The sequence below is a fragment of the Saimiri boliviensis genome, chromosome 1 (genome assembly GCF_048565385.1).
Source record: "Saimiri boliviensis isolate mSaiBol1 chromosome 1, mSaiBol1.pri, whole genome shotgun sequence".
Lineage (NCBI taxonomy): Eukaryota > Metazoa > Chordata > Mammalia > Primates > Cebidae > Saimiri > Saimiri boliviensis.
Window position 1 is genome coordinate 37,540,854 of NC_133449.1, and position 144,179 is coordinate 37,685,032.

General features: G+C 38.5%; 3 protein-coding genes across 5 annotated transcripts in view; 2 read left to right on the top strand and 1 right to left on the bottom strand.

The window, feature by feature from the left end:
- Window positions 1–31,263: 31,263 nt before the first annotated feature.
- On the top strand, window positions 31,264–101,461 carry LOC101049575 (regulator of microtubule dynamics protein 2). Of its 3 annotated transcripts, none has more exons than XM_010337495.3 (11): window positions 31,264–31,613; window positions 35,458–35,931; window positions 63,457–63,631; window positions 64,789–64,891; window positions 67,369–67,429; window positions 72,420–72,495; window positions 74,098–74,175; window positions 80,351–80,449; window positions 87,280–87,333; window positions 87,430–87,510; window positions 97,884–101,461. In XM_010337495.3, exons 2-11 carry the CDS (start codon window positions 35,480–35,482, stop codon window positions 97,935–97,937), a joined length of 1,233 nt encoding a protein of 410 aa, XP_010335797.1. In that variant the 5' UTR covers window positions 31,264–31,613; window positions 35,458–35,479; the 3' UTR covers window positions 97,938–101,461. The 3 variants fall into 3 exon arrangements, with proteins under 3 accessions (XP_010335797.1, XP_074252162.1, XP_010335796.1); XM_010337494.3 differs by lacking the exon at window positions 31,264–31,613 and adding an exon at window positions 31,700–32,397; XM_074396061.1 differs by lacking the exon at window positions 35,458–35,931 and having other exon boundaries at window positions 31,265–31,613.
- Window positions 48,244–50,538, top strand: LOC141579928 (uncharacterized; the record flags this gene model as incomplete). The annotated part of the gene is made up of 1 exon (XM_074387823.1): window positions 48,244–50,538. A coding segment is annotated over one exon (1,029 nt), but the record flags the coding sequence as incomplete, so codon positions are not given.
- Window positions 101,462–137,083: 35,622 nt separating the features above from the next.
- Window positions 137,084–144,179, bottom strand: part of CYP1B1 (cytochrome P450 family 1 subfamily B member 1) — a 9,218-nt gene continuing 2,122 nt past the window's right edge. The window contains exon 3 of the mRNA XM_003926801.4: window positions 137,084–140,876. Within this exon, the coding sequence (XP_003926850.2) occupies window positions 140,288–140,876 (589 nt within the window). The 3' untranslated portion in view covers window positions 137,084–140,287. The remainder of the gene's footprint in view (window positions 140,877–144,179) is intronic.

Below are 144,179 nucleotides of genomic sequence, written 5' to 3' on the forward strand. Positions count from 1 at the left end.
TTAAGTTAAGGATTTTGAGATGAGGAGATATCCTGGATTATGCAGATGGGCCTGATATCACAAGGGTCCTTGCCCTAGAGAACCAGGAGGATGAGAATCAGAAAGTGGATCTGACCACAGAAACAGAAGCCAATGCACTTTGCAGGTGGAGGAAGGGGGCTTGAACCAAGAATGCAGTCAGTCTCTAGAAAGTGGAAAAGGCAAGGAAATGCATTCTCTCCTAGTCTCCAGAGGGGTCCGACCCTGCCAATACCTTGATTTTGGTCCAGTGAAGCCCATTTTGGACTTCTGATTTCCAGAACTCTAAAAGTGAATACATTCGCATTTTTAAGCCACTAAATCTGTGTTTTGTTATTGCAGTAATAGAACATTTATACAGATGGAAACTACATCCCCCAGAATCCTCTTTCCTGTATGTTCTGTTAGAGCTGGTGAGAGAATTTAGATGAGACTGGGGAAGCGAGAGTGAAGCAGGAACCATTCCTTTCTGGAGCACTTTGTGATGAGATAAGATGCCCCCACAGGGTCCAGGTTGACCTCACTGTCCACTGCTCCGTGCCTAGCTCTGCTTCCAGACTGCTGGACCTGCTGACCCACAGCACCTCAGGCCTCCCTGCCGGTGCTTGGCTGTGAACCCACGGAGGCCATGGCTGCACCAAGGCAACTGCTTTCCTTAGACCTCTCTGCAAGCTCCCTTAACAGTGCCACTTCAGCACTGAACACGTGGCTTCCCAGATTCGACTGCATTCTCCAACCTGTGCTCCCACAGAGGATTAGCTAGATAATATCAGTGTTTCTCAAAGTGATTATATCCATTTTATTTTGCAATGACTGGGAGTTTCTATTATTCCATAGCCTCAACAATACTTGATATTGACTAATCCTTAATTTTGACCAATCAGTAAGCTATGTGCCGGTATCTCCTTGTGGCTTTAATTTGCATTTCCCTGATAACTGGTGAAGTTGGGCATCTTTTAATATTTTTAGTGACCTTCTGAATTTTCTTGTGTGTGAAGTGCTCGCAACTTTTACCCATTTTCCTTCTGGGCTATCTGCCTTTAAAAAAATGGTTTATGGTTCTTTATACTCTGGATATTAGCCCTTTATCAATTACACATATTGCAAAGATCTTACCTCACTACGTGTCTTGCCTTTGCACTCGCTTTAAAAAGTCCCAGCCAGGTGCGGTGGCTCATGCCTATAATCCCAGCATTTTGGGAGGCAGAGCCAGGAGGATCACTTGAGTCCCAGAGTTCAAGACCAGCCTAGGCAATATAGGCAAACGCTATCTCTACCAAAAAAAAAAATACAAAAATTAGCTGGATGTGGTGGCACGTGTCTGTAGTCCCAGCTACTCAGGAGGCTGAGGTGAGAGGATTCATTGAGGCTGGGAGGTGGAGGCTGCAGTGAGCCATGATCATGCCACTGCACTCCAGCCTAGGTGACAGAGTGAAACCTTGTCTCAAAAACAAAACAAAACAAAACAAAAAAATGAAAAACTCCTTAATATTAATGTGATCAAATGCTTACCACGTATACACAAAACCCCAGCAATTCTACTCCTAGAAAAATTCTCCAGGTGCAAGACTGTCCTCAGCAGCATTGCCCCTAACAGGAAAAAGAAAAAAAAACAAACAAAAACCCCAAAACCTAAACGTCCATCAACATAAAAGATAAGAGTATGTAAGTTGTCCATACAAGGCACTAACCTTCACATACGTGCATCCACACGGGAGAGTCTCAAGCTGGCTATGGGGAGAAGAGGGAATGAGAGATGGAAGGGGTGCCCAGGGATGCTGGTAGCATTCTATTTTTTAACTTAAGCGGTGTTTGCACAGCTATTCACTGTGTTTATTCTTCTTTGAAATGAGCATATATTTTATATATGCATTGTTGTATTATCTATTTTCCCCACAAAACATTTTAACAGGTGCTATCCTCGTAACAATCCTATTTGTCATTCTGGTTTAAGGGAGCGGAATCGAAGATTCTGCATACTTTGGGGAGCAGTCCCCACGTCACTTGGGCTTTGTTTAAAAATTCAGACTGCTAGCCCGTAACCAGGCTATAGAATCGGAATGTCCAGGGTAGGGTTAAGGCAGCAGTGTCCAAGGGCACTCAGGGGTGCTGTGGTCATTTTTTTCCCAGGTCATTTTCTATCTAAACCTATTGGGCCACCCCAGAGCACCCAGCCCTAGGCAGATCTGCCAGCATCCGTGGCTATCTACTGCCCTCTTGTGGCCGGTTTTTCCACCCAAACTGGGCAGAGTCTGACAGCCAAGCACAAGGGAGCAGACAGAGTGTGTTCTGGGTCTGTCTGGATTTGGTAGTGGCTCCGAGGAGTTGCATTGTTGGGCCAGATGCCAAGGCATGACGCCTAGAATTCACTAGTCTGTTATTTTTGTTGAAGTCCTATGGATCCGTAGACCCTTCCTGCCTGCTCCAAACCCTCATGGTGCTTGGTCCCCCCCACCCACAGGAGTCCCTTGTCTCTGGGCTCGCCTCCCCACCCACACCTGTCATGCACACACACCTCTACTACATTATCTGGTCTTCATTTCTGCCTGAACAAATAGCTATGGTCTAACCAGACCCCTGGTCCTGGTCTCTGCTGGATGATCTTACTCTGTCCCTCGATTCCACAAGACCAGAGCTGTTCTGTGGCAGATGAACGCTTGAGACCAGGACCCAGTCGAACATGCTCAGTGCCTACTGCTTTCCTACCCCCATTCACCTTCCTATTCTATTTTGCTTTCTCTTCCTTGATCTGTCAGGGTTTCTGAGACTGACAATGAGCTTGAAATGGCCAGGTTTACTCAGTTAAAAAAAAAAAAAAAAAAAAAAAAAAAAAAAAAAAAGCCAGGAAATTGGTATCACTCAAAGAAGAGCCTAGACCAGGTCTCAGGGGCGGATTCCAAAGTCCCCACTCACTCGCCTTACCTCTGTCCCCAGCTCAGACTCTGTGTGAACCCTAAATGTATATCCTGCTCTCACATATGGCTACTGACCTCCAGAAAGGCTCCTCCCCAGAAAGTCATAAGCCACCCAAGGGAAGGCAGTGCAGTATAATGGTTAAAAATATGAATTTGGAATGAGAATTTGATTGGGATCTCTGTTCGTTTTTATGTTGGGTAGGTTTGGGCTACTTATTTTTACATCTCTAAACCTCAGCTTCCTCATCTGTAAAGTGGGCTGGAAATATTTAACTCAAAGATTGTTGTGATTACTAAATGAGACACTGCATTTTTAAAATGCTTATCACATTTCATAATGCGGAAGCACTTAACAGGCAATGCTATTATTCGTTATGAAGTCTAGACTTTGTAGGTCTCAAAGGACTCTACGTCAGAGGTGGAATCACCAGGAGCCCTGGCAGCATCAATTACCCAAGGCTCCTTTCCGAAAAGCCAGGTCCCTGGGAATTCTCTAGGGAATGAAGTTGGACTTCATTCAAACTTCGTTCTTCTTCCAACTCCACCATGATTCTGTCCTAGAGGCTGGAACCTCTGACCTCCCGTGCAGAGAGCACACTGCCCCTCCTCAGTCTCACCTTGTCAATCAAGTCAGTTACAGGACCTGCTCAGTCACGAGCGTGCACCCCACTTTCTCTTCTATTCTCCTGCTGGCTTCCTCTCCTCCACCACCCCTTTCCTCTCACTTACTTTCAGCTGCCAAGAATATAATACTGTTTTATCCACATCCATGTACTGTCACTCAGTCTGGGGACTGAGGCTTCCTGAATCAGCACAACTTCTCATTTGGTGTCCCATAGTTGCATACTTCAAATGCAGTGGTTGAATTCCTCAAAGAAACTCTTTAGGGGGAAGGACAGCAGATTATGCCACTTTGACATATTAAAAATGTGCCACCTTGGCATGTTAAAAAAAAAAAACAAAAAAAAAAACTTCAGCCGAATTAAATTTAAGGGAGTTTAATTAAGCAATGAATGATTTGGGAATTGGGCAGCCAATTCAAAGAGACTCCAGGGGTGCCTTGTGGTCAGAATAAAGTTACAGACAAAAAATGTAAAATGACAACTAGAAATAGAAAGTGAGGTACAGAAACAGCTGGACTGATTACAGTTTGGTGTTTGCCTTATTTGAACACAATTTGAACAGTCAGCAGTGCATGAGTGGTTGAAGTATGGCTGCTGGGATTGGCCAAGACTCAGCGACTGTCACAGGCACATACTCCTAGTAAGGTTTTCAATCTCTTCTACCTATTAAGCTAGGTTGCAGTTCATCCACAAGGACTCAAATGGAGAAGTACGGAACCCTTCTCAGGCCATATTTAGTTTGCTTTAACAGACATAAGGATTATTCTGAGCTGACGGTAATTAAGAAGTGGACAGAAGAAACACTCTGCTCTCTTTCTTTCTACCAGGAAGGGTAGGACAGTTCTTCGTCACCAGAGCCAAGTCTAGATCCTGGATCCCACACACTAGGCCAAAGGAACAAACTTGACCAACCAGCCCTTACCGTCCATGAGTTTCCCATTTATCTTCCCACGACTTGCTACCCCATGAAATCCAGAATGCTTTTCCTTTCTCTTGTCACTTCTCTACAAAATAATTGGTTTTTTGTTAAGATGTTACGTAAGCCCAAGTTCTAACCACACCTTTGAGTTTCTCATCTCTGAGTACCTCCTTGTACATGTGTGACACACCCACTAACGAAATTCCGCATGTTTCTCTGGTGAAGGTGCTTTTGTTCATCTAATATACAGGGTCTTAGTGGAAGAAACTAAGATGGCTAGAGGGACAAGATGTGTTTTCCTGGCCCATAAATCAACCCAGGGGTAGATAGGAGGAGAGGCAGATAGTGCTCTGTTAGGAAGTTCTCTGTGCACAAGTTTAGCACGCCTAGAAGGCCTCTACTCCTACGTTTAATCCTGTTTTGTTTATTCAATGCTTTCTTCCTCCTATCCTCCCAAGTCAAGTCTCTGTGAGAGGTTACCTCCTACTTGAAGGCAGCAACCCCTGGGCTGATGATATGGCCCATTTCTAGAGACGACAGCATTGATGAGAATTCACACTCAAAGCAAATTTTGCCTGATTTATTGGAGAAGTTTCCTTAAATCCTCCTTCTGTTCTAGCTCCTCTAGGTCACAGAGCCTGAAGAGTCATTGAGAGTACTGGGAGCAGTCTTGCCTTGCAGTTAACCACTTAATAAATTATTCATAATTAGATGTTGTGAGAGGAAGGATAACTTCACAATAATTATAAGGCCTGGGTTATGGCCCCAGCTCCGCACTCTTTGGCTCATGATCTTTGTAAGTCATTTTCCCCTCCCTGGGTTCCTTATCTGCCAAATGTGAAAGCTAGGCTGGATAATGTGGAAGGCCCCTTCCAGCTCTGCTGTTTCAACATCAGGTTCACCAGCATACAAGAAACTTAGATTTGCACCGCCCTTCTGAGAAGCTACAGTCCAGTCATTCAGACAGCCTGCTTTATCCCTCAGTACAGTTTCAAGGCTAGGTTCTTGACTTATCTAAAACACAGATTCCAAAGGGTGACTTACTTGAGGTCACAAAGTAAATCAATTTCAGAGGCCAAAACAGCAACTCAGCCCTTCCAACCAGCTTTCTTCCATCAAGACAGCCCAAGAAGGAAACAACCCTCAGTGCCACCACCATGCCAGGTAAGTTTGTATCCATGCAAAACTCCTTTTCACTGACATTTTAACTTTCAAAATTGTGTGTATGTAACATGTAGCACATCATCATTCAAAATTCTCCTTTAACTGACACGAAAGAGCATTTGGAAATCGTGATGAAACTGTATCTGTCAGCTTTTTATTCCCATTTAGAAAACAAAAAACAAAACAGAACAAAAAACTTAGAAACTGCAGTTTAGATACACAGCCCACACACTGAGCAGGCCCTGACGGCACTGATTCAGTGTGGGGTGGTTAGTATTTGGCAGCTCTTCATTTTAGAAGCTGTGTGCTTTATACACAAAGCTCACTGGCACAGGAATCAACACTGGCTCAGCACCTAGTATCGAATCCTCAAGGGCCACTCAGACTCCCAGAAGAGAATAACCCTGAAGGCCAACATTTTTTCCCAAGGCAACACTATCTTATCTTTGACATTTTCTTCCCTTATCTAAGAAAAGAGAATCCGGTTCTTGCTGCTTTCCCAGACCAGTATTTGTACTGTTAGAAGCAATACTGATTTCTTATTTTCTTCTGTCAAGATCACAACTTTCACACAACTTTGTAAATTAGAGATTTTGCAAGAGCTTGTGGGCAGGTAGTTTCTCCTTCGATATTTATGCTTAACTGTGTCACCATTATTTTTACGAATAGGCTTGTTCATCTCAGACAGTTCTGAGTACCCACCCAGGTAGAAAAGCAGGCAAGAGCTCCTGAAACCCTCTGGGATGGAGTTGGGAGCTAGGGAAGCACAAGTGCTAAGAGGACCAGAGACCAGAGAAAGTTTGTGGTTGGGCCAAAAAAGGAACAAAATGCTAGATCTTGAAACTAAAGGCTGCGGAAATGACCACACACATCTGCAGCAAAAGCCAGAGCATGAACCCAAAGACAGAGGTGGAGGTGAGGGCTGGAAGCAGAAACAAACTCCTATCACGGGAAGTAAATGGGAACAGAGCATGGCCACATGGATGAGCCACCCCAAGAGCTTAGCTCACTCCCAGGAACAGCAGAGAAAGAGAGTGAGGAGAGGAAGAGTCCCAGATTTGACTGAGTGGTTACCCAACAGAGATTTTAAAATCTGCAAGTAGACTGGGCGTGGTGGCTCATGTCTGTAATCCCAGCACTTTGGGAGGCTGAGGCAGGTGGATCATTTGAGGTCAAGGGTTCAAGACCAGCCTGGTCAACATCATGAAACCCCATCTTTACTCAAAATACAAAAAATTAGCTGGGCATGGTGGTATGCGGCTGTAGTCCCAGCTACTGGGGAGGCTGAGGCACAAGAATCCCTGGAACCCAGGAGGTGGAGGCTACAGTGAGCCAAAATGGTGCCACTGCACTCCATCCTGGGTGATAGAGCAAGACTTGGTCTAAAAAAATAAAAAAATAAAAAAAATCTGAAAGTAACTGAGTTACTTTGATTTGGTCATTTTAATTTCTTCCATTGTATTGCCGGCCAGAATTAAGTGTTTCACCACTAAGTACAGTTATGGATGAATAAAGAAATAAAGAAATAAAATATGCATTTCTGCATATTTTAATTTTGTTACAGTGAAAACCTTACCTGCTATACTAGCCATGTTTTGTTTTATTGAGGGATGTTGGTAAATGTCTATAAAATATTTATTCCCCCCACCCCCAAGAAAGCTAAGGGAGTTGTCGTCATGTCTAACATTTGTCTTACAGCAAATCTAATCCAGAAGCATCCTAGAATAATTTAACTTCAATGGAATGAGAGATTTTTTTTTTTCTTAGTATTGTGGGAGACCAGAATACACCATTAGAAAACATGCCTTGTTGGCCTTCAGATTGTTTTGAGCTGAAGGCAATTATAAAGAAGCAGATACAAGAAAGAAAGTTCTCTGCCCTCCATCTATTTGCCTAAAAGCAGGATATAGATTTACAAAGATAGATGTAGCCTGCCCCACCCTCTCTACAAGGGAGGATAACTGCTGAAGACAGCTTTGACTCTTACCTGCCTGGAGATGGCACCAGAGAAAGCTGCATTAACAAGGCTTACTAAGTCGCCTTTCTCTGCCATTTTTTCACTTTCTCCTAATTTGCTGCCTCTAGAGACTCACAGTCCTTTTTTTCTTGTCTTGTCACTTCTTTAAAATTTTACTTTTCTTTGTGGAAGTCGCCATCTAAGCCGAAAGTCAGAGCCCCTCTTTGAGAATTACTCATTCTCTGGGCGTCTCCCATATACATATGAAACATACATGTTAATAAACTTCCGTTTTTCTCTTATTTAGATAAATAAGGGAAAAAGGCACAAAAGTACATACAAAGTCCAAGGATAACTGTAGCTTAATCTGCATGAATTAAGGGACCCTTCCCTATAGGTTCAAGGAGTTAGAAGTCCAGAGTCACTGGCTTTTTATCATTAAACTGGAGGAGGGCCCCATCACCACTTTCTGGTTCACAGACTGCTCTTTTTACTGTAACCTTATATAGCAAAAAGGAGGCAAGCTCTCTGGGTCTCTTTTGTAAGGGCACTAATACCATTCATGAGGGCTCCATCCTCATGGTCTAATCACTTAACAAAGACCTCACCTCCTAACGCCATCACATTGGGAGTTAGGACTTCAACAAATGAAGTTGGGTAGGGGACATACAAACGTTACACTCTCAGTGCTTTGACTTTCTACTTTTAAAAATTATATTCCTCCTTTTTAAAAAAAATCATACTTTCCCAGGCCCACTTTCTTTCCTTACAGTTTTATTGTGTCTACCCTCTATAATGCCCTCAAGACAGTATTCCAGAGAGCTCTCTTCCTTCAAAAGAGCTTCCCCACCTGGTTGCTGTTTTCTCCTGTTCTCTTTCTCTTTCCACTCTTCCAACCTTGCTGAAGGCATCTCAAACTACGGACTTTTATACAAACCACAGAATACATAAGGATTTATATTTTTTTAAAAAATCTTGCCTGAATATGCCAGCCATTGGCAGTTCCTGTTAAGATATTCTTAGACTCCATAATATATGAAAATTGAGCATTAAATTGAACCTAAAAATTAGGATACTGTGATTGAATAGATAATAACATTGCTTTAAAATTCTTCAGTGCAAGATATCTCAATATAGTTACGTTAATGTGTTACAGTTCAGCATGAAGCACTAAAGACAGCAAATAGAAAGATTATGGAGAGACTGAAGAAGACATTGTCCCATGTATACCCTGTGTGTTTTACACCCACTGTTGTGTTTTTCAGAGTTCTACATCTTGTCTTGGCTACACATTCCTTCCAACTCTCCCTTGGTCAATGTGGCAGACTCTGTTGGCCAGTTAATCCAAAACTATACCCAACCTTCTCTCTTTCATTCTCCTACTCTTGAGGTTGGAAAGCCAGATACCTGGTTTCCAGCTTCTCTTGCAGCTGGGAAAGGCCATATGGTTCTGTTTCTGGCCAATGAGTTGAAAGGATAAGTTTCATGGGGATTTCCGAGATAGCTTTTCTTTCCTGACAATTGGCACCACATCTTTCTTTCCCTTCTTTCTGCCCTAAGCAAGAAAAGCGCTAGGACAAAAAGTCAATGCTGAGAAAAATACAGTCGAAAGACAGTCTGGCTTTTGATGGCATCATTGATTGATGAATCAATGCCAGCAACCACTTGCCTCTTTTTGAAAACTACTGATAGTCAGACCATCTTGGTGTTGTTACTTGTAGTTGGAAGCGTTCTTACTGATGCCTCAATATTTTTGTACTTTCTCCTTCAGACAAAAAGTCTCAGGCTCATTATATTTAGAGCACATGGGCAGTCAAACCCACAAAAGCGTCAAATACATTCTCTACCATCAACCTGAGATACGTTAATTCCTCTTAGGTGAATGCTTGATCCTCGTATCATCATCCTTTGCCTAGAGATTTACAATGGCTAATAGTGAGCATATGACTTTCAGCAATGAAATGTTCTGCATATATAGAATTCAGAGGTGGAATGAGAAGTATTCCAACTATTGAACTTAGAAAGCAGCAAGTTCCATAGGCAAGGGAAAACATATCACATTACTATCTGAATTTTAAGACTCTGGCAGAACCAGCAAGGCCATGTGGGCAATGGAGAAGTTCTGTTGACTGAAAATATTAGCTTAAATATAACCCACATTTTATCAAGACTCCCTAAATTTTGGGTAGAAATAACATTGTATTAATACACTCATCCTTGATGGTTTCTTATCTTCAGCTGCTAATACAGGATCTCAATCCCCCCAAAATTAGGATACCCCATGCATTTCTATAAGTCCCCAGTGTAGGAGCAGAAGGAAAGCGTCCTCTCTGCTCACTGCAGTTTTGTTGAAAATGAATTGACAAAAGACAGATTAACAGGAGAAAAAGGCATACAAATTTATTTGATGTGCATGAGGGAAAAATGACAGGAGTGTGATTACCCAATAACCCAGTGAGGTCCAGATACTTACATACCCTTCTTCACAGGAGATGGGGAGACAGGAGTAAACAGGAGTAAATTATTTTCAGGGAAAATAAATGAGCCCAAAGAACAATGGCCTGAGACAAAGTTCCCCTGAGCTCTAGGGGAGGAGACAGGCAGGTGAGGGGCAGAACTTTACCATAAACAAAGGTTGTCTTATTATGCAGATAAAGTCCTCCAGGTAATCTCTCAGAACTGCCCTCAGAAGAATAGATAAAAAGCCTGGGTGTGGTGAAGAGCCTCCAGTCTCTTCAGGTCTCCAGTGATATATATATAACTATCACTGGAGAGACATATATCTAGATATAGATATAGATACAGACATATGTACAGATATATACATATATATATATATATATATATATATATATATATACACACACACACACATATATGGGTTTTTTTGTTGTTGTTTTTTGTTTTTTTGATAGTGTCTCACTCTGTCACCCAGGCTGGAGTGCACTGGTATGATCTCAGCTCACTGCAATCTCCACCTCCCAGGTTCAAGCAATTCTCATGCCTCAGCCTCCCAAGTAGCTGGGACTACAGGTGCCCACCACCACACCCAGTTAATTTTTGTATTTTTAGTAGAGACAGGGTTTTGTCACGTTGGCCAGGCTGGTCTTGAACTCCTAACCTCAAGAGATCTGCCCGCCTCAGCCTCCCAAATTGCTGGGATTACAGGCATACACCACCATGCTGGGCCTCCAGTGATTGATCTTTTTTGGTTATATGATGAGATCCTTAGGAAGGGGGTCTTAAGAAAACTGCATTTCTTTTAGAAAGAAGCTTTCATATTCAGACAAAGAAATTGCAGAGACCGTCCCTTCTTCTGTTTTGGGAAAGAAAGAGGCTCAGAGAGGCCAGGCTTGGTGGCTCACACCTGTAATCCCAGCACTTTGAGAGGTTGAGGTAGGCAGATCACCTGAGGTCAGGAGTTCAAGACCAGCCTGGCCAACATGGTGAAACCTCATCTCTACTAAAAATACAAAAATTAGCTGGCATGGTGGCAGGCACCTGTAGTCTCAGCTACTCAGGAGACTGAGAAGGCAGAATCATTTGAACCCGGAAGGTAGAGATTGCAGTGAGCCAAGATTGCACCACTGCAGTCCATGCTAGGTGATAGAACAAGACTCCATCTCAAATAAATAAATAAATAAATAAAATGGCTGGTAGGAGAAACTATGTTGATAGGAGAGAGACTGTGGTTCTGAGGCCTTACCATTTTCTTTAATTCTGTCAATCTAAATAAAGTTCAGAATCTAGTTTAAATGGAGTTTATTCAAGTGTAAAAGTTTGAAAATGGCCACCAAGGGAAGTCAGTGTTCAGAAGTGAACAAGTTTAGGATCATTTATACAAAGTTTAGAGGAGCTTAACAGAATTTCACCATCTTTCTGTATAAGGGTTAATGCATAGTTACAATGATTTGCTTAGTTGAGGTGGTCTTTTCCTTTTGAAAAAGGTACATTTAACATTCCACACTGAAGATATAACAGCCATAGGATCTTTTGTGAGTCAGGTCTGAGTCAGGCACAGGACAATAAAGGAAGCAATTAATCTGTGACAAAGACCAGTGATTGGAAGAGGAGGTCTGACCTCCGGTCTCTCCTAGTCAATTACAGAACAGGAGCAACAAGGAAGAGTGTTAATCTAGACTCAAGAAGCAAAGAAGCAAACATGCTGTGGTGACTGAGTTTTCAGGGATAAACTTCCCCCTTGGCATAATACATTTAGACGGTCCAGACATTTTATTTTTCTTTATAATTCAAAGTACTCAACATGCCAAAGTGCCATGTTTGGGGGTACCATCTTCTGTGCCCCAACACCAGAAAGTGTCTTATATGATTTTACAAGCATACCACTTCTGCTGTTAGAAAACACCCTACTGCTGGGCCTCATCAGCATGGAATATGGCCGTATCCAACAAAAAACATCTCCCAGGGGATACAATGGGCTCCCCCAGGACTCTGCCCTCCTTTTTTCTTCTACTCCATTCTCACAGAATATCCCAGATGATCCTTTAAAAATGAAAACCAGGTCCCTACATTCCCTGGATCCCTATTGTACTTAGAATGAAATCCATACTGCTTATTGCTCTCCGTCATGTGGCCTCTGACTACACCTCCAGCCCCATCCTGCACCACTGACCCTCCTTTATAATAGTGAAGCTACACGGGCCTTCTCGTTCATCTGACACATCAGGCTCCTCCCACCACAGTGCCTTTGCCCTGGGTGTTCCCTTTGCTATTGTTCTTCACTTTGATATTCTCATGACAGGCAGATCTCAGCTTCTCTAAGCTGAAATCTCCTTTCCATGAAGTTTTCTCTGATCATCCAATCTAAACTTGCCCCTTTACCTTATTCTCCCATTTTATTTTACCAATAGCCCTTAGCTTTGCCAACATGTTTTAGAGTCACCGGTTTATTACATCTACCCCCATGAGAATGTAAGCAGAGACCTTACGTGTCTTGTTCAGTGCTGTAATTCCAGACCTCAAATAATGCCAGGCACATGGTAGGTGCTGAGTGGATACTTAGACACAGCCCAGGTTAAAAATAGAGAGCCCCAGTTCAGACTTGCAGCAAAACCTTTTAAGTGACATAGCCATACCCTTTTTCTTTTGCTCATCCAAGATCCAAAAGACATGCCCATGGAATACATTTATATAAAATCTTCACAAAGAAATCAGGGAAGTATTTCCATGAACAATGTTCAATAGTATCTGTCTGCAGGCATAAGGACTACTTAAAAATAGTGCCTAAATTATATGATTTCAGGAGTTATGATACCCATCCTGTCCCTAAAATGTTTCTAGGACATACTTTCTCAAACTTGGTACTACAGACATTTGGGCTAGATAATTCTTTGCTGTGGGGAGCTGTCTAGGGCACTGAAAGATGTTCAGCAGCATCCCTGACCTCTACCTACTAGCAGCTCCTCCCCTGTCGTGACAACCAAAAATGTCTCCAGAAATTGCCAATGTCCCATGGGAGAGCAAAATAGCCACTGGGTTAAGAACCATGGCTTAGGGCTTATTTAAGTTAAAAACTCATAGTCAGAGATATTAAAATGCAAATTTCTCTAGAAGTGGTCTAATTTTACTCTTACTTCATCATTCATTCATTTTTTTTTTTCTAACAGTGAATTATTCAGTAGATACCAAGCACCAGAGTCAGTAAAAAGAGCTAAGAATATAGCAGACATAGTGTGTGTTCTTGAGAGCTTCTCTCATTGCGGGGAGCCAAATGGAGAAGCAGACAAGCGTCAACGGGAAGGCCTGGGCAGTGATGGATAGTGCAATGGGTGGAATAAGGCAAAGAACAGCCAGAGAGGATGGCTAGAGAGGATCTGTCATATCTTTTCTGGAGGGCTTTCGATGGGTTGGGAGTGCAGGAGGAGGGAGAAGGATGCAGAAAGAGAGACTAGGAAGCTAAAAACAAACCTGCTTACTTGGCAAGCTGGGAACAATTTGGTCGTGTTTTTATGAAGTGGATCTTTAATAGTCCCAAAATATCAAGTGTGTGATGTTTTTCTCTGATCTACAATCTTTGTATTTATTTAGCAATTTTGCCAGGGTTCAAAATTAAATGTTGTAAAAAAATAATAATAAATAAGAGCAACTGTCTTTAGAAGACCAGGAGGAAACCAAAGTCAGAGAGTTTTTCGGTGTTCTTCTCAGGGCAAGAGGAGTCCATACAGCTTACACAGAGTTAGTTCCAAATCTCAAACAGGAATACACAGATATTGGGGGCCAGGGTTCATAGCATTCCAGGTGTGATTTGCCTGGAATGTCCTGCAGGCGGGATTTCCTTGGTCATCTCTGGAGGTAGCAGGGAGTGGGGTTGACAATTTGGTGATAGCAACACTGATTACATTGTCATACTAACAGTTAAAAAACGTTCAGACTAGGCCGGGCGCGGTGGCTCACGCCTGTAATTCCAGCACTTTGGGAGGCCAAGGAGGGCGGATCACGACGTCAAGAGATGGAGACCATCCTGGCCAACACGGTGAAACCCCGTCTCTACCAAAAATACAAAAAATTAGCCGGGCATGGTGGCACGCGCTTGTGGTCCCAGCTACTCGGGAGGCTGAGGCGGAAGAATCGCTTGAACCCGGGAGGCGGAGGTTGCAGTGAGCAGAGATTGCACCACTGCACTCCACCCTGGTGATAGAGCAAGACTCGGTCTTGAAAAAAAAAAAAGAAAAAACGGTTCGGACTATAATACATTGATAATGACTTATTTCAGCACTGTGTTGTTTTTTTTCCTCACTAAAGTTGCCATAATTTCTTTCTCCCCTCTACAGTTCACTGAACAACAACAACAAAAGGCATAATTAATCCTCTGACAGCTAAGCAGCTGAGACAAGACAAGCAAAGCTGAGTTTCAAATGACAATGTGTTAAGTAATTAAAGGAGAATGTCCCAGAAGACAGGAGTGGGGTGTTTTACATTTTGGAATACAGAAAATTACCTAACTAATTAGCTAGATCCTTGCTTTACTTTATGGCATTTCCAAAGTCTGTGTTTTCTGGTCTCTACCACCTCCAGTCTCAGGGAGGGAAAATATTGAGGCTTCGATTGTTCTGATAGGGAAGGTGATAATGTTTAACTAATTTAAAATATCTTCTCAAGAATGAAGAAATGCATGGACAAGGATGCTTGTTGAGAATTGTCTTGATGGTTACATAAACCTGTAAATTTAGTAAAATATATTGAATGGTACACTTAAAAATGGCTGAATTTTATGGCATGTCAAAAATGGCTGAATTTTATGGCATGTCTCAAAACTGTTTTTTTAAAGAGTGCTTGAAAAGAAAAACATAGTGCTCACTGATACAAAATCGAATATTCATAGACACATTATTCTTGAGAACCAAAAAGTGGAAACAACCCAGATATCCATGAACTGGTGAATGGCTAAATATAATGCAGTATATTCACACAATGGAATATTATTTGGTAATTTAAAAAATGAAATATTGACACTATGTTCAGTGAAATAACCCAGACAGGCACAGAAAGGCAAACATAGCATGTTCTCACTTATTTGTGGGATCTAAATTTTTTTTAAATTGATCTCATGTAGATCGAGAATAGAAGGATCATTACCAAAGGCTGAGAAGGGTTGTTGGGGTTGGGGAAGAGGTGGAGATGGTTAAGGGGTCCAAAAATAGAATGAATGAATAAAGCCTAGTATTTGATAGCAAAACAGGGTGTCTATACTCAATAATAATTTAATTGTACATTTTAAAGTAACTAAGAGTATAACTGGATTATTTGTAACACAAAAGATAAATGCTTGAGGGGATGGATAGCCTGTTTACTGTGATGTCATTTTTATTCATTGCATGGCTGTACCAAAAGATCTCATGTTCCCCACAAATATATACACCTACTATGTACTCACAAAATAAAAAATAAAAAATTATTATTATTATTTGAGACTGAATCTCTCCTCATCACCCAGTGGCATAATCTCAGCTCACTGCAGTCTGCACCTCCCAGGCTCAGGAGATTCTCCTGCCTCAGTCTCCCAAGTAGCTGGGACTACAGGTGTGAGCCACCATTCTCTGTTAATTTTTGTGTTTTTTGTTTTGTTTTGTTTTTGTTTTTTTAGTAGAGATGCATTTCACCATGGTAGCCAGACTGGTCTTGAATTCCTGACCTCAAGTGATCCACCCGCCTACGCCTCCCCTGGGATTACAGGCCTGAGCCACCATGCCTGGCCTAAAGAATTGTTTTTCAAAATAAAGTACTGATACATGCCACAACATGGGTGAATCTTGAAATACTACACTAAGTGAAAGAAGCCAGACACAAAAGGCCATGTATTGTATGATTCCATTTATATGGAATGCCCAGAATAGACAACTCCATGAGAGCCAGAAAATAGTTTAGTGATTACTAGCTGCTGGGAATGAGAAGAATTGGGAGGGACTGTTAATGAGTACAGGGTTTCTTTATGGGGTGATAAAAAATGTTGTAAAATTAAATTGTAGTGAGAGCTGCCTAATGCTGTGAATATACTAAAAACTGTTGGATTGTATACTTTAAATGGGTGAATTATATGGCTTATGAGTTACATCTCAGCAACAACAAAAAAAGGAATGATTATCATAGCATTGTTTATAACAGCAAAAAAAATCAACAATGGGAGTTGGTTATATAATTATGGTGAAGCCATACAACCAATGAAATACTACGTGGTCAAAAGAGGTGCCATAAGTGAGCATCATCAGAATCACAGGGAGTGCTTGTGAAAACTCAGAAATTTTTGACTCAATAGATCTGCCATGGGCCTTAAGGAGGTGCACCTCACACTTTCTTTTCTTCCTTTTTTTTTTTTTTTTTTTTTTTGAGACTCCTGTTCTATCACTCAGGTTGGAGTGCAGTGGTGCGGTCCCAGCTCACTGCAGCCTCCACCCCCCGGGCTCGATCCATCTCTCTCCCCCTCAGAGTCCTCAGTAGCTGAGACCACAAGCACTTGCCACTATAGTTGGCTAATTTTTGTATTTTTTGTAAACATGGTGTTTCACCATGTTGCCCAAGCTACTGACGGTCTTTCTTGCTGCTGTCCTGGGGACTGCTCTCTGAGAACCATATCTTTCTGTATGTATGAAATTGTCACAATATACTATTGAAGAATCAAAAAGTGGTTAATTACATTGTACAATGCTATTACAAATATAGACACTTACATTATAAATATTATTCCAGTAGACCTTATACATTTCATTCATATGACATATGTGAGCACAAAAAAACATCTGGAAGGCTGGGTAACCAAAAAATTCCTACTTTTTTGGTAACAATTTTTATCTTCTTAATAATTATTTGTATTTATTTTTACAATGAGCCACATGTCCTTTAACAATCATAAGAATTACAATAAATATCACGAATGTGAAAATGTGAGAAATATTTCTTCTAGTATGTTTCAGAAACATTTGTTTTTCACTTTGTTCCTGTTATTTTCTGCTTTTAATTTCTTTAGTCAAATATGTCACCTTTTTCTTTATTGCTAAAGTGTTTCATGCTATTATTAGAAAAATATTCCTGCTCTTTGATTAAAGCTTTAAAAATTTTTTTCTAATTGTATTGCTTAGTATTTTATGGCTAAATCTTTTCGCGTAGTAGAACAGGGATCCGGCTACAATTTTTTGTGTGAGGCTAGTAAATTATACCTTTGCTATTTCCTAAGTGATTCCTCTATTTTCCATTGGCTTCTAATGTCAAGCATATCTGGGTCTATTTTGGGGCTCTAGTCTCTTCCACTAATTACACTGTCCTTGCACTGGTTCCAGTAAATTTTAGTACTTGGGAGAGCTAGTTTGATTTCATTATTAATTTTCAGATTTTTCCTGGTTACTGTTGCATGTTCATCTTCCAGTCAAACATTAAAATTATTTTGTCAAGTACACAAAAATGAAACATTTTTGGCTGAAAATTTGTGGATTTATGTAAGGAAATATGGCATTTTTAAAACAGGGAATCTTCGTGTCCAAGAACATAGTATGCTTTTCATTCATTTCAGCCTTCCTTTTTATTTCTCAATATGGTTTAACTTTTTTTCATGTAGACCCAGCACATTTTCTACTAGTGTAATGAGGCCCCACGGTATAGTGGATACAAGCAGGGACGCTGGGGCTAGACAGGGCAAATCCCAGCTCTAGCACTTCCTGGCCATGTGAGCTTGGGCAGTCCCTAGCCTCTAACCACCTCAGTTTTCTCATCTCTAAAATGGAAACAATAGAACTGATATCATAGGTTTGTTATGAGCATTAACAAGAAGTTGTCTATTACATGGAAATCACTTAGCAAAGTGTCTAGTTTATCACAATTATTATCATCATCATAAAGAAAACTTTACGTAACTGTAAGAAAAGGCTAGCAACCAATAGAAAAATTGTTGCTGAGCATTTAAAAATTGTACAATATGTGGAAGGCAATCAGGCAATATCTATCACAATTTTAAACATTGATCTCTTTGACTCAGGAATTCCAGTTCTAAAAATGTTACCTGCATATTTGAAGAACTAAATAGTTAATGCCCTCCAATAAAGACAACCAGGAACATACCTGTAGTTGATTATGGGGTGTCTCAGTAAGGTGGCATTAAATGAACAGATTATAGAATTTGGGTTTTAGTTGGATAGTTTTAGAGAGGTTTCACAGAACAATCTTGATATCATCAGAAAGGAAGCAATTAAATAATTGGGTATCAATAAATCTTATCTATCGGGAAGGCAGGCTAGAGCTAAGATAAAGCTGTAACTGGTAAAGAATAAGCAGTCACCCATTTAGCAAAAGAGGCAGGTGTTTGGCATTGTGTTGCACAGTATCCTTGTCAGAACTGGATGTTCTGTGAAAACAGGATGGGTTAGCTATGAGCATCACATTAGTTTATTATAATATTGAGGCCTACTATGTCAGATCTGTTCCCGAATGACAGGGACCAATTTTATTTTTCTTTCTTACAATGTACTTGCAATGAGTCATTGTTTTTAATAGCCAATGATAGAAATAACTTAGATGTCTATTAATTCAGAGCTACTTAAAAATTACGATATGTTCTCAATGAAATCGTAATAAAAATGAACCATTCATTAAATGAAAAATATTTCAGAACATCATATGGTTTGAACAGTATGCATAACATACACACGTGCTTACACATCATAGAAATTTGCATTCATATGCAAAAATATCACGTACTCAAAATCTTAACAGCATTTATCTCTGGAGAGCAGGATGGAGTGAAAAGGACATAGTGCTTTAACTCTTCAATTAATGTACTTCTACTTGTTTTAAAATCTAAATGTTGAAATCTTTTATTGATAAAAATATTTTTTAATTATGATAAGCAAATATGGCTGGTTTTAAATTTTCAATAACGAAATTCTTCTTGATTAGAAATGAAAGCAATCCCAGAGCTTGCTCATGAATGCTATTACGTTGTAAAAATAAATTAATTTAATTTGGCCATTCCTCCAGGGACCAATTTGATTCAGGTAACAGTTCCCAGAGAATGCTGACAAGGAGATAATTTTTTCCATCTTTCCTTTGGGTGTAACACTGGCATTGGAGTTTCTGAAAGTCATTAAGGTAACCAATTGCTACTGAATTATATTAGGCTTGGAAGAAAGTGAATCCATTCCTTCTTCCTATACAGAAGAATATAAATAGTCCTATACAATGAAAACCAAGACAACTGGATTTTAACGGGGAGCTGAGTCAAGTTCTCATGGTTAACTTGTATAAGTTCTTATGGTGAACTCCAAATATTTCATAAAATAGATTCTTCTAACGTAACACAACAAAATAAAAAAAAAAGATTCCTCTAATGTCAATTTATCTGTACATATGTAACACTGTGATGGTTCATGTCGAGTGTCAAACTTGATTGGATTGAAGAATGAGAAGTATTGTTCTGGGGTGTGTCTATGAGGGTATTGCCAAAGGAGATGATCATTTGAGTCAGTGGATTGGGAGAGGCAGACCCACCCTCAATCTGGGTGGGTACCATCTAATCAGCTGCCAGCTCGGCTAGAATAAAGCAGGCAGAAGAAGATGGAAAGACTTGACTTGCTGAGTCTTCTGGCCTTCATCTTTCTCCCATGCTGGATGTTTCCTGCCCTCAAATATCAGACTCCAAGTTCTTCAGCTTTTGGATTTTTGGACTTAATTCCAGTGATTTGCCAGGGGCTCTCAGGCCTTTGGCCACAGACTGAAGGCTGCACTGTTCTCCTCCCTACTTTTTAGGTTTTGAGACTCGGGCTGGCTTCCTTTATCCTCAGCTTGCAGGTGGCCTATAGTGGGCCTTCACCTTGTGATTGCATGAGTCAATTCTCCTAATAAACTCCTCTTCATGTATTTAGCTATTTTATTAGTTCTGTCCCTTTAGAGAACACTAATCAAACAAGTGGAATGAATTTGTTTCTCCAAACTGCTGTCAATTATGCTCTATCAAATTCCCTTTTCTTACTGCATGGCTGGTTGCCCGGACCGTTGTCAGCCTGACTCCGTAAGTCTTTGTATGGAAATGTAACCCAGTCAGCATCTCAATCTCCAGTTCAGCAGCTCTCTTCCCTTTTATATCAGGCTAGGCATGCTCTCCATCATGTCTCTCCACCTTTACTCACTTCACCTTATCCCTTTCCTGCTCCTCTGCCATCAGCGTGGGTAGAAGGAGAAGGGGAAGAGACGGTTTCTCAGGTGGCTGCCCAGGGCATGCTGGGTGCCCTCTTTCTGGTTAGTGGCGACACTCCCCTCCAACTGAAGAGTTGGGGATGGTGATGGTCAGTAAGGGCATTCCGGTCCTGCCCCCCTTTCTCTTAGCACAGCTGATCTAATTCATGGCATACTAGTGCCCTGGGTGTAGACAGTTGGACGGTACAAGTGGCCCTAATGGTGTGGACACACCCAAAATAGCACTCCTAAGCAATGGCAATCTCTTTCACAATTTAAATGCACCTTCTCAATCACCACCCAGGGGAAGGCAAAAGGCTATGTTTTTTGTGACTGCATGTGCCCTTCCCCTATCCCTATAATGGTCCCCAGAATTTCTGTAGCCCTCAGTCACATCTACCACCATAGTAAGTGTAGGTACTGATAGGGTCTATCTTCAGTATTTCTTGGGAACATTACTCTCTCCACCTGGTCATACTACCTGCCATTCTCCCAAGGGTGCTTCCCAGACTGCAAGGCCTGGAGGCAGGAGAGTGAGCCCTGACTCCACAGGCCTCCAACAGAAGATGAAGAGGACAGATCCTCTTCTTTCTTGCATTATAAGCAATTCTCTGGGCAAACACTCAACCCTTCACAAGTCCCACAGGTAGAAGGCGGGCACCTAGCCTCTCTTTTAAAAGCACTGCCCTCTCCTGGGGGGTTATTTCTTCCTGCACAGACCTGAGAACCAAGTTGGAGTGTGTGTTATTGGGGAAGGGATCTGTCTGCTGGCAGTTGCTGAGATGACCCCTCTCCACAAGCCCATAGGGAAGTAGGTGTTGTTTTTTCAACTTAGAGACTGGTTATTTAGCAGTACTTGTTTTCAGCTAAGGGCCGCCTCATCAATCCCAGGAAAAACAAGAATGAGCTCCTTTAGCATCTTTGCTCTTTCTGGGGGTTCAGAAGCCCTACTCTCTTTTTCTCTATCTGCTCAGTACCAACCTTCAGTTAAGATCCCCTCAGTGACTTGTCTCCAATTCTAGTTCTGCTTCTGATATAGGTTTCTCTGACACCCTGTTTGCAGTGTTTTTAGATGTTTTTTGCATAGTATCATAGCAGATCAAATAAATGACTCACTTATCATGGTTATTTAGATATTGTAAACATACATATAGACAAGGATGGACAGCCTCTGTAATATTTTTTTTGTGACTCCCACCTCCAACTAGATTTTCATTTTCTACGCTTTTCTTTTTCCTGCTATGCTTCTCAATAATCATTCCCCATGTGATTTACTTCCGTGATCTACTAGATGATCTCAGAAAGTCAGTCTAATAACTTCCTACAACCATGTCCTAGTGTTCTGGATAAACAAAAAGGACAAAGAGGCTGTTTTCTTTGAGTTGAAATCTTGAGAACGGTTTCTCAGTGATTCCTAGAACTAATGTGGGCCTTTCTTATCATAACTAGCCATGGCAAAAGTTCAAAAGCTGCCAGATTTTATTATTCTTTTATGTCCGAGATATGCTTCAAGAGCCTCCAACTTTTTGCAAGAATAATTGTTTGAAATTGACACTATATTTTGAAAAGTAAATTTCCAGTTGCTCAAGGGCTTTGAACTTGCAAACTTAAATTTTCCTTGCCAGTTATTTTAAGCTGTTATTTGAAAGTGCAAATGCTTACTCCACCTGGGTGCCAGTGCGGTGGGTTTTCTTCCAAGTTGTACTAATAAAGGTCACAAGCACAGCCACACTCCACAAGGCCTCTCACTTTATTTGCAGAACACTAAAAATACTTCAAATGTCATATGAAGGTCTTTGAAAATCGAAGTGACCTCCTTAGGGTCTAATTCCAAGTCTGTGAATTTGCACACACACTACAGAACATTACAGTAAAGAGGTGAACAAACTGCGTTTTCCAGAAAATCACTGGAAATAATCTCAAGTCAACTTGAAGTCAATGCCAAATGAAGATAATGAAAGTGCTTTATCAGTGTTTGTTTAAGGTCAAAACTTTGAATGTATTTCATAAAGAACTCAGCATCTCTACAGGCAACTAGTGTTCTGTTAGTCATTTATTAATAAAGGGTAGCATTTTTATTCATTAGTATTTTTATTTTCTTCTCCTACTAAATAAAATGATGCACATGGAGAAACTTAAACTTCTTTTTTTTTTGCACATCAAAAATTAATTAGCGTTCGCACTTTCTTACCTTTCTGTGCACTCACTGTGTAAGCCTAATATTGCCACCTCGAGCACCCGAAATGCACACTAGCAACTAGGCTTGCACAGGGGAGATGAGAAAGCCCTCAATTGTAAGTGAAGGGATCTGGGCTTCTATGCAATGTGTGACCTGGACAAGTCATACATTATATAACCACTGAGATTCTCTTTCCTCCTCTGCAAAATGGTAATGAAATTATGTGCCCTGCCTACCTCAGAGGTTGAGGTGACAAGCACGAACACACGAAAGCACTTTAGCACTCCAAGTGCCCCAAGAATGCAATTGTTATGTCTGATAGAGGATCCAGAAAGCATTCTCATACCTCATGTATCAAATCTTTGATTATGTCCACCGGACATATACATCTTGAGAATTAACTCCTGGGGGAAAAGGAATTTGGCAAGCACAGAACAATTGTGACACAAATGATTACTTTGGAAGATAACAATAAACCTGTTGGCCAAGTTCTTAAGAGTATGAGTTGCTCATAATGATGGCCTCACACAGGCTGCCAAGTCTTGCTAGAACACATGGGATCTCAGAAATGCCAAACAGGACCCAGAGCCAAGAGTTCTCTTACTCAAAGAGGTTTGAGAAAAGTAGGGACAGTTTTCTATCATGCTAAAATGAATCTCTTTTCTTACTTCTCTCCCTCTTTGGCAGGAAAAGTTTCAAGAATGGCTAACAAAGTTTCAAAACTACAATTTCATTTGATTCCTTTCAACATGCTCTTTGAACTTCGTTTTGCATAAAACACCGAAAAATGAATGAATGAAGAACAGATTTCAATAGTGGTTCCTCAAGAATGATGCTGCCTTATCTCACCTGCTCTTCAGAAATTCATCAGAAGATCATCTATACCGCTACATGCAACATTTTCCAAAGGATGGTCCTTGCAACATCAGCTCAGAATAATCTTTTAAACGGAAATTTTCTGGGCCCCATCTCAGAAGTAATAATTCAAAGGTTTTGTGGTCAGAGAATCTACATCTCTTGAATGAATGGATTTGCTACTAGAATGGGATCTGGATCCAGATCTCAAGAAAGCATTCTTGATCTTGCACAATAAAGAATTCCAGATGAGTCCATGAAATAACAGCAAGTTTATTAGGAAAGTAAAGGGATAAAGAATGGTTACTCTATAGGCAGAGCAGTGGGACTGCTCCACCAAGGATACTTATAGTTATTTCTTGGTTATATGCTAAACAAGGGGTGGATTATTCATGAGTTTTCTGGGAAATAGGTGGGCAATTCTCAGAACTGAGGGTTCTTCCCCTTTTTAAACCATATAGGAAAACTTCCTGATGTTACCGTGGCATTTTTAAACTGTCATGGCACTGGTGGGACAGTTTACAAATGCCATGGTAACATCAGGAAGTTATCCTATGTGGTTTTGCTTAACAAGCCTACAATAGCATGTCTTTTAACATGCTATTGCATTATCATCAGCATATAATGACTACCAGAGGTTATTCCCATAGCCATCATGGTTTTGGTAGGTTTTGGTTGGCTTCTTTACTGAATCTGTTTTATCAGCAAGGTCTTTACGACCTGTATCTTGTGGTGGCCTCCTATCTCATCCTGTGAATAAGAATGCCTCACATCCCAGGAATCCAGCCCAGTAGGTCTCAGTCTTATTTTACCCAGCCCTTATTGAAGATGGAGTCGCTCTGGTTCAAACATCTCTGACAGACTGATGGATAAATAATCCAGTCGGTTTATATGCACATAACCATTCCATCTTTCAGTCTGCAGTCTTAATTACAAATACTGCACAAGAGATTTAATGGGCCTTGCAAAATAGAACCAGTGACACAAATATTTTAAAGCACACATATACTTAGAAATAATGCAAAACACTAGATAGTAAATTCTGACAAGAAATTTGAAAAACAGAAATAGCTTTAGAGAAAATTTAGGTCTCCAAGGTAAAGTAAAAAGTTTCCATGTATTTTTGGAAATTTCATTTCTCTTTTCTCAGTTCCTCTACAATTCCATACTCCACAGCCAAGCTTACAGAGGTCTTTCTCCTTGGTAAGCTATCTTAACCTGTCATTAGCCAATTTTAAAAAAAGAACTAGCAATCACATAGGCTGATCATATACAGAAAATTTGCCAAAACTGCTGGTTGAAATAGAAGAATTCAGATGTCTAGATTTTTATTTATCCATCTATCCATTCATTCAAAATACACTTTACTGAATGTCATGTACAGAGGGTACAAAAATGAATAAGACATATCCCATGCTTTTAAGAAAAATTACTCAAAATTTAGAGATTAAGATTTCATGGCATATTCTTTCAACCCTGGGGTATTGCTTAACAAGTCTACATAAGCATTATTTAAATCTCTAGAAGAATGTACCTGTGTTTGCACTGTTTAGTGTTAATTAAGGCCTTAGAGTCCATGAAATTACATGTTAACATATATTAGTTGGCAGAGGCCAGAGATGTTGCTAAACATCCTACAATGTAGAATTCTCCCTAAAACAAGTAATTCTCTGTCCAAAAAATCAATAGTACTGAAGTTGAGAAACCCTGTTCCAAAGAGATCAAAAGGGAAACCAGGAGACCTTTGCCCTCCTTGGTAAGAGAAGTTTTAGTGGTTTCTGTAGTAGGTTGGTACCTGGGACAGAACTCAGGAAGTGAAGCCTGTGAGAGGACACTGCAGGTTTTTCCTAGTGAAGGTTGTTAAATAAGGAAGTGGTAACATGAGAGGGCAGGCAGGGTTACTGGAAGCTTCTTTTAGGAAGGGTAATTGGTGGTACCACAGTATTTTAAAGGGTTTGAATCAACTGACATTTTTATTTTTCATTTAGATGGTAGATGCCTTTGAAGCTTTCACCTAAGCCACATTAGCAATGTATTCTTTTGATTAAAGATCTTTACAGTTTCTACTTCTTTCAAAAGGGAGTAATGCTGCCTACTTATGGCCTCATCTTATAGTTGCACAGCTTTAGCAAAGGAAAATACTGAAAGTGCCTTGATGTCTAATGTTGGATTCTCACTGATAAATATTTTATGAAAATCTTTTGAACTTTTGTAATGTCAATTTAGTATTACTGCATTTCTGTAAATACCTGAATTATTCACATTAGTTTATTAACAATCTTTCATTTATTAAATAGTTATTCCTTGAGTTATGCTTCTTGTACAATGAGTGACTGACTGCTCCTTATGCCTGGAAGAAAGGTTTCTCTCAGCACCCTTGTGCTTGAGAAATGGAAAGTTTGTGATACTAGAAGTAAATGCGAAGTCATTACTGTCAGAATTGTCTTTTTGTTGTTGTTGTTGTTATTTCTTTAAAGAAGTTGTTTCTTAAGGGTTGTTTGCCTCATGTGAGAAAGTCAAAGGGTGCTGTGGCTGAATGGGTCATTGTCTTCTTGCTGGAAACCTGGCAGAGCCTGTGGCTGATGGTAGGAAGGATTCTTTGTGCGCTAGATGGTGAGTGGATGTCATAGCTGGAGAGTGGAATTTTTCTGATCTTTGGACATTGGACAGTTATCAGCTGCAGCAGTTGGCAGGGACAAGTACAGTTTTTTGTTTTGTAAGTAGAAGCAGCCAAGGCTATAGCAACAGATAAATGATTTCCCGACATCAGCAGGTCTAAGTCAGAAGTCAGTGCAAAACCATACTGTATGTTATCACACAAGGTATGGTTTCATGGGTTTCTCACAGAAATTAACCACCATTTATAGCAAAATTTTCATGATAAGATATGTCCCACGTTCCAATCAAATTAAAATCATTTTGGATCATAATACATATGGGTTAGCCGGGCGCGGTGGCTCAAGCCTGTAATCCCAGCACTTTGGGAGGCTGAGGCGGGTGGATCACGAGGTCGAGAGATCGAGACCATCCTGGTCAACACGGTGAAACCCCGTCTCTACTAAAAATACAAAAAACTAGCTGGGCGTGGTGGCGCGTGCCTGTAATCCCAGCTACTTAGGAGGCTGAGGCAGGAGAATTGCCTGAGCCCAGGAGGCGGAGGTTGCAGTGAGCCCAGATCGCGCCACTGCACTCCAGCCTGGGTAACAAGAGCGAAACTCCGTCTCAAAAAAAAAAAAAAAAAAAAAAAAAATACATATGGGTTTATTACTCTCTTTAGTCAGGCTTTCTTCTAAAATCATTACAGTAGTTTTTCAGTTTTCATTTTTTTCTAGACTGTCTTCTCTGAGAGTTCAAATGTGTCTTAATTATAATGATAGTATAATTTTTATAAAATGCAAGAAGTTCTAACAATAGTTGGTTAATTAATGTGTCTCTATTGCAATATATGAGAGTAGATTCTCTCTGTAGATTTATTTGTATACCCAGGAGCTCTGTCTACCGAACAATTTCTTAAACAGGATCCAATCCTAAAGGGAAAATCACTTTTCTTTATATAATCTGAAGACAGTAAGTCTGGAATACTGCTAACCCCATTTTTTCCCAGCAGAATATTGTATAAAATTGACTTACCACCCAAGCCCAACATGAAATATTTTATTCTAATTATATGTAATTAAGCCTATTCAGTTATTTTGAACTTCTGTACACGTTAACAACGTTTTGTCTGATGATGATGAACATTCACCTCTGTTTTTAATTAGCCCAACGAAACTGACCTTGGCTTGTGAAGTTGATGTATATACTGTCAAGAGCGTCCCTGAACATCATCTCCCAGGATGAAGAAAGAATGCAGAGGGAGGGGCAAAACCACTCTTTCCTCTGAATCTGTCAAGTTCCATCTTAGATTGTATCCAAGGCTGTGCTTTATTTACAAAGGCCATGGAAAAATCAGTGGAGGAATGTGACTTAAAAAAATCTTCCACAATTTCTAAAGAAACTTCATTCTTTTCTTGAACCGTCACGGAAAAACTGCTGAAAACCACTGAGCAAGGTTAGTATGTGCCTTTCTGAAAATGACTTTTTTCATGGGACAAAAACTTAATTTTTCTAATGAAATAGAAACTTTCTAATAAGAATTCTCTATCTTAATGAGGTATGTATATTTTTAATAAATTGATTCAACATTGAACTGCTAAGTAGTAGAACATATGTATTGTTAATTTTTCTTTCATATATATCTTTCTAAAATGCCATTTTTAATTTGTTGAGTATAGAACTAGTAGGCCAACCATTTTATTGAATAAGTGATTAATAATTTGTTCCACTAGTCACTTAGTGAAACAAATGAAAATATTTAGTAAGCTTATCCTAATGCTTTTTTCAGAGAAAACATTTTTCCCTTAGAAAGTCCAAGTTAGTTTCTTTTCAGAAAATTTTTTTGTAATTTTCCTGTGTTCTAGAGAGTGCCTAATTTTTTTTTAACTACATCAGACATAGTATTATATTCCTCTTTTCCCCAAATTCTATTCCTAGCCTAACCTGAATATCATAAAAACAAAGTAATTTTATACTCTGTGGATTAGAGATTGCGGTAAACTGCAGAAAACCTCCATGGGGTAAATAATCAGATTTGAGGATTCAGTTTCTCCTCTAACAGAAGCAGTGACAGCTGAACCATAAATAACTGAAGTGGTGGATACAAATGATGTAGTATCACATTAGAAGGACTATGATGTAACTGTAAATGGTGCTATGAAGAGCCCACTCAAGTGTTCTGTCAAAGGCAGGGTCTGGGGGCCCAGTGGGTGGGGTTAAAGAGAAAAGGCTCTCAGATAAAGCTAGGTTTGATTAGTGTCTCTAAAACTGACTATGTGACCTGGGACAAGTTTCTCTACCTCTTGAAGTCTTGGTTTCCTCACCTGTCTGTTATTTACTTCATTCAATTGTTGGGAAAATTGAATAAGATAATTCACAAAGAATGAAGCTTGAAAACTGTGTAGAAGACTCAATAAACGGTCTTTATTTATTGAGTTTATTGAGCTGTTGCTGCTGCTGCTTGCTCCTCCTCTACAAATGACTCGGGGAACTTAGAGCTTCAGTTACACCTGGAGGACTTCTTCCTCCACCCCTGCTCTTTGCCCGTGCACTTCTCCCTCTCTCAATGGTTAGGGTGTTCTTAACTTAAATTTTTTCCCCCCAGCTTTTTGCAGTAAAATACTTCCTTAAAACCAGTCTGGCAATGAAGGCTGATTCTGCTGTTTTGAAGCAGGGGTTGGGGACTGCATAGTGGTACTATTTATACCTGCAGCTCAGCCCTCAGTTTACAAATAAAGAAATTTCAGGTTGTAAGTTTGATAAGATTTGGGAATACTTAACAACAGGGAACAAGAAAACTGAATAGTTAACTATATAGCATATCGGTATTGTTATGGGGTTAAAACTAACTTTGTCATTCAATTGCTTCCTGGAAATAAAACTACTCAGATAAAACCCCCGAAAAAACAAAAAACTATTGACACACCCATCTCACATTATTATAATGAAGGACCATACATTTTCTAATGCTTTTCCCTCAAATGTACATTATTTCAAATTTTTTTTTCAAATAGTTTTCTAATATAGAGGGTGTGCACCATGCCAGGTTCCCAAGATAGAAAGATAAATGCTACCATCCTTGAAGATGTTCACAGCATCACAAACACAGTCACTAGCACGCAGTAATTATATATAGTGTACATGACAGAGGTTTGCTGTAAGATAGCAGGGAGGAGTTTTGTATTCATTTAAATTCCTGATCCTTCCATAAGTTTTGATGGGGGGTGGATGAATACTTCTTATGGGCAAGGAGAGGGTCTAGTTTCTCAAGGGAAAGAGGTTAAAGCAGATGAATTGGTTTTGGACACATGGCAAGCAGCAGGACACTTCAGGCACAAGGAACAGGATAAAAAGGATACAGCTTGTGGATCGGTAGCTTAGCTAGAGCTGAAGCGTATAATGATGTCTGGTGGAAGTAGTGGAGAAAAGATGGAAAAGCAGGTTGGGGCAAATCATGAAGGGTCTATACCTACTCCTCCCAAATGATTGTAATGCTGTACTGGTTGTAATGAGTAACAGCAACTCAGAGATGCTTAGTGTGTTCTGATTTTCCTTCAGATATTCCTTTTAGACTGAACACTCCTAGCAGTGGTGAACGGAATCATTTATTTTTTATTTTTTATTTTAATAAGATGGAGTTTCACCATGATAGCCAGGCTGGTCTTGAACTCCTGACCTAAGGTGATCCACCCACCTCGGCCTCCCAAAGTGCTAGGATTACAGACGTGAGCCACTGTGCCCGGCCCCATTTCTTCTTTTTTATATCACCCCTGCAAAAGCACCTGGCAAAGTTAATGTCTCTCTTTGATATTTAATTTTAGCTTTGCCAAGGTCAATGGTTATCACCGTCCCTGAGTTTCTACTTTTCAGATAATTTTTACTGATCAAGGAATAGAAACAAAAGTATTGGAAAAGAGCAAGTGTGACATAAGAATACAGAGGGAGTCCAGCAATTTGGCTCTATGTCCTGAACTGGAAGATCAAGTCAGTATCAGCTGCCATCTTCCTCTTGAAATACACTGGCAAGGCCTTGTTCATAGCCCATATGCCACATTTTTATTGAAATCCTCTTCTGTGCTATGTGCTGGGGGTGCAGCAGTGAACAACTCTGTGGGCTCCTGGAAAAGCTTAAATTTTCTTTTAAATACTAAATAGCTCCTTTTAAGTATTAGCGAAGAGACAGTAAAGTTGCTTTGGTATCTAAATATTTCTTAAAAAACTTTTTTTTTTTGCATGATAGGTTTATATCATATTGTATTCTAAATAAAGCAAGTATTAGTACTATATTGCAAGACTGCTGTAAACCATAACAAGTAAGAGTGAAAGTGGGTTTGCAGAGAGTAATATTTTACAGTTTCAAATCTGAGAGGTTAAGGATTAGTCTGCTCTTTTCTCAAATACAACTTAGTTTTCTGTTTGTTTTTTGAGACAGTCTCATTCTGTCTCGGGCTGGAGAGCAATGGCGTGATCTCGCTTCACTGCAACCTCTGCCTCCGGGATTGAAGCGATTCTCCTGCTTCAGCTTCCCCAGTAGCTGGTATTACAGGTGTCCACCACCACGCCCGGCTAAATTTTTGTGTTTTTAGTAGATAGAGGTTTCGCCATGTTGGCCAATCTGGTCTCGAACTCCTGACCTCAGGTGATCCGCCAGCCTCGGCCTCCCAAAGTGCTGGGATTACAGGCGTGAGCCACCGCGCTCGGCCCAGTTTTTAAGAATGTATTTAACAGAATTGGTTTCATTACACAAACCACAGAAAACTGGGTAAAACTAAATGTCAGGCATCTGGAAAAGACAGAGGTTTTCATCTAAAGGCAACTCAGAATGGCTGGCAAAATTGCTCATTAAAAGAAAACGTGCCGGGCGCGGTGGCTCAAGCCTGTAATCCCAGCACTTTGGGAGGCCGAGGCGGGTGGATCACGAGGTCAAGAGATCGAGACCATCCTGGTCAACATGGTGAAACCCCGTCTCTACTAAAAATACAATAAAACTAGCTGGGCATGGTGGCGCGTGCCTGTAATCCCAGATACTTAGGAGGCTGAGGCAGGAGAATTGCCTGAGCCCAGGAGGCGGAGGTTGCGGTGAGCCGAGATCGTGCCATTGCACTCCAGCCTGGGTAACAAGAGCGAAACTCCGTCTCAAAAAAAAAAAAAAAAGAAAACGTGAGTTAACGTTAGGACAACGGGGCTGCGGTTATCAGTAATTAGTCCAAGGCGTCTGCGTTTGACTCAGTCGTGCAGAACAAAGTGCAAGGTGGTGCCTAGAAAGGGAACAGAAAAAGGATTATCTAGGGGAGACGGAGTGGGTTTGGGAGTGGGAACGGAGCGAGCTGGCGGGGGGGCTGGGTGAGCTTGGGGAGTGGCAGCGATGGGAGAGGGAACGCACCGGGGCGAACCGGCTTCGAAGGGAGGCGACGGCCCCGAGCCACACGTTTCGGCGCAAGCCAGGGGCCCAGCAGCGCGCAATTTTATTTTGGAAAATGTGAACGGGACGTCAGTCCCGGTGGAAATGAACCCACCGCGAGAGGGGGCGGGAGCGGCCGGCCGAGCGGCCGCGGGCTCCTCCCCCGGCGCCTCCGCTATCTGGGTCAGGACGCGACCGCCGCGGCACGAGACCTTAGGACCCGCGGGCTCCCGTGCTCCAGTCCACCCGCCGCCGCCCGCCAGCAGGTCTTGGTTTCCGCTCTCCGACCGCCGACAGGCCGGCGCAGTGAAGGTGCGTGCGCAGTTAGGAAGGGGGCGACTCAGCCGGCGGAGGCCGGACTGGGCCGGGGACTTGCGGAGGGAAGCGGAAGTAATTATGGTGGCGACGACTGCACTTCCGGGTCGGCGTGTCTCTGCGGAGCTTGAGTCCGCCAGCGAGTGCTTCTTGGCATTCCGGGGGCTGGAGCAGCGGCCCATAGTGGTTTTCCGGGCGAATTTCTCGCTGACTCCGCGCCACCGAAGCCTTAGCCCCGGAGGTCGCTGGTGTTTACTCGCACCTTCTGGGGTCCGTGGGGAGCAGGCAGTTTGCTGCCTCGGTCTGGCTGGATCCTGCAAACCACAGTTTCAGCAGAGACACCTGCTGGGCTCTCGCTTCAGCTCTTTGGATCTTTCAGCCTTACGCAAACGTTTTGTGTTTTGTTTGTGTGGGGGTTTTTGCTCTCAGACTTGGTCTGTACCGTTTTTCACAAAAATGAAGGCCAGATTATCAGTTCTGCAACAAAGGCGAATAATCCAAACATCTGGGAGCCCTAAATTTAAAATAAATTATAAAATACAAAAAATTATGAAAACCTGGTGAAGTGAACTTGAGAATTAACTTCGAAAGTGCCAGGTTTTCCGGGACGCTGTGGGAAATCTGATCGCTAGTTCAAGGTCTCAGTTCAATTCCCTTAGGAAACTTAAACCTCGGGCTTTTTTGTAATGTCTCAGGATCCTTGCAGAATTTTTCTTACATTCCCCGAGTTTATTAGAGTTATGCATTTTATATGTTTCTCCTCTAAGTGTCTGCTGATAAGGTAAATGAATATATGCTAGATATATGGTGAAAGCATTATAATTTTGTAAAACATAATTTTTACATCTAAAAATTAACTTGAAATAAACCTAGAACATGGAAATGAAATGTTTCTTTAGATATTTCTTCAGAAAACATTTCATTTTCATGTTCTAATTTTCTTCAGAGTCAACATTTGGATGTCATTTTAGAATATTTTATTCTCATCTCTGTTAATAACCTTTGATTAATATGACACGTTAATTTTGGGTGCCATAATCTATATTAAATTGCCATTTTCTATTGTTATTTACTAGCACCTTGCAGATTGAAATGTAACAGATAATACTTTGTATCTGATTATTAGAGTTCTAAAATCCATTTAGTAAAGTTTTTAATTACTATATTTTTGTAGTATGATACAACTGTATGCTATTAACATAATTAGAAGCATGAAAGCTGAAAATGCTGGAGGCGGTGGCTCACGCTGCTATCCCAGCACTTTGAGAGGTGGAGGCAAAATTGCTTGGTCCCAGGAGTTCCAGACCAGCCTAGCAACACAGGGAGACCTACTCTCTACAAATAATTTAAAAATTAGCCAGGCATGGTTGCCCACGCTTGTGATCCCAGCTACTAGGGAGGCTGAGGCAGGAGGATGGCTTGAGCCCAAGAGGTCAATGGTGCAATGAGCAGTGATTGGTACCACTGCACTCCAGCCTAGGTGACAGAGTGAGACTCTCTCTCAAAAAAAAAGCTATGTAGATGACTTCCTACAACCTTTGAAATTATTCTGCAGGCAAGCAAATATTCTGATGTATTTTGTACGTTATTTTTAATGTGTCATTTTAAAAATTATCTGTGTTGAAGCACATTCATTTTATACTGTTGTAAAAATCATAGCTTGATTTATCTTTAATTGCATTTATTTAAAACTTAGCTCCATTCGTTCTATTTTTCTTCTAGTTAGTTTTCTTGGTTCTGAAATAATTTTTCAGCTCTCAACATCTCTGCTCAGTCGGCATTCTCCTTCACCTCCTTGTTGATGATTTCCAAATCTTCCACATGTTGTGCGTGCATCCAAGAGTTAGGAACAGAGTGTCAAAGGTGACAGTTTTCACTTCCTAGTTGGATGATCATTGGAGAAAAGACTTGACACCTGTGTGCCTTAGTTCACTTATCTGCAAAATAATAATAGGACCTGCAGGAAGAGATTATTTGGAATTGGTGCAGTTTCTAAAGAAAGTGCCAAGCAAAATACAACTCTTTCCCACCTGCTGAAACCTGGTCCTGTTTCAAGAATAAGGTCTCCTTCCTAGATAGATTTTTACTGCTACTTATTTGCTTATTAAATGAAAATATTTTCCAACTGGACTATATTTCTTAATGTAGAAGTCCAAGGTATGAACAAAAGAAACAATCAGAATAGGAAGATTCCCTCTAATAGATCTCTAGCTCAGCGTATGGACATCCTGCCTTAATAATTTGATTGACAAAAATCAAGATGATTGAACTTGATGTGTGATTATTAGCTGTAATGCAGTTGTAATTAGTGGGCATATAGTGACTTTTCTTATATCATCTTTTTGCAATAAGCTTTCAAGATAATTTAGTTTCATGGTATAATATTTTTGTAGAATACATTTACACATCTAGTAATAATTAGCTGCAATTTCAGCTGAAGTTACAAATCGATTGGATTCTGCTGCTGGCATGTCTCCTGGATGGACTGGGAGTGGGCAGATGGTTAGACTTACAGTTCCCAGTTATACCAATTAAGTGGAAAAAAATTTTTAAGTTAATTCCAGACAAATTTCTCTGAGGTCAAGCAGGCCAGATTAAGTACTAAGGCTTTCTCTGAAGTCTTTGGTTTAAAAGAAGGTATTCTTAAATCTCTTGGATATGATATTCACTACCTGAGGTAATTTCTAGAAGATTTGTTTTAAATTCAGTTCTCATTGACAATTAGGCCTGTAATGAAGTGTAGAGCATCCAAATAGGATACTTTCTGTATTCCAGGCATGTAATCTAGTGAAATAGGAATCGAAAGATAAATATTCTTCTTTTAAGCAGACTTTTCAGAAATAGATTATGGCTGCTTGTTCTCTCAGACCCTTTTCTGTAGGGCATTTCAGAGTGTCAAATCCTAACCACTAGACCACCAGGGAAGCATTTGAAACATTTAGTTGGCCATTTAGAGTGTAAGAAACAATGCTTGATTAATATGTGGAATCATAGTATATAAAGCAGAGGATGGTGAATTTCAGGTATATAACCTAATTCAGAATTTTCATCTTCCTGATATTTTTTTCCCCAATTCTTACTCCCAGCTATTCCTGATATATTTTCCCCAATTCTTACTCCCAGCTATTTACTTTTCTTCCTATCTCACTTAAAAGAGTGACACAATCAAAGAGAGCTTGTGTAACTTCCCACCACCGTATCTACCGACCTACCTAAATCTCTGCTCACATAATCTGCCTTTTATTACTATGAATGAATCGTTTGTATTCCCATCAAAGGTCAACCCCTGTATTTGTGCAACAGAGCCCATCTCCTTTGCCTTCTCAAGTTTATGTAGCTATGCAGTTTACTATACTTGTATTTCATCCATTTTTCTTTTCTTTTTAGGGGGTCTTTCTGTTGACAAAAACTGTTACTTCTTGATCTTTTGGCACCATTTTCCCATTTTATAATGGTGTAATTTCTCTTCTGTTTGTTTTCTATTTGCCCATCTGTTCTTTTTTTCTCCTTTTCCTGCCTTCTTTTGGACCAAGTGAGTATCTTTAGTGTTCCATTTTTATCTCTATTATTGTCTTATTATGTATTACCTTGGATTTTTGTTTTTTGGTGGTTATTCTAGGGTTTACGGCTATGCATCTTTAACTTTATATGATAATGCTTCATTGTAATCTAAGACTCTTACAACAGTATACTTCCATTTGTCCCTTCCCATCCTTTGGGCTATTGTCCCACTTTTTATAAATCCTGTGATGTAAACTTGGTTTGCGTTGATTGAAAAAGCACCTATATTTTTGTCTTGGACAAAGACATAAATGACATTCATTTACATTTATATTTTTAGTTTTAGAAACCAAAACCAAGAAATGCCTCATTCCACGAACAAAGAACTGATACTTGGCATCATGGTGGGAACTGCTGGAATCAGCTTGCTGCTCTTGTGGTACCACAAGGTCCGTAAACCTGGGATAGCAATGCATTTACCTAAATTTCTTTCTCTGGGTAATACATGTAATTCAATAACTTTGCAAGATGAAATACATAATGACCAAGGAACAACAGTGATCTTTCAAGAAAGGCAACTTCAGATAATGGAGAAGTTAAATGAATTACTGACAAATATGGAAGAACTCAAAGAGGAAATCAGATTTCTTAAAGAAGCTATTCCAAAGCTGGAGGAATATATACAAGATGAACTTGGAGGGAAAGTGACTGTTCATAAGATAAGCCCTCAGCACAGAGCAAGAAAAAGAAGGCTCCCCACAATTCAAAGTTCAGCAACAAGTAATAGTTCAGAGGAAGCAGAAAGTGAAGGAGGGTAAGTTTCTTTAAGATGTTTCCCATGTTGAATTGATTATTATCATTACCATTATTTAGGTATTTTCATTATGGATTCCAGTCATATATTCTGTGGCTCACATAAAATGAAAAGGAATGATATTTTGACTTAGATTATAATTAAAATAATATTCAGTAGTCTGTATTTAAGCTAGTTTAGACCATATTGACAAAAAGAATATAAATAACTTACTAGTAGCAGGTGGTATTATGTGAATATTGAAGAAGGCAGTAATTATTTGCCAAAGTATATAACCTATTGTTTTAATGTGGCCACTGTGTGACTCCTTATATGAGAATTCTCTAGACCACTGCTGTTCAAAAGACCTTTCTGTGGTGATGGAAATGGTCCAAGTCTGTGCTGCCCAAGATGATAGCCACTAGCCCCCTATGGCTCTAAAGCGCTTGAAATGTGGCTGTTGCAACTGAGGAACTGAATTTTTCTTTTATTTCATTGAATTTGTGATTTTATTTAATTGTAATTAATCTACATTTAAATAGCCATTTGGGGCTAGTGGCTACTGAATTTTAGTGCAGGTCAAAAGATTTGAGAATATGTAGGTGATTCTGTCTAATCTTTGCATGGGTTAGTCCATTGAATGTTAACAGCAGGAGCATCAATAAATATTCTTTTAGGGAAAAGCAAATAATGTGTGAATAAAGAAATGGTGCCTGACTAGTGTTTTTGAGAAGTAAAATAGGCAGGTTAAAAAAAAAAAAAAAGGATCACTAGTGAATATGATACAGTCTGAAATTCTTGAGGGCAGGGATCTTGTGTTTTTATTGCTGTAGTCCTAACACCTTATTTCTGTGCCTAGCACAGAGTAGATGCCAGTAAAGATTTCTTGAACGAATGAGTGATCTGCTAAATTACCTTGGAATTGGGAGGAGGGATCTGGAGGAAACGAAGGCTCTGGAGGGAGGTCCTAGGGATAAAAGCATAATTTCATAGATTAAAAAATGTCAATAGTTGATCAGGTCTTTGAGATCAGTGCTAGGACTGGAATTCTTTAGCATCTTTGTAAATGAACTAGAGTAATGACTCTGAATAGTTTTCAAATAAGGCAGAGCTACAAATGATAGCTCTAGGAAGGTCTCCAAAATTTGTGTTCTTGAACAACAACAAAAGTTGTTAACTGGTTTTAAAATAGGTGAGGGAAATATTCAGAAGGAATCTAAAATAGTTCTAAATCATTTGAAACTGTAACTCAGAAAAGAGACCTAGTAGTTATTTATTATGGGTGTAGAAAAGAGCAGTTTAGTACTCTAATGAGAAAAATCACAACATAGCATTCAGCATCATTGAGAGTTATTGAAGACGAACCAGATGGTTATCCTACCTGTGGGTAAATCTGTAATATTTCCTCATCACGTGCCTTGTGTGCAGTTTTGGCAATTAGATCTTTTAGAAAAGATCTAATGGAAATAGGGACTAACCAGAGAAGGTCCACTAGACTGAGAGGAAAAATGGCAGTTCTGCTAAAGGAGTGTAGACCAAAAGGGTGAATGATCTTCAATCTAAAAAGACACTGGTTAAGTTGAGCATAGGCTTATTCAAGAAATTTTAAAATTCTAGAAAAAGAGGCAAACTTTGATAAATTTGGGATTCGTTTAGGACAAATAGAAAGATAATTATGGGACTTAATGAATTTCAAGTAATGGTATAGACACAAATTTTTTATGTGGTCCAAGAAGGATTTGTGAAATTTATGAATGACAGTAATGTACAGCTAGTTGGAAAAACTGGGCATGTCAAAACTTTAAGATTTATGTTTACACATTAAATTCTTACAAAATTGTAAAAAAAAAAAAAAAAAAAAAAGATTTATGTCAGGAGAGACATTCCCTCTTCTTGCTTGATCCTGGGTGCCTTTGTTAGCAATGAAATACTAATATGCTCTTTTATATAAACAAGGCATATATGGCCTTTAGTTCTTAACATTTACATACATGTCATTATATGGTACACATGTTTTGTAACTTGCTTTGCAATACAATTTTTGGTTCCATATGAAATTTAAAGCAGTTTTTTTCTAATTCTGTGAAGAAAGTCAATGGTAGCTTGATGAGAATAGCATTGAATCTATAAATTGGGCAGTCTGACCATTTTCATGATATTGATTCTTTCTATCCATGAGCATGGAATATTTTTCCATTTGTTTGTGTCCTCTCTTATTTCCTTGAGCAGTGGTTTGTAGTTCTCCTTCAAGAAGTCCTTTACATCCCTTATTAGTTGTAATCCTAGGTATTTTATTCTCTTATAGCAATTGTGAATGGGAGTTTGCTAATGATTTGGCTCTCTGTCTATTATTATTGTATAGGAATGCTTGTGATTTTTGCACATTGATTGGGTACCCTGAGATTTTGCTGAAGTTACTTATCAGTTTAAGGAGTTTTTGGCCTGAGACGATGGGGTCTTCTAAATATACAATCATGTCATCTACAAACAGAGACAATTTGATTTCCTCTCTTCCTATCTGAGTACGCTTTATTTCTTTCTCTTGCCTGATTGCCCTGGCCAGAACTTCCAATACCAAGTTGAGTAGGAGTGGTGAGAGAGGGAATCCTTGTTTTGTGCTGATTTTCAAAGGGAATGCTTCTAGCTTTTGCCCATTCAGTATGATATTGGATGTGGGTTTTTCATAAATAGCTCTTATTATTTCGAGATATGTTCCATCAATAGCTAGTTTATTGAGTGCCCAGAGTGTTGAATTTTATCAAAGGCCTTTTCTGCGTCTATTGAGATCATCGTGGTTTTTGTCGTTGGTTCTGTTTATGTGATGGATTATGTTTATTGATTTGTGTATGTTAAACCAGCCTTGCATCACTGGGATGAAGCTGATTTGATCTTAGTGGATAAGCTTTTTAATGTACTGCTGGATTTGGTTTGCCAGTGTTTTAATCAGGATTTTTGCATTGATGTTGATCAGGGATATTGGCCTGAAATTTTCTTCTTTTGTTGTGTCTCTGCCAGGTTTTGGTATCAGAATGATGCTGGCCTCATAAAATGAGTTAGGGAGGAGTCTCTCTTTTTCTGTTGTTTGGAATAGTTTCAGAAGGAATGGTACCAGCTCCTCTTAGTACTTCTGGTAGAATTCAGCTGTGAATCTGTCTGGACCTGGGCTTTTTTTGTTTGGTAGGCTATTAATGACTGTCTCAATTTCAGAACTTGTTATTGGTCTATTCAGGGATTTGACTTCTTCCTGATTTAGTCTTGGGAGAGTGTATGTGTCCTGAAATTCATCAATTTCTTCTAGATTTTCTAGTTTATTTGCATAGAGGTGTTTATAGTATTCTCTGATGGTAGTTTTTATTTCTGTGGTGTAAGTGGTGTTCTCCTCATTATTTTTTATTGTGCCTATTTGATTCTTCTCTTTTCTTTTTTATTAGTCTGGCTAGTGGTCTATTTTGTTAATCTTTTCAAAAAACCAGCTCCTGAAGGGGTTTTCACGTCTCTATCTCCTTCGGTTCTGCTCTGATCTTAGTTATTTCTTGTCTTCTGCTAGCTTTTGAATGTGTTTGCTTGTGGTTCTCTAGTTCTTTTAATTGTGATGTTAGGGTGTCAGTTTTAGATCTTTCTTGCTTTCTTGTGTGGGCATTTAGTGCTATAAATTTCCCCCTAAACACTGCTGTAGCTGTGTCCCAGAGACTGTGGGCACTCTGTCTTTGTTCTCATTGGTTTCAAAGAGCATCTTTATTTCTGCCTTAATTTCGTTATTTACCCAGTAGTCATTCAGGAGCAGGTTCTTCAGTTTCCATGTAGTTGTGCAATGAGTTTTGAGTGAGTTTCTTAAGTATTAGTTCTAATTTAATTGCACTATGGTCTGAGACACTGTTGTTATGATTTCTGTTTTGCATTTGCTAAGGAGTGCTTTGCTTCCAATTATGTGGTTGATTTTTTTTACCACTATGTAATGCCCTTCTTTGTCTTTTTTTATCTTTGTTGGTTTCAAATCTGTTTTATCAGTGACTAGGATTGCCATCCCAGTTTTGTTGTTGTTGTTGTTGTTTTGCTTTCCATTTGCTTGATAAATATTCCTCCATCCCTTTATTTTGAGCCTATATGTGTCTTTGTCTGTGAGATGGGTCTCCTGAATATAACACACCAATAGGTCTTGACTCATTATCCGATTTGTCAATCTGTGCCTTTTAATTGGAACATTTAACCCATTTACATTTAAGGTTAATATTGCTGTGTGTGAATTTGATCCTGTCATTATGATGCTAGCTGGTTATTTTGCCCATTAGTTGAGTCAATAGAGTCAATGGTTTTTATATTTTGGTTAGTTTGTGCAGTGGCTAGTACTGGTTATTCCTTTCCATATTTAGTGCTTCCTTCAGGAGCTCTTGTAAGGCAGGCCTGGTGATGACAAAATCCCCTCAGTATTTGCTTTTCTGCAAAGGATTTTATTTCTCCTTCGCTTATGAAGCTTAGTTTGGCTGTATATGAAATTCTGGATTGAAAATTCTTTTCTTTAGGAATGTTAAAATGCAAGCCACTCTCTTCTGTCTTGCAGTTTCTGCAGATCTGCTGTTAGTCTGATGGGCTTCCCTTTGTGGGTAATCTGGCCTTTCTCTCTTGTGGCCCTTAACATTTTTTCCTTCTTTTCAACCTTGATGAATCTGACAATTGTGTCTTGGGGTTGCTCTTCTTGAGAAGTATCTTTGTGATATTCTCTGTATTTCCTGAACGTTGGCCTGTCTGGCTAACAGAGAAGTTTTCCTGGATGATCTTGTGAAGTGTGTTTTCCAACTTGGTTCAGTTCTCCCCGTCACATTCAGGTACACCAATCAAATGTAGGTTTGGTCTTTTTTACATAATCTTATGTTTCTTGGAGGCTTTGTTCATTCCTTTTAATTCTTCTTTCTCTGATCTTGTCTTCATGCTTTATTTTATTAAGTTGATCTTCAATCTCTGATATCATTTCTTCTGCTTGATTGATGTGGCTATTGATACTTGTATATGCTTCATGAAGTTCTCTTGCTGTGTTTTTCAGCTCCATCACATCATTTATGTTCTTCTCTAAAGTGGTTATTCTAGTTAGCAATTCCTCTAACCTTTTATCAAGGTTCTTAGCTCCTTGCATTGGGTTAAAACATGCTTCTTTAGCTCGGGAGTTTGTTACTACCCACCTTCTGAAGCCTACTTCTGTCAGTTCGTCAAACTTACTCTTCATCTAGTTTTGTTCCCTTGATGGTGAGGAATTGTGATCCTTTGGAGGAGAAGAGCCATTCTGGTTTTTGGAATTTTCAGCCTTTTTTGCACTGGTTTTTACTCATCTTTGTGGATTTATTTACCTTTAGTCTTTGCTGTTGTTGACCTTCAGATGAAGTTTTTTGGTGGTCATCCTTTTTGTTGATGTTGATGCTATTGCTTTCTGTTTGTTTTTTTCCTTCTAACATTCTGGGCCATCTTCTTCAGGTCTGCTGGAGTTTGCTGGGGTTCCACTCCAGACCCCATTTGCCTGGGTATCACCAGCTGAGGCTGCAGAACAGCAAAGATTGCTTCCTGCTCCTTCCTCTAGAAGCCTCTTCCTAGAGGAGCACTCTCCAGACACCAGCCAATGCTCTCCTGTATGAGGTGTCTATCGACCCCTGCTGGGAGGTGTCTCCCTGCCAGGAGGTATGGGGATCAGGGACCCACTTGAGGAGGCAGTCTGTCCCTTAGCAGAGCTCGAGCACTGTGCTGGGAGATCTGCTGCTATCTTCAGAACCACAGGCAAGAATGTTTAAGTCTGCTGAAGCTGTGCCCATAGCTGCCCCTTCCCTTTCATGGTCTGTCCCGGGAGATTGGAATTTTATCTATAAGCCCCTGACTGGGGCTGCTGTCTTTGTTTCAGAGATGCTGTCCCCAGAGAAGAGAAATCTAGAGAGGAAGTCTGGCTACAGTGGCTTTATGGCCCCATGGTGGGCTCCACCCAGTTCGAACTTCCTATTGGCTTTGTTTACATTGTGAGGGGAAAACTGCCCATTCAAGCCTCAGTAATGGCAGACCCCCTCCTCCCACCAAGCTCAAGTGTTCCAGATCGACTTCAGACTGCTGTGCTGCCAGCCTGGGAATCCTCATGTTTTTGCTCTTATTGAACATCTTCCTTCATAATTTCTTAGGAATATGTGGAAGAATTTCTTGGAAGTGTACATTTGAAGTGCTGAGTTATAGACTATATTGTTATTATATATTGCTAAATTATTCCTTAAAGTATACCAAGTTACCATCCTATGAGCAGTGTGTGAGAATTCTTATCTTCCCATGTAAATTCTTATATTGTCAGACTTTTTAATTTTAGCCATCCTGATAGAGATGAAATTGTAACTAATTATTTTTCAATTTCCCTGAACACTAGTGAGATTGAACTTTTCATCATTCATTTGCCATTTAGATTTCTTTTATGAATTTCTTTTTTAAAAAGAAAAGTTGACATTAACAAATGAAGTCCCCTTATTCATTCAATGTGAGTGTCTACTCTGTGGTAGGCACTGTCTGGACTCTGGGGGATCTAGCAGGAAACAAAGCAAAGTCTTGCAAGTAAAACAGATTAAAAAAAAAATAGCAGGATGTTAAAGAGTGATGCTCTTGGTCTTTTAACTAGTTAAAACTAGAACCCTAAAGGCCAAGAACAAAGCAGTAAGTGCCAAGCACCTTTCTATCCTGCAGCCAGATGCTAGACCCTCCTGGGCAGGACTTGCTAAGAGATTGAAGCCACTGCCCGCATGAGCAGCCATCCACATGCTACTGATGAAGGAACTGCTAAAGGCTGAGAAGCATTTCTCCCTGGAGAGTTATTCACGTTCTGGGCACCCCACTGATATGATTATGAAGCTGGACGCTGTGGGAACAGATGCCATTGCACAACCACAATGTATAGCATGGGAAAAGAGAAAAGAGTGGAGTATATAGCTTTCTGGAACCAGTAATGAAGGAATGGACAGAGGTGAATGAGCCTGCAAAAGAAGAGAGATGACAGGTCAATGAAATGAGCAGTGAACCAGCGGACAAAGGTGTCACAGAAACCAAGAGAGTACAAGAGTTCCAGAATAGTGGTAAAAGCCACAAGTTTTAGAATCATTCTGACCCAAGCATGATCCTGACTCAACCTTTATCTGTGTAACTTTACTTCTCCAAACCTCAATTTATTTATCTTAAAAGTGGTTGATAATGCATGTCTCATGTTGTTTTAGATGATAATGAAAGTTAAGATAATCAACTTGCTTTGCACTCTCTAAAAGAAATTCTTTTAAATAATGAATTACTTTATAAATTAGAAGGAAATGGTCAAATGTATTAAATGTACTAGAACAGGAGGAGTTGGCAAACTTTTTCTGTCAGAATTTTAAGCTGTATATTTCATAAATTATTCATTGTGCTCCATTCTATTATATACACATTTTTCATGTTAAATTGCAATTAAACTCTCTCCCTGTTCTTCTAAATTAACTTTCTGAAGTTGGAGTGTACTCTTTTCCCCCTTAGGGTATGCATTAATTGAGGCTTTCTTTTCACTGTGACTTTATAATGTCTGGTATGCAATATTTCTACTCCCCACATTTTTGCTCTGCACAGTCACCTTGCCCTTCCCCCTACCACCTAAGAAAAAAAGATGGTCATGCTAACAGGTGAGGTATATAAGGTGTCTGCATATTTTGTGCAGCTTCAGAGTTAGATTGAAATCACCAGGCACAGACTTAGTCTTCTCATTTTGTTTACGCATAGGGGAAAACAATTCCGTTTATTAAATGTTTTGCGTAACTACACCCAAGTTTTGCCATGCTGAAAACTTGGACCTTTTCTGTGTAGTGATTTTTTAATTTTAGTTTTCGTAACCTGGAACTGAGACTGTTGTTTTTGCATGATATATGTAGTGTCTCATAACTGGAGTTTGCTTTGTTTTATAGTATCTGTACTCCTTGGATTTTTCAAAGGTTATTTTGTAAACAGATGATGTACTTCTCATTGAAAACACAATTTTAAAAAGCCAATCTCAAAAAAAAAGAATTTTAGGCCCTGAGGACCACACGATCTCCATCTCAAATATTTAACTCTGCCATTGTAATGTGAAAGCAGCCATAGGCAATATGGGTATGGCTGCATTCCAATAAAAATTTATTTACAAAATCAAATAGCTGATAGATTGGGTCCCAGGGTATAGTTTGCCAACCACTGAAGTAGAAAAATACGTTTAACAGTAGCCTTTCACTTCTAATGTGTTTGGTCAAGTAAAATAGGGACTGAACTGTGTTTGCCAGATTTCAGACTTAGGAGGTCATTTATTGAGAAGCCTTTCAGGATCAGTTGCTGGGTAATTATGAGTACAGAAACCTGATCTAGGCCTGGACAAATGAAAGAGAGGTAAAGATGTGGACACCAGAAGGGCAGACGCTTATTTCAAGGAACTTGACTTTAGATGGAAGGAGGATGTATAATTAAGAAGCGGTATCAGTTTCAGAGAACATATATTTTATGTTTTATTTTTTGTGTTTGTTTTCACATGAGAGATACTTGAGCATATTTATGGGCCACAGGGAATAAGCCAGTACGGAGGGCAAGAGTAAAAATGCAGGAAAGCGGCCTTTTTAAAAAATATCAAAAACAAAGCAAAGGAAATAACCTGTGAAACAAGGTGGTGTCATCTGACCCTTTTAGCAGCAGTACACTTCAGGTATTGGGATAACATGTCGAAGAAAGAATAGTATCACTTGCAGACTCTAGAGCAGGCGTCCCCAAACTACGGCCGGCCCGTGGGCCGCATGCGGCCCCTGAGGCCATTTATCCAGCCCCCCGCCGCACTTCAGAAAGGGGCACCTCTTTCACTGGTGGTCAGTGAGAGGAGCACAGTATGTGGCGGCCCTCCAACAGTCTGAGGGACAGTGAACTGGCCCCCTGTGTAAAAAGTTTGGGGACGCCTGCTCTAGAGAAACTGTATTAAGCTCAAGATAGTGTCTGGTAACATGGAAACTGACAATATAAAGCAGCATTGCTGCCCCCCAGTAAAGGAGCAAGTATTAGCGTGGAAGAGGGTAAGCTCTTCTACGTTTTGTTATCTTCCTCATCAGTGTCCCTGTTAGCATTAAATCTATAAATATAATAACCAATGGATTTTTATTGGAGGACATTCAGTCCTAGTATTAGTCACTGTCTTTTCTAGACTCCAGCTTAGATAGGCAGCTGCTGTGAGGTACCTCAGAAGACGCTTCTGTCTTGACTCGGGATTGTCATGACCCATATGTTCAGGAACAGAGCTACTCAAACGATGGTCTGTGGACCAGCAACATCAGCATCCCATCTAGCCTGTGAGAGAATGGGAAATACACGTTCTCAGGACATATCCCAGACAGTGAATCAGGATGTCTGGGAGCAGTGCTCAGGAATCTGCATTTTAACAAGCTCTGTCAGTTGACTCTTACACTCCCTAACGTTTGAGAAGCTTTGTTCTAGAAGAGTTTCTAACATCCACCTGAGTGATCATTATGAAATTGTGGTTTTAATGAGTGGCAATTATGGTTACAGATAAACAAAAGTTTCATTGGGTATAGTAGTATAATGATGCACTATTGACCTTCATGAGAATAGAGTGGCTGTAGTAGAAAAGGAGGATGGTTGGGTGGCCATAGGGCATGATGAAAGAGAGTTGGGAATGAATTGATGGAAGAACATGTTTTAGATGCTTGTTATTATAAGGGGTTACTATTTGCTTTTGGGCTAAGTCTAATTTGGGTTCTCTTAAAAATAAGCCAAAAGGAGGCAATTTGAGGACAGTTAGAGAGTTAGATAAGTACTTCATCTAGAACAATGTTAAACAGCTTCTAGATATTACCTGTACTGGTATGAGATTTATTTTCTGATGTCTGAGCAGATCTGAATCTTCTTCCTCATCCCCCAAATGCACACACACCCAAACCCCTTCTTTTATGTCTGGATAATTGTAGATTTGCTTAAATAGAGTCAGGGGAGTGATCTGACCTCTTTATTACCTCCGCTGAGTAGCAGTGATTGACAGTTTTTAGATCTAGTCATAAATAATTATTTCCTTTGGGGTAGCTCAGTGAGCACATGCTTCTTTTGGAGGCCATTGGTAGCAGTGTTAAACAACAAGCTGGCCCAATTTTGCAAAGAAAAATTTCTTATAGGAATTTTATAAGCATTATGTATTCTGTTCTTCAAAGTGCAAAAGAGATCCTTTTGGAAAATGATAATCAGATCTTAGTGTGGCTTAGGAACAAAAGACTGTCATCTCACAAGAGAGAGAAAATGTAATAGATTGTTACAGAGACGAACAGTCCTCCTTGGGCTTCTTGTGCTCCCAGACATCTTGTTATATGAGCCAAGCATGTAAGGCCCTGATCACTCTTTATGTGGGCCATTTTCAGGGTTGTGGTGAGCAACCTTGAATGGGTTACTGTTTCCCTTCAGGACCCAGACCAGGTTTAGCAGATTTGCTTACTGCTTGCTGTAGAAGTGGTAGATCATCTAAGCTCAGTGTTCTTTCTGTAACACAATCCACTGTGAATGCAAGTCTCCTTGAGTCCTCTACATTGCCCCTGTGGCAATGTGCGACAAAGAACCAATGTAAATGTCCTCATGATCATGCTGCTTTGCTGTGTCATAAGTAACATAAGTCTTCTGTCTTCTGTCTCTAACCCAGTAATCTCATGTCTTCTGCCAACATCCATGATCCAGTAAGAAATTAATTTATTAGCTTGTATGTAGAGTAAAATCAAATCACAAATCTGACCATCATACGGTGAACATTAGAGAGCTTTGGGTCTCTTAAAAGGAATTTGTTTAAGAATTTCCTGCAGTAGGGTGTTAGGAAGGAAGCAAAGGCTAGAGGTGGTAGTAATATTTAGGATCAGGAGATTGCACAGTAAATAAAAGTATTCGAGGTGTTGTTTCATGTCATAGGTAGCTATACACATACACATATACCTGTTATGGGGACAATAGCCTAAATTGGTTTGGATAAGAAAGGACAGTGTTTCTTTTCTAATAACTCTGTTAACTTAGAGTTTAGGTGAGTTTCAGTTGTTCTGAGGAGTTCTAAATAGTGGCATAGCATATCCCCATGATCTGTGCAAATGGCCCAACCAGTCAGATGGCATACTTTATTGCCATCGTGGATGAGTCTTGTTTCATTTATGGGAACAATGATATTTGCTACTTACTAAACTTTTTTTCCCTTCTCAATGTACCTTTAGGCTAAAGTCTCTAACAGTTGCTTTTCCAAATCACTGGAGGATGCAAAAATCTGGCGTAAAGAATATTCAAATTAAAGAAGAATGAGTTAGTAGGACAGGGGTGTGGAAGGCAGCTGGTGAGAGAGATGGTCCAAATTAAGGTTTGTATAGGTGTCATATATATTATTGTCCTCATCCAGCTGTTTTCCCACCCCTGAATTTGTTGGCTGACTCCTCGAACAGTGAAAGTAAAAACACATTCCGCAGTCATGTGAGTTCCAACTGTTGAGAAAGGTGAGCTACAGAACAGTTCTATTCTAAACTGACGTCATGAGATTCTAGAGTCTCTTATTATCACACTCATATGTTATTGCCATGTTAATTCCATATGCAGTTTGAGCATTCAGTCTTCTGACCTGTTCCACCTACACAGGGCATTTTATGGCTTAAGGATGATGGCCTAGAGGGGAAGAGAGAGACTTACTTTGGATTAAATTCAAAATGGGAAAATGCTTAAGGTAAGCCTTAGAAAAAAAACTTTAACATGCTAAAAACATGAAAATATTCATAAACCAAGCTTTAGTGCTTCCTTTGGTTTTCCATGATAACTGGATATACTGGACTATCTGGATATTCACTTAAAACTTTCTCCCCAGAGAGATTCTGCTTCATCCATGGTTAATATTTTAAAATACAATGAGTCAACAGTGTATAAGTTTATTCTCCTTAACTCCTTTAAATACAGTAGTGTAGTAGTCTCAAGCAGATATTCTGGTTTATTACCTTTAAAACCAGTTCTATCTTTTCCTTTGGGGATCTTGCATTATGTTTCCCCGATCTTTCTTTCTACATGCTTCCCTGATTTTTTCAACTTCTCTTCCTAAGGTTTAATAGTGTGAGTAGGAACTGCGTAGGTAGAGATAACCTTTTAGACTTATGCGTTCTTTTGGGTACCTCTTTGTGACCGTTAACTTTAGCTCCCGTATTCTTCTTACCTGCTGTTTCCGTATTGATATGGAAACAATACCAATTGGTGGCCACCAAAGGTGGATATTAGTCTTCAGGAAGCTTGGCAGGTCTCCACTCTGCTCCCTATATTTTTTCTCTCATTTGACCCTTTTGTCACTCTAGCTGCTGCAGAGAGGACCAGAGCTTCCAACGATGTTATCCAGAAGATGAAGTTACTACAGACACCCAGCATCATGGAGCTTCTTCTATTTTACAAGCAAATGTATCTCTTGGTCATAAAACATCTTATTCCCCTGTGACACATAAAGTCAATTCAGCCAAAGCAAGTAGAAGGTTATCGTCTCTATCAAGTCCATCTTTCTCTGAAAGAAGATGTTCTTTATTTGCTAGATTTCAAAAAGGAAATGCTTCCCCTTACTGGCAGCAAAGTAGAGCTAACTTTGATTCTGAAAAAGACACAAACTTCACTGATTTAAAATCTTCCTCAGACCATTTTAGTAGCCTTACGTCCCGCAGAAGCCGTTTCTCATCCCGTAAACTAAATACAGTTTCCTGTTACAAGAGTGCGATTTTTTTTAATCCTCAAGCAAGTGGCCAGAGTGTGTTTAATCTAAATGAAATCAAAATCTTTTTTAAAACCCCAAGTAATAATGATGCTCAAAAACATATAACCATCTCTGATCCTGAATATAGCACTAAAAATTTTAAGAATTTTGAAATAAACACCACTTCTCCAGCCTTTCGGAACAGTATTGATAGAGCCTCCTATCAACAGAATGCATCATCTTTCTTTTCTCTTGCAAGTGATCAGCAAGATGGAATTGCCGCTGATATTCAACAGAAGGGCCAGTTAAGTAAAGATTTAAAAGATTTCCTTCTTCCTGGTTCTGAAAGTTACAGCACAGATCATTCTCCAGTCATGATTCAACAGCATCCCTCTCAAAGTGGAACTTTGTCATTCCTCCATAAAGCTGGAATTTCTTCATCTTATAAAGATTCTGATTGCTTTATCCCATTGGAAAGTGAAGTAACTTCAGCTTGTTTTGAAGATGAAGACAGATCTTCACTTTTTGAAATTCTGAAAATAAGGTCTCCTCAGACTTTACCCTCTCTTAGAAGGGCACCTCAAATAGTTTTCCCACCAGTCATCTTCATAGTCTGTAGAATTCGCTGCTTGTAAACTCCCCTTTCCTCACCAAGCTTCACTGCATTCTCTGAAAATGATTCCTACATTGCAGTATAAATTTAATTACTTTACTTTTGAAAGTTAGTTTACTGATGTTTTTGGACTATGGAAGTCAAAGATAATTTTGTTTCAAGCTTTTTTCAGATTTACTGCTTAAAGATGGGCTAATCTCAGATTTCTGAGTGACTATTGTAATACTTTTGTTATCTGAAAATAACATCAACCCTCGATGTATGGACGTTCTAAAAGTAATACATTTTTGTTTACTATCTTTGTTTATTATCTTCTTTTATGATACTGTAATCAGTAGAAATAGTATACTTTAAAAAATATTTTATTGTGTTTTAGGTTTTGGGGTACATGTGAAGAACATGCAGGACTGTCACATAGGTACCTACATGGCAATGTGGTTTGCTGCCTTCCTCCCCATCACCTATATCTGGCATTTCTCCCCATGTTGTCCCTCCCCGACTTCCCACTGCCCACTGTCCCTCCCCTAGCTCGCCCCCACAGACCTCAGTGTGTGATGCTCCCCTCCCTGTGTCCATGTGTTCTCATTGTTCAACACCTGCCTATAAGTGAGAACATGCGGTGTTTGATTTTCTGTTCGTGTGTCAGTTTGCTAAGAATGATGGTTTCCAGGTTCATCCATGTCCTTACAAAGGATACGAACTCATTGTTTTTTATGGCTGCCTAGTGTTCCATGATGTATGTGTGCCACATTTTCCCTGCCCAGTCTATCATCGATGGGCATTTGGGTTGGTTCCATGTCTTTGCTATTGTAAACAGTGCTGCAGTGAACATACATATGCATGTGTCCTTATAATAGAACGATTTATAATCCTTTGGATATATAACCAGTAATGGGATTGCTGGGTCAAATGGAATTGCTATTTCTAGGTCCTCAAGGAATCACCACACTGTCTTCCACAATGGTTGAATTAATTTATGCTCCCACCAACAGTGTAAAATTGCTCCTGTTTCTCCACATCCTTTCCAGCATGGAATGTTTCTCCATCTGTTTGTGTCCTCTCTTATTTCCTTGAGCAGTGGTTTGTAGTTCTCCTTGAAGAGGTCCTTTACATTCTTTGTTAGTTATATTCCCAGGTATTTTATTCTCTTTGTAGCAATTGTGAATGCAGTTTGTTCTTGATTTGGCTCTCTTTAAGTCTGTTATTGGTGTATAGGAATGCTTGTGATTTTTGCACATTGATTTTGTATCCTGAGACTTTGTTGAAGTTGCTTTTCAGTTTCAGGAGATTTGGGGCTGAGACGATGGGGTCTTCTAAATATACAATCATGTCATCTGCAATTAGAGACAATTTGACTTCCTCCTTTCCTAATTGAATACCCTTTATTTATTTTTCTTGCCTGATTGCTCTGGCTAGAACTTCCAATACTATATTGAATAGGAGTGGTGAGAGAGGACATCCTTGTCTAGTGCCAGATTTCAAAGGGAATGCTTCCTTCACTGTGGTTTTGTCATTAATAGCTTTTATCATTTTGAGATACATTCTGTCAATATCTAATTTATTGAGAGTTTTTAGCATAAAAGGCTATTGAATTTTGTCAAAGGCCTTCTCCACATCCTCTCCAGCATGGAATGTTTCTCCATCTGTTTGTGTCCTCTCTTATTTCCTTGAGCAGTGGTTTGCATCTATTGAGATAATCATGTGATTTTTGTCTTTGGTTCTGTTTATGCGGTGGATTACATTTATAGACTTGCATATGTTGAACCAGCCTTACATCCCCAGGATGAAGCCTACTCGTTCATGATGGATAAGCTCTTTGATGTGCTGTTGCAATGGGCTTGCCAGTGTTTTATTGAACATTTTTGTGTTGATGTTTATCATGGATATTGGCCTGAAGTTTTCTTTTTCTGTTGAGTCTCTGCTGTGTTTTGATATGAGGATGATGTTGGTTTCATAAACTGATTTGGGAAGGGTTCCCTCTTTTTGGATTGTTTGGAATAGTTTCAGAAGAAGTGGTACCAGCTCCTTTTTGTGTGTCTGGTAGAATTCAGCTGTGAACCCATCTGGACCCAGGCTTTTTTTGGTTGGTAGGCTATTAATTACTGCCTCAACTTCAGCCCTTGTTATTGGTCTATTCAGGGTTTCGACTTCCTCCTGGTTTAGGCTTGTAGATGCAAGTATCCAGGAATTTATCCATTTCTTCCAGGTTTACTGGTTTATCTGTTTAGAGTTGTTTGTAGTAAATTCTGATGGTAGTTTGTATTTCTGTGTAATCTGTAGTGATATCCCCTTTATTGTTTTTTGTTGCATCTATTTGATTATTCTCTCTTTTCTTTTTTATTAATCTGGCTAGCGGTCAATTTTGTTGATCTTTTCAAAAGCCAAGCTCCTGGATTTATTGATTTTTTGAAGGGTTTTTTTATGTCTCTGTCTCCTTCAGTTCTGCTCTGATGTTAGTTATTTCTTGTCTTCTGCTAGCTTTTGAGGTTTTTTTGTTCTTGCTTCTCTAGCTCTTTCAATTTTCATGATAGTGTGTCGATTTTAGATCTTTCCTTGCTTCTCACGTGGGCATTTATTGCTATAATTTTCCACTAGACACTGCTTTAAATGTGTCCCAGAGATTCTGGTAGGTTGTGTCTTCATTCTTGTTGGTTTTGAGGAATGTCTTTATTTCTGCCTTCATTTCATTGTTTATCCAGTCAACATTCAAGAGCCAGTTGTTCAGTTTTCATGAAGTTGTGTGGTTCTGAGTTAGTTTCTCAATACTGAGTTCTATTTTGATTGCACTGTGGTCTGACAGACTGTTATGATTTCCATTCTTTAGAATTTTCTGAGGAGTGATTTACTTCCAATTACGTGGTCAGTTTTAGAGTAGCTGCAGTGTGGTGCTGAGAAGAATGTATATTCTGTGGATTTCGGTGGAGAATTCTGTAGATGTCTATTAGGTTTGCTTCGTCCAGATCTGAGTTCAAGTCCTGGATATCCTTGTTAATTTTCTATCTCGTTGATCTAATACTGACAGTGGAATGTTAAAGTCTCCCACTATTATTGTGTGGGAGTCTTAATCTCTTTGTAGGTCATTAAGAACTTGCTTTATGTATCTGGGTGCTCCTGTATTGGGTGCGTATATATTTAGGATCATTAGCTCTTCTTGTTGCATTGATCCTTTTACCATTATGTAATGCCCTTCTTTGTCTCTTTTGATCTTTGTTGGTTTGAAGAGTCTATTTTATCAGAGACTAGGATTGTAACTCCTGCTTTTTTTTTTTTTTTTTCCTCTCCATTTGCTTGGTAATCTTTCTCCATCTCCTTATTTTGAGCCTATGTGTGTCCTTGCACATGAGGTGGGTTTCCTGGATACAGCACACCAATGGGTTTTGACTTTTTATCCAATTTGCCAGTCTGTGTCTTTTTATTGGGGCATTTAGCCCATTTACATTTAAGGTTAATATTGTTATGTGTGAATTTGATCCTGCCATTTTGATGCTACCTGGATGTTTTGCTCGTTAGTTGACACTTTTTCCTCATTGTGTAGATGCTCTTTACAATTTGGTACGTTTTGGAGTGGCTGGTACTGGTTGTTCCTTTGTATGTTTAGTGCTTCTTTCAGGAGCTCTTGTAAGGCAGGCCTGGTGGTGACAAAATCTCTCAGCCATTGCTTGTTTGTAAAGGATTATATTTCTCCTTTGCTTATAAAGCTTAGTTTGGGTAGATATGAAATTCTAGGTTGAAAGTCCTTTTCTTTAAGGTTGCTGAATATTAGTCCCCACTCTCTTCTGGCTTGTAGGGTTTCTGCTGAGAGGTCCAATGTGAATATGATGGGCTTCCCTTTGTGATTAACCCAACTTTTCTATCTGGCTACACTTAGCATTTTTTCCTTCATTTCAACCTTGATGATTATGTGTCTTGGGGTTGCTCTTCTTGAGGAATATCTTTGTGGTGTTCTCTGTATTTCCTCAACTTAAATGTTGGCCTGGCTTGCTAGCTTGGGGAGGTTCTCCTGGATAATATCCTGAAGAGTGTTTTCCAGCTTGGATTCATTCTCTCTGTTACATTCAGATACGCCTATCAAATGTAGATTAGGTCTTTTCACGTAATCCCATAGTTCTTTGAGGCTTTATTCATTTCTTTTTACTCTTTTTTTTCTCTAATCTTGCCTTCTCATTTTATTTCATTGAGTTAATCTTCAGTCTCTGATATCCTTTCTTCTGCTTGGTTGATTCAGCTATTGAAACTTGTTTATGCGTTGTGAAGTTCTCGTGTTGTGTTTTTCAGCTCCATCAAGTCATTTACATTCTTCTCTAAGCTCTTTATTTTTGTTAGCATTTTGTCAAACCTTTTTTCAAGTTTCTTAATTTCTTTGCATTGGGTTAGAACATGTTCTTTTAGCTCAGAGAGGTTTCTTATTACCCACTTTCTGAAGCCTGTTTCTGTCGATTCATCACACTCATTCTCCATCCAGCCTTGTTTCCTTGCTGGGGAGGAGTTGTGGTTCCTTGGGGAGGAGAGGTGTTCTAGTTTTGGGTGTTTTCATCCATTTTTGGCTGGCTTCTTCCTGTCTTTGTTGATTTATCTACCTGTGGTCTTTATAGTTGGTAACTTTCAGATGGGATCTCTGAGTGGACATCCTTTTTGTTGATGTTGAAGTTATTTCTTTCTGTTTTTTAGTTTTCCTTTTAACAGTCATGCCCCTCAGCTGTAGGACTGCTGGAGGTCCACTCCAGACCCTGCTTGCCTGGGGATGACCTGTGGTGGCTGCAGAACAGTGAGGGTTGCTGCCAGTTTCTTCTTCTGTTATCTTTGTCCTAGATGGATACCTGCCAGGTGTCACCCTGAGCTCTCCTTTATGAGATGTCTCTTTGTATATACGGGGGTCAGGGAGCTGCTTGAGGAGACAGTCTGTCCCTTATAGGAGCTCAAGTGCTGAGCTGGGATCTCCATTGTTCCATTCAGAGCTGCTGGTTAGGCACATTTAGGTCTGCTTCAGCGGAACTCATAACTGCCTTTTTCCCCAGGTGCTCTGTCCTGGGAAGGTGGGGATTTATTTACAAGTTCCTGACATGCTACTGCCTTTTTTCAGAGATGTCCTGCCTAGCAAGGAGGTAGCCTAATGACAGTCTGCCAGCAGAGGCATTGCTGAGCTGCCATGGGCTCTGCCCAACTGCCGTGTGAACTTCCTTGTGGTTTTGTTTACAGAGGCATAGTTAGAACTGCCTCAGTAATGGCAGTCTGCCTTGGTAATGGCAGACTCCCTCGGTAATGGCAAACTGCCTCAGTAATGGCCGACTGCCTCAGTAATGGTGAACTGCGTCAGTAGTGGTGGACTGCCTTGGTAGTGGTGGACTGCCTTGGTAATGGTGGACACCCTTCCCCACACTGAGCTGGACCATCCAGGGTCCTGCTGCTTTTGCTATGAAACTCTCAATCCAGAGCATGTCAGATTGCTAGTCTTTGTTGGGGTGGGACCTGCCAAGCCAGATCTCCTAGCTCCCCATTTCTGCCCCCTTTTTTCAGTTGAATGGGTGACTCTGTCTCTCAGGCATTCCAGGCACCAGTTGAAATGGCCGCCCAGATTTTTGTGAGTTTTTGTGTGGAGACCTGCTGCACCAGCTGAACCAGACATACTGGAAACTCATGGCACTTTTCTGCCCAGGAATCTCCTGGTCTGTGGGCAGTAAAAACTCATTTGGAAATGTGGTGATCATTCACCCTCTGCATTGTTAAGGGCAGGTGATTTTAATGTGTCCAGCAAATCTTTTCTCCCAATGTGTGAGTTGCCTTTTTACTTGTTGATTGTGCCCTTTGATCCATAGAAGTTTTAGGTTTTGAGGTAGTCTAGTTCATCAATTTTTTTCTTGTTTTGCCTATGCTTTTAGTGCCATATCCAATAAATCATTGCCAAATCCACTCTTGTGAAGCTTTTGCACTATGTTTTCTTTTACGAATTTTATAGCTTTAGGTTTTATATTTAGGTTTTTGATGCATTTTTAGTTAACTTTTGTGTGTGATGTTAGGTAATGGTCTTAATTCATTCTTTATATGTGGCTACCCAGTTTTCTTAACACCATTTGTTGAAGAGATTACCCTTTCTCCATTGAATCGTCTTGGAACTTTTGTCAAAAGTCATGTGACCATACATGTGTGGTTTACTTCTGGGCTTTCCATTTTCTTTCACTGGTGTATACATCTATCTTTATGCCACACTGTACCACACTGTTTTGGTTACTGTAGCTTTGTAGTAAGTTTTAAAATCAGGAGGTGTGAGACCTCCAACTTTGTTTTTCTTTTTTCTTTTTTTTTTTGAGATGGAGTTTCGCTCTTGTTACCCAGGCTGGAGTGCAATGGCACGATCTCCACTCACCGCAACCTCCACCTCCTGGGTTCAGGCAATTCTCCTGCCTCAGCCTCCTGAGTAGCTGGGATTACAGGCACGCGCCACCACGCCCAGCTAATTTCTTGTATTTTTAGTAGAGACGGGGTTTCACCATGTTGACCAGGATGGTCTCGATCTCCTGACCTCATGATCCACCCGCCTCGGCCTCCCAAAGTGCTGGGATTACAGGCTCTAGCCACCATGCCCGGAAGTGTTTCTTTCTCTGCAATGTTTTAGAAGAGTTTGAGGAGGACTGCTGTTAATTGTTCTTCAGATGTTCTTCAAATTATATGGCATCCCTGTCAAATGCTACCAAACATTTGAGTGTTCCCTTTTTGGGAGGTTTTAAATTATTGATTCAATCTTTTTACTAGTTATAAGTCTATTCAAGTTATTATTTATTCCTGATTCAGTCTTAGTAGTTTTTGTATTTCCAGGAATTTGTCGATTTTATCTATGTTATCCAATTTGCTGGCACACAATTCTTCATATTACTCTCTTATAATCTTTTTTATTTCTATAAAATCAGCAATATCCCCTTTAATTTTTTATTTTATTTATTTGAGTATACTTTCTTTTTTCTTAGTCCAGCTAAAGGTTTATTAATTTTGTTGATCATATTGAAGAACAAACTTGGTTCCATTGATTTTCTCTATTGTTTTTCTCTACTATGTTTATTTCTGTTTTAATCTTATTTTCTCTCTTCTGCTAGCTTTGGGTTTAGTTTGTTCTTTGTCTAGTTTCTTAATATTTTGATTTAGGTTGTTGATTTGGGTCATTTTCTTCTTCTTTTTTTTAAATTATACTTTACGTTTTGGAATACATGTGCAGAACATGGAGATTAGTTACATAGGTAGATGGTGGTTTGCTGCACCCATCAACCCATCATCTAAGTTAGGTATTTGTCCTAATGCTACCCCTCCCCTTGTACCCCATCCCCTGACAGGCCCTGGTGTGTGGTGTTCCCCTCCCTGTGTCCCTGTGTTCTCATTGTTCAGCTCCCACTTATAAGTGAGAACATGCAGTGTTTGTTCTCCTGTTCCTGTGTTAGTTTGCTGAGAATAATGGTTTCCAGCTTCATCTGTGTCCCTGCAAAGAACATGAACTCATTCTGTTTTATGGCTGCATAGTATTCCATGGTGTGTATGTGCCACATTTTTGTTATTCAGTCTATCATTGATGGGCATTTGGGTTGGTTCCAAGTCTTCACTATTGTGAATAGCACTGCAATAAACATATGTGTATATGTGTCTTTACAGTAGAATGATTTATATTCCTTTGGGTATATACCCAGTAATGGGATTGCCGGGTCGAATGGTATTACTAGTTCTAGATCCTTGAGGAATTGCCACACTGTCTTCCACAATGGTTGAACTACTTTGCACTTCCACCAGCAGTATAAAAGCCTTTCTATGCATCCTCTCCAGCATCTGTTGTGTCCTGATTTTTTTTAATGATTGCTGTTCTAACTGGTGTGAACTGGTATCTCATCGTAGTTTTGATTTGCATTTCTCTAATGACCAAGGATGATGAGTTTATTTTCATATATTTGTTGGCCGTATGAATGTCTTCTTTTGAAAAGTGTCTGTTCATATCGTTTACCAACTTTTGATGGGGTTTTCTGTTTTTGTCTTATAAATTTGTTTTGGTTCCTTGGAGATTTTGGATATTAGCCCTTTGTCAGGTGGATAGATTTCAAAACTTTTCTCCCATTCTGTAGGTTGCCTGTTCACTCTGATGATAGTTTCTTTTGCTGTGCAGAAGCTCTTTAATTAAATTCGTCAGTTTTGGCTTTTGTTGCAAATGTTTTTGGTGTTTTAGTCATGAAGTCTTTGCCAATGCCTATGTCCTGAATGGTATTGTGTAGGTTTTCTTTTATATATATGTGTGTGTGTGTGTGTGTGTGTGTGTGTGTGTGTGTGTGTAGGTTTTCTTATAGGGTTTTTTTATGGTTTAAAATCTTATTTTTAAATCTTCAAGTCTGAATTGTATTGTCTAGGTTTTCTTCTAGGGTTTTTATGGTTTTAGGTCTTACATTTAAATCTTTAATCCATCTTGAGTTAATTTTTATATAAGGTGTAAGAGAGAGGTCCAGTGTCAGTTTTCTGCATATGGCTAGCCAGTTTTCCCAACACCATTTATTAAACAGAGAATCCTTTCCCCATTGCTTGTTTTTGTCAGGTTTGTTAAAGATCAGATGGTTATAGATGTGTGATGTTATTTCTGAGGCCTCTGTTCTGTTCCATTGATCCATATATCTGTTTTGGTACCAGTATCATGCTGTTTTGGTTACTGTAGCCTTGTAGTATAGTTTGAAGTCAGGTAGTGTGATATCTCCAGCTTTGTTCTTTTTGCTTAGGATTGTCATGGCTATATGGACTCTTTTTTGGTTCTATATAAAACTTAAAGTAGTTTTTCTAATTCTGTGAGGAAAGTCAATGGTGGCTTCTTGGGAATAGCATTGAATCTGTAAATTACTTTGGGCAGTCTGGCCATTTCCATGATATTGATTCTTCCTATCCATGAGCATGGAATGTTTTTCCATTTGTTTGTGTCCTCTCATACTTCCTTGAGCAGTAGTTTGTAGTTCTCCTTGAAGAGGTCCTTCACATCCCTTGTAAGTTGTATTCCTAGGTATTTTATTCTATTTGTAGCAATTGTGAATGGGAGTTCACTGATGATTTGGCTCTCTGTCTAGTATTGGTTTACAGGAATGCTTGTGATTTTTGCACATTGACTCTGTACCCTGAAACTTTGCTGAAGTTGCTTATCAGCTTAAGGAGTTTTTGGGCTGACATGATAAGGTTCTCTAAATATATAATTATGTCATCTGCAAACAGAGAAAATTTGACTTCCTCTCTTCCTATCTGAGTACACTTTATTTTCTTTCTCTTGCCTTATTGCCCTGGCCAGAACTTCCAGTACTAGCCAGTATTCCAGTTGAATAGAAGTGATGAGAGCTCATTCTCATCTTGTGCTGGTTTTCAAAGGGAATGCTTCCAGCATTTGCCCATTCAGTATGATATTGGCCATGGGTTTGTCATAAATAGTTCTTTTTGTTTTGAGATACATTCCATTGATACCTAGTTTATTGAGTGTTTTTAGCATGAAGGGGTGTTGAATTTTATTGAAGACCTTTTCTGCATCTATTGAGACAATCATGTGGTTTTTGTCATTTGTTCTGTTAATGGGATAGATTTTTATTGATTTGTGTATGTTGAGCCAGCCTTGCATCCCAGGGATGAAGCTGACCTGATTGTGGTAGATAAGCTTTTTGATGTGCTGCTGGATTTAGTTTGCCAGTATTTTATTGAGGATTTTCACATTGATGTTCATCAGGGATATTGGCCTGACATTTTCGTATTTTGTTGTGTCTTTGTTAGGATTTAGTATCAGAATGATGCTGGTCTCATAAAATGAGTTAGAGAGGAGTCCCTCTTTTTCTATTGTTTGGAATAGTTTCAGAAGGAATGATACCAGCTCATCTTTGTACTTCTGGTAGAATTCGGCTGTGAATCTGTCTGGACCTGCGCTTTTTTTTTTTTTTTTTTTTTTTTTTTTCTTTTGGTTGGTAGGCTATTAATGACTGCCTCAATTTCAGAACTTGTTATTGGTCTATTCGGGGATTTACTTCTGCCTGCTTTAGTCTTGGGAGGGTATATGTATTCAGGAATTTAATCCGTTTTTTTCCAGATTTTCTAGTTTATTTGCATAGAGGTGTTTATAGTATTCTCTGATGGTAGTTTGTATTTCTGTGGGATCAGTGGTGATATCCCTTTTATCATTTTGTATTGTGTCTATTTGATTCTTCTCTCTTTTCTTCTGTATTAGTCTGGCTAGCAGTCAATCTATTTTGTTAATCTTTTCGAAACACCCACTCCTGGATTCACTGATTTTTGAAGGGTTTTTTTTTTATGTCTCTGTCTCCTTCAGTTCTGCTCTGACCTTAGTTATTTCTTGTCTTCTGCTAGCTTTTGAATTTGTTTGCTCTTGCTTCTCTAGTTCTTTTAATTGTGATGTTAGCACGTTGATTTTAGATCTTTCCCAGTTTCTCATATGGGCATTTAGTGCTATAAATTTCCCCCTAAACACTGTCTCAGCTGTCTCCTAGAGATTCTGGTACATTGTATCTTTGTTCTCATTGGTTTCAAATAATTTATTTATTTCTCCCTTAATTTTGTTATTTACCCAGTAGTCATTCAGGAGCAGGTTGTTCAGTTTCCATGTAGTTATGCAGTTTTGAGTGAGTTTCTTAATTTTGAGTTCTAATTTGATTGCACTGTGGTCTGAGAGACTGTTTGTTATGATTTCTGTTCTTTTATGTTTGCTGTGGAGTGTTTTACTTCCAATTATGTAGTTGATTTTAGAATAAGTGTTATGTGGTGCTGAGAAGAATGTATATTCTGTTGACTTGTGGTAGAGAGTTCTGTAGATGTCCATTAGCTCTGCTTGGTCCAGAGCTGGGTTCAAGATCTGAATATTCTTGTTAATTTTCTATCTTGTTGATCTGTCTAATAGTGACAATGGGGTGTTAAAGTCTCTCATTATTATTGTGTGGGAGTGTAAGTCTCTTTGTAGGTCTCTAAGAACTTGCTTTGTGAATCTTGGTGCTCCTGTGTTGGAAGCATATATATTTAGAATAGTTAGCTCTTCTTGTTGCATTGATCTCTTTACCATTATGTAGTGCCCTTCTTTGTGTTTTTTTAATCTTCGTTGGTTTCAAGTCTGTTTTGTCAGAGACTAGGATTGCAACCGCTGCTATTTTTTTTCTCTTGCTTTCCATTTGCTTGATAAATATTCCTTCATCCCTTTATTTTGAGCCTGTGTGTGTGTGTCTTTGCATATGAGATGTGTCTCCTGAATACAGCACACCAATAGGTCTTGACTCTTTATCCCATTTGCCAGTCTGTTTCTCTTAATTGGGTCATTTAACTAATTTACATTTAAGGTTAATATGTGTATTTTAATTGGGGAATTTAGCCCATTTACATTTAAGGTTAATATTGCTATGTCTAAATTTGTTTCTGTCATCATGATGCTAGCTGGTTATTTTGCATTAGTTAATACAGTTTCTTCATAGTGTCATTGGTCTATATATTTTGGTATGTTTTTGCAGTGGCTAGTACTAGTTTTTCCTTTCCATATTTAGTGCTTCTTTCAGGACCTCTTGTAAGTCTGGCCTGGTGGTGACCAAATCCCTCAGCATTTGCTTGTCTGTAAAGGATTTTATTTCTCCTTCACTTATGAAGCTTAGTTTGGCTGGATATGAAATTCTGGGTTGAAAATTCTTTTTAAAAGAATGTTAAATATTGGCCCCCACTTTCTTCTGGCTTGTAGAATTTCTGCAGAGAGATCTGCTGTTAGTCTGATGGGCTTCCCTTTGTGAGTAACCTGACCTTTCTGTCTAGCCACCATTAACATTTGTGTGTGTGTGTTTCAGCCTTGGTGAATCTGACGATTATGTCTTGGAGTTGCTCTCAAGGACCATCTTTGTGGTGTTCTCTGTATTTGCTGAATTTGAACGTTGGCCTTCCTTGCTATGTTGGGGAAGTTCTCCTGGATAATATTGTGAAGTGTGTTTTCCAACTTGGTTTCATTCTCCCCATCACTTTCAGATACACCAATCAAACATAGGTTTGGTCTTTTCACATAGTCTCATATTTCTTGGAGATTTTGTTCATTCCTTTTCATTCTTTTTCCTCTGATCTTGTCTTTATGCTTTATTTTATTAAGTTAATCTTCAGTCTCTGATATCCTTTCTTCCCCTTGATCGATTTGGCTGTTGATACTTGTGTATGCTTCATGAAGTTCTCATGTTGTGTTTTTCAGCTCCATCAGGTCATTTATCTTCTTCTCTAAACTGGTTATTCTAGTTAGGAGTTCCCGTAGGCTTTTATCAAGGTTCTTAGCTTCCTTGCATTGAGTTAGAACATGCTTCTTTTGTTATTACCCACCTTCTGTCAGTTCATCAAACTCATTCTCCATCCAGTTTTGTTTCCTTGCTGGCAAGGAGTTGTGATCCTTTTGGGGAGAAGAGGTATTCTGGTTTCAGAATTTTCAGCCTTTTTGTGCTGGTTTTCCTTCATCTTTGTGGATTTATCTACCTTTGATCTTTGATTCTGAGCACCTTAGGATGGGGTTTTGCATGGGCATCCTTTTTGTTGATATTGATGTTATTGCTTTTTGTTTGACTAATGTGTTCAAGGAATATCAAGGAAGTTAGAGTTTCTGAAATACTGTGAGCAAGAAGGAAAGTGATAGAAGATAAAGTCAGAGGTTTTGGACCAGATTATGTTAGGCCTTGTAGACCTCTGAAAGGGCTTAGGATTTCACTCTGATTTGGGCATCTGTTGGAGAGTTTTGAGCAAAGGAGTGACATGATCTGAATTATTCTTGCTAATGTGTTGAGAATAAGAGTAAAGGACAAAAGCAAAGAGATGTGATAAAAGGCCATTACAGTAATCCAGATGAGATGATGGAGGCTTAGACCAAGGTGGTAGTGGGGAGAGGTGGGAAGAAGTGGCCAGATTCTGAATGCATTTTGAGGATAGAACCAACAGGGTTTGCTAACAGACTGGGTATTGCTTAGGAGAAAGAAAAGAGAAGCATCACGGATGATTCCAAGTTTTTTGGTTTGAGGAATTGGAAGAATAAGGTTTCCATTAGGAAAGAATGTTATTGAAGAAGTTGGAGATCAGTTCATGTAATGTCTTCTTAATAAGGCATATGAAAGAAATTTAAGAACTTACTTTGTTAGTATTTTTGTTTGTATCTAATGAGAGCTGCAAGTTGTGAAACTAATTGCATTGGCCGCTAGAAAATAAAGAGCATTTGTATCCTTTGCAGCAAAGATATAACTATCTAAAGTTCATGTGTTTTTTGTATTGACTTCATTCACATTTGGCCTTTCTCTTTTTTCACTACTTCTGATTTATTCTCTTATATGTTATATATCCTTATATAGTTCCTGAAAACCTTTTCAGGACAGGCAGGATCTGATTTAATAAAAATAAGTTGTTTGCATTGTTTGCTGGCAAAAATGAAATGTGGGCAATAGTATTAACTTTTAAAAACCAAGTTAAAATTTAGAACATCATCTTGAACTATAAATATGTGTTCGTGTGAGTTTACACACACTCACAATTTTGAATGCCTGCTGAGTTCCTACAACTCTGTATATCATTCATTCAGCAACATTCAGTGAATAATGCTGTTCTAGGCACTTGATACATCAGTTGATGAACCTACCATCAGGGAGCTTGCATTCTAATGGGGAGGATACTGACAAACAGCACATGTAACAGATCAGTAAATTATACGGTATGTTAGAAGGTAATACATGCTATGGGGAAAAAAACCTCACGTGTGATGAGGGAGGTTAAAGATGAAGGGGATATGGGGATTGTGGTATTAAATAGAATGGTCTGGATGGGCCACACTGAGAAAATGAAATTGGAGCAGAGACTTGAAGGAGGTGAGGTTGTGAGTTACGTGGCTGTCTAAGGGAACAACATTTCATTAGAGGGAACAGCAAGTGGAGGTTCAGACCTAGGCATGTTCTTAGAGTATTGAAGAAGCAGCTAGCTGAGCTGTGTGGATTTGAATGAGTGAGAAGAGTGGTAGGAAATGAGATCAAAGAGGTAATGGGATTAGGGGGCAAATTGCATGGGGATTTATAGACTGCTTTAGGACTTGAGCTTTTCCTGAGTGAAAGTGGAAGCCACTGCAGTTTCAAGCATAAGAGGAGCATGATTTGACTTGCATTTTAAAAGCATTGCTCTGGCTACTATAGATAACTTTCAAAGGAGTTGATGATTATTTCTGCGATTTTAGGTATATTACAGCTAATACCGACACAGAAGAACAGAGTTTTCCAGACCGTAAGGCATTTAACACACATGTAGAGGAATTAAATTTAGATGTCCTTCTTCAGAAGGTAGATCATTTGCGTATGAGTGAGTCTGGCAAGTCGGAGAGTTTTGAGCTACTTTGTGACCACAAAGAAAAGGTAAGAGACATGACAATAGCACTTTGTATAGTTTCAATTTTTCATTTAACCCCCCATCTCATTCAGTTATGACTATAATAATTGTGTCATGGTTCACACAAGCTAAATGATTGATATAAAATTTCTCTATAAAATGACTAAATTTTTTTAAAATTTATTTTTTATTTAAAATGACTAAAGCTTGTAAAAAAGTAAATGTAAAAGTTTATTAGACTCTAAGGTCATAAAAATAAGAACTAGAGCTATAATTATGCAGATTTACTTTTATTTGATTAATTTGTATATTTAATAAATACTTTGAGACAGATAAGGGCATTTAAAGCTATTTCTACCAATGGTCATTTGTTAATTTTGCAGTGTTTAATGTTAGGCCTGAACAAGAAACGAAAAGCCTGTCCAGTGCTCTCATCACCACCACTAAAAAATTAAAGGAGTTTACAGTGTCCCAGGGAGAAATAAATATCTTTATTTGTCTGAGGATTTAGCAACTCTAAACACATTATTTAAATTTGATAGATCTTCAGGATTATATTTAGGTAATTTAAGTAAAAACAGTCACTGCTCTTTTGAGTGTATGCATTTCAACTTACAAATATTAACTGAGATGCTCATTATATTGATAATAGATAATTTGGAAAGGAAAAGAAGAAACAGATGCCACAGCCCAGGAAGAATTTCTAGATTTTGGTACCTATCAAATGTCTCCTCTGCATAGATGGAGCTAGTGTCTGGTTAATATTAATTGGTTTTAAGTTCCAAATGTAACACTACATTAGGTCATATTTATTAGCCATGAGTATTTGGATTCCAAAATGTTTCACACTGAAATATGTATATACATAGATTCAAGAATCTATAAATACCAGTTTACTTGCCCAAGTTTTTAAAAATCTGCAGTAGAAAACAAGAGTAGACTAGGGAAGGGATAGCAGGGGACTGGGGAGATTGGGGAGGGATAACATTAAGGGAAATACCTAATGTAGGTGACAGGGGGATGGAGGCAGCAAACTACCGTGGCATGTGTATACTTGTGTAACAATCCTGCAGAATCTCCACATGTACCCCAGAACTTAAAGTAAAAGAAAGAAAAGAAAACAGGAATAGAATAGACAAGTTACCAAGTTAATTTAACAGGCAACTCTATCTTTTCTTTTCAGTTTAGAGATGAAATAGAGTTTATGTGGCGATTTGCTCGTGCTTATGGAGACATGTATGAACTATCTACAGACACACAAGAAAAGAAACATTATGCTAATATTGGTAAGCATTTTATAAAGATAATTCTCAAGTAGCCGTTAAGATCTATGCTAAATCACTAGTGAATTATAACTAAATTATCTTAGCTAAAACCAATATATTTAATCTGTTTTAATATATTCTGGTACAAAACAAATTCACAGAACAGAAAGGCATTTTCGGACTAAAGTATGTGTTCTTCAAAAGTATTTGAGTATATTAGAATAGGTAACTGAAAACACTCAGATTTCATCTTTGAACTTTATAAAACATAGACAAGAAATGTAGTGGCAGTGTTTGAGAAATAATAACAGGTAGAGGACAAGTGTCTTCAGCAGTTGTCAACCACAGTTAAAGTAACACATCTTACTTCCCATAATGTAGAACTCCAGGGACCACAAAGAATAAACTCTCAGACTTTAATGTTTTTTCCAAATGTAACTTGATGAAACAAGATTAACCTTGTTTAAAAACCTCGTTTGATAATTGTCAAAGCTGGATGATGCTTATATGGTGGTTCACTATTCTGTCATCTATACCTTTTTGTATGTTTTTGAAATTTTTCATCACAACAAGAATAACTAAATAGACAAAATGTCAAATTGTTATTTTTGCATCTCACCTGGGCTCTCACTGAATGTCAAATGTGTTCTTGCAAAAGCCCCTACCTGCCGTCTCTCTGAATGTCAGTATAGTACTTTGACATCAAAATCCTTTTAATTCTTCATTTATTCCAAAGGCTTCTCTTTTCCAGTCTTTTCTTCTGGAAAAGATAGCAAGAGGAAGACACAGCAAGAAATATTTCTTCCCAGTCTAGTTCTCTGTAATTTTTATTTCCAAGTAGAAAGTTTTACCAAACCCCTTATAATTATATTTTTTCCACTTGGAGATTTATTTGCTGAATGACCTCTGTGCTTTAGCTCCCCCCAGTGGGAGGAGGATGAGAGGGCATCCCCCTCTTGTTGGCATATTCATCATCAGCTTTGTGGAGTTTTTCTGTAGCAATCCAGTTTGAAAACCATGTACAAAACAGAATTCTAGAGAAGAGATGTATTAATTTCAAGGTAAATAAAAACAAAAGAGAACAAGGGGATTTATTTTCATATCTACTGAGAAAATCAAAGTGTATCTGTGTAAACTGCTCCAACATTCATCAATATTAAATACATTTTTTTCATAAGTACCTGCCCTACCCTGGGTATTATGTGCTAAGGTAAGAAGATAGCAAAATAGACATGTTTTCAGACTACAGGGGAGTTTATGGCTTTATAGGGGAGGCAGCACCATTCAAATAATCATACATATACAAAAACGAATGGAAATAAGTTCTTATTAAAGAAGAGTACAGAGGTTGGACGCAGTGGTTTATGCCTGTAATCCCAGCACTTTGGGAGGCCAAAGTAGCTAGATGATTTGTGCTCAGGAGTCCGAGACCAGCCTGGGCAACATAGGGAGACCTTGTCTGTACTAAAAATAACACATGACTAAGGTGGGAGGATTGTTTGAGTCCAAGAGATCAAGCCTGCAGTGAGCTCTGATCCCACCACTGCACTCCAGCATGGGTAACAGAGCGAGACCCTGTCTCAGATAGACAGACAGACAGACAAGCAGACAGATCAGGTCGTTCGTGAGCCCATGTAGCAGAAAGGAGGATATGATGGCAGAGGATGGAGGTTGATGCAGAGAAGTCTTTCTTATGGAAGTTACAGTTTCCCATAGGTAAAATCAATCTGGATCTCTATTTTTAAATGGATAAAGTTATCCATAAATGGGAGTTTAATTGAGTTAATGTCTTAGGTGGTGAAATTCGGAAAGCAATTGTTTGAAGGGAATTCAGGGGCAAAAATGAAGCATAGGATTCAAACAGGATATATCCAAAAAAAAGAGAAAAGTTTATAGTGCCAAAGAGAAAGGAGTTAAAAAAGGCTCAGATGTGTTCATTCAGATATTGAAATAAATGTAAAAGAATTCCTTTAATTTATCCATTTAAGAAATATTCAAAATTATTTTGTCGAGGAACAGTGTGAAAATGGAGGGTGGTGGGCAGGGGAGGAGGAAGAGGAGAGGCATAAATATGATGAAGGCTGCATAACACTAAGGAATTACTCTATGGAAAAGATAATAAAGGGGTAGCCAATTATATTCAGTGTATAAGGTGTAAGTGCTTAGTAATGGTAATGACACTGGAGCTGAGAGCAAGGCAGGGGCTCCGATCAGCTGTGGAAGAATGCTGGGACTCAGCATGAGGGAGGAAGAAGTACAGATTTCTTCTTATAATAGCATGTTTAAGATTGTTATGCTTAGGAAAGATTTGATCACTGGAGAGTACAGAATTCTTTGATAAAAACTCGAAGTGAGTATACCATTATGCAATATGTTTCTGAAGTACTGTCATATGAATCTTATATTTAAAGAAATTTGGGAACCATTGAATTAATTCAAGAATCCACCTCCTACCAACTCACTTGAAGATACTAAGTGTAAATACTCTTATCTTTCAGGAAAAACTTTAAGTGAAAGAGCGATGAATAGAGCACCCATGAATGGACATTGTCATCTGTGGTAAGTATAGAGGATTTATGCAGTCTTTTAAATTCTAATCTGCCTCTTTCTAAATTAAATGGATTTTTCAAAATATTGGCCCACATGTTTAATCTGTCAGTCACATTCCTTGAAAAATATATATAATAGCACAGTAAGTGTTCTTACTCTGTTTATTCACATTTTATTATGCATTCTTTGAAATGTATTTAAGGGAAACTTTTATTGAAAAATTCTTGAATGAATCTACCAAGTCTACTGGCTTTGAAGATGATAAATTATAATTAAATCTAATTCAGTATAACATTTTATTTGAACACAAATACTAAAATGATGGGATGTTTCTAAATGAAATATAGAAAAGCACATCAACCATTTCTTAAGCATTGATGTATCATAATATACAAATTCCACAGATCAAGGAAAAGCCATTTATGACATAAAAAGCTCAAAGAGAATTTAATTAATTAGATGGGTATAGGTAAATATCCTTAGAGCAAAAAATATCATTCTTAATTGTGTTGTGTTTGGACCCTTTGTATGTTTATATAAACATTATTTTGTAAATATAAATTATTATAAAACACAAGTAGAAATATGTTGATTTAATTATTATTCTTCCTTTTACTTGTAGTTGCATTTTTACATTTATAGTTCCTTGATTTCTTTTTCTCCCCAGCAATGCAGGTAACCCAGGTAGTGGGAAAATACAATAATAAATGTATGAGCCTTTCTTCAGTCCTGAGTTTCCAGAAATCCACCCTTCTCTGCAGTTATTTTATTTCCCATCCCTATGATGTAGGGGCACTCAGGCAAAATCTCTCTCAAAATGGCTCCCTATCCACAGGTACACATTTGTCTCATTTTTGCCCCTCCAAAATCTGAAGTACAAACCTTTTTCCCAAAGGAGACCTGTTTTTTCACTCTGCTATCAGCAGGGGGAGCTCCACTCACAAACTCTCACTTAAAATTCCTTGGGCAGGAATCTGGTAACATTTTATTTGTCCAGACTCAAAGGGACACATGCCAAAATATGAATAGACCTTTTGCCCTCGGATGGCTTTTGATGAGATGCAAGCCTGTCACCTGCCCTCTGTCATGTGAGGGTAGAAGGTGGAACCCACAGCACCCCAACCCTGAAGAAATCCTCACTCCCAGTCTTCCTCCTGCGAATTCTTTGCCTTGTCTTATATAGCCTGGAGTAGAGTGAAGGGCTAAATCTGGTAGAACCTGTGAATAATTTCTTAATATGTCACGCATGGGTGGTATAGAATCTTGCTTTAGGGATTGGAGTACCTGATAGATAAAGTATTGTTTTGTACCCTGGGTGCTTCTGCCAGAATTCTAGCGGAAAAGGTAATTTTCCAGATAGCAATTTGGTACTGATTTTCAAGATCACTTACTTAGTACAGAGGGTCTTGGCTATTTTTTATATTAGCCAGGTTTACCTAGATCATCTAATTTACATAATAACACTAGTAAACTAACATACATATTAAAGTACTTTTGTTCTTCTACTTTTATTAGTAACTGTAATGAATTTGCGGTGCTCAAGCCTTTCTCTCTTCATCTCCTTTGGTAATGGAGGCATTTGGGAACTGATTAACCTAATTAGGATGCAGAAAAAACACCAAGTCCTGCTTTTAACTCTCAATGCTTCCTTTTCCTCCCCCACTCTTCCTGTTTCTTACCTCCCCCTTCTCTGCTCCCTCCCCTCCTTTTCCTTCTCTTCTTTCTCCCTGTCCTCTGTTGCTCTTCCTTCCCCATCCTGTCCTCTTAGACCTTCTCTCCTACATGCATCTGTACCTATGAAGAATCACATTTAAAATGTGCATTTGGTGTAAATCCTTAATTTGAGGTTATTTATCAGTGTGAGTTTCCAAATTTTCATAGAGGAACCATGTTGAATTCTCTGAGGGTTTCATTAAGTACCTTGAAATGTATCTTGTGAGCATAGATTATGCTGAGCTCTCCATTAGTGGGTTTCCCAGTTTGTCTTCCACTAATCTGGTTGTGTCTCTTTGTTCATCTTCTTTCACTGTTTGTTGAGAACTAAACACTTTGTTTATAACCATAGCATTTAATCCCAAGATTAAATCTTATGAAAACACACACAGAGTCGTGATCCAATTGTGTTTCACCTAATATCTTACTATCAGTTTTTAATTTAAAAAAATTAAAATCTCAGGGCCAGGCGCGGTGGCTCATGCCTATAATCCCAGCACTTTGGGAGGCCGAGACAGGTGGATCATGATCGAGACCATCCTGGTCAACATGGTGAAACCCCGTCTCTACTAAAAATACGAAAAAAAAAAAAAAAAAAAAAGCATTAGCTGGGCATGGTGGCACGTGCCTGTAATCCCAGCTACTCAGGAGGCTGAGGCAGGAGAATTGCCTGAATCCAGGAGATGGAGGTTGTGGTGAGCCAAGATGGCACCATTGCACTCTAGCCTGGGTAACAAGAGCAAAACTCCATCTCAAAAAAATAAATAAATTAATTAAAATCTCAGTTGATTAAAATTTAAGAAATTTAAATGTCAATTTAATCTTAATTCTTATACTATATCCTACTGAATGCAAAAGTTCTCCTTAAATTAAATTGTAGATGTTTGAGGGAATGAAAAAAGAAATTTAAACTTTGACTTGAAAAATAATGGATGAAATTTAGGTAGCCTGATTTTATAATTAATTGTAACAAAATGTTGAAATCTTATTCTGTTGGGTACTCTTTAATTATGTTAAAACTGAATTAAAACTGAGTTTATTAATGTGTTAATAAGATATTTTCTCATTCATTCAGCATGAATGACAAACTGTGGCCTGCAGATGAATTCGACTGCCCGTTTTCATAAATAAAGTTTTATTGGATCACAGCCACACACATGCATTTTCGCATAGCAGCAGAGAAGTTGCAAAAGAGTGTCTGGCCCCAAAGCCTAAAACGTTTACTCTCTGTTCCTACTGCAAAACTTTGCAGACTCATGGTTTACAGTGTTATATGATGGTTTATAAACCTTCAGTTTGAAACAAAAGATGTAATCTTTAAGAATAATTTTTATAAAGGCTTAATATTATTTGGGAATGATTGAAAAATGAACATCATTTTAATGACTTAGTTTTATCTCTAACTTTTCTAAAATGAAATGGCTTTGTAACTTTAAAGCTATATATGGTTTCTGTAAGATTCGGTTGTTTTTGTTGTACTGACAAAAAGTATTTAATACTTCTGGAATCAAGAGAATGAGAATAAAGTCACCAAAGGATTTGCAATTTGTTGGCCAAATAAGCCTGACCTTAATTATAAGTAATGTCTTACATATTTGTTGTGCTCTACTGTTTGCAAATCATATCCACATGTCTTATAGCTTGTGGTTCACAGAACAGCTTGTTTTCACTTTGTAGATGGGGTAAGCAAGGTACTCTGTGTGTGTGCGCACACATGGGTGTGTGTTGGTTAGTAATCAGAGCCATACAGTAAGTGGAAAACTAAAAACTAGAACCCAGTTTTGTATTCTTATATACCTAATCGTTTTTCCGTTAACAGTATGATGCCTCTGCTTTTTCATAGTATAAACAGCATTGGTGCTGAATCAGAAATACTGCAGGAAAATTAATGGAGTTGTTTTAATAGTGACAGTATGATAGTCGATTATTAAGGATATATTCACTGTCAATGCAAAGAAAATACAGTGTTCTTGTCAAAACGTACATAGTTAGAATGACCTCTAGATGGAGGTAATACACCATAGTGTGAATTAACTTTTTCAGAATTTCTATCAACCTGAGTGTTTGAGAAATAAAGCATAAAATTATGTATTTTAAATGAGCAGTATTTAAAAAATCATATATACACACAAACATAGGTAAAATTGATTGACAGAAAAGAAGTAATGACCCTTTGGGAGAAAGTGACCAGGTACCTTTGAATTTATGATACATAAAAAGATGGATAGTACTTTAAACTTTAAAGAAGCAGATTCCAAAAAAATATGTAAAACACAAATACTAAAATGATGGCATCTTTTGTGTCTAGGAATGGTCTTATTGTTCCAAATTAAAATTGTTCACTGCTTTTTGTATGTGGAAGTTATATGTATTCACAGAAGTAACTGAAATAAATAACATCCAAAATTATATTTTTCATCTTAGTTACTATGACAATGCAAGTAAAAATTAACACCTACTCTTGAAATATTTAGGTAAATGGATATTTTACCTTAGATAAAAACACTGAAATACTCTGAAGATTTTTGTACAGATAGAAATGCTCTGAATGTGAAAAACAACATATCCACAGTTTTTCCAGTAAATAAGCAAATTGCTGAACAAATATTGCATGCAACTTATAGTCAAATAATTATTCATGTAAATTTTGTATTCCCAGTAGAAACAAGTAAATGACCTATGGGATGCACTATTCTAGTAATGCAGTGTTTCCAGGAAGGGTTGAGGGAGAAGGGAAATTTTTTGAAAAAGCATACTCTAAAATTACCTTTGATTTTGTTATAATCATAGTACTTATTTGCATTTTCACTGATATTAAAGGAGCTAATGAAACAAAGTTTTTTAAAGGAGGGAATAAATTCTTTAAAGTTGACGTTAACAATGTTTTTAATGTTATAAATCTGTTGACAATATTTTTTCTAATTTAACACTTAATGTGATTAGACTTTTTCTGAGAGTTTCTTTTGAGATTCCGTCTCAAAATGATGATAGTGACAGTGGCAGGTAACATCTGTTGAAACTCTTTATGTCCCAAGCACTAATCACATTACCTGTTTTAGCTTATTTTTCCCTTGCAGTATTCATATAAATATTGTTAGTATCCCTGGTTATAGATGAGAGAACTGACCTCACATTAATGTTAAGTATTTGTTATTGTTAGGGCCCTCATATTTATATGAATACTCTTGTTAAATATTAATGAATGCTTTAGAGTTTCTTTTAATGATATGCTTTGGTGGCAATTATTAAAAATGTACACAATGGTGACTGTTTTTATCCTTTTCAGGTATGCAGTTTTGTGTGGCTATGTATCTGAGTTTGAGGGTTTACAAAACAAAATCAACTATGGGCACCTCTTCAAGGTATTTTTTAAAAATATTTCTTTTCAGATCCAGATTTACAGAAGGGTATTTCTTTTTTTTTTTTTTTTTTTTTTGGAGATGGAATTTCACTTTTGTTACCCAGGCTGGAGTACAATGGCGCCATCTCGACTCACTGCAACCTCCGCCTCCTGGGTTCAGGCAATTCTCCTGCCTCAGCCTCCTGGGTAGCTGGGATTACAGGCACGTGCCACCATGCCCAGCTAATTTTTCATATTTTTAGTAGAGACGGGGTTTCACCATGTTGACCAGGATGGTCTCGATCTCTTGACCTTGTGATCCACATGCCTCAGCCTCCCAAAGTGCTGGGATTATAGGCGTGAGCCACTGCGCCTGGCCAGAAGGGTATTTCTTAATATTAAAAATGTTTTAATATAGCCATATGTTCCATCAACAGGTAAAACCAGATTATTCAACAGATTAAGCTCTGGGAATTTGCTTTTTTGTTTGTTTAAACATTAGAAAATGAAAGGATATTCTTTAAATAGTACTATGATAAAAAGAAATTATTTGGGTGATTAAAGATTATTATTAATCTGAAAGAAGTCACAGAATAGATGAGTATTGCTTTTTCAGAGGTTAAGAATTAGCCAGCCGGGTGCATTGGCTCACATCTGTAACTGCAGCACTTTGGGAGGCTGAGACAGGCAGATAGCTTGAGGTCAGGAGTTCAAGACTAGCCTGGCCAACATAATGAAACCCCATCTCTACTAAAAATGCAAAAATTAGCCAGGCATGGTGGTGGATACCTGTAATCCCACCTACTCGGGAGGCTGAGCCAGGAAAATCACTTGATTCAGGTCGATGGAGGTTTCATTGAGCCATGATTGTGCCACTGCACTCCAGTTTGGGCAATAGAACAAGAATCCATCTCAAAAAAAAAAAAAAAAAGAACTAGCCTTTTGATAATAAGCTCACTAATATCATAAGTGTAACTAGCACTAAGTAGTTAACTATCTCTGCATATTGATTTGGTCAAGGAAAAGCAGGATCCAATCTAGGATTTAAATTTGCCATGATAGATGAATAAAGTGAGTAATACACACACACATAATGTATTATTTGCCTCCAGAGCTCAGTACGTAACCCCTTGACGTCAATAATTACAGAGATGAGTAAACAGTTCTTCCCTATTTTCCAGGTCTCTATAACCATTTGATAATGCCAGAGGAATAGATTTTTCTCCCATCTAGCTCTGCTATTTTTTTCTGCCATTATCCCCCATTCCATGTCATTCCATATTTGTAAGCTTACCTCAGAATCAGTAACTATTCAGTAATCAAGTCATGGGTAGGCAAACATACGACTTTGATGTTTTCTATTTTTATAATAGTAATTTCGCTTTAAATTACACATTAATTTAAATAATTTAAGTTATTAAATCGTAGTCACAGTTCTGGTTCTGATTGTAAGCAATCATTTTGGTAGTTTAATTATTGATAAGATCTCAATGTATTAATGATAGGGATGGGGAGGACCGAGACAACGTTTTAAAACCACTTTTGGGTTACTAGGCTTTGGCATAGTTCCATTTGACAATATCTGAAACTTGGGAGATGATTTTCCTTTGGATGCTTCTTTCAGGAACATCTAGATATAGCAATCAAACTTTTACCAGAAGAACCCTTTCTATATTACCTCAAAGGAAGATACTGTTATACTGTAAGTTGAATGCCTTTATTTATAAACTTTATTTGAATATACTGTGATTATAGGATATATTTTCAATGACTTATTCGTTGCTTTATTTTTACCCAGTGCCTGATTTAGGGAGAATTATAATAGCAATATAAGTTTTATTTTAATATATAATACATATGTTAAAATTTTATTTGAATTTATAATTTATACATTATAATTTTTAAATTTATAATATATGTATTTTATAATTTATAAACGTAATTTATATATATATATGTATGTTATATGTCACATTTTATATATATATGTGATCTTTCTCTTTCCTGCTTTTTCATTTCTTTTTGCAGTAATCACATTCCCTCCCTTTGTGGCTGTTTCAGATTGGGATCAACCATCCACACCCATGCCCTGTATCTAGGTACACTACTCACAGTTCTGTGGAAGGACTTTTTTTCATACAGCAGTGTATACTGAGCACAAATTATGTGCTAACTACTAACTGGCCAGAGATGAATAAAACACTCCTTGCTTTTAAGGAATTTAATTTGGAAGGGATATGTGACATATAGATATAGCTAAAATAAAAGCAGCTGATCCGTGTCTTAAATGATACTATTAGTTTATAGAAAATTACAGAATGTGAAAATATATCTTAAGAATGTGTGAAAAAAATTACCATGAAAGAGAAATGCCATTTTTGAATGATAAAATTAGGGCAGGCAAAGAGATAACTTCTTCATTGCAGCTGAAAGAGAATTAGAGATGAAGAAGGAAGTTTGCTTTTATTGAACACCTGCTGCTGTATGCCAAATATGCGTTCTGTCCTTTATATTTCTTGTTGCATTTCATCCTTAAAACAGTGCTGTGAAGCAGTTATTATTATACCAGTTTTAATGAGTAAGAATCTGAGTCTTCATGATGTTAAGAACCTTCCCAAAGCCCCATTTAACTAGTCAATGAAAGTGGCAGCATTGAAATTCAAATTTAATTCCAAAATTTATGCTCTTTATATTGTCTTACATATGAAGGAAACCTACATTTTGTTAAGGAAAAAGGTATAACAGTATACCATCTGTTTTTCTCATTTTTTTCTAGTTGTAAGATTGCAAAGTCAAATAATAGAATGGTTACAACACTCAAATTTTTATGATCTACTTAATGTTGTAAAATACACAATGATGTCTTCATTTTCTGAATATTGCACTGTGGAGCACACTAGTTGCTAAGGTTGTATTACCTTACAACAACTCACGTTTTACTTACTGTTTATTTTCTGTTGATCCCAAGTTATCTGAAAGCTCTTCAAGGAAAGAGTCCACATTTTATACTTCTTGGTATTTTTTAACATCTAGCTCAGGTTTTTTTGCACTTAAAATAAGCTGCTTTGACAGGTATTTGTTGCTTAAATGATTGATTCACTAAAAGTAGAGAAAAACTACAAAGAATATGAAAAGCAGTAGTAATAATGACTAACATGTACATGGCTCCTGTAAGCATTTTATATAGCTGTAAACATTTTATATATTGTAGCTCACTCACTTTTTCAGAAACCCTCTAAGGTTAATAATTTGCCCAGGGTGACTCAGCTAATAAGTAGTGGAACAGGATTCAAACACAGGTAGTTTTTTTCATTATTCTTTTCTTTTTCATTTTCTTTTTAAGACCAAGTCTTGCTCTGTTACCCAGGCTGGAGTGGAGTGGTGTGATCTCAGTTCACTGCAGCCTCCATCTACTGGGTTCAAGTTATTCTCCTGCCTCAACCTCCCAAGTAGCTGGGATTACAGGCATGTGCCACCACAGCTAGTTTTTGTTTCTGGGTATTTTTTTGTTTTTGTTTTTGTTTTTGTGTTTTTGCATTTTTAATAGAGACAGGTTTTCGCCATGTTGACCAGGCTGGTCTCACACTCCTGACCTCTAATGATCCACCCGCCTCGGCCTCCCAAAGTGCTGGGATTACAGGCATGGGCCACCACACTTAGCCCAGGCAGTTTGCTTCTAAAATCTTTGCTCTTAACTAGTATGCTCTACTGCCTACAAATTATAAGTCTCAATAACAAATATGAATTGTGGAAGAGGAAGTTGAAACTCTTTCCGTCAGGGGGAATCAGCTTCCCCAAAGGTAATAAAGCAAGTATGAGCAAATGTGTAAAGATTGTTTCCAGCATATGCAGACTAAAGAACTCAAAATTTTCTGGCCACACAATATCTTAAAGTGTGTGTTAGTTTGAAGTATGTATGTCTGTTTCTAATCAGATCAATGGAATAACCTATAGAAAAAAAAGATAAGGAGAATAGCCAAAGGCCAGAAACAAAGCAAGAATACCAGTTCCAAGGACTGGTAAAACAGCCTTGAAACCACCTGATAGTCAGAGGTATTTACCAAGGCTGGTAACCTAAAGCTTAGGTCTGTAGACCTTTGTTGGAGGTGGGGGACTACAGACCTGAGCAGAGCAGAGAGCAGCTTGAAGACTGCCACGATATATCTAGGACTCAAAAAGCACAGTGCCCAGGGGGGAAGATGATGAACTTAAATGAAATGTATTCAGCAGAAGCTTGTAGCAGTGAAAATTCATCCTCGGCCTTAACCATTGGGAAGATAGAGCGGAAAGGAGGAAACGCTCCTAAGATTTAAAAGCCATTTCATTTACCCAACCTCACAAGTGTGTGGAGCTTGAATGTGCATTACCTACCTAGGCTTAAAGGCCCAGGAAAGAAATTTTAATTCAAAATGAACTCTGATCTTCATGCCATAGGAAAGTGGCAAAAGCACATGCTAATCCTCTGTAGAGGAAAGTACCTTTAGATAGACTTTGTAAAACATTCACAGAAAGTGTCCCAACAATGGTAAGTTCACAGTCAAAAATTACAAACTATACCAAGAAACAAGCCAACAGTAATGACTGCCAGCAGAAAAAAACAAACAAACAAACAAACAAACAAACAAAAAACAGCAGTGGATCTAAAAGGAACTATGAGATTCAGAATATTAAATAGCTACATATAATGTGCTTTTTAAAATAAGAGGAATTGGCAGGGAATGGATGAGCAGCATGAGCAAAATTCAGTGCTGCTTTCTGAAAATGAACTGTTAGTTATGACCGTGCAACAAGACATGCTGGGACTTTGGAAAGGACTTGATGGAGCTTTTCTCTTTCTCCAGGATGCCAGGCAGTCTTTATTACATTACCTATGCTAATTAAAGCATTTTGTCCAACACCAATTATAGTGTAAAATTAAGTTGAAAAGTAGAAGTGTTTCCACATATGTTTGACTGTTTTCCAGATCAAATATATCAATTACTTAACAAAAGCAAGTCTGTGAGTGGCAAGCAAGCATATGAAAAGATATTAATCATCAGTAGTCATTAGAAAAATGTGAATTAAAACCGCAGAGAAAGACTGCTGTATATTCACCAAAAGAGCTAAAATTAAAAAGATGACAATACCAGGTACTGGCAAAGATATAGAGCAATTGAAACTCATATGTTTCGATGGAAATATGTAAATAATAAATAAATATATGATCAATTCCTAAGTATTCACCAAGAGAAATAAAAATATATGCTCACACATTCAATACTATATATGAATGTTCATAGCAGCTTTAGCAGCATAGCAACATGCATGACTCTTCAAAGCATTATGCCAAGAAAGCTCACAAAAGACTACCTAATTGCATTCATATGAAATTCTAGAAAAGGCAAATTATAGTCAGATCAGTAGTTATCTAGGGCTAGCAGCAGGTTAGGGATATGACGGCAAAGGGATATGCGAGAACTTTTTAGGATGATGAAAATGTACTATATACTGATCGTTGTGGCAGTTACAGGATTGTATGCATTTATCAAAACTCATTGAACCATACACTCTAATGGAGGAAATTTTATTTTACATAAATTATACCTCAGTAAAGCCAATTTAAAAAATACCCAATGACCAAGAAACCTAGAAAGTAAACATGTAGAAAAGTTATATCAAATAGTAACCAAATAAATAATAATCAAACTAAAACATACATATGGTTTCAGGCATCTGAAGGGAGTCTTGGAATATACCCTATGAAGAAAACAGGAGTACTACTGTACACACACACACACACACACACATAAATTTTAAGACAGAAGTATATCTAGTGATAAAGAGTGTAACTATATAGTAATTACACTTCACAAGGAAACTATTTATAAACTAATGTGCTTCTAATAACAGCCTCAAAACTATAAAGTAAAAATTGACCAAATTGTAAGGATAAATGTACAGACCAACCATGCACTGGTATTTTCACCCCCACTTTTGGTAATTAATGTAATAAGAAAACAAAAAAGTATTAGTTTGTAAAACATTGAAGCCTCACATTTAATAAGCTGGATCTAATAAATATGAAGCCATGTTGCTAACCACTGTAGAATAGACATCTTTTCAAGCATATGCAGAATGTATACTAAAATGGACCATATATGAGGCCATGTACCAAGTCTTAATTAATTTCAAAGAATTGATGTCATGCAGTTTTTCTGACCATAATGCAATTAAACTAAAAATTTAAAAAACAAAATTATAGAAAATGATAATGAAAACTCCAATTAGATGCCATTTTATTCCTACTCATTTAATAAAAATTTTTAAATCTCAGTATGAGGTGTTGCAAGGACGTGGAGCAGCAGGAATTATTACTTTGCATGGAAACATAACTCAGCATGGCCACCTTGGAAACCGTTGAGTATTATCTTTTAAATTTGACTCTGTGCCTGCCATATGATCGTGCCTACCCTACAGAGACTGACAAATGTGCTCCGGAAGGCATGTGCGAGAATGGCTATAGCGCCCTTGGTCCTAAGAGCAAAAAAATGAAAAAGACCCAATTGTCTATTGACAAAAGAGTGGGTAAAAACATTGCTGATGTCTGTTGAAATGATGAAATATTTCAGTCATTTAAATGACGGAACTTCTGTCATACTCATTATCCTGGATGAAATCTTAGAACCATACCATTATGTGAAAAAGCAAGTCATACAAGGAAATAAGCAATATATTATTTTTTACGAAGTTCAAAACAAAACAAAAATAAGCATACCAATAAGAAAAATTATGTCAAAAAATAAGGAAATAATTTTTTAGTAGAGGATAATGGACTGGGCAAGGTGGCTTGCGCCTATTATACTAGCAGTTTGAGAGGCTGTGGCAGGAGGATCTCATGAGCCCAGGAGTTCAGAACCAGCCTGGACCATACAGGAAGACGCTGTCTTTACAAAAGATTTTAAAAATGAATTGAGCATGTGATGCACACCTGTAGTCCCACCCAACTACTCAGGCAGCTGAGGTGGGAGGATTGTTAAGCCCAGGGGGTCGAGGCTACAGTGTGCCATAATTGTGCCACCGCACTCCAGCCTGGGCAACAAGGTCAGGCACTGTAAAAAAAAAAAAAAAAAAAAGAGGATATTGGCTACGTAGAATCTAGATGATTGGACTGAGAATGAAGATACTTAATGGGGTTGGACAGAGCAATACCCTTTTAAGTATTCATTTTGAGCCAGTTTAATCTTTTATAATGAACATCTAATATTTATATTTGGAGAAAAAAGAAAACTTTTTAGAAGAAAGCAAAAAATCAATGGTAACATGAAATTTAGTTTTGGTGGTTATTGTTTTTTTAAAAATCTTCTGGTTTGTAAATATGTATACTGAACCCCCATTCTACACTCCTGGCTTAAGGATTCTTATTCTATTTACATACCTGAGATGCTCCTCTGGGTCAGGAGGTCTGTTGGCAGCATGGGTAGGCAAGAGGAAAGCAAAGGCAAGAGTCTTGTAGCTCCTATGTGCTGTACGAAGAAATATGCCATAGTCACCTCAGAATGTGGAATCAGATGAACAAACAGGATCAGCGTTATTTCCCACTCCATTCCTTTTTCCTCTGATTCAACACAAATCTTCTTATCAAGAATATTTCAAGTTGGTTTTGAAACCAGTGCTTCTGGAGCCCATGGTTCCTTAGAATTGTGAAAAAGGGAGGTAACATATTAACATTAATACCATGAGGGTGATGTTGCTAATATATGTTATTTATGGCTATATATTTACATTTGTGTATATTTATATACAGACACACACACACCTACACACATGTCTAACCAGGGAGAGATAATCCCTTCAAAAGGTGAACAACTTCTAACAGTGATGTTGTTGTGCATTTGCAGGTCTCCAAACTGAGCTGGATTGAGAAAAAAATGGCTGCTACTCTGTTTGGAAAAGTACCATCTTCAACTGTACAAGAAGCTTTACACAGTTTCCTTAAGGTACATTTTGTCTATCCGTTATTTTAGTGTCAGACTGATTACCATCTGCACCAATCCCTGCTACCATTGTCAAAGAAATCTTTTCTCCACGCAAAGCCTTAGTTTGAATCCTAGTGTTGGCATGTTCTGTTTTAAGCCTCTCATAATAAAAGTTATTAATATGTTTTAAATCTAAACCTCCTAGAACAGCAAGTTATGCCCTAGGTCCTAGGAATTACAAGCTACTTTTAAAAAATAACTCAGCAGTCTAAATGAAAGTTTAGGTATGAAAGTTTACTACTAAGACCAAGAACAGCTCTCCAAGTCACATGAGCACATGCAGAAGCAGTCATGCCCTGATGGTTAGACATAGTCCCAGTACTCCTCCTGATTAGCCTAACATAGAACCAGTTTAATCTTAAAGAAATGGAAGTGCCAAAAGGAAGAGTTATTTTGCAGACACTTCTCTAGAAGATTCTTGGGGCATCAGACCAAATCAGTATTCTCAATTCTGTCTTAAAATGTATAATCGCTATACTAATACATCTCTAAGCAGTAATATGTGTGTGTATGAACACACATGTAAATATATAATATAGCCACCCATATAATCAACTTCCTGTTGGGATAATAATCCTTTCTCTTGAACCACCTTCAAAATCTTATAGTTACTAAATGTGTTTTCCTTCCCAACCTACTTATTTCAAGTTTATAAAAATATAGATAAGGCTGTGTCTAGTGGCTCACTTCCGTAATCCCAACAGTTTAGAAGGCTAAGATGGGAGCATTGCTTGAGTCCAGGAGTTTGAGACCAGCCTGAACAACATAGCAACACCCCATCTCTACAAGACATGAAAAATTTGCTGGACGTGGTGGCATGCACCTGTAGTCCCAGCTACTTAGGAGGCTGAGGCAGCAGGATCACTTGAGCCCGGTAGTTCAAGGCTGCAGTGAGCCATGCTCGCACCACTGCACTCCAGCCTAACCAAAAGAGCTTGACTTTTTCTCAAAAATAAAATAAAATAAAATAAATGTCTTATACATGCTAATATTTGTGCTGTATTTCAGGGATCGATTTTGTAGAACTAAGAGGGAATTTATAGATCATGTAGTCTAAGATGGCAAGTAGGTTTCTTCTCACTTTCTCTCACCACAATGGCCAGTGGCTGCCTCAAGTGAAAACATAAGTGTTCTGAAATCAAGCACAAGCCCAGCAGAAAAGAGTTTAAAAAATAAAAAGAAAAGGGCTGTACATTTCTTAATTTTTATGTAATGTGATCCCTTTTTTGTATGTTTTTTTAAAATGGAGTCAAGACCTCAGGAACTTAATTTGTTTCATTTCACGCAATGGCAAGCAAAGATTTGATTTAAATATGAGCGAAGGCTAAAACTCTTTCACTCCCATTTCTTCACTTTTTTCTTACCACTGAAAATTAATTTCCTCATTTTAAGTTGTATACAAATGTATATTATGATATATCTGAGATAAAAGATTTATATAAAAGATGCCACGTTAACCAGCAAAAATGTTATCTGTACTCAAAACTCATTTCCTCATAATATCAAAGTTGTAATTGAGAAGCAGGTTTCAGAACACTGTAGAAAAGTTAAGATTCTAATATTTCTAAAATAATACACAGATAAAATCAAAATGATAAGTAGCCCAATAATGTTAAGGTAAAGAATGCAAATTCCAGAATCAGACTACCTGGTTAAATCTCAGCTCTACCACTTACCAGTTGAGTAACACTGGGCAATTCACTTAACTTCTCTCTCAATTTAATCAATAACATGAAGATAATAGTACTTACTTCACAGTGGTATTGTGAGGATTATCTACATTCCTACAAGTAAATTACCTAGAGTATGCCTGGTGCCCAGTAAGTTCTCAGTAAAAAGTCACAGAATTTTAATTTCATTAAAATTTAAACCCCTTGGAAAACCATCTTGGGGAGCCCCACATTAAATCATGACTTAGACTTTTTTTTGCAGACACTTCTCTGGAAGATTCTTGGGGCATCAGACCAAATCAGTATTCTCAATTCTGTCTGAAAATGTATAATCGCTATACTAATACATCTCTAAGCAGTAATATGTGTGTGTATGAACACACATGTAAATATATAATATAGCCACCCATATAATCAACTTCCTGTTGGGGTAATAAGCCTTTCTCTTGAACCACCTTCAAAATCTTATAGTTACTAAATGTGTTTTCCTTCCCAACCTACTTATTTCAAGTTTATAAAAATATAGATAAGGCTGTGTCCAGTGGCTGACATACATAGTCTGAAAATACATTCCATGGTGTTTGTCAAAGGAAAGAGAGGAGGCATCAGGAATGCATCTCGCCATATTTACTAGAATGACAGGGGACTGAGGGGCGTGGAGTGCTGAGGCTAAGGCTGTGGTGGAGCTAAGAAATCTGGGAGGTGGAGGCGAGGAAAAGGAAACAGCAACGACCCCGGCTGCCACACCCAGGAGAGTCTGCAACCCCCTGGGTCCTACAACACAGGAGGCCGTGTCGATGGGACCCAGACTGTAGGACTCCTGCTCCAAATCCACCCCTCCAAAGAGCATTCACAGGGGCCAGGAATGTGTCTCTAGAGCCATCCAGCTGGGTCCCGTAGACGTTGAGAGCGCTGACTTTAGAGTCAGATGAGTGAAGTTGAGACCTGAGCCTTTCCTGTCTGTATGACCTGGACACATTTCCTTAGTTCTCACACTCTCAAATTCTTCATCTGTGAAATTGCCATAATAATACCTACTTTGTACAGTTTTTTTGAAGGTTACATAAAGAATACATTTGATATTCTTGGCCCAGGGTCTAACATGTTAAATGTTCTAACTAAAAATCAATGTTAACTACTATTATTTTGCTATTATAGCAGGAGAAAATTGGTCCTTCACAGCCTCAAAGCATCTAGGGAGGTAGTTTTAGACACCTGTAGGAGTCATCTGTGAATCCCCTGGGGAAATTATTGCAAACTATAGCATGCTTTCCACCTCATCCAAAATTCTGGCATGATTCCCTAAAGCAGTGGTTCTCCACCTTGGCTGCACTGCAGTCATCTGGAGCACTTTACAAAATGTCAGCCCAGGACATGACCCAGCCTCATTGTTATAGAACCTCTGGGTATCTTGAAGTATAGTTTATAAACAATAAATTGCACCCATTTTAAGTGTACAGTTCAGTGAAGTTTGACAAACTTATATATCTATGTAACCACCACCATTTCAAGAGAGCATTTTCATTATCCTAGAGCAGGTGTCCCCAAACTACTGCCCACGGGCCGCATGCGGCCCCCTGAGGCCATTTATCCGGCCCCCCACTGCACTTCAGGAAGGGTCACCTCTTTCATTGGTGGTCAGTGAGAGAAGCACAGTATGTGGCGGCCCTCCAACGATCTGAGGGACAGTGAACTGGCCCCCTGTGTAAAAAGTTTGGGGACGCCTGTCCTAGAGAGTTATCTTTGCCCCTTTGCTATTAATTTCCCCTGCCTCTTGCCCCAGGTAACCACTGATCTTCTTTCTATTACTATAAATTAGTTTTGCCCATTCTAAAATTTAATATAAATGGAATCATACAACATGGACTTTTGCGTGTATCTGGCTTCTTTTACTCAGCATAATGTTTTGAGACTCATTCGTTTTATTGAGTGTATCGGCAGTTCCATTTCATTGCTAAGTAATATTCCATTATATGTATGTACCATAATTTGTTTCTGTGTTAACTTACTGTTAGATGTTTGAGTTGTTTCTGATTTGATACTATTTTGAATAAAGCTTCTGTGAACATTCAAGTGCAAGCTTTGATGTGGACATACTTTATTTCTCTTGGGTAAACACCTAGGGGTGGAATTGTTGGGTCATATGGTATGTGTTTTTAAACCTTGATCTGTGTTTTTAAAGATCGTAAAGCTATTGATTCCAATGGCAGCTGATGGCATAGCTGGGAACCACTGGATCAGAGGATGGGTATGTGTAGTAAATGACAGGTTTGGCAATGTTGGGACACAGGCTACCCTGATTGCACTTACTGTTTGCAATCATATGATCCCTGAGTCTGTACTAGTGGTTTCCCCAGCTGCAGAACTCTCTGCTGTGTCCTATATGGTATAAGGCTGCTGCCTGAGCTTCTAAGATGTTTTAAAGAAGAGTTAATTTATTCAACAGTGTTTATTAAGCACATAACTAGTACCAAACATGGCATCAAATACTGGTAACACAGAATAACCAACACAGCTCCTGCCTTCAAGGAACTTGGATAGCCAAGAGAAATTAAACATGTATAATATTCTTTGCCTGGTGTTATGATAAAGAGTGTTCTAAGGGCCACTCTAGAAACTGCCTCATCATTGGAACATTACATTGAAACATGAGCATTTGAATAATGCTACACCCCTTGTAATTCATCCAAGGCCTTTTATGAAAGGTCAGAATCTCTTTTACCTTAGGAATTCAGTGTTGTTAGTTGCCTGTCTGTGTTCGGTTGGGCTTTAGTTTTTTAAACCATAAGAACAGAAAGAGGTGTTCTGATTTATAATCGCTTTAGTTAACTGAACATAGGTTTTAAGGTATATATGCAGAATTAAAATGTCAGCATTAAAAAATAAGCTGTTAACATGCATATACTGGGGCAAGTTATCCCCAATATGGGATTTGGACAGAGCTGAGGCAACTACTGGGTATAGAAGAAGGTATAACTGAATAAAGTTCAGTCTTAAGTCCCTCTTATTAGAATGGCTCAAGAAATGCACCTATCAAATGAGAGGCCTTGAAATGGAAATTATTAGACAAAAAAAAAAAAAAAAAAAAACGGAGCAGAAGAACCAGAATCCATGGATAGCACTATTGGATGGTCAAGGCTCTGACTTGATTGAAATTGACCACTTCCTTTAATCTCTGGTAGCTTTTCTGTCTTTCCAGCAGGTTCCATTCCACGTCCAGACAATGTAAACCTACCTGGTCTTAAAGATTTATATCAAGTCTGGCTCCCTACCCCAAGAGATTTTTGTCTTCCTCCTCCTAAAACACTTCTCTTTTGGATTCTGTACAGAATAAAATGTCTTTTACAAGGGATGTGCTCTCATAAGATGTTGGACCACTCCTCAGCACTCTAATTTGAATTCACCTTCATTAGTATCTGTCTTTAAAAATATGTTCTTTTGACTCAGCAATTCAACTTCTGGGACTCTTCCTAATAGGCATAAACACACATGTAAACAAGCATATGGGGAAAAGTATGTTCATTGATTATTAGTGGTGATAATGAAAATTGAAAATAAATCAAGATGTCCAATGGGGAATGCTTCCTTTCATACAGAATATGAAATACAGCTCTTAAAAATGATGAGATGTATCTGTATGCTAACATGAAAATATGTTTGTAATATGGGGAAAAAAAGTTTGGGGCCAATATGTAGATTTTCTGTCAGTATGTAAATCTATGCAGTTTTATGTATTTATTTGTATTTTTCTAGCTTTACTGAGGTATAATTGACAAGAATTTTATATATATGTAAATTATATATATATATATGTTAAATGGTTCCATTTTGTTTTATTTTCAAAAACCAAACATCTGTTTTTTTTATTTGCCTGTACTTGGCAAAGAATCTGGTAGGACACATGTCAAACTGCTGATAGTAGTTACCCCTGGGGCATGAGATTGAAGTTGAGAATAAAATTAGGAAAGAGATAATTTCACTTTTTAATTTTGGAACTGTCTAGATTGTTTATATCTTGTGAAACAAACATATTTTTGTAAAGTTTTAAAAGTATCTTTTTATCTTATGTTCTACACCCCCTACGGTGGGGACTGCAGGTTGTAGGCTTGCTTGCCTGGCCCTTCAAAACAACAAAAGCTGACTCTGAAGCTAGACTGACTTAGGTTCTAAGAAGAGCTGTCTAGTAACAATACCATACCTGAAAGAATTCTTATTTCCCAGAGATAAAGGAACTGGCACATGAAAAATTAGTAGATTGGAGAAAAGTACCTTTATAATAATCACTCATGTCTACTACCTGGACTGGTTGTTTCAAGGATCTGTCTTTCCTTTAACAGTCCATGATGTGATGGACTTCAGATATTATTTAACTCCTGTGGAATGTGTTGAAATCCTAAGAAATCAAATATTAGCCTAGTAGAAGATGTTTGCCATGGGGTACCAGTCATGCACTGCTCTCATTTTCTAAATAGATAGTGAGGCCAGGAGTGGTGGCTCACACCAGTAATCCCAGCACTTTGGGAGGTTGAGGTCAGGAGTTTGAGACCAGCCTGGCCAACATGGTGAAACCTTGTCTGTACTAAAAATACAAAAATTAGCCAGACGTGATGGCAGGCGCCTATAATCCCAGCTACTCGGGAGGCTAAGGCACAAGAATTGCCTGAACCTAGGAGGCGGAGGTTGCAATGAGCCGAGATCATACCACTACACTCTAGCCTGTGTGAGAGAGCAAGACCCTGTCAATGGGTGGACGGATGGATGGATGGGACTTGTCCTAGGCATATCACTAGTTATTTTTGTTCTTAAAAGTAGAAGGATAGAGAAAGAAGACTGAGGAAAATGATTATGTAAAGAAATCTGAAAACCACAGAGTATCTCATTGCTTTATAAGCTTTGTGATCATGGTAATCGATTTTATTTTAATGGCTAAATGCAAAAGCTACGTTTCCTCCCAAAAGATATTTAAACTGATCAAGTGATTCACGTGTGAAACCACCAACCTAAATTCTTAGGGCAGTTTGCTTCAAAATAGTTGATTTATTAAAATGTATTTTCTTCACTTGTGATTATTGTTATTTTAATATTGCCCTGTTATTCTCTTGTATTTTTCTCTTAAATCAGGCTGAAGAACTATGCCCTGGTTATTCTATTCCCAACTACATGTACTTAGCAAAGGTAATGAAGACCACTGTTTTGCTTTAAGATCACTTTGAACTCATAAAAGACATAAAAACATGATTATATTTAACATTGGTTATTTCTCATTTCCAGTGTTATACTGATCTTGAGGAAACCCAGAATGCTTTGAAGTTCTGTAATTTGGCATTGTTGCTTCCTACTGTTACTAAAGAGGTAAGTCCAGAAAGTAACGGTGAGTGCTATTGTCTTATCAGTACTATTCAAGCTCAAAATATGAACAACTTGCTAGATGCATTTGTAGTTTTCTTTCTGTATTCAATTTTATCTATTTATTTTTATTTTTCTAGCTTTATTGAGGTATAATTGACAAATAAAAACTATATATGTAAGGTATACAGCGTGATGTTTTGATACACATATACATTATGAAATGACTACCACAATCAAGCTAATTAACACATCACCTCAGTTACTTTTTTTGTGGTTGAGAACATCTGAGATCTACTCTCTTAGCAAATTTTAAATATACAATACAGTATTATTACCTATAGTCACATGGCTGTCCTTTAAATCTCCAGAACCTATTCATCCTGCATAACTGAAACTTTATACTCCGGACAAGTATCTATCTACCCAATTCTCCCACTCTCCCAGCCCCTGGCAACCACTCTTCTACTCTCTCTTTCTATGATGGAGTTTTCTTTTTTACTAAAAACTTTGACTTGGATTTTACATATACTATGAAGTTTTAGAATTTGCTGTATCTCTGTAAGATAACCTGTCACCAGGAGGCCCCTAGCAATTAAAACATCCAGATGCTTGTTGAATGCAAGACAGCCGGGACTGGAGCAAGCATAATTCCTCCACTGGGAAGGAGGGGGCGCAGCATAATTCTGGAGACTTGGGGATTAACTAGGCAGCAAACAAGCTAGACAGGTGGCCCAGCCTAGAGCAACATGAGCATCCATGGTTGCTACCCTCAGTCCGCAGCTCATGGCAGGTGTGGGTATCCAAGGCCATGACAAAGATGAAAAATATGTAATAACATGTTCTTGGGTTTTGGACACTAGCCATTAATGAAAAAGAAACTATTGCTGTGTCTCTTGCCTTTTTATTTAATAATTCAGGATTCTGGGTATGCTGTAAGTTTCAAGCATTCCACAGGGTTAGCAACTCAGTCTGCTACTGTGAGCCATTGACTGGTGTTTGTGGGGACAACAAAAACAAAAATAGGTACATCTTTTCCTGCTCTTCCCACACCACCAAACCTTATCATCCTCTAAATCATAACAGAAAAGAAATGCCTCAAGAAAAAACAAAAACCCTCCTCTTTCTCTGTGTTGGAGCCATACAGATTCCAATATTTATTGTGATCTGAACTGTAAACAAATAAGACACTCCTGTTGCCTTCTAGGAGGCGATAGCCTAGAAGGGAACATATGATGTGTGTCCAAATAGCTATAGCTCAAAGCAGAAAGTACTAAGAGAATTACAAATCATCAGTTTTGGAAATTTCGAAAAGGGAGAAATTTTCACCTAGAAGAGGCTAGGTGGCATCAGAGGTAGCCTTTGAAAGATCTATATAATGTGGAGGTATGGGCAAGTACGTTGCAGGTCATGAACAGAGGCACAAAAGTGAAAAAGCAAAGCTCTGTTTTGTAGTGAAAAGAGTGTGCTCACTTTCCTCTGGACCACGAATTGTGCCACCCTCCCACCCTTTTTCCTCACAGCTTCCTTGCCTCCTGCCAGGCCACTCTTGACTCTCAGTGGCAGCCCAAGCAACAGATTAAACGTAAATATCAATACGTCACTTCTCTGCTCAAAAACCTTTGCTGTTAGGATGAGGTTCAGCATTTTTAGCATGTCCTTTAAGGCTCTGATCCAGCTCCTACCAGTCTCTCAAGCTTCATCTGTTCCTCGCTCTCCCCTCCTCTGCACCATCCAGCCTGCCCCTTCACCGTTAGAACATACTGTTCCTACTTCCTGAAACACTCCTACCCACGCTCCACTCCTTCCACTGGCCTTATTCCTCCTTATCCTCCAGGTCTCACCATGAATGCCGTTTCTTCAGGAAAGACTTTCTTGATACCCGTTGGCAAGAAAGCTTCCTATACTTTTCCTTGCTATCATTTCACAGTTGTGATTATGTCATTATTAATGTAGTTGTTTCATGAAAGTAACAACCAGGTTTGTTTCATTCACCGCTGTACCCCTAATCCTGAGTATACTGCCTGGCATATAATAAGTGCTTAGTGTTGGTAGAAAGAACCAAGACATTAATATCATACATATAGAAATAATAGTGTCAATGGTAATAAGAGGACCAGTAATGAATGTAACTAAGAAGGCTAGACATTGGAAGTAGTTCTGTAATAAGCAAAATAGTATGAGCAAATATTTCCCACATTGCATTTTTTTCCTCAGTGATATCTCCACTTGTATTCTTAGCAATGTTTTTCTAATAGTAACGCTATGTAAGGAATATTTCCTTTTTCAATGAGAAAATAGGATGAATTAAGTTATATGTAGTGCCTATCCATCTCTGTAAAGTTTTTTTCAGATTGAAATATCCCCCATTAGTGATTTTGCTAACCAAGTTTATTCTTTTCCAAAATGTCTAGCAATGCCACTAGTTACAATGAATACAACCTAGCCATCAGTTTTCTCTGTCATTTGAAATTTCATAACATATTTGTTTGTTTCTTGTAGCATTTATAGCTTCTTTCTTGCATTATAGTCATTGTGGACATGTCTTCTGTCCCCTATTAGGGAACTCTCAGCTCATCACACTGCTGCTTGATATTGGGAGTGTCAGCCATTTGGTCTCTAGAGCCCAGATTCATAGGTGTAGGCAGCTTTACATTCCCAGAATTTGAAACTGCAGTATTTTTATTATTCATGTGGACTTTTCTTGACCCTGGGAAAGTAATCTCAGATCCTGGGAAACATTTCTTTTTTAAAAACGAGATGTCGATGTCTAAGACAGTGTGAGAATGATTGCTGAATGGAATAATGACTTCACTGGCAACCTGAAAGTTGTTCGCCTGGAGGCAGTATTAAAGTTCATTAACTTGGAGCCTACTGAGAAAGATCAAATAGAAAAAGCATTATGTAATATTTTCTTTTACGATAAGAAATGTGCTAAACTGGTAAAGAAAAACCCATATTTTAAGATTGTTGAAATATTTTGAAATGGCATTAATCACCTTTCTGAGACAAACAGACTTACAGAATGATAAACGCAATGTTACCAGAAACAAACCACAAGAAGTGTACTCTGGGAGTGCTAAAAGTTAAGAGCACATTATATTTAGCAAGTGGTATAGTTGTCTTCGAAATGGCCTTTTGATTAAAGTCCTGAGCTATATTTCCAACCTGTTACATGGATTGAGAAGCATAACTCTCATTGGTAACTGCTCTTAGTAACAAAATCCTAATTCTGCTTTAAATTATCTTTCTTAACTAGGATATCATGTTTGATTATCTTGATTAAGACATTGGTTTCTGGATAACTTTATGAAACAGAATTTGTATACATTTACTCTGCCTTCCTCTTATAGGAATGTTACTGCTCAGAGTAATAAATGGATTGCTTGCCAAAATCCAGTAATGTTCTCTCATTTGCTAGAAATTCTTGTTTGCCCATTTCTTTCTGGTTAAAACTTATGTCTTGTATATTAACTCATCTGTGCTATCCATGCCTAGAGAATTATTCCTAGTACTTTTTTTAAAAAAATTAGGTGATTGTAGTATAGACAGACTTTTCCTACTGTCTGAACAGACATTTTTGTGAGTTGCAGGAAGTCTGTTTACAACCCCCTACTTCTATTCTTTTGACTCTTACCTTCTTGTCATTTGCATTTAAAATTTATTATTTCTTAAGATTTTGCAATATTTGTAATGGCCTTGGTGTATTGTTTAAATTGATCTTAAAAACACTCTAAAGAAGTTTCTTAGACCCCTTTTATTTATTTGTTTTCTTAAAATAATTAATGATACAGCATTAGTTTGGGAATAGCTGTTCTTAACCACTGCCTTGTCTTACGAAGTTGGTGTTTGATAATCATTACTCAAATGCTAGGAGAATAATGACAATTTAATGTAAATAAGTCTTCTCTTATTTATCCAAAGTCTTTAGCAGAGAGCATTGATGTGTTTTTCTAAACTGTGTTTCTCCAACATTATCAGATGAAATAAATCTGCATTTTTAATGTGTATGTTTGAGTGAGTAAAAGAGATTATCTTTATTCACTTATATTACAAATATGGAGGTGTACTCTGCTAGAGGCTTGGGATACAAAGAGAAAAAACCAGACACCTCTGCCATCATGAATTCTGTGGTCAGTGGGAAAGGCAGGCACTGAAAAAGTCATAGCAATAAAATGTAGTGAGTGTTTTGGAAATATAAGCACAGAGATTTATAAAAATAAAACTGGTACTGCAACCTGGGCCACAGGCTAGGAAAGGTCATCCTGAGGTTTTGCTATATAATCTAAGGAAATTAGAATTTAAACACAGTTGTTTAAATATTTAAGACTTGCTTGGACAGTAGAGGGCTCACTAAAAATACAGGTTCCCAGCTTTTTCTAGAAAGAAAAAGAAACTCTGAGCTCTAGAACTGGTGCCCCCAAGTTCAGTGTCATCCTGGTCTCACTCAAGCTTCCATCTGTCTGGGTTCTGCTTTTCTAGCTTAGTACTTAGATGGTCCTGGGTGAGATTACAGAGAAAGACGGGGTGACTGAGTTCTTGACAGTACATCCATAGGAAATGTTAACCCTCGAGGATATGGCTTTGGATTTCACTCAGAAAGAGTAGGCCCTGCTAGACCCATCTCAGAGGAAGCTGCACAGAGATGTGATTCTGGAAAAAAATCCTCAAAACCAGCATCCAGGCAGTAAAGTCTTTTTTTTTTTTTTTTTTTTTTTTTTTCAGTTTACATCTTTCCCATAAATATTTCACAAATGATCCTGAGTGACACAATGGTCAGGACATGTCAGAAAGGGAAAAATGTAGGTAGATACATTTTGTTCTTAAAAACAAGCACTTAATCTTAGAACTATTTTAGATATACAGAAAAATGTGGCCAGGTGTGATGGCTCACGCCTGTAATCCCAGCACTTTGGGAAGCCAGGGAGGGAAGATCACTTGAGCCCAGGAGTTTGAGACCAGCCTGAGCAACATAGCAAGATCCCTATCTCTAAAAATAATTTTACTTTTTTTATTATTATACTTTAAGTTCTGGGATACATGTGTAGAACATGCAGGTTTGTTGCATAGTCTATGTGCTATGATGGTTTGCTGCACCCATCAGCTCATCTACGTTAGGTATTTCTCCTAATGTTATCCTTCCCCTAGCCCCACCCTGTGACAAGCGCCAGTGTATGATGTTTCCCTCCCTGTTTCCATGTATTCTCGTTGTTCAACTCCCACTTGTGAGTGAGAACATGCAGTGTCTGGTTTTCTGTTTTTGTGTCAGTTTGCTGAGAATGATGTTTTCCAGCTTCATCCGTGACTCTGCAAAGGACATGAACTCATCCTTTTTATGGCTGCCTAGTATTCCATGCAAAATATGTGCCACATTTTCTTTATCCAGTCTATCATTGATGGGTATTTGGGGGGGTACCATGTCTTTGCTATTGTGAACAGTGCTGCAATAAACATATGTGTGCATGAGTCTTTATAGTAGAATGATTTATAATCCTTTGGGTATATACCCAGTAATGGGATTGCTGGGTCAAATGGCGTTTCTGGTTCTAGATCCTTGAGGAATCACCACACTGTCTTCTGTAATAGTTGAATTAATTCTCTGGCATCTGTTGTTTCCTGACATTTTAATGATCCCCATTCTAAGTGGCTTGAAATGGTATCTCATTGTGGATTTGATTGGCCTTTCTCTAATAACCAGTGATGATGAGCTTTTTCTCATGTTTGTTGTCTGCATAAATGTCTTCTTTTGATAAGTGTCTGTTCATATCCTTCACCCACTGTTTGATGGAATTGTCTGTTAGGAAAGTCTTAAAAACAAAGAACTTCCATGTAGAATATCTACAAGAAGGGACCATCTAACAAGATGTCAATACTGAGATTCATGAGGGTAAACCCTGTTCCTCCACAGTAGCATTGGCCTGGGGAGGGCAAATTAGGAATGCAGCACAATCACATGACTTTAATTTGAGGCTAGAGAAAGTGTGCTATCTCAGCTCAAAGGTATGGATAATTCTAATTTGGAAGAAAAGGAATAACCTGAGCTCAAAATCATAACCTGAGTTCTTATAAGAGGGCAATAGCATAAATATAGCCAATATACGAAGTGCTTGAAACACAATGAAAACCTTAAAACTAGTCAGATTGCTATACAGCTGACCTACTACAAAGGAGAAAACTTCTATACGCAAAGGAGAGTAACACACCAGATGAATATAACCAAAGTGGAAGATGTTAATTAGAGACTATACTGAATGTTTGGCATCAGATTCATATGTGGGAAAATAAATGAATAAATGAAGGTATGTGAGGAAGGCTTTAACAGCCTGTTAATGGCCTCAGTAGCAGACATGTCACAGTGGAGAGGAACCCTTTGAATATAATGAGTATGAGGAAGTGGTCACTCACAGCTCAACATCGACTCAACATGTGTTAGCTTGCACTGGAGGGAAACTCTATAATACAATGAATGTAGGAAACACTTCACTAGAGAGCTAATTCTTACTCATACCAGAGAACTCAAGAGAGAATCTCTCTGCCTGTAATCTATGTGGAAATGCCTTCAGGGACCATTTATCCTTTAAACAACACAGTTAATTAACACAGGAGAGAAACCACATGAATACGATCTATGTGGGAAAGCCTTCCCTTAATGGTCTCACCTTAGTCATAATGAGACAATGCACAATAGAGAGAAACCCTATAAATGTACAGCATTTGGAAGAGCCCTCAGCCTCAGCCCTAACCTTATATAGGTGGTCTCTCAAGTTTCCATCTGTCTGGGTTCTGCTTTTAGATACCAGAGAGCTCCCACAGGGCTAAACCCTACACCCTTTAGGCAAAGCTCGAGCCTTGATATGCAGAAAAAAAACTTAAAGTAAAACCAGAAAGAAAGTCGCAAGTTTTTTCAAGGAGGAAGAAACCTGTTGGAAAAATAATAAGTCATGCTGGAGAAGCAATTCAATGAAATAAACATGATAAACCCTTTACTCATAGAGCAGCGCTCCAGAACATGTGAGGATTCATGTCGTATAAAACACTCTCTAAGAGAAAAGCAACTTATTAAAATGAAAAAAATAAAAGAAAATTATTAAGAATAATAATTAAGAAAGAAAACACTGTCAATGTCCTGAATTAGGGAAAGTCTTCAGCGATTGCACGTAACTTCGTGAACCTTAAAAGTTCTTATGTTGGGGAGGTTCCCCAGGCCTCAAGTCAATGTAGAAAATGCCTTTACCTGGACTTTATGCAACTCATACTGGGAAAAAACTCTACCAAGAACCCTTTAGCACACAATTCAACAAATAGTGAGACTTTTGCCCAGTGATGTATTACTTAAAAAAAAAAATGTAGCATAAAGGTATAGAATTGTGATTCTTTCTTAGAGATGTAGAATATAGAATTTGGTAATACTTAATAAGCAATGAAATAACCCCTTTTTAATAGATTAGTCCTAGAGAATATGTATGTAGTAAAAGTTGAAATGGAATGTTAAAAATGAAATAAAAATGGAATATAATCTATTGATATTTATCTTTTAACAAATGAAACATGCCAAGTAATTGGGTCATTTTTCCTTTAATATTTTGTCACTGTTATCAGTTGATCAGCTTCCATTTTTTATGCAGCTCTAAACATATTTACAAAGACTTTGGCTAGAAAATTACTTTTAATGTAACTGGAAAATGTAGAACACAAAATAATGTGTGATAACTATTATGTGAGTGTTGAAATATGTATCTCTCTGGCTAGAATGGAAATATAGGTAAATATCCATTGCAGTATCAAATATCCCAAATGATACTGAAACACATAGTATGTAGGCCATATTTTACGAAACACTAGAAAACAGACAAATGCCTTTAGAAGAGAAATATACCCGAAAGTACTGAATCAAGTTTATGATGTGACTGAAATGTTGAATACTAGAGGGGGAGAAGAGATGAGAGCCTTACATGCCTTTTTCTTTAAAGCAGAGGAAAACCACTGAAGGGTCTTCAGCAACAGATAATACAATGAGATTTTTAGAAAAGAGCACAATAGCCACCATATGGAGACTGGCTTGGAGTGGAGGGGAGCAAAACTGGAAGCAGGAATATCATTTAGGTAACAACTGCAATGACACAGACATGATATGGTGGCATGAACTAAGATGACGGCAGTGAGGAATTAAGAGGAGAGAACAGATTCCACAGAACTGTAGGTGGTATTCTCTATAAGACTTGGAGATTGGTTATTGAGGGAGAAAGAGGACTCAAGGATGACATCTTGGTTTTGAGCTTGGGAAACTGACCAGGATAGATGGAGATGCGCTTTATTAACACAGGAAATACAGGAAAACTAGGTTTGGTGGGGAAGGTGACTTCAGTTTTGGAACATTGAGTTTGTGTTTGTGAGATTTTTAAGTCCAGTGAGTAATTGGATGTTTGGCATATAAACAATGTCTGAAGCCGCGCTCTGGAAGAAGTCATCAAAAGAGACTATGTAGTACATGGAAAGCAGAAGTCAAAAGATCTACCCCTGAGAAAGACCAGCATAATGGAATGGGGGAGGAAGAGAAACCTGCAAGTGAGACTGAAAGAAGTGGCCAGAGAAGGTGAGATCTCAGAAGCCAAGGGATGGTGGAAATGGTAAACTCCATTAAATGCTCTGGAGAAGTCAAGCAAGCAAGGACTGGAGTGAGTGTTGAACTTAATGATGTGGATATCATCAGTGATCTTAAACTAGACTTTTTGTAGAACAGCAGAGAGTGGAAACCAGAGTTCCAAGCAGTCAGGAGGCGAGAAAGTGTAGTCAGTATGTGTAGACACTCTTCCAAAGAATTTCATCGGGTAAGGAGGAGAGACATAAGGTTAAAGGGATGCTTGTGTTGAGGGTTTGTTGTAGATGGGAAGTATAGAAGCACATTTAAATGATTATGAGAAAAAGCCAGCAAAGAAGGAAGGGTTCAAGAAAGATTGGAGAAAAAGGAGATAATTGATAGAATAAGGGCCTGGGGAAGCCAGAGTGAATGGGATCTGGAGCACATGAGGGCCCTCTTCTGTTTCACTTCTTTAGCCATCTAATTGAAATAATGCTCTCATCTATATAATTCTGCTGTAAGAAATTAATTCCTAGATATAGAAACTTGCCACCATGTTTCAGTGTCTAATCATTCATTAAGCAAACATTTACTTAGGACCATCTATTTAGTAATAGCATCTGCCAAGCACTGAGATAGCCCAACAGTTTGATAAACATGAACTCAACACCTGGAATTACTGATTTTTTAATCAGTTCTTCTAAATATCACACTAGTATCTCAGATACCAGCAATTTTATTTTCTCACAGCCTTCAGTAAATATTGTTTAATAGAAGATAGACTTTAGTTGATCACTACAATAGAATCAGTGTTTTATGTTTATGATTAAAAGTGTTAGAAAACTTAAAATTTCAAAAATAATTTAGCTAACAACTACTTCCAAATATCTACCCTTGTCCTATTGTCTTCCTCTGGTTATTTCACATATGTTACATCTCTTAAATCCTTTAATAGGTGCTCAGAAAATGTTTGTCAAGTGCAAAAATGCATAAAATACCCCGTCATCTGAATTTATTGCCACTCTTTCGAATCCACATTCGTTGTAAAGAAATAACAATAGATATAATGTCCTATAAAACATATTACATGATTTTTAGTATTAACTATAGGCTTTCTAATAAAGTCAATAATGAAATATATGTTGACCAGCTCTAACAGAATCTCAGATTTCTTCAAATCTTGCTGCTAGGTCTAGTGCTTCTTCACATCTCACAGCTGAAGAAAAAATCCAGAATAGATTGACACAAGGGCAGATCCATTGTCAGCTTACATGGATGTCTCTTCATCCTGAATCCCATTACTCCAGATCTGGTGAAAGAAGAGCCCAGAAATAGCTATCCACATTGCCCACATTATCATAGATCTGGATCTGGTCTTTAAAAATCCAGCTCTTCCTTTTTTTATTTTTTTGAGACAGGATCTCACTCACTCATGCTGGAGCACAGTGGTGTGATCACGGGTCACTACAGCCTCAGCCTTCCAGGCTCAATCGATCCTCCCACTTCAGCCTCCCAAGTAGCTGGGACTACCAGATGCATGCCACCATGCCTGGATAATTTTTTTTTTCTTTTTCTTTTGGTAGATACAGGGTCTCACTATGTTGCCCAGGCTGGTTTTGAACCGTTGGGCTCGAGCAATCCCCCTGGCTTGGCCTCCCAAAATGCTGGGATTGCAGGTGTGAGCCACTGCACCCAGCTGGTCTCTTTGTAATGTTCTTTCAAAACAAAAGTCTATTTCAGCACACTAGAGTATCAAGATGAATGCATGAAATTTCATTATGTATTTGTATTTTCTTTATAGGATAAAGAGGCACAGAAAGAGATGCAAAAAATAATGACTTCCTTGAAGAGGTAAATAAATGAATTTACTCTTCAGCAAATCAGATGTGGTCTACCAAAACTTAAACTAATCAAAGTTGTGCTTTTATTGTCCTTTTCTTCACTTTTGATGTAAGGGTATTGTGCTCAGATTTGAAGGTAAAGGCATGTTTCCACAGAATGCATTCCACTAGTAGCACTACAAAATTATGTTATTTGAAGAATCTATATACTATAATGTCAATACATAATCTACAAACATGTATGCTTTATATTTTTCTTATCAATAAACTGCAGCCTTCAGAATATTTGTTTAAATAAAATATTTAAATCCAGTAAAATGAACTTTCATAAGTATTGTTTCAATTGAGACTTAATAAAACAAAATAATTTCATTAATGTGGATGAAAAATGGAAAACTGAGCAAAGGGCACGAACAAGTTGTTGACAGAAGAGAAAAAAAATGTAACTGGTAATCAAAAGATGTAAATAAAATTACAATAAAATACTGTTCTAGCAAGGACTTTTTCCTTTATTCCAGAATCATTTAATGCTGGCAATATTGACATGACATGGAGCATTCTCATACACGATTAGCAGGAGAATATTTTGTCACTTGGGTAAACTAAATATAAAAATATTTTTTAAAAATCTTTGAAGAGTATTTTGGCACAAGCCTTTGGTAAACTTTATTGAGAGCCTTCGTCATGGAAATAATCATAAAGAGAAAACTGCAATGACTGATGCACAAATATTCATGACAACATAACACTATGTACAACAAAAAAGAAAGCAGTTAACTGCATTGAAATATAATTACAATCAAGTAACATTTTGCCATTAAAAAGAATTACATATAGGAAAATTCACAGAACATCTTAAGTGCAAGTACAAGTTAAAAATACTACATACATAGGATCTCAACAGTATAAAAATAAGCACAGAAGAGCATCTAGTAGGGAATACACTAAAATAGTAGTAGTTTATATTTCTGTAGAGCTGTATTTTATTTCCTATGTTTTCCAATTTTTAGTAATAAAATTATTTCTTAGGTTGTACTTAGCAGTGAGTTATAAAGATTCCCTGCTACCTCTTTCTTAATCAGCCTTATCTTGGAAATCAGAGTAAAAACTTGAATTTTCTGTTTATTGTCCTAAATACATGGGTGTGCGCACACACACACTCAAAATTTTAAGCCCTGATGTAGACTAGTTAGGTAAATTAAGCTACCCCCAACCCCATCTTCTATACCAGTCAATCAAGGTACTAAATCAATCCAGCTAGTTCTCACCTACTTTCCTCTGACAACTGGTCTAATGTTAAAACTCATGGCTAAATGGGGCAAGAGTCTTGCAGATTCTCTCATGGATATGCAGAGAGGCTATGGATACCTCTGACCATCTCTAAACAGCTAAAGGAATATATAAGTAAAGAAAGGTGAATCCAGCTAGCAGCAAATGACATTGAATCAACCATGTTGTAGGTTTTATGGGAGCAACTCATTCCAGCAGAGTGGTGTAAACACTTCCTCTAGGAATTATGAGGACTATCAAGAAACATTCCTGGTGGGCAACAGTGGGATTTGGGACTCATAATTGGAACCTGACATAAGACCTAATCAGTGTTCCTTTATTATATTTTGACAAAATTCTTAATTGTTTCTCATATGTCTTCAATTGACAAGTTGATACCCATTGACTGGGTAATCAGTGTAGTAGTTTCTGGATATGAGCTTGACCCAATGGAAATGTAGTACTCCTAATTCAATCTTTAGAGAATTGGGAGTTTCTGACATATATAGCAATTTCTCCAAATGAGTGTTAAAAGAAGGAATTCCCTTCATCATCATGGAAATAACCCTTCAAAGGAGCATTAACTCCCTGCTGTATGCCCCCTTCCAGAGTCATACTGTCATATCTGTAGTCTTCATAAAGCCATATAATCAGAGAAATTACATTTGGAAGGTCAAGGAAGAGGATCACTTGAGCTTAGGAGTTCAAGACCAGCCTGGGCAACATGGTGAAATCCCATTTCTATAAAAATTAGCTGAGCATAGTGGTGCACACTTGTAGATCCAGCTACTCGGGAGGCTGAGGTGGGAGGATCACTTGAACCCAGGAAATCAAGGCTGTGGTGAGCTGTGATTGTGCCACTGTACTCCAGCCTGATGACAGAGTGAGACTCTTTCAAAAAATTTTTTTAATTTAAAAATAATTTTTAAAAACATTGCAAGTAATTGCTAAATAGCTGAAAAACCATGAACAGGATTAGAATCTGATAACCTAGAAGGATGTGCTATAGAACAGTGGTCCCCAACCTTTTTGGCACCAGGGACCAGTTTCATGGAAGACAATGTTTTCCTGGACCCAGGGGTGGGGGATGGTTTCGGGATGATTCAAGTGGATTACATTTAGTGTGTACTTTATTTCTATTATGATTAAAGTGTAATATATAATGAAATAATTATACAACCCACCATAATGTAGAACCAGTGGAAGCCCTGAACTTGTTTTCCTGCAACTAGAAGGTCCCATCTGGGGCTGAAGGGAGACAGTGACAGACCCATCAGGCAATAGATTCTCATAAGGAGTTTGCAACGTACATCCCTTGCATGCACAGTTCCCAGTAGGGTTCGCCCCACTAATGCCACCACTGATATGACAGGAGGAGGAGTTAGGTGGTAATATGAGCAATGGGGAGCAGCTATAAATATAGATGAAGCTTTGCTCACTTGCCCACCGCTCATCTCCTGCTGTGAGGTCCAGTTCCTAACAGGCCACAAGCCAGTTGCTAGTACCATGAACAGTCTGTGGCCCAGGGGTTGGGGATCCCTTCTATAGAGGATACATAGGATATTTTGTTCATTTAATCCTCAATCCAGTCCAGTGAGGGAGGTGTTCTTGTTTCCATATAGGTAATGACATAACTGAGGCTTGGAATAGATAAATAACTTGCCATGGGCCTTTCTTAACAACTAGAAAGAGTTGGTGCTTAAACACAACTTATTTTGACTCCTTAATCTAGTCTTAGTTACTCAGCAGATATATAAAAGGTACTGTGTAGATAAAAACAAGGAAACAAAAAACTGTTATGTGTAATGAGGCCAAATAAAAACAGTTTCTATATTAAATACCCCTACTGAGTGATTTTCTTGAATGACAGGATTGCACGTAGAATATTACACTTACTCCAGGGAATTTCACACAAAGTGAACCATGAGGACTCTGGTTTTCGATGGTTACTTCACTCACCACTCATGCTGCTTGACCTCAGAGAAGACAGAATAGTTGCAGAGTGTTCCTGAAATGAGGATCGTTCCTGCTGGATCACAAAGTCCAAGCTGATGGTACACTCTCTACTCACAAATGAAGTACACAAGCTGCTAACTTCTCAAGAGACTCCATGTACAACTTTGGAAAGGGGGAGTTCTGACCCAAACTTTGAATATGTTTGATTTCAGAAGATAAAAATCAACTGTATATTGCAATTTCTCATAAAACATTAAAGAGGTAATTTAGTGGTCCACTAAAATTTTAGTGATGTCCATGTAATTGTGATGTTATCTTTCTTACTAAATAAAAAATAGTCTTTATTTTAATATGAAAATCCATGCCACTTCTCATTTGTGCCTAAAAGTTATCAAAAGGCTTTTCATTTGTTAATATTTTTTATACTTTTGGATTTCAAAAAGCAGTGGTACAAGCTGAATGGGACCAGCTTTTACGCTAAACTTCTCATTTTACCAATAAACAGTTTAAGCATTGATGTGTAAGTGACAGGGTCAGGGTCAGAGAACTGTAATGACCAAGTCAGGACTGGATTCCAGCCCTTGGAATCTCACTTCTGCTTTTCTTTGAGCCTGGGGCTATTTATGTTTAATTGATTGGGGTCGGATGTGTCTGATGTAGAATGGTGGCTCTAAGAATGATAACACCTACCTGGTGATTACCTATTTCAAGTGTTTTTTCTATATTGACATATTTAATCCTCACAGCAACCTATAAGGAAGGAACATTTGCTATTACTCTATTTAAGATAGGGGAGCTAAAGTGCGGGATATTACCATGCCTAACACTGTGAGCAAGGGATTTGAACTTGGGTAGACTGCTCCATAGTCCATGCTGTGGCCAGCCACTGTACAGTCCTGCCAGCAAATGAGGGAATTGAGATATGGGAGGTGAAAGAAAGTGGAAAGACAGAAGGTAAGAAAGGAAACAAGGGAAAGGAAACAGAATTTTTAAAAGCAGAGGACAGTAAAGAAAGAAGGAAAACAAAAGGAGAAAAGGTAAAGAAAACCCTTATATTTTGGACATTGATAGACATTTTCCAGTATTCCATCGTAAATTTCCACCAATCTCTTTTATATCTTACCTTATATTTATTTCATACACCTCTTCCTTCCCCTCCTCAAGATAAGGAAAGAGAAAAATCGGGTAGTGAAGCCTGTTTTTAAGGACTTGATCTACTTGAACTGAGTGTGTTGAGAAAGCTTTGGTTATGGACTTTGTGGCCTGTTGACTGGGAAATTAACAAGAATAGTTGATTTCACAAAGACAAGATGCATTTTAGAACCAATAAAGTTAATACTTTAAGTACTGTGATTTTGGAGCCCCTCGACCTATATTTTGCTTTAGATACTTGAAGACAAATCATAAGATTTGTTTTTTAAAAATACTGAGATATAATTGATATACCAAAAATTGCAAGTATTTAAAGTGTATAATTTGATAAATGTTGACATGTGTACATCCACAAAACCATCACCACAGTTAAGGTAATGAACATTTTCATCACCTCAAATGTTTCTTCATGCCCCTTGGTAATCTCTCCCTCTTGGATCTCTCTCTGCACACCCATGCCAAATAGTCACTGATCTGCTTTCTGTCATTATAGATTACATTTTCTAGTATTTTATATAAGTAGAATTATCATTATGTACCCTTTTATCTGACTTCTTTCACTCAGCATAATTATTTTGGGATTTATCCATGTGGTAGCATGTACTAATAGTTCATTCCTTTTCATTTCTGAGTAGTATTTTATAACAAATATACCAGTTTTTTTCTCCACTCATCCATTAATAGACATTTGGGCTGTTCTCAGTATTTGATTATAACAAGCACATCATCTATGAACATTCATATAAATATGAATGTACATTGCTTTCATTTCTCTTGGATAAATACCCAGGAGTAGAAAGTATGGTAGATATACATCTACCATTTTACAAAACGCTCAAACTGCTTTCCAAAGTGGTTTTACCATTTTACATTCTCACCAAGAGTGTCTGAGAGTTCTGCTTGCTTGATTTTCTTAACAACACTTGATAGGGTCACTCTTTTTAATTTTCGCTACTGCACTAAGTGTGTAGTATATCTGATTGGGGTTTTAATTTGTATTTCTCTAATGACAAATGATGTTGAGCATTTTTTCATGCATTTATTTGCCATTGGTATATCTTCTTTAGTGAAGTATTTATTCAAACATTTTGACCATGATTTAAATTGAGATGTTTTGGTTTTCTATATAATTTGGAGTATGACTTGAAATTCATTTGTTATGTTACTTGGATATCTAATTATTTCAGCATTTACATTTACAAACTGGCAATCTAATACCCTGTAACATATCTAACAAAGTTATGCCTCCAAACCTGTTGAAAAGACTATTGTTTCTCCAGTGAGTTGTCTTTGTACCTCAGCTGTTCATATATGCATGGGTCTGTTTCTTGACTTTATATTTCATTCCATTGATCTATTTATTGATCTCAACACCAGTACCATACTGTGTTGATTAATGTAGCTTTATAGATTTGAAACCAGGTAGTGTTTCTCCTCCAACCTTGTTTTTGTTTTGTTTTTACTGCTCTAGGTTATTTGCATTTAGATATGAATTTTAGAATTAGTTTTTTAAATTTCCATCAAGAAAAAGGTGGCTGTGATTTTGATTGGGATTGCATTGATCTATTTAAATTGACATCTTATCAATTATAAATCTTTCGACCCAAGAATATGGTATGCCACTGAATTTGTTTAGGTCTTTAGTCCCTTTCAGCAATGTTGCGCAGCTTTCAGTATACAAGTATTTCACATTTTTGTCACACTTATTCCTAGGTATTTCATATTTTGATGCTATTATATATTTTTTATTTTAATTTCTGATTTTTTATTGTATATAGAAATGCAATTTATTTGTGTACACTGATCTTGCATCATGTGACCTCTTTCAACTCACTTATTATTTCTAGTAGCTTTTTTATAGATTCCATTAGATTTTCTACTGTGATTATGTCAGTTGTGAATAAAGACAGTTTTACTTCTTTCTTTCTAATCTGAAGGTTTTGTTTCATTTTCCCCTCATTGCACAGGCTAGAACTTTCAATACACCATTGAATAGAAGAAAGCAAACATTCTTATTTTATTTCTGATCTGAGGGGAAAGATGCCATCTTTTGCCGTTGATTATGTTATCTGTAGGTTTTTTTAGATAACCTTTTTCAGGTTGAGAAGTTCTCTTTTGTTCTTATTTTGCTGAGTTTTTTATGGAATTAATGCTGAATTTTGTCAAACTTGTGTTCATTGAGATGATCATATGGTTTTGTTGTTTTAGTTTGTTTATATGATGAATTATATTTGATTGTATTTTTAAATATTAAGACAGCCTTGCATTCCTGGGATAAAATTAACTTAGTCCTAATGTATTGTTCTTTTTATTGTACCAGTGGATTTGCTCAAATTTTATTTTAATTTTTTGCATAAATATTTACAATTTATATTGGTCTGTAGTTTTCTTATAAAGTCTTTTTCTGATTTTGGTATCAGAGTAATTCTGGCTTCAGAGAATGAGTTGAGAAGTATCTGCTCTTCTTCATTTTCCTTGAAAACTTTATGTAGAATTGATATTGTTTCTCCCTTAAATAGTTAGTGGAATTCACTAGTGAACCCATCTGGACCTGGAGTTTTCTTTGTTGGGGGGAGTTTTCAACTACAATTTCAACTTCAATTCTTTTAAGAGATACAGGGTTATTTAGATTATCTTTCTTCTAAAATGATCTTTGGTAGTTTGTATCTTTCAAAGAATCTGTCTATTTTTCTATTTCATCTAAGTTGTCAAATTTATTGGCACAAATTTAATAATGTTCCCTTATTATTCTTTTATTATCTATAAAATCTGTAGTGATGCCACCTCTCTCATTCCTGATATTCATAATCTGTTTTTTCTGTTTCCTATTTCATGTTTGTTTCTTCCTACAAAAAATCTACAGGTAACATTATAACCAATGGCTGGAAGTTTATCAATGTTATTGAGCTTCTCAAAGAAACAGCTTTTGGTTTCATTGATTTTCTCTTTCTCTGTTGTCTATTCTATTGATTTCCATTCTCAACTTTATTATTTTCTTCCTCCTCCTTACTTCGGGTTTTATTTATGCTTCTAATTTCTTAAGGTGAGAGTTGAAGTCATTGATGTAAGACTTTACTTCTTTTCTATTACAAGCATTTAGTGCTATAAATTTCTAAGTACCACTTTAGCAGTATCCTACAGATTTTAATATGTTATGTTTTCATGTTCATTCATTGAAAAAATAATTTCTAATTTCCATTTTGCTCTTTTCTTTCTTTCATGGGTTATTTAAAAGTCTATTTTCAGCTTTTTTTTTCCAAGTATCTTTCTGTAATTGATTTCTAATTTAATTTTATCATGGTAAGCAAACAGTTTGTTTGACTTGAATCTGTTCAAACTTGTTGAGACTTGTTCCATGGCCCAGAATATGTTCTATTTTGGTAAACATTCCATGTGCACTGAAACAGAATGCATATTCTTTAAAGGTGAATTACATCAAGTGTCTTTCAAGCCCTCTACCTGCTTTGGTCTCCCCATAGTCTCAGCTCTGTCTCTCCTCAGCACAAAGAGATTGCTGGACTCCTTTTGTGTTCCTGCTCCATACACTAACCTGGAAGCTCTCTTGAAGCAGTAAGCTGGGGAAACTGGGAGGTTCAACTTGTTTGTTACCCATCTCTCAGGGCTCACTGTACTTTCTTTCTTGCTGTCCGATACCTTGAAAACCATTGTTTTTACATTTTGTCCCTGTTTTAGATTTTGAAAGCCAGAAGTTGTAACTTTTGAAAGTTGTAACTTTGCAGCATTGTAATATTTTAAAAATCTATTCCCCACCACACTTTCCAGTCCTATAAATCATTATTTTATAGATTTTTTTAAAAACTTCAAAAGTATTACATTTCTTTTTTAAACAAGTTTTTATAATGTTTCAAATGCTTCCCCTAGGTTAAAAAAAAAAAGGAAATTGACAGACTTGTACTATGGAATTATTTATTAAATTAGACTCTGATTAGAGCCCTGAGAAAACTTTTCATTTCTACATTTTTTAGTAGTAACCTTGTGCTTTGGCAAAATTGCATGTGGAGGGTTAAATTATACTTTTCCTCCTTCTTGAATACTTTGTGTTTACACAACCCACCTAATTTAAAATTGGGAAACCTAATTGGGAAAATAATTTGCTGAAAATTGCATATGGAAATGCCATTGGAAATTATTATTGCACATGACTGTGGCATTACTAGCTAAGCCCTAAGTGGACAGCTACTCTCAGTCAGGCAGACTGGCCCTACCATGTAGGGTGTGGAATTCATCTGGAGCCCAACATTGACTGTCCTGATCTTTAAAACGTCCCAGTTATAACGACAATAATTTTCCAGCCAAGCCACTAATTCATTTATATATTTTGTCTCTTAGTTTGAAATGCATTTTATTTCCCTTGTGTTCTTCAGTTCTCAGAGCTCAGTGTACTTTGTAATTGTAATTAATCAAACATTTATTGAGCCAAAATTATGGAGACCATCCAGAGGCTGATCCAAGTTTCAGGGAGCCCAAAGCTTACACAAGTTGGAGAATCTTTAAGAAAAAGAATACAAAATTACAAACAGAAAATTAAGTATGAAAGTGACTATTGCTTAGAATGCAAAAGACATCATAACAAATTATAAAATTTTCAAAGCTGACAAATGCCACAATTACCACATCCAGAAAAATAACATTTTATTATTATTTAATAGCTGCATAGTACAATTCTAGAATACTTTCTTCTACATTTTGCCACATACTCTTTGTTCACTTCATCATATGGCATTAATTTTTAATGTCATTTTCTATTGAAAGGATAGAGGATGCAATATTGGTTTTTCCACTAACACAATTAATTGACTTTTTTTTTTTTAATTATGGATCATTTAGAAAAGCTCCTCTTAGCCTCACTTCTTGTTAGTAATAGCATGCAGCAACTTCCTCAGCAGCCTGTCTCCCCAGGGTGAGCCCTCCAAGAACTCCAGCCCTTCGAGCCCATTGAGCTGGGTACATCAGATGGCCCTGCTACAGCCCCTGGTCCAGCTCTGCCCAGCCTCTGCACCTCCAGTTCCTACCCCCATCTCACCTCCAATCGTGGGTGGGTTCCAATGAGCCTTGGAGCCTTAGTCATTGTGGGCTCTGAGCAGGGAACCAAGCGAGCCCCTCTTTATATCCTTCGAAGTCAGTGTCTGCTCAATGCAGGCCCCCAGAAACAAGCTGTAACTGGAGCCAGCCACTGTAGAGGTTGGAAACTGCCTGCTGATCATCCCCAGAGCCAAATCTGCCACAGTTCTCTCAAACCCCTTTCCTGAGGCTGCAGCTGTTTTTATGTGAGGCAGGGAGGCAAAGAACAGGAGACTGGGTGGGCACATACCCATGCAAATAAAGTCCTGTGAGTAAGAGCAGACTAACAGCAATATCTTGCCATCTTCTTCCACACTGCCTACAGCAAGGCTTTCGTGTACCCCACACTCCCACCCAGTCTGCCTTTTCGGCAGATCTCCAGCAACCCCAACTGCACACATGCACACGGTCTACATTCCAGGCACACTGGATTGAGTGCTGCCCTTTGCTTGGTTTTTATTCTGCCATGCCCCATGCCCACTCAGGGAAATCTCCCCTCTCACTCAAGGCCTGGCACAAGGGATGGAAGTTTTGCCACAAAACCTTCTGATCTACATAGCCAGTTGTGCTCTCACCCACCTCAATGCCCTGGAGCACTTTTTTGCATCTTTGTTTAGTTTGACGTACCCTAAGATCTTCAGTAAGGTGAGGACAAGGACCTCGTATTATTTACCTTTGTATCTCCTGCCTGGCAGCATGTGCTCAATTAACATTTGTTAAACCAAATAAAACAACTCAAGAAAAACATTCCATGTGTTCCCAAGTTTCCTTAAAAAAAAAAAAAAGTAAAAGTAATTTCTACCCTCAGATGTGATGTGACAAGGAGAGAGTAGAGGGAGAGGAGGACTAGGTGGCAGGGTGAATGGAGGGGAGGGTGGGGCAGGAAGTGGGAAAGCCTAGCAGATCAGGCACAAGAGACAGTGTATTTGTCCATTTTCATGCTGCTGATAAAGACACACCTGAGACTAGATAATTTATAAAGAAAAAGAAGTTTAATGGACTCACAGTTCCACATGGCTGGGAGTCCTCACAATCATGGCAGAAGGCGGAAGGCAAAAGGCACATCTTACATGGTGGCAAGCAAGAGAGAATGAGAGCCAAGCAAAAGGGGTTTTCCCTTATAAAACCATCAGATCTCGTGAGACTTATTCACTACAGTGAGAACCATATGGAGGAACCCATCCCATGATTTATTTATCTTCCGCCAGGCTCCTCCCACAACACGTGGGAATTGTGAGAGCTACAATTCAAGATGAAATTTGGGTGGGGACATAGCCAAACCATATCAGTGAGTTCGTGACAATGCCAGTGCCAACCTTAGACCAAATTCATGATGCTCTTTTACTCCCCCCCAAAACAGTACAGATCTGTGTACATTCTACTTTATGTTTTACTGCTACAGCCTTCATTGGATGGAGTACAGACCACATATGAAGGTTAATCATTGTATTATTCCTATGACCCAATTTCTTTCTTTTGTCTTGAAATTATAATTCTCATCCCATTTCTAGGTTTCAGTTCCCAATCTATTGTTTTAATAATAAAGTAACTTCTGTAACACCTCAGTATGAAACTTAAAAAAGATTTAGTGCAGTCACAGAGGATCATTCTTAAAAACCTATTAAGAGTATTGGAAAAGTAAAAGATGACTGATGATGTTTATTGCTTTAGAGATCCAGTCCATATAGTGAAAGCACATACATTTATGTTTCTAACATGTTAAAGATTTTCTTTTAAATGCAAAAAACTCACTTATTATGAATTTTTATTAAACATTTAATTTTCAAACTGTTACCACATCCAGTATTTCAATGAAACCTTTTTACTCACTAAGATAGGTTAAGAAAATGATATCACCATCATTTGACCATGGAGAACAGTGGCACAAAGGTTAGATTTTCTGAAGATCACATACTTTGTTCCTAAGATAGTGAAGACCAAGCCAGGAGACTGACTTCCAGCTCTGGCCTGTGCAGCAAGGAAATAATCACATTCAGAGCCATACAACATCTTAAATTACTTAACATTTAATGTCCTTAGGGCCTTCTTATTTGTTTCCTTTTCCTTTGTTTTCATTTTTCTAAAAAGTGCTTAAGGCAGCTAAAAAAGATAGACTTCTAAAAAAAAAAATAGACTTCTTAAAATTTGTTTAATTGGCCAAGAACATTCAAGTTTCTCCCATAGGGAGACAAAATGGTTCATTGGAAAGGAAAACAGTAATTTAACACGGGCCTTGGAGAGGAAATATGGTTTCTATATGAGATAAATTCATGGGAATAGCCTAGTAAGGTGCCTTGTACTACTTAAGGAACACTTATTTGCTCATGATACTGGCCATTCCTCCAAAAGAAGTTGTTGCTCATAGTCATACTCCATTTCTTTTTTTTTTTAATGAGGTCAGCATTTTTTAAAATTTTATTTATTTTTTATTGCATTTTAGATTTTGGGGTACATGTAAAGAACATGCAAGATTGTTGCATAGGTACACACATGGCAGTGTGATTTGCTGCCTTCCTCCCCTTCACCTACATCTGGCATTTCTCCCCCTGGTATCTCCCCCCAACTCCCCACCCTGTGCTGTCCCTCCCCTATTTCCCCCAACAGAGCCCAGTGTGTGATGCTCCCCTTCCTGTGTCCATGTGTTCTCATTGTTCAACACCTGCCAATGAGTGAGAACATGCGGTATTTGATTTTCTGCTCTTGTGTCAGTTTGCTGAGAATGATGGTTTCCAGGTTCATCCATGTCCCTACAAAGGACACGAACTCATCATTTTTGATGGCTGCATAATATTCCATGGTGTATATGTGCCACAATTTCCCTGTCCGGTCTTTCATCGATGGGCATTTGGGTTGGTTCCAGGTCTTTGCTATTGTAAACTGTGCTGCAATGGCCAACATGGTGAAACTCTGTCTCTACAACAATACAAAATTAGCCAGGCATGATGGTGGGTGCCTGTAATCCCAGCTACTCAGGAGACTGAGGCAGGAGAATCGGGAAGCAGAGGTTGCAGTGAGCCAAGATCATGCCACTGCACTATAGCCTGGGCAACATGTCTGCAGAAAGAATCATATGTGAATTTCTTTTCTAATTTGGGTTGGGGTGGGGTAGGGGGAACATAAAAACCCTGAAGTGGGATTGTTGTATCACATGGTAAGTATACGTTAGCTTTATAATAAACTGCCAAACTGCTGTACCATTTTACGTTCCCATTGAAAATATATGACAGTTTTAGTTGCTCCATATTCTCATCAACACTCGCTAAGGCCAGTATTCGTCTTTAATTTTAGCCATTCTAACAAATACATAGTAGTATCTCACTGTAGTGGTGTGGTTTATTCATACTTCCCTGACCAGTGATGTCAAGCATCCTTTCATGTGCTCATTGAGTTTCAGTGACACCAAATGTGATAATTCTACAGCCAAAAGCACCTTTGTCAGTTGCTAGTAGATTTTTACCTTCTCTTTCTTTCCTTAACACTGGCAGTACGTAAACTAGCTAAAAGTAGCTCTCCTTTCCTTCCCATTCCAGGGTGAGATCATCAAAACAGACCTTCAGAAACCCCCTCTATAGAAATTCAAGCAGGTAGATTGAGCCTGTGGTCTCAGAACATTGTTGATGGAAGGGACATGAAAGTCATGTGTCCTTCCTCTCTCACTCTGCTGTACTTAAATAAACTTCTAGTGATACAGTCTCATCAATCAGTCATGAGTTCTGTGACCTTTCACAACACCATCTATGTCTCTTACACTGTTATACAATTCTGTATTTTTGAACTGTTATCTACTCCATATGGACACATATTCATTCCCCATATAGATTAAAACACTGCATCTGATCTTGCTTCTGTGTTTTCATAGGGCTAAATAAATACTTTTAATGTTGAATTTAATTCGCAATATGTGTTATATAATTAAGAGAGAGAGAATTTGAGATGAAATTTACTCTAGATTTCAGATCCGTTATTTCATGGGAATCCAAACTTTCCCTGTCCAGGAGTTCATGAGATTCCTCCCCAAACCTCCTGCTCTTGCTGACAATGTAAAACAAACCACAGTTAGCCTGGGAATTATCTTTACGGAATATATCAGCATATTATTTTGGGTTTTTTCACTTCATGTATTAATCTACCAAGAACTCATGTCTTAGTTCAGTAAAAATTTGTAGAAAGCCAGACATCCCATAAAAAGAATCCATTGATGTTTATTCCTCCAGCTAAATTTTCCTTTTTTGTAACTACAAAGAATATTAGTGTTTCTCTACTTTTCAGATCATCTCCTCAGAATTTTCTAGCAGTGGCCTCAACAGGAAGTCACCACTGTGCTGAGACAAGGCAGTGTGTCTTTAGGAGGTCTGGTTTCTTCCCACCCTTTGACTGCTCTGCCTGCAGACGTGTCAGCCCTTACCCTACTTCTGCCGAGAAGAGCGTCCTTCAGCCACGACACTCACTTGTGTGAAGATGATCCGGAGAGGCTGGACCCAGGCCACACAGGCTCACCCTCTACCACTATCTTGGACGTATTTAGGTTCCTGCATAATGGGGAGATCAGGAGGGCTAGGGGAGCCCGGTTACAGCCTCTTTATTGGAACTCTGTGGCATAGAGGAAGACATTCAGAGGGCCATAAACAGACTTTTTCAGAGGCAAACAGGTGAACTTCCAGTGACTTATTCTCAGTTAACCAACCTGCAACCAACTGCTAAGATAAACAAAATCCCTAATGCTGATCCTAAAGCATTCAAGATCCTGAAGTATCTTCCACATTATCAAAAATGTGGAAGATACCATTGTATGTGGTAAACAATGATATTTTAACTTAAAAAAAATTTATTATAATCCTCTAAACCCATAGTTTCCAAGCTTTCTTATTGTATGCTTGAATCAGTTTTTAAAATTGGCATCCCCTAATATATTTATATTTATTTATAAATTATACATATTAATACCCTACTAAAATGTTTATAATAAAACATATGCAAATATAAAACATTTTAAAGGGCAAGAATATGTTTTATTGATTTTAAAATTTCCTAAAGTAGAAATAAAGGAATACTGTTTTATTATGAAAAAAGTGTTTTAGGCCAAGCACGGTGGCTCATGCCTGTAATCCCAGCACTTTGGGAGGCCAAGGCAGGCAGATCACGAGGTCAGGAGATCGAGACCATCCTGGCCAACATGGTGAAACACCATCTCTACTAAAAAAAATACAAAAAATTAGCTGGGCATGGTGGCACACACCTGTAGTCCCAGCTACTCAGGAGGCTGGGGCAGGGGAATCGCTTGAACCCAGGAAGCAGAGGTTGCAGTGAGCCAAGACCACACCACTGCACTCCAGCCTGGCGACAGAGCAAGATTCCATCTAAAAAAAAAAAAAAAGGTTTTATCTGAGCATCATGCCTACTAACAACGTATTTAGAAGCATTTATGCTGAAGTAAGGACAGGAAAAATGACACTACCACTGCTATTATTTAATATTGTTCTAGATGTACTAGCTCTAATTAGAAAAGACAAATAAATTAGAATATTTGAAAGTATTAACAGAGTATGGTAAGTATCATTTATGTTGGCAAATAAACTCACATGCGTGAAAAACCTGAAAGAACTAACTGCAAAATGATCTCCCACAATAAAAGAATTAATATATAGAAATCAATAGCCATGACAAATACAGATGACTGCCAGTTAGAAGATATACCTTATTTACCCTAAAGGCAAAATAAGATGAAATATCTAGGAATAAACATTAAAATCATGCCTGATAAGCAAGGAGAAATTGCAGGAACCCCAAGGGTTTGAACAAATAAAAATACATACTACATTTTGATTGGGAAGACAGCATGGTAAAATTATCCAGTATCCTTCAATTAATCTACAAATTTGATATAATTTCAATACAGATATCAACAAGATTCTTTTTATGTTCTAAGGTTCAAATGGAAAATCAAACAACTAAGAGTAGTTATGAAAATTCTGAAAAAGTCAAGCAATGAGGGGCAACGATACCTACCAGATATGAAAAAATACATAAAGCTATCATACTCAAAAAATATCATGAATGAATAGACAAATCAGTAAAATAAAATATAAAGTCCATAAATACATCCTATTACACATAAAAATGTATATGAGAAAAGGGGCATGTGAAATGAGTTATTCAGTAATTGAGTCCCTGGAAGATAAGGAGGGTAGGAAACAGATGGGATAGGCTATGAATTATTAAGCAACTGGTTTACATCTAGTTTAACCAGCAAGATGCAAGAGCATCTCAGTTTTCTCTTAGCACCACGATGTCCACAAATCCACTTACAAGCAATAATTCTGTCTTTCCCAACATTACATTCCAAGCATTGACAACTGTATCTGGACACAGTTAGCCTACCATGGTACCAAACAGTAATTACTCTGTAGAAGTAACAGGTGCACACACTATTTAGCTCTGAATACCACAGCAGGGAAAAGTATGCCAACTAGGAAGTATATACAAACTCAGGAAAAATTAGGATAAGTAGGAAAAAAAAAACATGAGAAGAACAGAATAGACTCACTGGGCACATACTCATGGGAACCTTGTTGATGTTGCCTAACTTGAAGATAAAGAGGTGCCTATGATATAGAATCATGAAGATCTCGTCTCAGAGAGGTCCAGGATGTGCCACCTAGGAGCGTCCGTCACCTGCAGGAGCACTCCACCAGGAACCCAGAGGCATTGCTCTGTGTAGTCTCAAGCAAGCCATGTGCCCATGATGAGAATGCTTCTTCCTGCTGTGCCCAGCTACAGGATTTACGTAAGAATGACATGAAATGACAAATGTGAATAAGCAGCTCTGATCAGTGGTATCCAAATAAAGAAGAATTGTTAGCTTTGAGTTGAGCCTTGTTTGTAACATGCACTCACTGCACTGTTGTTGACTTTTACATTCACAGGAGTCCTGCATGATATGGACTATGTATATCTAGCAAGAGTCCATATGCCCTTCCCCAAGGGAAATAAAGCTGGGAGCCATGGAATGATCAGCATCTCCTTGCTGCCCTGTCCAATTGCATGTCTTGGGAAGGTGAATTTACCTTGTGAAACTTCTGCTTCATTTACATTCATCTTAGTAGGCAGTGATGGGTCATGGGGAATCTGATGAAAGACAGAGCTCAAGCCAGAACATGACAGCAGTGAATACTCTCTTACATGCTGAACTCACATCAAAGCTCTGTTCTGTGCTGACACATGTAACTCTTTAGCCAGTCTGATGATAACACATACAGAGACAGACCCTCTGGTTCCTACTGGGGAAAAAAACAGAGCCAGAGATATGCTGTACTGAGCTGGCAAATACAGTGTTCTTTCTGTTAAAATCAGATGGGAAAGTAACTAGGCAAAAATCCACTGTGCTGGCTACAATACAAAGATGACCAGGGCTGTCTCAGGTATCTTGGTGGCTTTATTGCCTATTTCTGGGAAAAGAGTAGGTAGGAATAAAGAGCAAAGAACATGAGAAAATATGCTGCTTTGTCACTGCAGTCCATTTATTTCCCAGAAAATTTGGCTTTTAGGGAAAGGCAGCATGATATTAAAAAAAAAAAAAAAAAAGGTACTGGACTCTTAACTTGATTTAAATCCAGACCTGGCACTTTGCTACCTGGATGCACTTAGGCAAGTGACTTAGGCTCTCTAAGCTTCAGTTTCCTCATCCGTAAAATGAGGATAAAATGTTCTACTCTGCAAGATTTTGTAAAAGAGATGAAATAAATAGACATAAAGCAATTGACACATAAATATGGAAACGATTTCTCAGCTTTCCTCTTCTGGGACAAAAGACTCTTTCAGCTATTTAAATTCCCCAGACTTTTCCAAGTTGCTTTTTATCCTCATACCCTGGCCACAACACCAAAGCTGCCCACATGCGGGAACTTGGTAAATGCTGACTATTCCCCTAGATTCTACTTGTTTAATAAACATCTGCAGAAACAGGCTCAGCAGTGGGCTCACCGTGGAGAATCTCATCAGTGTGTGGCAACACCAGAGGAACTTTATGCAAGTCCCAGGAGAGAGGAGCTGCCATTCAAGTCATCACACAGCAAACTGCCCCTCGCACGTGCTGCACACCCATTAGATGGTGACTCCGTTTTGGTTTTTTGACTTAATTGAAGTCTTAAAACATAGTTAAGAATCTGGTGATACGTCCCTGAATTCCCATTTTTAGTGTGATAGTTGTGTTCAGCTTCCTGTTGGCTATCGGGATCTTGAAAGAAATTCAAGGAAGGAAACCCACAAACTGCTTATAAACGATACTGCGTAAGCTTTACTCACTTTGGCTTTTTTAATCCTCTCCACAATGTCATGATGCCCGTTTTACAAGTGATGAAACGCAAGCCCCTGAGGTTAAGTAGCTCACCGGGCGCCACAGCTAGCGACTGGTGAGTAGAGTCAAATCCAGATGGTTCAGAATGAGAATTTTAAGAAAAGGTAAACATGTAACACTCTTGAAACTCGGTGTTCTGTAGCCTGCAAAAGCCTCTGGGGCCTGGTGTTTGCTTACTTTGTTTGTAAGCCCGATCTCCGGGGCTCCTGCCACCTTCCTTCCCTCTTCTCACCTCCATTCTCCCCTTTCCCCAGCCTTTTCTTTCCCCCGTTTCTTCCCCATCTAAACCACAGAAAAGCACTTCCAGGCTCCATTTCAGCCAGCAAAAATCTCAAGCCCAGGGGAGGGCTTCGGGGACTTTCCACGCGAGGCTCTTCGGCTTCGACACAGAGGCCCCTCCTGGAGGGAGCGCAGTGTCCCCGGGGCGCAAGGGGGACGCGGTCAAGCGAGGGCGGACGCTGACTGCGAGTCTCTTTGTGCACTACTTTGTCTTTCTTTCCCTTGGGGTGTTTTTGGGATTCCCCAACAATTAAATAAGCTGAGTACTGCGTTACTGGTTCAGTTATCTCGATACAAAGCGGAAAGTGCCAGGAGGAAAACTGATAACCCGTATTGAGCAAGCTGTTTTCTGGGAAACTCTGAACTGTCTCCCGCGCGGCTCAGGCCCGGCTACCGCTGCCTGTAACCCCGCCGGGGAGCCCGCTGCGCCGGGAGCTAAAGCCTCAGCTTTTGAAGGCGTAGTTTGCACTCCTGTGTTGCTGAGCTGTGCTAGCGCCAAGCCAACCACGCATTATCAACCTCTCTACAGCATCTAGAATAAAACCTGCCACATGGCAGGCACCCAGTAAAAGCCTTTTTGGAATCAGAATGGAAGGTGCGTTGATTACACTGGGTGATTCTCACAGCCAGCAGGGTTGGAACTGGCAAGTACAAGTATTCCGGCATTAGTAAGGACAGAGACATTTCGGGCTGGCCAGATCTGATCCTGGGGAAGACCACTGGTTCATTTCTTGGCATCTCCCATCCCATCCCTGCCCTGAGAGGTTCCGCCACTTTCAGCACTCGGAGGGCCAGGCTATGGTTCCCATAGAGGTGTACCGCCTGGCAGCCAAACAGGTAAGGGAGTTCCCTTCTGCCCAGTTTTGATTTGAGCTTTGCAAGTGACAATGAATAATAATATTTTTCGAGCAACAGTTTAAAAACCAGATGGTATACACACATACACACGTGCACGTGCACGCGCACACACACACAAACACACACACACACTGATTACCTTATATGTTCATGTATTGATTATATATTTATAATAATTTTAACTATAATCATATGGATTAGCTTTAATCCATATGATTATCCTAAAATCGTTTAGTCACCTGGGATTGTCCTTATTTTGCAAATGTGAAAACTATGGCTCAGAGAGAATAAGGAACTTGCCTAACTTCACACAATGAGTGAGTCAGAGAAACGGGATTCTAACTCACACTTGGCTGGTTCCAAAGCCCATAGATCAGCCTGGAAGCCAATATACAGTCTTTTCAGTTTTTCTTGGGCACTCCCAGGCACTCCATTTTCTTACTTTGCAGAAGTTGCTGCCCCTTCTTTTATTTAAGGAGCACAGTCCCTGCTATCTACGGCCCTTGCTTCTCTGGGAAAATAAAAAAGGTTCTGATATAACATTTCTGCTTTGATGGAAACATTCACCCTCACCCTGATTTTTGTCATTTTTCTGCCTTTTCACTTCGTCATTAAGTAGAAGGCCTTGACTCCAGTTGGAGAGAAATTGTGGGGAACACTCCTGTGTGAAGCCCCTCATAAATTGGGCTACACGATACGGTGGGCTTGAGCCCTGATACAGAGTCTCCAGTTGGGGGAGTCAAGATATGAGGAAGCAGGAACAGAAAAGAGACTTAGGTCAAAAGATAAGCATTTATGGACAATCATGCGGTCTTAAGATGCATTGTGTCTTAGTTCCTTCTCAGTAAACATGTGATTACTTTTACTAATCTCCTAAGATAGTAATGACTAACTTCTTGTTAAGATATCAAGCCACCTGCTTAGTTTGATTATCTAGTTGACCTTTTCATTGTATAATAAGACCAACCTACTCGGTTCCATTGTATATCTGATCTTTCTATTGTGCCCCTTTGATGATGTTGTAACTTGTTTTTATACTTTAAGACTTTCTGTTCCCCTTATCTCACGAAACTATGCATTTAGCTGATTTAAGCAGGTACCCAAAAAAAGTGTATTTAAGTCGACCCTGAGCACAATAAACTTGCTGGTGAAGCATAGTCTTCTCAGTCCTCCAGACCCCGTCTTTCTATCTTTCTTTCCTTCTGCGCACCCCCCTATCCAGGTTGGAACCCTCTTGCTGGACAAGAGTTCCTGGCAGACGTGCCCCTGAAAAGAAATTAGGTTTGAGAATGGAAGAAGGAATATCTCACTCCCTTGCCAGAAAATTATAAAATGTCTGAGGCTGCAGCATGGGTTCCCTGAAGGAAGTGAAGGTGTGCCTGGAGTCAGAAGAGACAGAGGGAAAGGGTGCCAGGCTGGCCCTGCCCTCCCATGAATCTTAACTTTTCCAGTGTCACCATCTGACCCAGGATGTCAAGAATCAGATCATGCTATAAGGATCAAATGAAACAAGCACGAAGGTACCCAGCACAGTGTCTGACAAATGCACGCTGTGTTCCCTACCTGCCCCTTCCTACTACTTTTTAGCATCTCCTCCTCTTTGATTTTTTCCTGTTTTCTTCTAGAAGTTGTATAGCTTTGAATTTTACATTTAGGTCCATGATGCATTTTGAGTCAACATTTGTGAATGGTGTAAGGTCTGTGTTACATTCATTATTACTTTTTTGCATATGGACATCCAATTTTTCTAGTACTATTTGTTAAAAGGCCAGTCTTTATTGAATTACCTTTCATTATTTGTCAAAGATCAGTTGACTATATTTGTGTGTCTATTTCTAAACTTTCTTGCCTCTACCATTGATTTATGTGTCTATTCTTTTATCAATACCATTCTGTCTTTATAACGTTATAGCTGTATAGTTAGTTTTAGCTATGGTCTGACTGATGGCATCCCCCTAAAATTCACATGCTGGAACTTAATGCCTGATGTGATGGTATTAAGAAGTGGGGCCTTTGGAGAGTCATTAAGTCATGAGGGTTCTACTCTCATGAGTAGGATTAGTGCCCTTATTAAAGCAAGCACCTTTGTACCTTCCACTATGTAAGGCCAAGGCAAGAAGGTGCCATCTATGAAGGAGAGCAAGTCCTCATCAGACACCAAATCTTCTGGTACCTTAATCTTGGACTTCCCAGCCTCCAGAACTGTAGACAATAAGGTCGTGTTGTTTATAAATTACTAGTTAGTCTAAGGTATTTTATTAGTCAAACACACTAAGACAGTCCTAAAGTCAGGTAATTTTAGTTTTTAACATCATTCTTCAGTATTGTCTTGGCTATTCTGGGTCTTTTACCTTTCCACATAAACTTTAGAATCAGAATGTCATTATCTAAAAATAGTTTGCCTAGTTTTGGAGTGGAATAGCATTAAATCTACAGATCAAGTTAGGAAGAATTAACATCTTAACACTATTGAGTCTTTTAATCTATGAACATGGGATATCTCTTCATTTATTTAGCTTTTTTCTGTCATCAGAGTTTTGTACTTTTGCACATATGGATTGTGTACGTATTTTGTTAAATTTTTACCTAGTTATTTCATTTTTGTACTACTAGAAATGCTATTGTGTTTTTTATTTCAAATTCCAGTTGTTTATTACAACTACATAGGAAAGCAATTGACTTTTGTATATTAACCTGTATCCTGCTATAATTGTTTATTAGTTGCAGGAGTTTTGGTTCATTTTGGGGGGTTTTCTACATAGACTAACTTCTCCAGTTTCACCATCTGATCCAGGATGTCAAGGATCAGTCCTTGCTATAAGAATTAAATAAGACAATAAACACTAAGGTGCCCAGCAAAGTGTCTGACAAATGAACACTGTATCTATTATCTGCCCCCCTCCTTCTACTACTTCTTAGCATCTATTCCTCCTTGATTTTTTCCTGTTTTCTCTTAGAAGTTTTATAGTTTCAAATTTTATATTTATGTCCACGATGCATTAGAGTCAGATATGTCATCTACAAAGGCTGTTTTATTTCTTCCTTCTTCATTTGTCATTTTTTTTTGACATATTATACTAAGTAGGACTTCCAATATGATGTTGAATAAGACTGGTGAGAGGATACATATATGCTTTGTTTCCAATATTGGAGAGAAAGTACCCAGTTTCTTACCATTAACTATGACATTAACTGTAGGCCTTTTGTAGATCTTTATCAAGATAAGAAAATTCCTCCTTTTTACTGAGAGTTTCTGCTGAGAGATTTTATAATTTGGATTTTGTCAGATGGTTTTTCTGCATTAATTGATATGATTACCTGAATTTTTCTTTTTAGTGTATTAATGTGGTGGATTGTATTAATTACTTTTTAAATGTAAATTAAGCCTTGCAAACTTTGAATAAACTTCACTTGGCCACAGAGTATGGTTGTAGTTGTTTTTATACAGTGTTAGATTCAATTTGCTTTTATCTTCTTAAGGATTATTTTATCATTTTCATAAAAGATATTCATTTGTCGTTTTTATTTCTTGTACTATCTTTGTCTGACTTTGATACTTGGAAATTCTGGCCTCACAGAATAAGTTAGAAGTCTTCCTTCTGTATTCTACAAAAGATTGTATAAAATTGATACAAGTTTTTTCTTTGAATGTTTGGTAAATTTAACCAGAGAAACCATCTGAGTCTGCTTCCATCTGCTTCGGAAGGTTATTTATTATTTATTGCATTTCTCTAGTAAATATAGGCCTACTTAAATTATTTATTTCTTTTTGTGTGTGTTTTGATAGTTTGTGTTTTTCAAAGAATTGGTCCAGTTCATCTAAGTTATGAAATGTGTAGGCAGAAAGCTATTTATTCTATTTCTTTACTGTCCTTTAAATGCCTCTCGATCAGTACTGATAAACCCTCCTCAATCTCTGATATTAGTTATTTGTATCTTCTCTGATTTTTCTCTTGGTGAACCTGGCCAGAGAGGTATCAATCTTATTGATCTTTTTCCAAAAAACAACACACACACACACACACACACACACACACACACACACACCCCAACACTGGGTTTTGGTTTAATTCATTTTCTCTATTTTTTTTAACACCAGTATTTGTTTCTACTCTAATTATTATTATTATTTTTCTTCTGTTTTCTTTGGGTTTATATTGCTTTTCTTTCTCTAGTGTTGTAAGGTGGAAGCTTAAATTGCTGATTTTAGAGCTTTATTCTTTTGTAATATATGCATTCAGAGCTATAAATCTCCCTCTAAGCGCAGTTTTCACTGCATCCCACAAGATTTGATTAATTTTATTTTCATTTTTATTTCATTTCATTTTTGATTAATTTTATTTTCATTTCATTTGATATTATTTTCATTTCATTCTTCTTGGAAAATTGACCCCTTTAAAATCATTTAGTTCAAAATACTTTAAAATTTCTCTTGAGATGTCTTCTTTAATTACTTTGTTATTTATAAATGTTTAATTTATTCCTAAATATTTGGGATTATCCAGTTACCGTTCTGTTATTCATTTTTAGCTTCATTCCATTATGGTCTGTGAATATGCTTGTATTATTTAAAATATTTTAATTTGTTAAGGTATATTGTACGGCCTAGAGTGTGGTCTTTCTCAGTGAATGTTCCATATGACCTAGAGAATAATGTATATTCTGCTGTATTGGATGGAGAATTCTATATCATTTATATCAAGATGATTGCCAGCGCTGTTTCAAGTCAGCTATATCCCCCACCCCTTCCTTATGTGGTTCACTGCACTTGTGGGGGACAGAAATTTTGTCTGCTATTTCTTACCAAAAACACTCTGCTCGCTTTCATTTTAATCAGAAAATTCACTGAAATGAAGGGTTGAGGTTAGCCAAATGTACTGATTACCTGAGATGTAACACAACTTCCTTTCACTGAGATAAAAGTTTCGGATCTATCAGTCTAAACTTCATTTCTCCTTCTTTGGCAAATATGTTTGTGTGAAATGAGATCCTAGGATATATGGGAGGCAGTGAAATTGGCTTTGCTATAATCCTCCCTGCCTGAGACTCCTGTATGTGCTACATTTTCTTACACTCCTTCTTCCTAAAGGTAGAGTGAAATAATTGGGTCCATTTCAGTTTGAGTGTATACAGCAGGTGCTAAAACATAAACCAATAACAGGCCTGGGATCAGGGCCCTAGAAGAACACCAGGCTTTGCTGAAGTGGCTACTTCTTGGGCAGGACTTTACAAATTTCTACTTGTTCCCATTCCCTGTCTCCTCTGTGGCCCCCAAAGGAGAAACGTAAACAGCTGCCAGGGAGTTCAGGAAGCTTTCAGTATTACCTGTGACTTCATGCTCCAGAGAGGGGCACAGGAAAACCAACGTGTCCTAGAAATTACCTGGCATGTGAACTAGCCCTGCCCTTCTCCTGTACAGCAGGCCCAGAGCTGATATGTAAAAGTGCGAATCTAGACTACATCTGTAAACAGAAATCTGAGGACTCAGAGTTGGAGTCAACACATCTGGAAAACAACCTCCAACAAACAATAGAATCACCAGGTAGTCAGGAATCCTTCCCAGTAAAACCTGCTACCTTAGGGACTGATCTGCAGAAGAAGCAAGTCACAGAAACATCTGGACTTCACCACATGGATGATACGGAAGGGGTGGGGATTATTAGCACTGTTGCAACTTAGATGCAGGAAGAAGCACAAATCTATGAGTTGGCAAACCTGAGTTCCATGTGCAGTTGCACAAAAGATTTTATATATGGCTTTAATTGATTGACTAACTCATAATGATCATTCCACAAACAGGTACTGAGTACCTGCTTACTATTAGACATGGTATTTGGTAAGGGCTGTAAGATGAATTAAACTTAGCCAATGCTATTTAGGAGCATGCTTGTTGACATTTTAAATCATTCTGTTTATTTTCTAGTCTATAAAATATGGAAAATATAGTCCCATTTGTTTCCCAGGAAGCTGGTTATCAAACAAATCTAGTTCCCTCTTAGTTCGAGGAATTGTTTCTTATTACACAGTCACCTAGGATGGAGCAAGTCAAACCTGGAAAATCTACCTCATTAGGAGCTTTCCCCCTCCATGGAGGAGAAAGAAAAGGGAGTAGGAGGAAGGAAGGGAAGCAGGAAAGTTAGGTTCATCAATCAGAGAACCAGCAAGAGCAGCAAAGCTCTCAGGGTGGACTGCATCATTCCACTATGAATGGGAAAGAGGAAGATCAAATGGACACCCAGAGGCCCTGTCCTGTGTCCTCAGAGATGACAGCCCAGGCTTCTCACAGACATTCAAATTCCTGCTAAGAGTGAAATGTGAAGGCTGTCGAAGTGATGATTTAATTCTGTCTTGTATTACCATTCATTACACATTTATCTCAAACACTGTATTTTCATATCCTCAGTCAAAGACCATGGTTCTGTGGTTTAAATATCATTTTTAAATTTTCTATTTCACCTTAGAGACAAGGTCTTACTCTGTCACCTCGCCTGGAGTGCAGTAGTATAATCATAGCTTACTGCAGCCTCAAACTCCGGGACTCAAACAGTCCTCCTGTTTCAGCTTCTCAAGTAGCTAGGACTACAGGCACATGCCACCATGCCTAGCTAATTTTTTATTTTGTAGAGACGGAGTCTTACTATGTTGCCAGACTAGTCTCCAACTCCTGACCTCAAGTGATCCTCCCACATCAGCCTCCCAAAATGCTAGGACTGTAAGTGATTATAAGATTATTGGTGGTTCATACATTTTTTTTTATCATCTTGCTTCCCCAACCCTGTGCCTAATACTATCAATAATTATTATTGTTACAGCTAATCATTGCAGCACACTTACTTTATTGTAGTACTGTGCTTAAGCTAATAGTGTGTATTATTAACTTGAATATTGCAACAACCAATGAATTTGGGACCTTATTTATCTCTATTTTACACATGAGAGAACAGCCACGTGAAGAGGTTCACTTGCACAAATTCACACATTTCTACAAATTGGCAGAGAGAGGATTTGAACTCAAGATTTGAGAAAGGTTTTAAGCCTACATTATGTAAACTCCATGAGACCTCGCACCCTGGCCCCACCTGTGGTGCTTCCCCTCTTCTCATGCCTTCTCAGGGACTTCACTCCTACAACCAATTTTTCTGTGTCCTGCCTCATCCTTTTTTCTGTCCCTGCTGCACCCATCTCACCAGTATACACACATGCCTAAGTATCCCCTGTTTTGAAAAAAAAGAAATACCTTCCCTGATCATATTCCCACGTATAGCCCCAATTTCTCTGATTCTCCTCTTGCGTTCCTGAAAAAGCAAACAATGTCACTAGCCCATTATATGTTTTTCAGGTCCCAGACATTTTTGCAGAGCCTTAAAAAGCCCATAGGACCTATGTGCTGCCAGGCTGGGATGCAATATAGTTTTTGTTGGGCAGAAGAGCTGACCTAGATATTATACCATGGTTAGGTTTCCAACAGAGCTCCTAAGAACTTAGAGTTGAAAGAAAACACAATTCTGCATGAACACATATATTAATATAAGAACAAAGAACAATCTCACTATATGGTTTTAGCAATTAACCTCATCTATTGAATTTATATAACAGTATTCTATTGAATTGTTGTGATTTATGTTGTAATCTACAGGAGCTATGTAAAGATAAACTTAGGCAACAAATATAAAAAGACTTTTAAGAATTAGGCACACTCTCAGAAAAGAAGATACAAATTAAAAGACACGAGTTTAAGAAACTGAAACAGGTTCTTATTTAATTTTTGGTGACTATGCCATTATTTTTTATTTACCATTTTCTTCCTAAAGTACTCTAACAGAAGCACCAGAATTTAAAATAGAATTGTAGTTCTTTTTTTTTTTTTTTTTTTTTTTTTGAGATGCAGTCTCACTGTCACCCAGGCTGGAGTGCAGTGGCATGGTCTCCGCTTACTGCAACCTCCACCTCCCAGGTTCAAGCGATTCTCTTGCCTCAGCCTCCCAGGTAGCTGGGATTACAGGCATGCATTACCACGCCCAGCTAATTTATTTTGTATTTTTAGTAGAGACAGGGTTTTACCATGTTGGCCATGCTGGCCTCAAACTCCCGACCTCAGGTGATCCGCCCACCTTGACCTACCAAAGTGCTGGGATTACAGGCATGAGCCACCACACCTGGCTGAATCGTAATTCTTTATGTGAATGAATCCAGCTTCCTAGGTATGAGAGAGATTCATTGGATTTTAGAACTCACGCTGGGCAAGAATGGGTGATGCCTGAGTCAGAGGTGATAAAAGAGAGAAGCACCACACGAAGAAGGAGCCCGAGCAATCCTTTGCTTTTGTGAATCTTCCACCCGGAAAAATTATCTGGAAAGTGTCATGAAGGGCACATTATGTACAAGTGCTAGAATCTGAGTTGAGAAGGGAGAGCAAGTTGCAACATGGCCTAGTGGGGCTGGTTGTGCCCCGAGGAATGAGCCTCTTTAGGAAAGACATCACTGACACCAGTGACAAGGATTAAGCTAGATTTGAGGGCATGAAACCTCAATAACTCAGGCTTCATTAATACGGAATTTGTGCAATTAGACTGAGTCTGCCAACCCTTTCTTCAGAGTCATGCAAATTCACCTTAAAAACAAAATTGTAAAAGGAGTGTTTAAGACATACTAGAGCCCTCGTATTCAACTGGAATTGTCTGGAAGCACTTGTGAATGGTGACAGAATTTTAAATTCCCTCTGTACAATGCAATCAGATGTAAGGAAAAATTTTGAGTGAGCTTTCCTTTTTAAAAATTTTTTATTGATTCATAATATTTGTACAAATTTGTGGGGTACATCTGATATTCTGATACATGTATACAATATGTAATGATCAAATCAGGGTATTTATGATATCCAATCACCTTCACCCTATATACACAGCTGACCCGTCTGTTAAAATGTCTTTGGCCTTCAGAACCAGAAATTGAAAATCCTCAGTCAGTTGTGTCCTATAAAGGAGGAAATTAGTTGTCTCACCTTGGAGGAAAATCAGAAGTGTAGGGAGCTCTAAGTTGGTTTACTTAATGGCTTGATGACCCCATCAAGGACAAGATCTTTGCATCTTTTCATACAGTCATTTTTGAAGTATCAGCTTGGTCCTCAGGCAAGCACCCTTCATAATTGCAAGATCATTGCAGGAGTCACATCCAGACACAATAGCATTCGGCACTGTCTCTTACTTGTGTGCATGTCTTTTTAAAGAACAATGAAACCCTTCAAGCAGCCCTTCAATAGACCTTCCCCTTGCAACTCATCAGCCAGAATGGATTACATGCCCCTGTCTAGGCCAATTACTGCAAGGGGGATACGAATTTTATGATTGATTTAGGCTAGTCAGGATTTACTCTGAGCTGAGACAGAATCATCTTCCCTGAAGACTGGATAACTGGAGAAAAATCAAGGTTCTGTTAACAAGTAGGGTGATGGATATTGGGTAGACATTAATAGTGCCTGCCATACTCCCCCATTGCAACACACATAAAAATACGCACATGCACTGCATGCAAACACGTATGTGTTCTCTTCATCTCATCTGGATCATTGCCACTCCCAAGCACATCATATTCATTCATTCAACAGATATTTTATGACTGAGTACATATGAGAGGGCAGCACTGTGCCATGCACCAGGGATCCAGCGGGGAGCAAGCCCTTTCATCACTGAGGACCTTGTCCAGGATCCTCTCATCCTCCCTCCCTGGTATTGTGCCTCTCTAGTCAACCCCAGCTCATAGGGCATCTCCTCTATGGAGCCTTTCCTAGCCCTCATGTCCACACAATCTCTAGGAGAATTACGTATTTCTTAATCTTTATTCCCAAAGCGCCTCATACAGCACTTGTTACAACTTCAATCACACTGTGTTGGGGCATGCCAGTGTGTCTCCTCAGACAGGGAATGAACACCTCTGAATCAGGACATGTATTTATTTTTATAACAATTTTATCTTAGAATAGTATCTAGTAGTGCTTAACAATGCTTAGAGACATAATAGAGGCTGAATAAATTATGGCCTGGATGATCTGAGTATATATAAAACTTATATTATACTTGATTTAATGTGCTCTGCATGTAAGAACATACGATAATTCTCCCAAACTTATTTCAAACTGTCTCATGTGACTAGTTAAGAGGACGAATTTTGTTTGATTAGTTGCAGTATCTTAGGCTACGTGTAAGAATTGTGAAACTAGAGGCCGGGTGCGGTGGCTCAAGCCTGTAATCCCAGCACTTTGGGAGGCCGAGGCGGGTGGATCATGAGGTCAAGAGATCGAGACCATCCTGGTCAGCATGGTGAAACCCCATCTCTACTAAAAATACAAAAAATTGGCTGGGCATGATGGCGCGTGCCTATAATCCCAGCTACTCAGGAGGCTGAGACAGGAGAATTGCCTGAACCCAGAAGGCGGAGATTGCAGTGAGCTGAGATCGCACCATTGCGCTCCAGCCTGGATAACAAGAGTGAAACTCGGTCTCAAAAAAAAAAAAAGAAAGAATTGTGAAACTATGACATATCCCTAAATGATATAAAATGATGGAGACCCAATTAGGAAGAAGAAAATAATTAAGCAAGGGCTTTGAGTCCTGAAATTACAACTTTTTTCAATTTTGTTTTAGTTATATTATTATACTGCATGGGTCTGAATTTTTCCTTTTATTTAACTGCTGTGTTCTCTAGACTGTGCTAAAATGCCTCCACTTACAAAATGGAATACTGCCCTTGTGAAAAATGCCTTTGACCTGTTTCTGCTTCCTGGTGTCTTATTTGGGGTCTTGGCTTTGTATGTTCATGTCTGTCTGTGAAGCAGTATCAGCTATCAAGAGCTGTAGCACAGTCCAGGGTCATTCAAAATGGAGGTGGAAATGATGCACATAGAAGTGCTTTGTCAGCCATAAAGGGCTTTAGAACCATGAAGACGTTGTTAGCCATTATTAGTTGGTGCTGTGAGAAATAGATGGCGCAGACCAGGATTGGCAAACTTTTCCTATAAAGAGCCAGGTGGTAAATATTTCAGGCTTTTCAGGCCACAAGGTCTTTGTTACAAATACTCAACTCTGCTGCTATGGTACAAAAACTACCATAGGCACTAAGGTAGTCAAATGAGTATGGCTATGTTCCAACGTAACTTTATGGATACTAAAATTTGGATTTCATAAAATGTTCATATGTCATAAAATACTTTTCCTCTTTTGATTTCTTTCTAATATTTAAAAGTGTAAAAATAATTCATAGCTCACAAACTACGGAAAATGGGTGGGTGGCCAGATTTAGACCATGTGCCATAGTTTGCTGACCTCTGCTGTAAACCACAGGAGATTCATCTTACCAAGATGCTGGTAGCCAGTGGAGCCTAATGCCCAAATCACTTTATTTGATTTGGTTTAGATCTATGTCCCCATACAAAATGATGGGGACCCAATTAGGAAGAAGAAAATAATTAAGCAAGGACTTTAAGTCCTGAAATTACAACCTTTTTTCAAATCTCACATTCAATAGTAATCCCCAGTGCTGGGGGTGGAGCACGGTGGGTGGTGATTGGATCATGGAGTGGAGTTCTCATGAATAGTTCAGTACCATCCTTCTTGATACTGTACACTGCATGAGTTCTCAAGAGATCCGGTTGTTGAAAAGTATGTAGCACCTTCCCCAGCTCTCTTCCCTCTGCTCCAACCGTATAAGACATGCCTGCTTCCCCTTTGCTTTCTGCCATGATTGTAAGTTTCCTGAGGCCTCCCCAGAAGCAGAAGCTGCTGCTATACTTTCTGTACAGCCTGCAGAACTGTGAGCCAATTAAACCTCTTTGCTATAAATTACACAGTCTCAGGTATTTCTTTATAGGAGTGTGAGAATGCACTAATACAGAGCCCACTGAGGCTATCTGAACAGTATCAGAGTAACTACCCAGGAAAATGTCCGACTCATAATAGCAGCATTAGAAAGCTACCTTAACTCTTGGAAATTTAATTTTTTTCTTTGGAAATAATTGTCCTCCTCACATGCCTTGTTCTTTTGACCTGAGTTTATTTTCCACTGGAGATCTTGGCTCTTCTGCCTATGGGGAAAAGCCAGGTCCGTATGAGTCAGCCCTGTGGGCTAGGGAAAGGAGTGAAGGAGCCCAGGAAGGAAAGTTTCAGGTATCTGAAAAATCACATTCAATAACCATTATCCATCGACATAGCTCTTGAGGTCAAGCCTTCAAGCTTTACCTTGCAGGAATAAGCAGCATGAAGGGAAGACCCTCTTTGAACTTTAATTCCTTGCCTTGGAAGGGAAGGCTTGGAGAAGCAATTATCCAGATTCTGTTAGCCACCATGAGCTTTTCTCAGCTCTGTTCAGGCAGGGGGCATCAGGACCAGAAGTATTTGTTTCTGCAAGTTTGGGGGGCTGCTTGTCCCAAGGCAAAGATGAGGGAGAAGCAACAGCAGAGCCCATGGAACATAGGAAACCATAACTTTGGATTTCCTTGTTTGGAGTTAACTTTTGCACCAGACTACAACCTTACGTGGAGTCTCTTCTTTACTTACATCAAGGTGTTGAGTTTTCTGTGCTTCAGAACTGAGGTTATGAGCAGCTTTCTGTTTCAGACCTACCTCCTCCAAGAATCTTTTTTAAAATTCCCTATCCTGAACTGGAAAATGCAAATCTCTCATTTCCCTGAAGCACGTTATGGAAACTACCTGAAGACCCTTTATATGTATCTTTATATTAGATTTATCTTCACGCTCACATACTCAGAGTCAGGGTCCCTGAATCCTCCCTACTTCTCATGATTCTTATCAAGGTGTTTTACCCAAAGTAGTAATAAATAGTTACCAATTGAATAAAAGTAAAACATCCAATAAATTGAAATTGATTCAATTATAGCAGCCCTGTCCGATAGAACTTTTCACTATGATAGAAGCCTTTTATATCTGTGCCTTTCACAACAGTAGCCACTATCCACATGTGGCTTCCAAGCACCTGAAATAAGGCTAGTGTGAATAAGGAATTGATTTTTAAATTTTGTTTAATTTTAATTAATTTAAATTTAAATAGCCACATGTGACTAGTGACTACTACATTGTACAGCACAGGTCAATAGGAAAATCAACAGCTGGTTTAACCAATTTCTTTTAGTGAGTAGACTGTTTATTTGGGCAATGATCATACCATTGGAATTTAAAATATAATGCAAACCAGTGACTGGATATTGTGCAGAAAATCCGGCAAGATGATTGGATATCTCACTTTCCAGGGAATGTAAAAATGTCCACCCCTGTGGAGTTTATATCCTGGGGACTGGAGTGGGGATGGAGACAGACAGTAAACCATCATTAAAATTTAAAGGTTATTATATTAACAGGGAATAAATGTTTTATGTGTTGGGGGCATAGGGAACAGAAAAAGTAGAGCAAGGTAGGCATGTCGAGAGAGCTTATGGAGGCAGGCTAAGTATTAAACAGTGTGATCAGAGGAGGCTTCACTGAAGAGATGAGAGATGAACTCAAGCTAGATGGATATAGGGACTTGGGCAAAGAAAATGGGAAAGGTGCTGACCTCCGCAGAGCCAAGGGCAGATTTGTATCATGACCTAAACTCCCCTACACTCTGTCAGAAAGAAAATAAGCCCTGGCGGGGCACTGAAGAAGAACGGTTATTTTGTTTTTTATTAACAAAGCCGTGATAGATGTTTTCAGAGCCATCTCTTGAAGTTAGAAATCAAAACAAGACAGCAAGCAGGCTTGCCCTGTTTTTACAGCAATAGATTCCTGGAAAACACGCAGTGAAAAGTCAATCTTACTCTTCCACCGTTTTGTCCAGCCTCTGTTTCCCCACTTTTTTCCTCAATGTCAATGCCAGCTTCTAGAATGCCAACTGGATTTGCTTGGGGCTGTGGAAATTGCAGAAGCAGAGTCTTAAATTTAAATACTGATTGCTGGAATATGCAGTAAGAGAACAGAGGTGGCCCTTTGGTCTTCCTGAATGTGAATGGGGAGAGTGACAGAGGAGGTGCAGGAAAGGCAAGCTCAGAGAATCCCGGGATTCACAAACATCCACCAGATCCAGTGGACGTTGGCAGCTTTCAGTAATGTGGGTATGGGAGATGGGTGGTGCTCTCAAAGCTGACGTGACCTGACTTGTGGGGTCCAAAGGCCTAGGCAATAGCCAAGGGCTGTGGGGTTAAACAAGAAAGCTAGAGACAGCCAGAAAAGCATGCTGAGTACACAGTACAACATTAGGGGGTAGGAGATCCCCCAAACTGAACACAAGGCTGCCTGCTTTTCTCAGCAGCCCCACTGAGATGAGGGTGAAAATCCTTTTCAATCAGTTGTAATAAAACTTTGACTCAAAGGCTAGACATAGTCTATAAAATGTTCCAGAAGAAGTTCCATTAAGTGCTTAAAAGAATCAACGTGGAGTCCTTTGGTGCACATAAAATTAAAGAATCAGCAGGCCATTTTAAATTACATGTAAAGGCATTGTTGAAAAGTATGTTCATTCTAAGAGTCTGTTCTCTGGTTATTCCTTTTTTTTTTTTTTTTTTTTTTCTTTTTGTTGGAATCTTGCTCTGCCACTCCAGGTGCAGTGGTGCAATCTCGGGTCACTGCAACCTCTGCCTCCTGGATTCAAGTGCTTCTCCTGCCTCGGCCTCCCGAGCAGCGGGAACTACAGGTGTGCACTACCATGCCCGGCTAATTTTTGTATTTTTAGTAAAGACAAGGTTTCACCATGCTGGCCAGGATGGTCTCGATCTCTTGACCTTGTGAACCACTTGTCTCAGCCTCCCAAAGTGCTGGGATTACAAGCGTGAGCCACCGTGCCCGACCTCTCTGGTTAATCTTTAAAAGCAAATGAGTAGTCAGGGAAGCCTTTCTGAAGGAGGCAATACCAAGGAGTGGGCATTAAGTACAAACTTCCTCTTACGTCCTCCCCTTGTGAAGGAAATACAGACACTGAGTTATCAGATTTGCTTCAGTGCTCCAGGGGGAACATAACTGGGAGTGAGCTTGGGAGTCATTGGAAGGAAATGGTCTGGACCCACCAATGCCATCGGCCAAGCCAGAAGCCAGTGCTGATTATGAGCCTGTGTCATCTGCGATGGAGTGTGCTGAGATTATTTTACTTCAGACTGCCCTGATTTTGTGATCATAAAAATCAATTTAATGAATTGCAACCAGATTTTTTTAAGGTAATTATATTACCTGATAACTCAGTGCCTGTAATTCCTTCACATGGGGAGGATGTAAGAGGAAGCTTGTCCTTAATGCCTGCTCCTTGGTATTCCCTCCTTCAAAAAGGCTTCCCTGACTACTCAGTCTACACATTCTAAACAGTACCCCTCACACACAGTACACACACACACAACCACACACACACACCACTCTGTTTTGTCTCTACAGTACTTACAGTCAAGTGAAACCTTATTTTCTCTCCTCCCACACCCATCTCGCTAGAATATCAGCTCCATGAGGTCAGGGCCTGGGTGCCTTGTTCATTATTATATCATCGGTGCCCCAATAGTGTCTGCCAACTAATAGGTGATCAATGAAAACTTACGGCATTGAATTAAAATTGCCTCAGCTGGGAGGTTCCAACTCTTGCTCATTCCAAAGGCTGATGTTCTGCTTCCTGTTCTGCCCTGAGAATCAGGCACCACCCTCACCCCCCCTGCAAGGACTTCAGCACAGGCCATGATCCTTGTTCACACATCTGGGCTTGACCTTCTTTGTTCACTGTTGCCATCGCGTTTCCTTGTCTGCCAGCAGCTTCCGTGCTACTGCCAACTTCAGTTCAGCTTCACTTACGCTCATTTGCACCAACTCCCCTTTAACATTTTTTTCAACCACTTTTCATCACTTTTTGGTGTAGTTGTGTGACTTTTAACATACGTATACATCCATGTAACCACTGCCACAATAAGAAAACCCCCAAAACCCCAGCAGGTTATCCCTTTGTAGTCGTACCCTCCCTCCCCCAACCCTCAACAACCACTGAGCTACTCTCCATCATGACGCTTTTGTCTCTCACAGGCTGCCGTAGCAATGGAACTGTGCAGTGTGCAACCTTTTGAGGCTGACTTCTTTCACTCAACATAATTCCCTTGAGACCCATTCAAGTTGTTGTGTATATCAGTGGTTCATTTTTTTGTTGTTGTTGCTGAGTAGTATTCCTTTGGGTAGATGTAGCAGATTTTGTATAACTCTTTGAACTAATTGGAAGGAAATTCAGGTTGTTTACCATTTGAGGTCATGATGAATGCAGCTGCTGTACACATTCATGTATAGCTTTTGTGTGAACGTGTTTTCATTTCTCTAAGATAAATATCCAGGAGTGGCATCATACTGTAGGATTTTGCACTCCAACAAGCAATGGATGAAAGTTCTAGTAGGTTCACATCCTCCCCAGTACTTGATATATACTATCAGTTTTGTCATTTCTTAAAAAATTTACACACTATGATAGGTTTGTAGTAATATTTCATTGTGCTGCATTTTTATGAAAAAAAGTTAAAAATAAGTTATATCACAGAAAACAATAGTGAATCCTGTTTGTGTATGTGTATGTGTATATATATGTATGAAATACACACAGTCACATGCATAGATATGTACTAAAGCATGTAAAATATATTTCATCCTGTGAGGTTATGGTTTAAAAAACTTGAAAGCTATTGAGTTGATGTTTCTGCATTCTTCATAGTGACTAAGCAGAAACCTAAAAACCTTGAATAAGCTCAATTTACAAGCAAGGAAAAGAAACTGAGATTAGACTTCAAGGGTACCAATTGAAAACTGACTCAGGGGCAGGTGAAGAGATCATCAGTGCTGAGAAGCAGGCTCGACAGAGCTCACTCCAGTTTTTTCACCCATGCTTCTGTATATACAGTATAGTTCCATAACGAAATTGCTGGGACTTAGTCCCTGCTTTTCGATGAATATACAATCTAATAGAGGAGATACGATGTAAACACAAGCATGGCTATGGAAAGTACTGAAAAATTAGTGTAGATGTCTTTTTCCTCATTAAAAAAAAATTCTATGTAATGCACCTCTCTCCCAAGAGAACATATTTTATTTAAAAATAAAGAGGTCATGGCCAGACGCGGTGGCTCACACCTGTAATCCCAACACTTTGGGAGGCTGAGGCCAGCAGATCACCTGAGGTCAGGAGTTCAAGACCAGCCTGACCAACATGGAGAAACCCCATCTCTACTAAAAATACAAAATTAGATGGGCGTGGTGGCGCATGCCTGTAATCCCAGCTACTTAGGAGGCTGAGGCAGGAGAATCGCTTGAACCTGGGAGGCAGAGGTTACAGTGAGCCGAGATTGCGCCATTGCACTCCAGTCTGGGTAACAAGAGGAAAACTCCATCTCAAAAAAATAAAATAAAATAAAATAAAGAGACCATCCCATGTGTTGGTGGGGAAGTGGGTACAGCTTCCCCTCATGCACAGCTGATAGGAGGGTGGACAGATTTGGCATTCTGGAGAACATACAATATTTAAATTACACACACACTCACTTGCTGACCCAACACTTCTAATCATGGGTATGGCATACATTACAAAGTTTACATGTGTGCAAGGAAACACATACCAAGCTGCTCCTTGCTCCATCATTTAGGGATCCTTGTTGGAGCCAGGGCCATCCATAGGCTGGTCCAGTTTCCTGGGACATGGCCTGTCTGTCTGACAGAGGCACATCACACTAGGTGTTGGTGCAAGTGGCTCGTCAGAACCCTTCCACCTCTCTGTAGAACATGCAGTTCTCATAAAGGATCCTCATGAAGTTTGAAGTTATCCAGGCATCTATTCCCAACAGAGTGGATAGAGAAAATGTGGTGGATGAGTACCACGGAATACTAGGCAGCAGTTAGGAGCTATGGAATTACACACGGATGGAACTTAAAAATATTATGCTGAGAAAAGATTAAGCAACAGGATGAGATATGTACAACACTTACATAAATCAAAACATTTATATGCAAAACAATATTACAAATGTTGCTGGAACATGAAAACAAAAAGTGCACATTAAGCACACTGTAATACTTATCCATTGAGAGAGAGAGAAACAAACGTAAAGAAATAGAAATAAATCAAAAAAAAAAAAAAAAAAAAGAGGCAGGCTGATTTTTCAGGCTTGCTCAGTGACTCTTAGCTCTGACCCAAAAGGATCTTAGACCTAATAGGCTTCTGCTGTATAACATTGTCCCACCTAAGGGGCCTCAAGTGATTCAAAACTAGTTTTGGTAGGTCCAGTCAATTCTGTTTGAAAAGGCAAATGTCCCATCAAAAGGCCTTTTTCATGCCTTGGTTCTTGTCTCTCACTCTGGCCAGCGCTCACAGGCTCTGAGAGAGAGAAGGGTTCTGACGAGCCACCTGCACCAACACCTAGTGTGATGTGCTGCTATCAGACAGACAGGCCATGTCCCAGGAAACTGGACCAGCCTATGGATGGCCCTGGCTCCAGCAAGGATCCTTGGTCTAGACAGGTTCCAGGACAGAAGTTTTAGGATTATAAGACAAAGTATGACCATTTGGTTGGTTTTGGGCTTTGCTTAAGGGACAGTTTAAAGGGGCTCATCTCTAGTGTGATGAGGACTCTCGCACAATGTCAGTTACTCCGACTGCAGTGTGGTGGAATGTGCCTTAGACAAAGCAAGTAAATTGCTGGCGAAACTCCCAGGATCTTATAGCCTAAAAAAAAAAAAAAAGATGTACTATCCTGTAAATCCAAGCACAGGCACATTAGGAAAGGACAAACTGGAGCACAAAGACAACGGGCTTTGATTTAGTTCATCTCCAGGGAAAATCTGGATGAGAATACTTCTAAATATATAATTTTGGTCCATTACTTTATCACATCCCTCAGAAGACTGCTGTGCAATAGTGCATCAGAGAGTTTAGCACAGTGATGCAAAAATTGTAACTGCTCAACACATTTTAGTTCCATTTCTTCCCTGCATACCTGACACATGTTGAAAAGTGTGCGTGAAGAACACGGCATTCATCCTCAAAGCCTATATGTAGCTGAGCAGAGGGGCTACAAGCATGAGCTATTACCTATAGCGTGTCCATATCTATGTAAACTAGATTATTTTCCTTCACAATTTCAGGTTAAAAATAATGCTTTAGAATGTATTTGAATATATTTAATCTTTTTTTCTTCTTTCCTTTTCTTTTTCTGAGATTTATTAGTTAATAGACTGAAACTGGAGAGCAGAGAGCATGTGAGAGTTACTGAGCCAAAAAGGGAAAGTTAACAGCCAGTTAACTTCTGCTGCACTTCTGCAGAAAAATAGACTGGCTTTGAGGTTGAAGAAACAACCTCTGTAAGTTTCCAACAACCACGCCTGTCTTACTTATGTCCAAAGCTGCATTCATTTCCCACCCTGTACTCCATTCTTGTACTCTATTGGATTGATTGGGTAGAATCCAATTCTGCTGGACTGTTTTGCAAAAACTGGCCCCAATTTTAATTATTTAAAGGAATCTTTTTCCCGTGAAGATATTTCCTTCACTTATTCTGAACTGTCCTGACATTTCCAAGATCCTACTGTTATCCATATGGAAAACTAGCGAATATTCTCTTAAACCACTCCATAGCCATACCTTCTGGCTGCTAAAGTGAAGTTCCCAAGCCAAAGTATCAATGCCATTGTGTGCAATTTCTATTGCATTTCCTGTTTTCACAGTAATAGGAGCTGTAGTCTGGAAGATAAGGAGCCTTTTGTACCGCACAGCCCTGTCATCTGTGAGTGCAAGGGAGTGAAGGCCTGGACTCATGACTTAGGCCCTTTTTACCAAGTAAAAAGATCGGCAATAAAATATTTCCACATAGTACATGACAGAATACTTGTACCCATCTTGGACATTAATTGTACCTATTAAGGCACATATCCCTTTAAAAAATGATAGAAGAAAATACTCAGAGAAAGGACTGGTGTGCAGCTGAGGAGGAAAAATGTGTACTGCATTCTTTAGACGAAGCAGAAATTGATCAGCAACTTAAAGTTGCAATCTATTCAATCTTTCAACATTGCAAATTCTCATTTGGCTTGATTGTTTGCATTGAAATTTGACTTCTCTGTTGGTTCTTACAAATTCAAAAATACGGAGATTAGAGATTTGGTTGGTGAAAACCTACAGGGAAAAAAAAAGCATGTGGCCTTAGCCTGAAATGTAGATTGGACAAATAAAAAGAATGTTTTAATGGAATAATCTATAGTAATAGTTGAAATAAAGTGATGCATTAGACTATATTTGCTCCAGGATAAAACAAAACTTCATAACAAGATTATGAAAGTGGTTTTTATTATTGTGGTAATGGTGTCCCAGTATAAGTAATGCAATACAATTTTTTTTTCATTTGATATAGCAAACAGTAAAAGTTACATATAAATGTGTTACCAGAATGTATTTTGGTTACAATTACGTATTGTAGTTATTACGTACATACTAAAAGCATTCATGATAAAGTACAAAAATAAGAAAAGGTTAAATAAGAAGGTATCCTTGAGTTATAAACAAGTATACCTTTTTATCACACACTTGTATCACAGCTGAAAACACACAAATTAATATATGCTGCTATGCAACTATTTGATCTAATATAGATCTACTATGAAAATATTAGGGCTGTAGTAATACTTCACAGGTAAAGGCTAAGTTCTGGGACATGAAAGCTTTTAGCAAATTCAGAAGATAAACCTGAGACATCTTTTTGTTTTGGAAAAAGCAATTTTCTTACAAAGTCAAAGCTTTGACATACAAATCAGGCATTTAATAAACATTATACTTCATTGCAATAACCTGGAGTGAAACTTCTGACTTTAACGGTCATCAGCAAATACATTCTGTCTCTGGTAGAAATACAACAAGGCCTTCTGATTAAAGCAGTAATCCGATTACTGCAGCCTCCAAATTCAGTTATTTTTATTCGTTTTTTGTCTTCTTTTCCTTTCTTTAACTAGGGTATAAACATATTAAATAAGCCAGGTAACCCCCAAGCACCTTACTTTCTTCTATATAAACTCAGCTTTCCCTTTGCTGCAAGCATCAGATGATGACTGAGCCTACATACATAAAAACAGATTATAGCACATCTGGACCTGGTTTATGTAATGAGGCATCCAGATTGGTACTGATTTTTGCTGTTACACATTTCTCAATCTAAAAAAACACAGGCTACAACAGCCCAAGTTCACTATCTCAGCCTTCCTGGGGTATAATATTTTGGAATGGCAAGTGCCAAAACATTTAAATATATTGGGCAAATCTGATTTCAATAGTTGATTTTGATACTTTTAAAAATACTGGCACAATTTTTTATATTCAAGAACTACAGCTACAAAATTTTAAAATAAAATTACATGAAATTTTATAATATTCCAAACCACAAAACAGATCTGCTAAGTTGTAGATTTTTTTAACAGCCTATTTGTGATTTAACTCTGCTACGCCAAATATCTTTTTCCTAAATGCTCATGCTTCGAATTTTGTGCTCCAAATTAATTAATTTGGAACGAGTGGGAAAATGTTTAACCATCTTTCCTTCTTTTCAGCCTTTCTCTCTTTTCTCTTGCCATGCCCCCAACACACGCACAAAACTATCATAAACTCCCTTTTTTAAAATTTTTGGTACAGAGATTACAAAAAGCTAAATAAAATGTAATAAGCACTTAGGAAACTGTAAAACTTCCTTTGGAAGTTTAATTGCAATGAAATTTAAAACTTGAAACTTCACTTTTCTAAATGTTTTCAGGTTATTACATAAACCAAACACATACATTTCATTTGCACTTCATGCTTTCCCAGCTACCAAAGTAATTGCCATCTTAGAAAACACAACTGACCTTATCCCTACTGTCTTTTCCAAACAGCTTCCAAGAGTATCTTCTGATTCTGACTTTCCAAAAAGAAGACATTAATGTTAACTTTCAGAAAAAAACACCTAGAAGAGACACTTGGTCAGTTGTAATGAGAGTTCCATCCCCAACTCTTGTCACCTCGTAAAAAGGACATCCAGAAAATTTATAATATTTTTCATTATTCATTGGGCAGACACATCTTAGATTTCTCTGCCTTCCATGGGATAATGGTCAGATTTCCACTAACTTGAACTGGAACTTAATAATCAGAATAGCTTTAAAATTAAGTTAAAATGTAAAAGTGTCATGAATTTGGAATTTTAACATATTAATTAGATCATTTTCAAATAGAGATTCTGTATTATAAATAGAATTTCAATAAAGACTTTATAAAAATAAGAACACATCTTAGGATATAATGTTGAGATTTGCCAAAATTTGTGTGAAGAAAAGAGACTACTTAGTTTTCATGTCAAAAATACGTGGTTGATTTACTCAAGCTCATTTTTAGCACACTTGGTTGCATGGGTTGTACTTTTCAATTTGCAATGTTATACAAGACATATGTTATTCAACCTTTTCCTGAACAAGGTAATATTAATATACTGCTTATGGACAATTAAGTAATATATTACATACTATTTGGTGACTTTTTTCTTTTTTTAACCTATGAGACTTACTGGAGTCTGTACGTTGCAGTCACATAATTTAAAGCTTGGCTGGGCTAGTAATCTTTTTTTTTTTTTCTTTGCTCATAATTGAAATTCTGTACTTTGGCAAGCAAGAGAGGTACAGTGTCAGCTCAGAGTTTTACAATGTAACAATGTGTACTTAAAAATTCATGATAAATCGTGGAACCCCACTATACTCACTAATTCAACTGCTGATTTCTTTTTGAGCAACTGACTTTATGATTTATCCTTAAAAGTAAGGAAGTATACCAGTATGCAAAAGGATAAATCCACCCATAAATACTAGACCTAAGTTATTTTCCTGAAAAGGTGAGAATAGAATTTCTGGTCTTTATATTTTCCCTTATCACCTTCAATCATATACCTTACACTGAAATTACTTGTCTCTGTCTCTTCAACAATATATTCTGAAACTTTGTTTAATACACTTTTTGTCTATTTCTGCATATGGAAGACTAATCTTGAATTCACACCAAAAATGGCGTGGTTACCAAAATAATTCTTCACTCAATAGTTTGTGTAAGTTTTTGGGTTTGTGTGTCTATGTGTGCGTTTTAACGCCAAAGAATATTACCTTCAGAAATAACCAAGATGTATTATATGTATAATAATTCCTTTGGCTCTGTAAGTCTTTGACTCAAAAAAATCTCCCAGAAGCTCCTGCGCAGGCCACTACTCATGAAGAACCACTGGGTATGGAGCACACCTCACCTGGATGGGCAGCTGATTTATGCTCACCTTAGAGGCTAACTGAGAGGCAGCACAAAGAGGAACTAGAAAAAAACTGAATTTCACTCCTCATCTCCCAAGATGTATCTCTAAAATTTCAGCTTGCCCGTGGCTTCTTATTGGCAAATTTCCTCGGCTTGTAACTTTTGAACAGCACTATCAAGGATCTCCATGGACTCTCTGAGAGTGACATTGACTTTAAATGACTTGGGTTTAATGGTCAGACCGTAACTGAAACTCATTTTCACAGGCTCATTTGGGTTGGCCCTGAAATTGCACTGGTGGGCCAAGATGGAGATGAAGAGAAAAAGCTGCATCTTAGAAAGTTCTTCGCCGATGCACCGCCTTTTGCCCACTGAAAAAATCATCACTCTGCTGGTTAGGTCCTTGTTGATGAAGCCGTCCTTGTCCAAGAATCGAGCTGGATCAAAGTTCTCTGGGTTAGGCCACTTCACTGGGTCATGATTCACAGACCACTGGTTGACAAAAATCACCGTGTCCTTGGGGATGTGGTAGCCCAAGAGCGAAGTGTTTGCCGCGGTGGCATGAGGAATGGTGACAGGCACAAAGCTGGAGAAGCGCATGGCTTCATAAAGGAAGGCCATGACATAGTGCAGGTTGGGCTGGTCGTCCATGCAAGGCAGACGGTCCCTCCCCACGACCTGATCCAATTCTGCCTGCACTCGAGCCTGTACATCAGGATACCTGTTTGGTGTTTAACATGGAGGGAGAAAAGCAAGTAAGCAAAATTAATTCTTCTTTCATCCAGAAAGCACATTATAATTTATTTGAATTCCACTTTTCCTTAAACAGACTATCTAGCTCAGTGACTAAATTAATATTTCTGGGGGAAAAAAATCTAAAACAGCTTCCCAATTTCTCACTAAGTTACAAGATGGACTTTAGGAATTATAGTTCCTGTAATAGGCTTTGAATAGCTAAAACTCTCTTTCCCATTATGAGTCAAAAAAAACTCCTAAGTTTTCCCAGCCTAAAAAAGCACAATAGTTAGATAAGGCCAATTTTCCATTGGGTACTGCAGGGACAGTGCCCATAGTCCACAACTGTTTTTAGGGGCCCATGAAAATAAGTCTTTTACAATCTTCAGACCTAAAAAAAAAACTTACTTTTAGGTAGAAGAAAATATTTTCATACATCATTTTAATGTATTCATTTTTATATATAAGGTAGTCATAAAATTTAATTTTTAACTTTTTTTTTATGGTATAAGGGGTCTACAAAGGCAAAAGCACCCAGGACTCACAAAAGTTAAAATGTGGCTCTGAAAGTTAAATTATTTTTCTCCCTCATTTCCCTGGACAATTCCAACAGACATGCTGTTCTCATTTTATATAAAGATAATTGGTGTCCTGACGGATAAAGCTACATACTGTATTTTTTCAATTTAAAAGCCAATTCCCAATGTTCATAAGATTATGGTACAAACTGTAATACTTATTCACTGTTGATGATATAAACTGGTACAATCATTTAAAAAAAAAAAACAAAATCTTAGTATAAGTCAAGAGCCATAAAGGTAACCTCTTCCTGCCTCATTTTAAACCCAGAAATCCATGCCCAGAAATGTATTTTCAGAAAATAATTTAAGAGGTATAAAAATAAATAACCACAAAAGGATCTAAAATTCCAAAAATTAGTCAGGCATGGTAGTACACACCTTGTAGACCCAGCTACCTGCTACCTGACAGACTGCAGCAGAATTACTTGAGCCCAGGAGTTTGGGACCAGCCTGGGCAATGTAGTGAGAACCTGTTGCTAAGTAAGTAAATCCATAAAATTAAAATTAAAAATAAAATATTTAAAATGCCATCAAAGGGCCGGGCACGATGACTCAAGTCTGTAATCCCAGCACTTTGGGAGGCCGAGGCAGGTGGATCACACGGTCAAGAGATCGATACCATCCTGGTCAACATGGTGAAACCCCCATCTCCACTAAAAATACAAAAAATTAGCTGGGTATGGCAGTGCGTGCCTGTAATCCCAGCTACTCAGGAGGCCGAGGCAGGAGAATTTCCTGAACCCAGGAGGCAGAGGTTGCATGAGCCGAGATGGCGCCATTGCACTCCAGCCTGGGTAACAAGAGTGAAACTCCGTCTCAAAAAAAAAAAAAAAAAAAAAAAGCCATCAAGGCCAATGACCAATGTTAAAGTTCAATAAGTGCTGATATATAATTATACATTATCATGGCAAAATACTATGTAGCCATCAAAAATTACCAAAATAAATATTAAAAGACTAGAAATGTCCACTACCTTAATTCAGAAGTCAAAAAACATGTAACTGATTATTTGCAACTCAAAAAAAAAAGTATACACATATGTGATGAAATGGAGAGTTATTTTAAAAATTCCTTCCTCAATATCATATTGCAGGAGTCTGCCAACATTTTTCATAGAAACACGTATGGTGGGGAGAGTCAGTATATATTTTAGACTTTGTGGACCGAACCCTCTTTGTTGCACTACTCCGCTCTGCCCTCGGTTACAGAGCGAATGCAGCCATAGAAAATGTATAAATGAATGGGCATGACTGCTTCAACAAAATGCATATGCAAAACCAGACTGTGTAATTTGCCAAGCCCTGTCATACTGTCTTTTCACTAAAAAGAAAAAAAGTATGATCATATTGAATTGAAAGTGACCCCCAAATGGTTTTATTTCTTTTTGCCGCCTAATTAGAGCGCTCGGAGAACTATTGTGATTCTAATGAAAAAGAAAGCCTGTTTCAAAAGATAAAATGCCTATGTGGGGACGCAAAAAAACCTGTGGATCCTATTGTGGAATTTTCTTTTCCCTGATCTCTGGTTGACTTTTCTTTATTCAATTTCTGCCTCTCCCTCACCCACCATGGATGCTTCTATGACTGTAATACTAAAAAGCCATTTTAAGTATACAGAAACTAAATTTGTGAAGGTAGCTTGTACAATGCCTAAGGAAATACAGATTACAGTGGATTGTAATAAGAAAAGACTCATTCTCTCACAAACACCGTACCGTGGTGCCTGCAGATTTAGCATCTCCGATTCCTCACTTGTGCGCCAAGAAATGACACAATCAGGATTTCTGGTCTCTTAGGCAATCAAGATTTGCCTTGCAAAACATTTGCCCTTAGGGGTAATGTTTCCAGAGTATATACAGACTGCCAAGTTAAATATGGATTTCAGATCAACAAGGGTTAATTTTTTAGTGTAAGTATTCCCCTGTAAAACTTACTTTTCTTTTGCTAAATCTGGCAACCCGACACCGAGGACCTGTTGAATCGGTGCGGTCGGTCGGAGCTTATAGAGACCAAGGGGGCCATCAGGGGGTCGGCTAACAGAGCAGGGGCCGGAGCGGTCTGCACGCGCCTCCCGGATATCCCATCTGCCTTTCTGGATGCTACTCTGCACTCGTAAAAGTGATTGCTTTTTGTCTTCTACCCCAGCATTTCTCAAACTCCTAGTGCAGATGTTTTATAAACCTAGCACTGCCCGCTAGCTGTGGCCGCCTTCCGAAAGCTCCTGTGCGGGTTACTCGTCGGCTGGCCCGGCCTCCGTGGGCTTCCTTGGCCTGGAACAAAGCCCTGACGGGCAGCAGCCTACTTTTAGCGCCCAGGCTGGACGGCCTCGGATCCACACCGAGGACTAGCCGAGAGGCTGCTGTGTTTAACATATTTGCGGCATTACCCTTTCTTTCGGGACTATTCCATTTCTGCTTCTACTGCTCCAGGGAGAGGGATATCAGGGTTCATTTCCAGGCACTTAAAAACTCTTTTTTTTTTCCGGGGGTGTGGAGGGGTCTTGCAAATGTGTTCTCACTGGAAAGCAGGGGAAGGGAGGATAGAGACAAGATCGGAGATTCCAAGAGGTCAGGGTGTCGCTGGGTGGGGTGCGCGCGCGCGTGTCTTCTCTTTCCTGGCCTTCTCTTTCCCGACGTGCGATCTTGGTTTTGAGGGGTGGGGACCTGGAGCGAAACCTCAAACCCCGCGCGCTACTTGCGAACTCAGCAT

Excerpts from the sequence above, each read along its gene's own strand:
- LOC101049575 (XM_010337494.3), top strand. The coding sequence starts at position 32,303 with ATGTCTCAGGATCCTTGCAGAATTTTTCTTACATTCCCCGAGTTTATT. Across the intron at positions 32,398-35,457 it reads TCTAAGTGTCTGCTGATAAG|TTTTAGAAACCAAAACCAAG; the intron begins GTAAATGAATAT and ends TTATATTTTTAG. Across the intron at positions 64,892-67,368 it reads GAAACATTATGCTAATATTG|GAAAAACTTTAAGTGAAAGA; the intron begins GTAAGCATTTTA and ends CTTATCTTTCAG.